This window comes from Eriocheir sinensis, chromosome 11 (assembly GCF_024679095.1).
Source record: "Eriocheir sinensis breed Jianghai 21 chromosome 11, ASM2467909v1, whole genome shotgun sequence".
In the NCBI taxonomy this organism is placed as follows: Eukaryota; Metazoa; Arthropoda; class Malacostraca; order Decapoda; family Varunidae; genus Eriocheir; species Eriocheir sinensis.
This window is the reverse complement of record NC_066519.1, coordinates 13,658,887-13,782,428: the sequence shown is the minus strand read 5'-3', so window position 1 is coordinate 13,782,428 and position 123,542 is coordinate 13,658,887. Positions and strand designations below refer to the sequence as shown.

The 123,542-nt window shown below is 43.4% G+C and overlaps 11 protein-coding genes and 3 long non-coding RNA genes across 27 annotated transcripts in view; 7 read left to right on the top strand and 7 right to left on the bottom strand.

Annotated features, from left to right (window-relative positions):
- The first annotated feature begins 2,495 nt into the window (after nt 1-2,495).
- LOC126997142 (uncharacterized) lies at nt 2,496-15,667 on the top strand. Its single transcript, XM_050858194.1, has 10 exons — nt 2,496-2,867; nt 4,751-4,957; nt 6,136-6,226; nt 7,755-7,944; nt 10,613-10,812; nt 12,315-12,472; nt 13,583-13,772; nt 14,215-14,370; nt 15,006-15,123; nt 15,562-15,667. The coding sequence occupies exons 1-10, from the start codon at nt 2,778-2,780 to the stop codon at nt 15,665-15,667; spliced, it is 1,506 nt and encodes a 501-aa protein (XP_050714151.1). The 5' UTR covers nt 2,496-2,777.
- Nucleotides 15,668-16,393: 726 nt separating this feature from the next.
- On the top strand, nt 16,394-21,225 carry LOC126996900 (uncharacterized). The gene is made up of 2 exons (XR_007751712.1): nt 16,394-20,611; nt 20,760-21,225. It is a non-coding gene; the product is annotated as an uncharacterized LOC126996900 (long non-coding RNA).
- Nucleotides 20,977-37,158, bottom strand: LOC126996896 (juvenile hormone esterase-like). 2 transcript variants are annotated; one of them, XM_050857815.1, is made up of 12 exons: nt 37,029-37,158; nt 34,854-35,057; nt 33,904-34,056; nt 32,142-32,283; nt 31,711-31,896; nt 29,522-29,778; nt 28,728-28,878; nt 27,539-27,717; nt 23,540-23,693; nt 22,914-23,043; nt 22,136-22,250; nt 20,977-21,608 (listed from the first exon to the last, which is right to left on the bottom strand). In XM_050857815.1, the coding sequence occupies exons 2-12, from the start codon at nt 35,055-35,057 to the stop codon at nt 21,450-21,452; spliced, it is 1,830 nt and encodes a 609-aa protein (XP_050713772.1). In that variant the 5' UTR covers nt 37,029-37,158; the 3' UTR covers nt 20,977-21,449. The 2 variants fall into 2 exon arrangements, with proteins under 2 accessions (XP_050713772.1, XP_050713771.1); XM_050857814.1 differs by lacking the exon at nt 37,029-37,158 and adding an exon at nt 36,824-36,966.
- Nucleotides 37,159-38,875: 1,717 nt separating this feature from the next.
- LOC126996897 (2-(3-amino-3-carboxypropyl)histidine synthase subunit 2-like) lies at nt 38,876-46,067 on the top strand. Its single transcript, XM_050857817.1, has 5 exons — nt 38,876-39,897; nt 40,722-40,834; nt 41,823-42,052; nt 42,805-43,684; nt 45,832-46,067. Exons 1-5 carry the CDS (start codon nt 39,751-39,753, stop codon nt 46,040-46,042), a joined length of 1,581 nt encoding a protein of 526 aa, XP_050713774.1. The 5' UTR covers nt 38,876-39,750; the 3' UTR covers nt 46,043-46,067.
- Nucleotides 46,068-46,212: 145 nt separating this feature from the next.
- On the bottom strand, nt 46,213-59,454 carry LOC126996898 (small RNA 2'-O-methyltransferase-like). 5 transcript variants are annotated; one of them, XR_007751710.1, is made up of 9 exons: nt 59,336-59,454; nt 56,302-56,366; nt 55,972-56,105; nt 54,550-54,654; nt 53,917-54,059; nt 53,286-53,474; nt 52,031-52,672; nt 48,177-49,474; nt 46,213-48,007 (listed from the first exon to the last, which is right to left on the bottom strand). XR_007751710.1 is itself a non-coding variant. In XM_050857818.1 (8 exons), exons 1-8 carry the CDS (start codon nt 59,338-59,340, stop codon nt 49,234-49,236), a joined length of 1,524 nt encoding a protein of 507 aa, XP_050713775.1. In that variant the 5' UTR covers nt 59,341-59,454; the 3' UTR covers nt 46,213-49,233. The 5 variants fall into 5 exon arrangements, 3 of the variants coding, with proteins under 3 accessions (XP_050713775.1, XP_050713776.1, XP_050713777.1); XR_007751711.1 differs by having other exon boundaries at nt 48,345-49,474; XM_050857818.1 differs by having other exon boundaries at nt 46,213-49,474.
- A 439-nt stretch (nt 59,455-59,893) lies between these two features.
- On the top strand, nt 59,894-63,233 carry LOC126996899 (STING ER exit protein-like). Of its 3 annotated transcripts, none has more exons than XM_050857821.1 (5): nt 59,894-60,057; nt 60,881-61,023; nt 61,486-61,703; nt 62,253-62,408; nt 62,859-63,233. In XM_050857821.1, exons 2-5 carry the CDS (start codon nt 60,903-60,905, stop codon nt 63,003-63,005), a joined length of 642 nt encoding a protein of 213 aa, XP_050713778.1. In that variant the 5' UTR covers nt 59,894-60,057; nt 60,881-60,902; the 3' UTR covers nt 63,006-63,233. The 3 variants fall into 3 exon arrangements, with proteins under 3 accessions (XP_050713778.1, XP_050713780.1, XP_050713779.1); XM_050857823.1 differs by having other exon boundaries at nt 59,923-60,089; XM_050857822.1 differs by having other exon boundaries at nt 59,923-60,094.
- Nucleotides 63,234-64,712: 1,479 nt separating this feature from the next.
- On the top strand, nt 64,713-76,611 carry LOC126996892 (hypoxanthine-guanine phosphoribosyltransferase-like). Its single transcript, XM_050857812.1, has 6 exons — nt 64,713-64,887; nt 73,424-73,530; nt 73,902-74,088; nt 74,993-75,206; nt 75,749-75,825; nt 75,972-76,611. The coding sequence occupies exons 1-6, from the start codon at nt 64,867-64,869 to the stop codon at nt 76,035-76,037; spliced, it is 672 nt and encodes a 223-aa protein (XP_050713769.1). The 5' UTR covers nt 64,713-64,866; the 3' UTR covers nt 76,038-76,611.
- LOC126996889 (DNA topoisomerase 3-beta-1-like) lies at nt 75,040-96,222 on the bottom strand. Of its 2 annotated transcripts, XM_050857805.1 has the most exons (18): nt 96,080-96,222; nt 90,145-90,385; nt 88,879-89,021; nt 88,158-88,355; nt 87,615-87,782; nt 86,451-86,579; nt 85,975-86,093; nt 85,387-85,587; nt 84,797-85,001; nt 84,566-84,670; nt 84,140-84,217; nt 83,174-83,383; nt 78,957-79,174; nt 78,422-78,646; nt 77,837-77,992; nt 77,260-77,365; nt 76,672-76,923; nt 75,040-75,188 (listed from the first exon to the last, which is right to left on the bottom strand). In XM_050857805.1, exons 2-17 carry the CDS (start codon nt 90,233-90,235, stop codon nt 76,711-76,713), a joined length of 2,565 nt encoding a protein of 854 aa, XP_050713762.1. In that variant the 5' UTR covers nt 90,236-90,385; nt 96,080-96,222; the 3' UTR covers nt 75,040-75,188; nt 76,672-76,710. The 2 variants fall into 2 exon arrangements, with proteins under 2 accessions (XP_050713762.1, XP_050713763.1); XM_050857806.1 differs by lacking the exon at nt 78,422-78,646.
- Nucleotides 93,425-95,737, top strand: LOC126996890 (uncharacterized). Its single transcript, XM_050857807.1, has one exon. It carries the CDS (start codon nt 94,077-94,079, stop codon nt 95,610-95,612), a length of 1,536 nt encoding a protein of 511 aa, XP_050713764.1. The 5' UTR covers nt 93,425-94,076; the 3' UTR covers nt 95,613-95,737.
- A 121-nt stretch (nt 96,223-96,343) lies between the features above and the next one.
- On the top strand, nt 96,344-111,042 carry LOC126996891 (uncharacterized). 4 transcript variants are annotated; one of them, XM_050857809.1, is made up of 3 exons: nt 96,344-96,478; nt 107,525-108,219; nt 108,805-111,042. In XM_050857809.1, the coding sequence occupies exons 2-3, from the start codon at nt 107,676-107,678 to the stop codon at nt 109,578-109,580; spliced, it is 1,320 nt and encodes a 439-aa protein (XP_050713766.1). In that variant the 5' UTR covers nt 96,344-96,478; nt 107,525-107,675; the 3' UTR covers nt 109,581-111,042. The 4 variants fall into 4 exon arrangements, with proteins under 4 accessions (XP_050713766.1, XP_050713765.1, XP_050713767.1 ...); XM_050857808.1 differs by lacking the exon at nt 96,344-96,478 and adding an exon at nt 96,576-96,930; XM_050857810.1 differs by lacking the exon at nt 96,344-96,478 and adding an exon at nt 96,965-97,113.
- Nucleotides 102,478-105,935, bottom strand: LOC126996895 (uncharacterized). Of its 3 annotated transcripts, none has more exons than XR_007751709.1 (3): nt 103,324-105,935; nt 103,048-103,254; nt 102,478-102,981 (listed from the first exon to the last, which is right to left on the bottom strand). It is a non-coding gene; the product is annotated as an uncharacterized LOC126996895 (long non-coding RNA). The 3 variants fall into 3 exon arrangements; XR_007751707.1 differs by having other exon boundaries at nt 103,048-103,185; XR_007751708.1 differs by having other exon boundaries at nt 102,478-102,912; nt 103,048-103,185.
- A 343-nt stretch (nt 111,043-111,385) lies between the features above and the next one.
- On the bottom strand, nt 111,386-118,356 carry LOC126996893 (ER membrane protein complex subunit 5-like). Its single transcript, XM_050857813.1, has 4 exons — nt 118,254-118,356; nt 116,738-116,790; nt 113,196-113,299; nt 111,386-112,764 (listed from the first exon to the last, which is right to left on the bottom strand). Exons 1-4 carry the CDS (start codon nt 118,330-118,332, stop codon nt 112,635-112,637), a joined length of 366 nt encoding a protein of 121 aa, XP_050713770.1. The 5' UTR covers nt 118,333-118,356; the 3' UTR covers nt 111,386-112,634.
- Nucleotides 118,357-119,954: 1,598 nt separating this feature from the next.
- On the bottom strand, nt 119,955-121,084 carry LOC126997187 (uncharacterized). Its single transcript, XR_007751937.1, has 2 exons — nt 121,034-121,084; nt 119,955-120,229 (listed from the first exon to the last, which is right to left on the bottom strand). It is a non-coding gene; the product is annotated as an uncharacterized LOC126997187 (long non-coding RNA).
- Nucleotides 121,085-121,950: 866 nt separating this feature from the next.
- Nucleotides 121,951-123,542, bottom strand: part of LOC126996887 (uncharacterized) — an 8,341-nt gene continuing 6,749 nt past the window's right edge. The window contains exon 3 of the mRNA XM_050857803.1: nt 121,951-123,204. Within this exon, the coding sequence (XP_050713760.1) occupies nt 122,697-123,204 (508 nt within the window). The 3' untranslated portion in view covers nt 121,951-122,696. The remainder of the gene's footprint in view (nt 123,205-123,542) is intronic.

The following is a 123,542-nucleotide window of genomic DNA, read 5'->3' as shown; positions in this document are numbered from 1 at the left end:
TTCCTTCCTTTCTTTCTTCCTTCCTTCCTTCCCTTCCTTAATCCCTTCCATTTCTTACCTTCCCTTCCTTCCTTCCTTCCTTTCCTTAATCCTTCCTTTCTTTACCTTCCTTCCTTCCTTCCTTTCCTTAATCCTTCCTTTCTTTTCTTTCCTTCCTTCCTTCCTTTCCTTAATCCCTTCCTTCCTTCCTTCCCTTTCTTTCCCTTCCTTCCTTCCTTCCCTTCCTTCCCTTCCTTCCTTTCCTTTTCCTTCCCCTTCCCTTCCTTTCCTTCCTTTCTTTTCTTTCTTCCTTCCTTCCTTCCTTTCCTTACCTTCCTTTCCTTAATCCTTCCTTCCTTCCTTCCTTTCCTTAATCCCTTCCTTCCCCTTCCCTTTCCTTAATCCCTTCCCTTCCTTCCCCTTCCCTTTCCTTAATCCCTTCCCTTCCTTCCCCTTCCCTTTCCTTAATCCCTTCCCTTCCTTCCCCTTCCCTTTCCTTAATCCCTTCCCTTTCTTTACCTTCCCCTTCCCTTCCTTCCCCTTCCCTTTCCTTAATCCCTTCCCTTTCTTTTCTTTACCCTTCCCTTCCTTCCCCTTCCCTTTCCTTAATCCCTTCCCTTTCTTTTCTTTACCCTTCCCTTCCTTCCCCTTCCCTTTCCTTAATCCCTTCCCTTCCTTTTCTTTACCCTTCCCTTCCTTCCCCTTCCCTTTCCTTAATCCCTTCCTTCTTTCCCTTCCCCTTCCTTCCTTTCTTTCCTTCCTTCCTTCCTTTCCTTCTCTCTTTCCTTCCTTCCCCTTCCCTTTCTTACCCTTTCCTTCCCTTTCTTTCCCTTACCCTTCCCTTCCCTTACCTTTCCTTCACACGAACAAACCACACCCTAATTTTCTAAGAGCCAGTCGCTGCCCTCTTACCCCGAAAACTGACACGCATTTTAAGAAAGTATTATATCATTTACGATTATACGTATAGGCAACTTCTGTATACAACGTCGCATTCGCCCGCGGATAATTGTGCCTAAATAGTCCATCATAAGCGTGTACAGAACGTCGCTGCGTGATCATTAAAGTCACGCCGATCAATAAGTCACTTTTAGAACCCGCCACGGCCTTATTCGGTTATGCCTTGAGCCTGGGGACACGTCTTTCAATACTCTATCTATCGTTCCTTTCCTGCGTCTCTTGGGTTTGATAGATTACACGAGGCGCCTCCATGAGTGTCTTCGGCTTCACTTGGTTCTGTCTTTAGCTTACTTCATGTTCGTGGGTAAAATTTACGTTTGTGGTTGACAACGTACCATCTATTTCCCTTTCCCATTGCGTCCCACATACACCCTCTCACTCTGCCTCTTCGTGTGACATTCTGGAAGCTGATTTTAGGTTAGTTTTCACATCATTTCTTCATGTTTGTGGGTTGGATAAATGTTCATGGCTGACTAATTGTACCTTCTATCACCTTCATCCTTCGCTTCACACGTTCTCTCTTTACCTCCTCGCGTGACATTTTGGACGCTGATTTCGGTTCCTGGCTCATTCCGCGCTGCCTCGCCTCCCTTTGAACCCAGGCGAGCAAAGCGAGGCGGAACTCAGCGGGATGTTTGATGGAGAGGACTTCTGCCTTTCCAATTAGGAGAATTTGCGTCTATCTGAATAGCTAATAGCCTTCCGAGCCCTGCAACCCACCCCCAGGCTCTAACAACGCCCGGTAATCACTATCTAATCGTTTCTTGTCACGAGCAATCAGGGAGTAAGGAATGGTTCACGCTCTCCGCCTCGCCAATCAAGAAATGTAGTTTTATCCGGGTATCAAAACGCTTATAAGTGTTTGTATAGTCTAAGGGCCGCGCGGTAGTCCATAGCTTATGTTTCTTGGCCAGTGCGCTGACGGAGTGGATGGGAAGTCGATGCCAAGTCATTTGTCTAAGCGTCATTACACGGTACAGAGAGGCGTTTCCTTATGGGCGCCGCCGTTTTAGATACATTACCATAGTTGGATTCTCTCTCTCTCTCTCTCTCTCTCTCTCTCTCTCTCTCTCTCTCTCTCTCTCTCTCTCTCTCTCTCTCTCTCTCTCTCTCTCTCTCTCTCTCTCTCTCTCTCTCTCTCTCTCTCTCTCTCTCTCTCTCTCCATCGATCGTTTATAGCAAGGGGTGGAACTTAATGGGACTGCTTGCGAAATTAGAACGACTCCCGCGGCTAATACGAAATGCGAGCGTTCTAAGTGGCGTATTACAGGGCGTTATGTCTGTCTGACGGCCATTCTTCTTCCACATGAAAAAGATAGATAGATAGTTAGTTAGTTAGACAGGTAGATAGATAGATAGACAAACTTACACTAGCACTAACATTATTATTCCGAACACCTGCTGCTGATACGAAATACGAGCGTTCTAAGTGGCGTATTACAGAGCGTTATGTCTGTCTGACGGCCATTCTTCTTCCACATGAAAAAGATAGATAGATAGTTAGTTAGTTAGATTGGTAGATGGATAGATAGACAAACTTATACCAGCACTAACATATTATTTCGAACAGGTATAGGGGAGTATAGGAACGCAAGTGTATATTCAAGACTGACTCGTTATATTCTTCAACAAGCTTTTATGGACTTTGCTTTTCATAATCTTTGGTACTTACGAGAGTATTGAAAAAAAAAATCACATGTTATTTGAAAGAAAAACCGTCCATATTTCTTTTTAACCAGAATCCATTTTTTTTAAGAGTACTGGTTTTATAGAATTGCCGCCCTTAACATAGTAACGGCAATTCAACGTCCGCTATCCAAAGACTCCATGCTAGGCTAATGACCGCTTTCCCGTTGCTACAGAGGACGATGGAAGCTCCCGCACACCCCTTCAAGAGCTCCCACCGCAACCCCTTTAAGTATGATAAGGTAAGTCACGTAGATGTACAGACACAAACATTCTAAATAAAACAGTCAACATTTACGAGCCAGTATTTCATTTCACGTATAGTTTCTGTGTCTGTCATCCACTCATGTTTCTTTTCGATTGGCTTTTGTTTTTTAGTCACGTTTGTGTTTTTCTTTTGTTTTGCGTTTTAGATCTTATGTCACGATTATGGAAGTTCGTTTTCTTTACCTTTTTCCTCAGATTTCAATAGTCACGTATTTGCAAGTTTCGTTTTCTTCACTTTTTAGATTATAAGTCATGTGTTTGCAAGTTTCTTTTCCTCCTTCCTTTGCGTTTAAGATCTTGTAGTTACGTTGATGTACCTAAGTTTCTTTTCTGTAATCTTCTCTTCTGATATTCGTTCATGTATTTGAGAGTTACTTGTTCTTCACTCTCTCTTTACATCTTATAGTTAGCCTACGTTTATGCAAGTTTATTTTCCTTCACCTTCGCCTTTTAGTTCTTATAGTTATGTGTTTTCAAGTTTCGTTTCTTTTCCTTCTTCTCTTCATATCTTTAGTCACGTTTTTTTGCAACCTTCTTTTCCTCCACCTTTCAGACCTTGTAGTTACGTTGATGAAAATTTCGATTCACTTTCTTCTTTTCGTCGTATCGTTAGTCACGTGTTTCCAAGTTCTTCTTCCTCCACCTTCCACTCAGAGTTGAGGACATATTCGTATATAAGCAACGTCCTTCTGCTACAGTTTCCTTCCTTCAGATCCTTTTCGTTGTTTGTGCAAATGCTGACCTGATTTTCAAGTTAATATTCGCTGCCATTCGTCTTTGGATCCGAGCGTCTGTGTGTCTCTCTCTCTCTCTCTCTCTCTCTCTCTCTCTCTCTCTCTCTCTCTCTCTCTCTCTCTCTCTCTCTCTCTCTCTCTCTCTCTCTCTCTCTCTCTCTCTCTCCCGCAGGACTTTGTGAATATTACCTTTTCTTCCGCTCCAATATTCTTCAGATCCTTTCCTTCTTTGTGACCTGAACCTATCTGCAAATTCATCTTCGCTTCATCTCTCTTGGGATCGGAGAATGTGTATCCCTCTCTCTCTCTCTTGCAGGACTGTACAAATGTTAACGTAAGTCTGCTTCCATTTCCTTCCGATCGTTTTCGTCTTTGTGTAAATGTTGACCTGATATGCAAGCTCATCTTCGCTTCACCTCACTTCAAATATATAACCTGCGTAAGGAATGACCCGAGAGTGTGAGCGTGTGTGTGTCTCTCTCTCTCTCAGGTTTCTCTTTCTCCACGTGACCTGACAGTATATGCGAGCTTAACTTCGAATCGCTTTTCTTTGAGTCAATATCCTCCGTACTGAATGACCGGAGTATGCGTGTGCGTGTGTCTCCTTCTCGCAGGACTTTGTGGATATCAACTCTTTCTGCTCCAATTTCCTTCAGATCCTCTTCGCCTTTGAGACCTGACAAACGTTGCCAAATTCTCGTACACTGAACATTGCATTTATCTTTCTTAGGCTCCAGGACTACCGTAACAACACAAATAACGACAGGAAATTAAAGTTAGCGTTAAAACTGTTAAATATTGATGGGTTTCGTTATTTTTCGCTATAGTTATCGGTCAGAAATTACAAAAAATGCCATGCGCTGAGTACGTTAATTTGGCAACGCTGGCCCTGACTTGATTGTGTATGCAACTTCATCCTCGCTTCACTTCTCTTCTGGTATGACCCGCGTGTGTGTGTGTCCCTCTCTCTCCCAGGACTTTGTGGATATCAACTCTTTCCTGCTCCAATTTCCTTCAGATCCTCTTCGCCTTTGAGATCTGACCTGATTGTTTATGCAAGTTCATCTGCTCTTCACTTCTCTTCTGGTATGACCCGCGTGTGTGTGTGTCCCTCTCTCTCCCAGGACTTTGTGAAGAAGCGCACCGTGGCAGAGATGACGGACTTAATGTGCCAGGAAGCTACGGCGCACGGCATCGGCCACACGTGGAACAACCGCCACAACCTGCTCGGCCTCTTCTGGCTGCTCGTCACCCTCGCGCTCTTCTCCTTCCTCGTGTACGTCGCCGCCACCCTCTGCGTGGACTTCTTGGCTCGACATCCGCAGTCACAGGTAACGTTACTATTGTCATTATTAGTATTATCGTTATTACTGTTATTATTATTGCTGGGGTCCAAGAAAAGGCGTCGAGGGATAATAGAAAACTGTTATAGGGTCATATTACGCATTTCGTCGCCCGAGCGCACGCATTTGACAAGGCTTTTGCTGGAGTTGTGGGCTTTTCCATTATCGTTATTACTGTTATTATTATTGCTGGGGTCCAAGAAAAGGCATCGAGGGATAATAGAAAACTGTCATAGGGTTATATTACACATTTCGTCGCCGAGCGCACGCATTTGACAAGATTTTCGCTGGAGTGGTGGGCGTTTCCAGGGGTAGTTTCTTGACCCCGGTAGTAGTCTGGCCCTTCTTCTGTACCATGACCTTAAAGAAACAGTCATTTTCCAAGCCTTCGCAGGAGTGGTGGTCATTTCCAGGGGGTAGTTTTCTGACCCTGGTAGTAGTCTGGCCCTTCTTCTGTACCATGACCTTAAAGAAACAGTCATTTTCCAAGCCTTCGCAGGAGTGGTGGTCATTTCCAGGGGGTAGTTTTCTGACCCTGGTAGTAGTCTGGCCCTTCCTCTGTACCATGGCCTTAAAGAAACAGTCATTTTCCAAGCTTTCGCAGGAGTGGTGGTCATTTCCAGGGGGTAGTTTTCTGACCCTGGTGGTAGTCTGGCCCTTCTTCTGTACCATGACCTTAAAGAAACAGTCATTTTACAAGGCTTTCGCAGGAGTGGTGGGCGTTTCCAGGGATAGTTTAAGTCTGGCCCTTCTTCTGTACCATAACCCGAAGGAAACAATCATTTTACAAGGCTTTCGCAGGAGTGGTGGGCGTTTCCAGGGATAGTTTAAGTCTGGCCCTTCTTCTGTACCATAACCCGAAGGAAACAATCATTTTACAAGGCTTTCGCAGGAGTTAAGTGTCTTTCCAGGGGTAGTTTTCTGACCCTGGTGGTAGTCTGGCCCTTCTACTGTACCATGACCTAAAAGAAAGTCATCTCACAAGGCTTTCGCAGGAGTGGTGGGCGTTTCCAGGGATAGTTTAAGTCTGGCCCTTCTTCTGTACCATGACCCTGAGGAAACATTCATCAGTGCGAGCCAGCTATATATATACATGCAGCCAGAAACGGGAGCACTAACAAACACGTCAGTCGGATAATGCTAACACCTTTTTCTCTCTCCTACAGACCACCGTGAAGTTACTGGAGGATGACGGCCTGCAGCTGCCCTCAGTGGTCCTCTGTAACCGTGCCTTTTTCTCCCGCCGCAAGCTGGAAGGTGAGCTCCGGCAGACAGGAAAAAAAATATACTCACGAAAAGAAATAACCAACACGCAAATACCGAACCCAAACCATAGACCCGCCTATCGAAATAACACGAAACAGTATTACAACTATACCGTTACCGTTACCGTTGATGAGGTTTCAGGCCCCACTCCACTGCACGTCTGTCTCAACTATCTACAATTCTACTACAGTACACTATGTACAATCACGCTCCACTGTCTACAACTGCAAATGAGAATGTAAAACCACGTACATAGACATTGTTTATACCGAAAATAAACAATCAAAGTGTGAACGTTGAAACCAAAACGCAAATAATAAAACAAAACAGTCGAACCGTCTAGCAAAATAACACAAAACCAAATAACTACATAGGCCTACTGCTACGAACGGGAATCGAAGGCTAGGTACACGGACATTGTTCATACAAAAAAAAAAAAAAAAAAAAAAAAACTAGCTTGTAAACGCTAAAACGAAGATATAATGAATGCGACATAGATGAAAACAAACCCAACCATAGATTATAACCATACACAAATGCAAACTAGAAGGAAGGTGAGGTTAGGGAAATGCAAAGCGTACCAGGATAAAAAAAAAAAATCGTGCATGTAGGCCTACCATAAAACGAGGCTATAGATGCGATGTGTCAGATGAATGTAGATGAAATGAATACTATATATAAACACGTGGGATTTCACTTGCGTCGTTTTACTTTGATATTTAGTACAGAGTAAATATTTCGCTCGGAGTAAATAATCCCGAACCGAAATGAAAGGCCTTAATTACGGCGTTTCAACAGCTAATCACCCGTTCTTTTAATTATGGACCAGACAATTTGGACCGAACATCAAACACTTCGGCCACCTCTTTGGATTCTTTTTGGGAGCAGCGAGTAGCGTTTTTTTTATTTTTTTATTATTGTTTCCTTTTTTTGTGCCCTTGAGCTGTCTCCTTTATTGTAAAAAAAAAATTATTATTATTATTATTATTATTATTATTATTATCTTCATCATCCCTTCCTTCGTTTTTTTTTTTGTCCGTTCTTCTTTTCCACCTCTTCTTCCTTCCTCTGTTGTTCATCTTTATCGCGTCTTCCTTTTCCACTTTCTCCTCTCCCTCTCTCCCCGTAACGGTAACATCACTGTCATTCTCCTTCACAGCTCCTCTTCTTTCTCTGTCCTCTCAAGCGTTCAACATCAGTATCGTGGTCATTTTACATCTCCTCCTCTTCCTTCCTGTGTCCTTGTATGCGTTCAACATCATAATAATCTTCTTTCCTCTGTCGTTCCAGCGTTCAACATCATCTTCGTCCTCCTCTTACACATCCTCCTCTTCCTTCCTGTGTCTGTGCATTCGTTCAACATCATAATAATCTTCTTTCCTCTGTCGTTCCAGCGTTCAACATCCTTATCGTCCTCCTTTTTCACTTCCTCCTCTTCTTCCTCTCTCCCCGCAGCGTTCAACATCCTTATCGTCCTCCTTTTTCACTTCCTCCTCTTCTCCTTCCTCTCTCCCCGCAGCGTTCAACATCAGCAGCACCCTGACGCAGTACCTGATAGCGGTGAGCGGCTCGTCCTTCATCATACGAGAGGACTTCCTGGTCAAGCCCGACGCCGAGCTCTTCATGAACGAGTCCCACAAAGAACTCTTGCGCGTGATGGAACGACACAGACTGACCTTCGTCCAGCTCATAGAGAAGATATCGTACAGGTGAGTAGGAGGGGATAGGTGGGTGGGTTTCTGGGGTCTTGAGGTGGTACTGTGAAACATTTCGGCGTCCAATTAAGTAGAATACACATATTTGGCTAGGCTTTCGTAGGAGTTGTGGGCATTTCCAGGGGGTGTTTTATGACCCCGGTGGTGGTAGTTTGACGCTTCTTCTGTACCTTGAACCTAAGAAACACACATTTGACTAGGCTTTCGTAGGAGTTTTGGGCATTTCCAGGGGGAGTTTTATGACCCCGGTGGTAGTTTGACGCTTCTTCTGTACCTTGAACCTAAGAAACACACATTTGACTAGGCTTTCGTAGGAGTTTTGGGCATTTCCAGGGGGAGTTTTATGACCCCGGTGGTAGTTTGACGCTTCTTCTGTACCATGAACCTAAGAAACACACATTTGATTAGGCTTTCGAAGGAGTTTTGGGCATTTCCAGGAGAAGTTTTATGACCCCGGTGGTAGTTTGACCCTTCTTCTGTACTTTGAACCTAAGAAACACATATTTGAGAAAGCCTTCGTAGGAGTTTTGGGCATTTCCAGGGGGAGTTTTGTGACCCCGGTGGTGGTAGTTTGACCCTTCTTCTGTACCATAAACCTAAAAAAACACTAATGACAGCTTGGAAGTGTCTAAGAATACCGATTGAAGTCACTAAAGTTAAGGTTTATTGAAGATCTGGGCACCATGTTATCATTTTCGAGTGACATAACGTATATCGCAGGGAGTTCATTCAAATACCGTGATGCCATTTGGACATCGTATATTCACCCAATCAGCTCTACGGGCAAGTGCATTTTCACATCAATAAAAAAAAAGACCATAGTTGTTTGCTGTTATGATTCTCCAATAGGTAAAGTAAGGAAAGGCCTAAATTACCGCGTTTCAGCAGGTAATTATGGCCGCACCTTTTTTTAATTATGGATACACCCTTTCGTGAGCATCTCCCGTGATGGCGTTGCTACAGCTCGACGGGCAAAGTGCATTTTTACATCGATAAGAAAAAGACCATAGTTGTTTGCTGTTATGATTCTCCAATATGTAAAGTATGGGACAGATTGGAGGGTTTCCTTGGGACCCTCTCGTGAGCATCTCCCGTGATGGCGTTGCTACAGCTCGACGGGCAAGTGCATTTCTACATCGATAAAGAAAAAGATCATACTTGTTGCTGTTATGATTCTCCAATATGTAAAGTATGGGACAGATTGGAGGGTTTCTTGGGACCCTCTCGTGAGTATCTCCCGTAATGGCGTTGCTACAGCTCGACGGGCAAGTGCATTTCTACATCGATAAAGAAAGACCATACTTGTTGCTGTTATGATACTCCAATATGTAAAGTATGGGACAGATTGGAGAGTTTCTTTGGGATCCTCTCGTGAGCTACTCCCTTGATGGTCGGATAATGACGTCGTTTGTTACTGTTATGATTCTCAAGTAGCTATAAAGTGTAGGACAAATAGGTTGGTTTCTTTGGGGCCTTTTCGTGAGGTTCTCCCATGACGGTTGCTATTAGAGTTTTCGCTGACATATAGATGAGGAGAGCGACAGGTGGGAGAGATCGTGGCGTGTTAGTGGACGCATAAAGGTTCTTGATTTATTAAAACTGACGCAAGTAGTGAGCGGGTTTCTTAAGGCGATATCGTTGTTATTATGCTGATTCATTATTATAGTCGTAGTTTTCTCTCTCTTCTAAGGTAGTGAGTGGGTTTCTTAAGGCGATATCGTTGTTATTATGCTGATTCATTATTATAGTCGTAGTTTTCTCTCTCTTCTAAGGTAGTGAGTCTCTTTCTTTTCTGGTAGTGTGGGTTTCAAGGCGATATCGCTCTAAGGTAGTGAGTGGGTTTCTTAAGGCGATATCGTTGTTATTATGCTGATTCATTATTATAGTCGTAGTTTTCTCTCTCTTCTAAGGTAGTGTGTGGGTTTCTTAAGGCGCTCTCGGTGTTAATATTGATGTATTATTGTAGTCACTGAATTCTTTCTCATAGGTAAGGAAATGGAAGGTGTGTTTCTTCTTATTATTACTGCAATAGTTTTCGATCTCGGAAAGGTAGAGGGTGCTGTCCTTCGTTTGTTCCATTATTATCATTGTTACTGTTGTGTTTCTTGCTTATATAGGTAGGAAAGGTGGTGTGCGAGTTCTTTTCTGCGTTCTCGTTATTATTATTGCTATAGTTTTCAATCTTATAAAGGAAGAGACGGTGACGGGCCAGCTTCTGACACTGTGGTTCACTTCACCTATTGTAGCTTACTTTCTCTTATAGGTAAGGAAAGTGATATGTGAGTTTGTCTGAAGATGTGATAAGTGAGTTTGTGTGTGTGTCGTTTTCATTATCATTATTGCTATAGTTTTCAATTCAGTTTCAATCAATCAATCAATCAATCAGTCAATCCCGACACCACTATAAAAATAAATCTGACCGCTCCACTATCGCGAGGGGCCGAACACAAGTGACCCTCCTGGTGGCCTATCCGTGAACTGGTCTCTAAGTACATCGCTCAGGTAACACAGCACTCAGATTATAATACCGACACCACTATAAAAAGAAATCTGACGTTTTGAAGTTAGAATACTGCAGTACCAACAATTCGATTACCGAGTCGGCCAACCAATCAATGCATCGGAACTCCTAAACCAACCCATCTTTCCCTCGTTCCTGCAGCTGCGTCGAGGTGCTGCTGCTGTGCGTGGTGGGGACGAAGCGACTCGGCCCCACCAAGTGTTGCAAGAAGTTCGTCCCCACCCCGACCCTGAGCGGCCTGTGCTACACCTACTTCAGCTCCGCCGCCGACACGCAGACCGCCGAGGGAGAGTACATGGGCATCACCTTCTACGCCAACATCACGGAGGGGGACTGGCCGGGTGAGTGAGTGAACGTTCCCAAGTGTGCGAGAATGGGTGAGTGGCCCCTGCGATGACTGCTTACGTCACCGGTGCCAGATTGTCGTACTCAGTGACTCGTATTTACCGGTTTCTGAGCCATGTCCTTAAGTATTGCCAAAAAACACACCAATAATTAACCATTTTAACGATAACTATATATGAAGACGGTTATTGGGGTCGCGGAGGCAGTTTTGGGGTTGGAAATTGGCAAACATAGGATGGCTGAGTACGATAATCTGGCAACGTTGGCTTACGTATGATTGATTGAATGGTAAACAGATCGCCTTCCATAATGTATTCTATTCCGTTTTCTAAGTCCCACATCAGTATCGGTTCTCCTTTTCTTTCTTCCAATGCATTTTTTTCGTCATTTCTAAGTCTAATTTAAGTAATGGTTCCTTTTCTCTCTTCCAATATATTTTTCTCTTCTTCTCTAAGTCTCACACGAGTATATGTTCCTTTCCTGCCTTCCATAATGTATTCTTTTCCCCTTTTCTAAGTCTAATTTAAGTAATGGTTCCTTTTTTTCTCTTCCAGTATATTTTTCTCTTCTTCTCTAAGTCTCACACGAGTATATGTTCCTTTCCTGTATTTTTTTCCCGTTTTCTAAGTCTCAAACGAGTATCTGTTCCTTTCCTTTCTTCCAATACATTATTTTCCCCTTTTCTAAGTCTAATTTTAGTAATGGTTAATTTTCTCTCTTCCAGTATATTCTTTCTCTTATTTTCTAAGTCTCAAGTTAGTATTTGATTCTTTTCTTTCTTCTAATACATTTTTCTCCTTTTCTAAGACTAATTTTAGTAATGGTTCATTTTCTCTCTTCCAGTATATTTTTCTCTTCTTTTCTAAGTTAGTATTTGGTCCTTTTCTTTCTTCTAATACATTTTTCTCCTTTTCTAAGTCTAATTCTAGTAATGGTTCCTTTTCTCTCTTTCAATATATTCTTTTCTTCTTTTCTAAGCCTCACACGAGTATCTTTATTCCTTGCCTTTCTTCCAATACATTTTTTTTTCCTTTTCTAAGTCTCACATGAGTAATTGTTCCCTTTTCTGTCTTCAAATACAACCATAAATAAGCTGCAACTTCTGCTTAACCAATCTTAAAATGTACAGTTCCATCCTTTCTCATTAGGTTATTTATAAGTCAATACGGTAGTAACTCCTCTTCCCTTTTTTGAAGTTTCCCCTTTCGTAGCTGTTTCTTTTAATTTCTTCCTTTTTCTTTGCCATTATATACAAATGAAAGCTGAAACTCCTCCTTGATCCATCTTAAAACGTATATCATCTTCTCTTCTTTCTTTGATTACTTATTTATCTTTCATTTTCTCCTTCCTCCTCTTCTCTCACTTTAGTAACCATTCCTTTTGTCTCTCTTCCAATACAGACAAACGACATATCTTATTTGATCTCTCTTAATAAGCTAAAAAACTTATTCCTTCTCTCTCTTAGGCAACACTTAGTCATTCCTTCTCTTCCCCTCAGACGTGGATCCCAATATCGTGGACGTGTCTCAGATGGTTAAGATGGGCATCCAGGTGACCCTCATGAGTAACCTGACTCATCCCGCCCTGATCGTGCTTGGCAAGGGCGTGGTGCTGCCGCCCGGGGTCTACACCTCCGCCAGCATCTCCCTGACCGAGGTGGGTGCGGCGAAAAAGTCTACGGGGTCGCCTTACCATGTTTGACTTATTTTTTCTTTATTTTTGTTTGTTTTCTGTCTCTTTATCCCGTTGCTGTAATTCCTTTTCGTCTTTGTTTTTCTTTATTTTGCTTGTCTCTGTCTGTGTCTCTCTTTCTGTCTTTTTCCGTTTCCGTTTCTGTTTATTTTCTGTTTCTGATTCTTTCTTTATCTCTATCTCTGCTTCTGTCTGTTTATCTGTCTGCGTCTCTCTCTCTCTCTCTCTCTCTCTCTCTCTCTCTCTCTCTCTCTCTCTCTCTCTCTCTCTCTGGATTTAGTCTCCTTTACACGCTTTTATCATTTTTCTTTTTTTCTTCCTTTTTTCTTTCTTCTGTATTCTCCGCACGAGGTGACGGATTATCGATACGTATATTTTTCGGTCTTAATTTTTTTTGTTTCGTCCTTCATCAATTTTGCCTCCATCAGCTTTATTAGAAACATGATTCCTTTTTATCTCTTTTTTAACGGCTTGGCTCTTTTCCTTTTTTTTCAATGATGTTCTTCCCTTCCCTTCCCTACCCCTCCCATCCTTTCCCTTCCCTTCCCTTCCCTGTCCCGTCCCTTCCCTTCCCTGTCCCGTCCCTTCCCTTCCCTCCCCTAACGTACATCTCTCCATCTACAATGGGGAGCATACACTATAGCGTAGCGTGGCCTCAGAACTCATATCCGGCGCACTAAACTGTTTTCTTCTTTTTTTACGTTTTGCCTATGGCGCCAGTAGGCATTTTTGATGGGGCCTGATGGTCGGCCCCAACTCGTTATGGCGCAGGCAAGTTTTTATAGTGGCGCCATCTTGCTTGGGTCATGCTGCTCCCCAGAGCTCATCTTTGATCCTCTCTTTTAGAGAGAGAGAATCTACAGTCCAAGTTGATAGGTGGTCTTCAGGACAACATGTGGGTCGTCTTAGGCCACTCGGCGGTGATTGAAAAATCACAACTTGTGGCGGCGGGCGGGACGAGAAACCGTGTCCTCCTGGACGCCGCACCCGCACGCTAACCACTCAACCACCGCCTCCCCAGGAGGGGAAGTAAAGTAAATTCCTTGACGTTATCTCGTTCATGTGGAGTTTCAGGTAAAGGACAATGGGCTGAAGACAGAGATCGACTTTAGGGAGACTCCGTGTGTTCCCCTCGACCAGGTGAGCTACGTGCGGGACCCCGAGGGCTTCTTCAACCTCGACCACAACTGCGATCTCGGGGCGGCGCGCGCGTGTGTGGAGCAGAACTACAACTGTACCAACTACGCCATGAACATGACCCACGGTGAGGAGTGAAGGGGGAGGGGAGAAGAAGAGATATATAGAGAGAGGGAGAGGGAGAGGGTGAGGGGAATAGATACAGAGGGAAAAAAATAGATAGATATAAAGCTAGTCAGTCAGTGAGATAGTTAGATAGACAAAGATAGATAGTGGGAGATAGATATAGCGATAGAAAGAGATACAGATACACAGATTAGTAGATAGATATGTGGATAGGTAAACAAATAAAGATAGAAAGGCAGACAGGCAGATAAATAGACAGAGAGAGAGAGAGAGAGAGAGAGAGAGATTAATAAAACAGATATATAGAAATAGACAGAATAATAGACAGATAGACAAAGACACAACACATGGAAATCACATTGAAACACACACCAACACACCAACACACAAAACTAACAAAGGCACCAGCACATATCAACGGTTCCTCGCCCCCCCTTCAACAGACTACTTACCTCCGTGTTCGCTGGCCGACCACCTGCACCTCCACTGGCTGCTGCTCAAGATCCTGGGGATGAGCACGCGCACGGTCACCGAGGAGGTGGTGAAGGCCCGAGCCAACGTCCGCGGGGCTAACGAGACGGAGGACTGCATCAGGAACGGTGAGGGGGTGGAGGGTGGGGGGGGAGAGAGAGAGAGAGAGAGAGAGAGAGAGAGAGAGAGAGAGAGAGAGAGAGAAGAATGCAATAGACGTGTGATCATTGACATACATATATTCAAAGAGACAGACATAGACAGGCTAACCAAGACTTTCATTATAAACAGTAAAAGGCATCAAATAAGAGGAGGTAGAACAGGCGATTAAGCATGGACATACATACACAAATACACAGACAGAAACAGACAGATATAGACAGACATACGGTCAGACAAGACAGGCAGACACAATAGATAGACTTGTATACAGACAGACACAGACAGTAAAGAAGATTAGGTAAGATCTTTATCATAACCAGACAGACAGGCAGACAGAAAGACAGACAATCAGACAGACACAGACAAGACACACTACTACTACTACTTCTACTACTACTACTACTACTACTACTACTACTCTACTACTACTACTACTACTACTACCACCCCTTAAACATCCTTGACTACCACCACTACCACCACCACTAATACTACAACCACCACCTCTCTCTCTCTCTCTCTCTCTCTCTCTCTCTCTCTCTCTCTCTCTCTCTCTCTCTCTCTCTCTCTCTCTCTCTCTCTCTCTCTCTCCGTGCCTCAGCCCGCTTGGAGTGCCGAAGGCTGTGCGTCCGACATGACTTCACCTATACTACCAATCACCTGCCAATTCCCGGCCGCCTCTACCGACACCTCAGGGACCAGTTTTCTCTAGCAGACGGGTAAGTGTCGATACGCGAATAGAATGATGATTTGAAGGAATGTACACGTAGATGATTTGATGCATACACGAAATTGAGGTTACGAATATACACGAATGAAAAGATGATTGAAGAAGTATACATAGGATAGAATGCATAGAAGAAGTGCATTCGTGGATAATTACATACATACATGAATTTGAGCATACATGAAATTGAGGTTACGAATATACACGAAGGAAAAGATGGCTGAAAAAGTATACATAGGATAGAATACATAGAAGTGCATTCGTGAATAATTACCTACATACTTGAATTTGAGCATTATGTCACGTTTGGTCAGATGGATGAATGGCACACACACACACACACACACACACACAGAGTGACACACACACACTCGCTCTCTCGTTTATTAGTTTTGTTTTATTGTAATCGTTGTTTTCTTTTGGTTAACAGGAGCGAGGTAGCCATCATCGCAGCCTTCTACCCTGACCTACGCTACACCGAGGTCAAAGTGTGGAGGAAGAGTATAGCGGATTTACTGAGTGAGTGCGGAGTCTGAGATATTGTAGTAAACGTCCAGATACTCATACATACATACACACATAATTAGACATATGAACTTAATGAGGTAGTTTTGAAGTTAGAATAATGTAGTTAACCGAGGAAGAGTATAGCGGATTTACTGAGTGAGTGCGAAGTCTGAGATATTGTAGTAAACGTCCAGATACTCATACATACATACACACATAATTAGACACATGAACTTAATGAGGTAGTTTTGAAGTTAGAATAATGTAGTTAACCGAGGAAGAGTATAGCGGATTTACTGAGTGAGTGCAAAGTCTGAGATATTGTAGTAAACGTCCAGATACTCATACATACATACACATAATTAGACACATGAACTTAATGAGGTAGTTTTGAAGTTAGAATACTGTAGTTAACCGAGGAAGAGCATAGCGGATTTACTGAGTGAGTGCGAAGTCTGAGATATTGTAGTAAACGTCCAGATACTCATACATACATACACACATAATTAGACACATGAACTTAATGAGGTAGTTTTGAAGTTAGAATACTGTAGTTAACCGAGGAAGAGCATAGCGGATTTACTGAGTGAGTGCGGAGTCTGAGATATTGTAGTAAACGTCCGATTTTTTTTTTCTTTGAGTAGCGGGGTTTTTTTTTAACATTTGTTACCTTTTTTATGCCCTTGAACTGACTCCTCTACTGTAAAAAAAAAAAAAAAATACTCATACATACATTACACACATAATTAGACTCCTGAACTTAATGAGGTAGTTTTGAAGTTAGAATACTGTAGTTAACCTTCACACACTCACTCATATACACACACAAATTAGACGATTTTTTTTTCTTATTGTTTATTTTTTTCATTCCTTAACTTTAGTCTAAACGAGTATGTTAGTACACAAGACGATTTTTTTCTTATTGTTTATTTTTTTTTCTTAACTTTAGTCTAAACGAGTAAGTTACTTTATCGATTGATTTATTTAACACCTTACAGTATCGTGCATTCATATATACACAATTAGGCGAATTTATCCTTATTAGCTCTATCATCTTAATTCTAAACCTTTCTCTTGTTCAAATCGATTCAGTTCATTATTCTATCGATCTATTTATTCAGCGTCTTATATCACATTACAATCGTACATTCATATATACACAATTAGGCGAGTTTATCCTTATTAGCTCTATCATCTTAATTCTAAACCTTTCTCTTGTTCAAATCGATTCAGTCCATTATTCCATCGATCTATTTATTCAGCGTCTTATATCACATTACATTAACGGCACAGAAAGCGACGATTCCTCAAGCTAATTGGTCTTAATGCGTTCCTCCCCGGCAGGTGCTCTCGGGGGCTACACGGGGGTCTTCCTGGGCTGCTCCTTCGTCACCTTTCTCGAGTTCTTCGTCTACATCTGCCTCGTGATGGCCGTGTGGATCAAGGACCTGAGGAAATGGCTGCGGGGCGAGGTGCATCCCGTAGCCAAGACCCGCGCGAGTGTCACAGACTGAGGCCAATGCACGGATAGGCTACCAAGGGAGGGTCACTTGTGGTTGGCCCCTCGCGATGGTAGAGCGGGCGGATTTTTATAGTGACGTCGGTATTATAATCTGAGTGCTATGTAACCTAAATGATATATATATATATATATATATATATATATATATATATATATATATATATATATATATATATATATATATATATATATATATATATATATATATATATATATATGATAGGACACAAGGAGGGTCACTTGTGCTCGGCCCCTCGCGATGGTAGAGCGGGCGGATTTTTTTATAGTGACGTCGGTATTATAATCTGAGTGCTATGTAACCTGAGCGACCAATGACCAATTCAAGGATAGGCCACCAGGAGGATCACTTGTGTTCGGCCCCTCGCGATAGTGTAGCGATCAGATTTCTTTTTACAGTGGTGTTGGTATTATAATCTGAGTGCTATGTTATCTGACCAATTCACGGATAGGCCACCAGGAGGATCACTTGTGTTCGGCCCCTCGCGATGGTTGTGCGGGCGTATTTTTTTTACAATAAGGTCGGTATTATAATCTGAGTGCTATGTAACCTTCTCCTGAGTGATATCTATTCCACTATACTATCCCTTGAATCTTCCAAATGCTACTATATCAATTATCCTGCCGAGTCCCATAGTATATTGGTATCTTGGTTCGTTCTTATGTGTTATGGATAGGGATGGGTTTCTTTGTGACATGGAATATGCTTGGAGTTGTCAGGCAAAGAAGAAATATTGGTTGACGTGCACTGAATTCATTCGTGTGTGTGTGTGTGTGTGTGTGTGTGTGTGTGTAAACAGTAACACCAGAAAGTTCAGATACAGCCTTGAAATTATTATAGATACCCAGAAAAAGGAGGAAAAACCAACAATAGGAACCGAAAACGTTTGAGCCGAAAGAGCTTAAGAATACGGACCTTAGTAAGCTAGGGCCGCTTTCACAGTCGTCTGGGACGCACCCTAACCAAAGGTCCTACCGTAGCAGCCGTTACCATCGCATCGATCCGCTTTCACACTCGCTGTTTTCGTGGTATCGGCGACTACCAGCGTGGTGACGGTCATGACAAGACTAAGGCGAGTGATGCGGCAGTGTTGGTATGCCGGAGCGGCGGGAAAAGTCAACATTACATCAGCTGAGCGGAGGATTATGAAGGATAAATGTGAAAAATAAACGTACAAAGAGTAAACGTGAAGAATAAATATAAAGAGTAACTGTGAAGAATAAATATGATGAAAAAATGAGGAGTGTCTCGCTGATACACCCCTCAAATCTGTTGATAGCCTAATATTTCCTAGGCGGAAAAGGTGAAATAATGGTGAGAAGTATTAATTAAAGGTCTCTTATATTAGCAGATGTCAACAAGACAGACTCTTCACCTATATCAATTACATATATTCATTATTCACACTTATTTATCAGACTTCACATTTATTCTTTACTTAATAGGGCTAATTTCGTTATATATAAGCCCTATGCATACATGTTAGACTAACTAGAATAATACGAGTTTGACAAAGAAGGCATAACAGGTGAATAATGGTGACAAGTATTAAAGTCCTCCCTTCTTCTTTGTTGTTTACTCTTGCAACAATAAACCATCAATCAATCAAATTGAAATTCTCAGCAGGACATTTACTGGTGAAGTGAGTTCGTGTCATTCAAATTCTTCTAAATTTTTCTCATATTACCATTGAAGCCGTGCAACATGTTGCTGTATTGTTTAATATTTTTTCACATCTATTTAAAGAAATAATATAACCAATTGAGAGCACGAATTTGTATAATTTACTAATTAATGTCATTGGTAAGCTCCATTGGGGAGCCCCCGCGGGTACCAGAGCTCCGTTACCAGAGGTTCCAATCTCTGGTACTGATGCAAACAAACAGCGCCTCGAAGGACGACTGTGAAAGCGGATTTCTTGTTGGTAGCGGCGATCGCTGCTCATTGCTAACGATCAACACAAACAAACGTGACTGTGAAAGCGGCCCCTGGTGAGCGTGGCGGATCACTAATAAGAACAAATACAATGCAAGGACAGCGCGGTAAATATAAATATGTGAGAGTGTGTCCAGAAGGTTTTGAACAAAATAACTTTATACCGGAATGTCTAATGATTTCCAAGGCACGTTTTTTTGTGGTGCGAGTGAATAACAACAATAACAATGACATGTACTACTACTACCGCTAAAGATAATACTATGTCTACTACTACTGATGCTACTTACACACTTTACTACTACTATAACTATGACTACTACTACTACTACTACTACTTCTACTACTGCTACTACTACAACTACTACTACTACAATTACTACTACTACTGCCCTTCTACTATTTCTGTTACTGTACCTCTTCTTTTTCTTCTTCTTCTTCTTCTTTTTCTTCTTCTTCGTCGTCGTCGTCGTCTTCTTTTTCTTCTTCTTCTTCGTCATCGTCTTCTCCTTCCTCTTCTTCTTCTTCTTCTTCGTCGTCGTCGTCGTCTTCTTTTTCTTCTTCTTCTTCGTCGTCTTCTCCTTCTTCTTCTTCTTCTTCTTCTTCTTCGTCGTCGTCTTCTTTTTCTTCCTCTTCTTCGTCGTCGCCTTCTCCTTCTTCTTCTTTTTCTCCTTTTACCTTTTTTCTTCTTCCTTCCTTTCGCCTTTTTCTTATTTCCTTTATTTTCCTTTTATCCTTCTTTTCCTTCGTGTCTTTTTCCTTTTCATTTTTCTCTTCGTTTCCTTTTCTTCCTTTTCTTTGTCTTTTCCTTGATCTTATTCTTCTTTAAGACCAAAAAAAAAAAAAAAAAGCCTTGAACTTCATTTTCCTCGTTTTCCTCAAATAAAACATTACCAAACAAACAAAAACTGTCACTTCGAACCTTCCTTCTCCTATATATATATACCACCAACTAAATCATTCTTCTTCGAGCCATAAGGCAAAAAAAAATTTACAAAAGCAAATGAGCATCTAAAGTTCAGTTCCTGCCCTCCACTTCCGTATTTTGATAGTCGTGTAGAACTTGATACCAAAACAAATGAGCATCTAAAGTTCGGTTCTTGCCCTCCACTTCCGTATTTTGATAGTCGTGTAGAACTTGATACCAAAACAAATGAGCATCTAAATTCGGTTCTTGCCCTCCACTTCCGTATTTTGATAGTCGTGTAGAACTTGATACCAAAACAAATGAGCATCTAAATTCGGTTCTTGCCCTCCACTTCCATTTTGATAGCCGTGTAGAACTTGATACCAAAACAAATGAGCATCTAAAGTTCGGTTCTTGCCCTCCACTTCCGTATTTTGATAGCCGTGTAAAACTTGATACCAAAACAAATGAGCATCTAAATTCGGTTCTTGCCCTCCACTTCCATTTTGATAGCCGTGTAGAACTTGATACCAAAACAAATGAGCATCTAAAGTTCAGTTCTGGTCTTCCACTTCCTCATTTTGATAGTCGTGTAGAACTTGATACCAAAACAATTGACAATCTAAAGTCCAGTTCTGGTCCTCCACTTCCTCATTTTGATAGTCGTGTAGAACTTGATACCAAAACAATTGACAATCTAAAGTCCAGTTCTGGTCCTCCACTTCCTCATTTTGATAGTCGTAGAACTTGATACCAAAACAATTGACAATCTAAAGTCCAGTTCTGGTCCTCCACTTCCTCATTTTGATAGTCGTGTAGAACTTGATACCAAAACAATTGACAATCTAAAGTCCAGTTCTGGTCTTCCACTTCCTCATTTTGATAGTCGTGTAGAACTTGATACCAAAACAATTGACAATCTAAAGTCCAGTTCTGGTCTTCCACTTCCTCATTTTGATAGTCGTGTAGAACTTGATACCAAAACAATTGACAATCTAAAGTCCAGTTCTGGCCCTCCACTTCCTCATTTTGATAGTCGTGTAGAACTTAACAGAAATCATATGAGCATCTAAAGTCCAGTTCCTGCCCTTCACTTCCTTAATTTGATAGCCGTGTAGAACTTAACAAAAACAAATGAGCATCTAAAGTTCGCTTCTGGCCCTCCACTTCCTCATTTTGATAGTCGTGTAGAACTTAACAGAAATCATATGAGCATCTAAGGTCCGGTTCTGGCCCTCCACTTCCGTATATTGATAGCCGTGTAGAACTTAACGAAAACAAATGAGCATCTAAAGTTCAGTTCCTGCCCATCACTTCTTTAATTTGATAGTCGTGTAGAACTTGACACCAAAACAAATGAGCATCTAAAGTTCCGTTCCTGCCCTCCACTTCCTTAATTTGAACTTGAATACCAAAACAAATGAGCATCTAAAGTTCAGTTCTGGCCCTCCACTTCCTCAGTTTGATGGTGGGCGGCTGCTGGTCGTCGTGTGTGTCGCCAAGCTCACCCTCGTGTATGTGTTCCACCTTATCAGGGTTGAGAAGGAGGTTCTGTTTGATGGGTAGCGTTTCCCAGAAGGCGCGGACCTGTGAAAACAACAAGGGTGATGGTAATGAAAAAGAACAAGTCCAGGAAAGAAATTAGATATAGAAGTGATGATACAAACGAGTGAGTCAGGGAAAGTGGTAATATGTATGACTGATATTGATAAGTTTCAATAAGAAGGACAGTGATGGTAAGAATGTGAAAGAGTGAGTCCAGTAAAGAAATGAGATAGAAGAAATAATACGAATGTTCACTGTTGATAAGTTTCGATAAGAGGAACAGTAACAATGTGAAAGAGTGAGTCCAGTAAAGAAATATGAGATAGAAGTGATGATACGAATGTTCACTATTGATAGGCTTCGATGCGAGGTGGAAATAGCTGCAAAACTGATGATTAGCGTCTCCTAGAAATTCTTAATAGAAATTCCAATACTATTTCAACTCGTTTACTAGCGATTTTATACTGACTCCGCTCCCAAGATGGTTTTAAAACTCCAACACGTCCATTCTAGTGATAGTAAACACGTAGTCGAAGTGTGATATATTGACTCAAGGATCTTAGACTCACCTCCCTTCGTCTGTCGCCCACCATGGCAGGTGTGGGTGTGAGGGACAGGTGCTGCAAGTCGCAAGATTCAGCGGCTCGCCATTGGAACCCGAGGGAGTCATCTGGCGTGGGGTTACTGGCGAAGAAAAGAAAGAAAATGTAAAAAAATAATGTTGAGTACAAGAATAAAGACGACTGCAACGGTTTACACACTTAAGGGTCGTATTATAAAACATTTCGCCGCCCAAGAACATATTTGACAAGGCTTTCGTAGGAGTTGTGGGCATTTCCAGGAGTACAGTTTTATGACCCTGGTGGTAGTGTGACCCTTCTTCTGTACCATGAACCTGAAGAAACACACATTTGACAAGGCTTTCGTAGGAGTTGTGGGCATTTCCATGACCCTGGTGATAGTGTGACCCTTCTTCTGTACCATGAACCTGAAGAAACACTCATTAGAACCCGACTGCCCCCCTCTTTGACCTTTAGAAATAGCTGATGTGAAAACCGCAAGTGTCTTATCATACCGACCTTTTTTTTTGGTTGGTATTATAAGACATTTTCGCTTCTCACATCAGCTATTTCTAAAGGTCAAGGAAGGGGTCAGTCGGGTTCTAATGAGTGTTTCTTCAGGTTCACGGTAGAGAAGGAGGGTCAAACTACAACCAGGGTCATAAAACTCCTCCTGTAAATACCCACAACTCCTATGAAAGCTTTGTCAAATGTGTATTCTTGGGCGGTTAAATGTCTTATAATACGACCCAATGATGTCAACAATAATCACCCCCTTCACACCTACCCTATTGCCGCGAAGTTGGCCCACAGCTTGGTAATGATGTCTCTCAGCCTCAGGTCTTCTTCCCTCTCCAGCGGCGCCCAAACTGGTCCGCCCGAGAAGATGTAGAAGAGATCGTCCACGTGGCTCACCCCTGCAAAGATGAGAAGGAGGATTCGGTACTCCCTCCTCTCTGTGTACGACTTCGAACTCTTTCCAGAAGGGACTTTGGGTTTGCCTGAAGATGCTGGGCTTTACATGGTGCACCCTACTCATATATTTAGCCTTTAACCCGTCCGCTGCGATTGGCATGGATTTGGCCTTCACTGGTAGCCTGGTAACATACACTCCCAGGTCTTTCTCTGCCTCTGTGGTGGATAGTGGAGTGTTTCCCATGTGGTATTGGAGTTCTGGATATCCCCTCCCAAGCTGCATGGCTTTACATTTTTCTTCACTGAATTGTAGCAGCCACTTTTTGCTCCACTCCTGTAGCTTGGTGATGTCTTCTTATAGGAAATCCGCAGTCATCTGCTTTCCCCTCCTCCCCCTAAAAACTAGTTAAATCATCTCGAATTCAAACGTAACTTCAGTCTCACTTGTTGTCTGTCCCTTCTCTTCCCCGTCCCTTACATCGATCAAACTCTACTTACAGTTTCGTCCAACATCCGTGTCATAGAACTGGTCAAAGGATTGCTGGCCACGGTGGTCGAGGGTGTAGAGGTAGGCCTTGTGGGGCGCCGCGTTATGGGCGTGCAGGGCGGACACATAATCGTGGCCCAGATTGAAGTGGCGATCACCATACAGCTGCAACAAGGAATATTTATGGTTACGTATAGTGAGTAGGTAGGAAGACACCTACCGAACGGGCGCAAGCCACTCCCGGTGAGGTATATATGGGAGGTGAGAAGGGAGCTGAAGCCCTCCAAAGACCCTTCCCATGTCCTCACTAACCGTTTCCCTATTGTCTCACCAACACCGGAGAGTAGTTCAGCATGCTCTCTAAAGACAGATCCTCTCTTTATCCACACCACACTACATTCACATAACATATACACCTTTTTCCAAAATTCAAAATTCAAAATGGCTCAATTAAGCAATGCCTCGGAGTCCCCGCCTGGGGGGGGGACCACAAATTCCCCAGGAGGACTCCCTTCTGGCTGCCGACCTGAGAGGTGTCTTGATAACTCCTCGAACCTCTTTTCTTCAATTTCTGCAACATTCGCGGTATTCTCTCTATTTTTCATTCTGTGGATCATATTCTCTCATCTAAAGATCACCTTCTCTTCCTTACCGTAAAACATGTTTCTGAGGCTACTGACAGCAATCTCTACTCTGTTACCTCCTACTATCTCTATCCTACATTTCAATCCAAAGCTGGATGTTGCGCCTACGTGCGCAACGACATCACTGCTCTCGTGCCCACGACCTTGACTCTTCTGAATTTTCCACCATCTGGTTAAGACTTCACTGTCATTCTATTACTAAATACATCTGTGCTGTTTATCTCTCACCTAACTCTACCAACTATGTAAAATTCTTTGACTATTTGAATTCTAAAGTGGAGCACATCTTGACCCACTCTCCCTTCGCTGAAATCTCCATCCTAGGAGATTTCAATGTTCACCACCAGCTTTGGCTTTCATCCTCTTTCACTGACCATCCTGGTGAACAAGCCTACAACTTTGCTATCCTCAACGACCTAGAGCAGTTGGTCCAGCACCCTACACGTATTCCTGACCGTCTTGGAGATCGGCCCAACATTCTAGACCTCTTCCTTACCTCAAACCCTTCTGCTTATTCTGTCAAACTGTTCTCTCCGTTGGGCTCCTCCGATCACAATCTTATTTCTGCATCCTGTCCTATCGCTCCTGTACATCCTCTGGACCCACCGAAGAGGCGATGCTTCTGGCATTTTGCTTCAGCTCGGTGGGACGACCTGAGGATGTACTTTTCTGACTTCCCGTAGAATCATTACTGCTTCCAGGAAAGAGACTCCTCTGTGTGTGCATAGCGCATCACAGAGGTGATTGTCTCTGAAATAGAGGCACACATTCTGCGTGCTTTCTCTACCCCTCATGCTAAAAAGCCTTGGTTCAAGTCCGCTTGTTCTCGTACTAATAAAAATAGAGAGGCAGCTCACAAAAGATACCAGAGCCTTCAAACTAATGCTAATTATGAACTTTACATTTCTGCCCGAAATCGTGCCAAATCTCTTCTCCGACTAACCAAAAATTCTTTCATTAATAGAAAATGTCAAAACCTTGCTTTCTCTAACTCTTCCCGTGACTTCTGGCATCTAGCCAAAAACATCTCCTCCAACTTCACTTCTTCATCTTTCCCTCCTCCTCAGTCCTGACAGCAACACTGCCGTCTCATCTATCTCTAAGGCTGAACTCTTCTCTCAAACTTTTTCTAAAAATCCACTCTGGACGATTCATGGCATATTCTTCCTACTCATCCCCCTCTGACTCCTTTATGCCTGTTATAAAGATTCTTCAATATGATGTTTTCTATGCCCAATCTGGCCTCAATCCTCAGAAGGCTTATGGACCTGATGGAGTGCCTCCTATTGTCCTTAAAAACTGTGCCTCCGTGCTGTCACCCTGCCTGGTCAAACTCTTTCGCCTCTGCCTGTCAACATCTACCTTTCCTTCTTGCTGGAAGTATGCCTTCACACAGCCTGTACCTAAGAAGGGTGACCGCTCCAATCCCTCAAACTACCGTCCTATTGCTTTATTTTCTTGTCTATCTAAAGCTTTTGAATCAATCCTTAGCCGTAAGATTCAAAAGCACCTTTCCACTTCTGACCTTCTATCTGATCGCCAGTATGGGTTCCGCAAGGGGCGTTCTACTGGTGATCTCCTAGCCTTCTTAACTGACTCTTGGTCATCCTCTCTTAGCCGTTTCGGTGAAACTTTTGCTATTGCGCTGGACATATCAAAAGCTTTTGATAGGGTCTGGCACAAATCTTTGCTTTCTAAACTACCCTCCTACGGTTTCTATCCTTCTCTCTGTACCTTTATCTCCAGTTTCCTTTCTGACCGTTCTATTTCTGCCGTGGTAGACGGTCACTGTTCTTCCCCTAAATCTATTAACAGTGGTGTCCCACAGGGTTCTGTCCTATCTCCCACTCTTTTCTGTTGTTCATTGATGATCTTCTTTCCAAAACGAACTGTCCTATCCATTCCTACGCCGATGATTCCACTCTGCATTATTCAACTTCTTTTAATAGAAGACCCACCCTTCAGGAACTTAACGACTCAAGGCTGGAGGCTGCAGAACGCTTAGCCTCAGACCTTACTATTATTTCCGATTGGGGCAAGAAGAACCTGGTGTCCTTCAACGCCTCAAAAACACAGTTTCTCCACCTATCCACTCGACACAATCTTCCAAACAACTATATTCTTTGACAACACCCAGCTATCACCTTCCTCAACACTAAACATCCTCGGTCTATCCTTAACTCAAAATCTCCACTGGAAACTTCATATCTCATCTCTTACTAAATCAGCTTCCTCGAGGCTGGGCGTTCTGTACCGTCTCCGCCAGTTCTTCTCCCTGCACAGTTGCTGTCCATATACAGGGGCCTTGTCCGCCCTCGTATGGAGTATGCATCTCATGTGGGGGGCTCCACCACACAGCTCTTCTGGACAGAGTGGACGCAAAGGCTCTTCGTCTCATCAGCTCTCCTCCTCATACTGATAGTCTTCTACCTCTTAAATTCCGCCGCAATGTTGCCTCTCTTTCTATCTTCTATCGATATTTCCACGCTGACTGCTCTTCTGAACTTGCTAACTGCATGCCTCCCCCCCTCCCGCGGCCCCGCTGCACTCGACTTTCTACTCATGCTCATCCCTATACTGTCCAAACCCCTTATGCAAGAGTTAACCAGCATCTTCACTCTTTCATCCCTCACGCTGGTAAACTCTGGAACAATCTTCCTTCATCTGTATTTCCTCCTGCCTACGACTTGAACTCTTTCAAGAGGAGGGTATCAGATCTTTGGATTCTTTTTAGGAGCAGCGAGTAGCGGGCTTTTTTTTTTATTAATGTTTACTTTTTTGTGCCCTTGAGCTGTCTCCTTTGCTGTAAAAAAAAAAAAAAAAAAATTGACGAGCACGAGTTACGGGGAGTCGAGAGCCGTGGTTATGGGTACAGTTGGTGGGAACGACTTGCGTTTTGATCCTGTAATTATTATCCACAGAGAACACGAACAATACTAATGGAAAAACAGAACCAGGAAAAGCAATGGGATAATATACGTATGTCGGTAAATGCGGTACAATCTTTCATATATGCTGGTGGGAACGCACAGAGAATATAAATAATACTAATGGAAAAACAGAATTAGGAAAAGGAATGGGTTAATGTATATTGCTAACTAAGGATCAACCTTTCATATATGCTGGTGGGAACGCAGAGACGATACAAAAAATACTAGTGGAAAATAGAATCAGGAAGAGGACTGGGTTAATGTATACCGTTACGTAAGGAAGAGTCTTTCGTAAACGGCTAAATAACCTGACATAATCCGTGGCATGACTCTTCATAAACAAGTGCCCTCATCAGTTCACCAAAGCACACCTCCACCTGAATGACAAACACCCACAGACAGACAGACAAAGGCTCCGAGACTGGCTTGGACTGACCTGGCATATCTTATCAGCGCTTTCCTCATCCACCCTCACGCCTCCAACGTAATAGTCGAAGATCTTCCGTGCCAAGGCCACCGGTGCTTCGTCCCCAACGGCAAGGTCCAGTGACCCAGGACCGATCTCCTCGAAGTTGTCAACGAGGTCCGACTTCAACCCATCCTCGCTGAACAGGGCTGTAGGGAGGGGAGGGGGGAGGGAAAGGAAGTCATAGGTTGGTATTTTTAACCGGGTAGCAGCGGGGATCATGTTTCTTAATGGTCCCTCTAAGCGAGAAAAATGAGAAAAAATCACCCCTCACACAAACCATTTCATAATATATATCAAAGCATTTGTGATCAGATTATGTATCATCTATTTTCGGGGGGTTTATATCATGGCACAAATTTGGCCCGTCGCTGCTACACGGTAAAGCCACAAATCTGGCCCGTCGCTGCTACACGGTAAAGCCACAAATTTGGTCCGTCGTTGCTACCGGGTTAAACGCTTCTTCCTCTCACATCAACTACTTCCAAAGGCCAAAAAGGAGATCAATCGGGTTCTAATGAGTGTTTAAGGTTTATGGTACAGAGGAAGGGTCAAACTATAACCAGAGAGAGGGGGAGAGGGAGGAAGTCATAGGTTGGTATTCTTAAACACTTCTTCTTGTCACATAAAATATATCCAAAGGCCAAAACGGAGATCAATCGGGTTCTAATGAGTGGTATTTTAGGTTCATGGTACAGAAGAAGGGTCAAACTACCACCAGAGTCTTCAACCCATCCTCGCTGAACAGGGCTATAGAGAGGGAGAGGAAGTCATAGGTTGGTATTCTTAAACGCTTCTTCCCCTCACATCAATGATTTCCAAAGGCCAAAAAGGAGACCAGTCGGGTTCTAATGAGTGTTTAAGGTTCGTGGTACAGAGGAAGGGTCAAACTACCACCGGACTCATAAAACTACACCTGGAAATGTCAACAACTCCGTGAATGCGAAAAACACTTATGGGAACCCGACTAATCTCCTTCGTGGCCCTTGAGAAATGTTTGTTGTGAGAACTGAAAGTGTCTGAGAATGTGGACATGTAAAGCGAGCAGGAAAGTCGGAGAGGAAAGTCGGGCAGGAAAGTCGGGGAGGAAACTCGGGCAGGAAAGTCGGAGAGGAAAATCGGGCAGAAAAATCGGACAGGAGAGTCATCCAACACTCACGCAGCGCCAGGAGAGCGCCCTCTTGCGCCGTGACCCCCGAGATGATGTCCGTGTGCTTGTGTCGCCCCTCGGCCATCAGCGTCTCGGGCTCGGCGGGCAGGAAGTCCCCGTCCACGCGCGGCCCCATCAGCACCGGGTTGAAGACGAAGATCTGGTCAGGGGACGGAGGTACAACACATTCAGACTCGACCAAAGGACAGACCCGTAAGGTAGTGATAGAAAAACACACACTGGATGCATGGGATAGTCCTCCTTACTGACTTATGCATGAAGGATCAGGTCAGGATAGATTGGGTTAGGTTCGGTGCACTGTCAGAATATCAACAGCCACGCATGGAGGAGAGCCGCGGTAGCATGTTCCATCAGTGTGGCGGTCAGGTCAGGTTAGGTCAAGTTATACCACAGCAAGATGGGGCACAGTGGGGTAAGGTAGGGTGTATTTGATCGGGTATGGAAGAGCCATGCACATATCAACAAGTGACAGCAATGTCCTTTCCGCGTGGTCCATCAGCGTGGAGGTCAGGTCAAGTTAGCTTACGTTATGACACAGCAGGATAGGATAGGGTAGGGTATGGTAGGGTGTAATTGGCAGAGTATGAAAGGGTAGGTCATGCACACAGCAACAGGTGGAGCCAGTGTCCTTACCGCGTGGTCCATCAGCGTGGAGGTCAGGTCAATTTAGCTTACGTTATGACACAGCAGGATAGGCTAGGGTGGGGTATGGTAAGGTGTATTTGGCAGGGTATAGAAGGGAAGGTCATGCATACAGCAACAGGTGGAGGCAGTGTCCTTACCGCGTGGTCCATCAGCGTGGCGGTCAGGTTCTTGGCGTCAACCCCCTGGAGGCAGTGCATGATGGCCTCGCTAAAGCCGGGTTCCTCGTCGTCCAGGAGACAGTACTGAGTCTTGCTGGCCGGGCAGTCCACGGCGTCAGCAGGCACCGGACACCCGAAGAGCCTGGCTGTGTGTTTCGCCACGTCCTTGAAACCGCCGCCCCTCGCCCACGGGCTGAACAGCGTCCCGGACATCATGATGGCGCGCGCGAACAGTTCTATCGGGAGCCATTGTAATAGAAAGACAGAAAGAAAGAAAGAAAGAAGACAAATACATACTGGGTAAGAGATACGGTCCTCTAGTTCAATGATAAGGTCTGTCAGGAAGCATTACAAGAAAACTGTTCCCAAGCTAACATTTGTGTATGACTGACCATCATAAGTGCTTAGATAAAGGAAAAATGTTACAAAACTTAAGGCGAGAAGTCAAGTACATGCTGGATAAGATAAACGTTTCTCTTGTTTATTTAATGATGATGTTTCCTGGTCAAGGTGACATTCGTGTATCTGCACTTCACGTCAGCGTTGCCAAATTATCGTACTCATCGCATTGCATTTTCGTAGTTTCTGACCAATAACTATAGCAAAAACAAACAAACAAACATCAATAAATAGGAGTTTTAACGCTAACTTCAATTTTCTGTCGTTATTTGTGTAGGTACGAGAGTTTGAGCCTTAAAAGTAATAAAGACGATGTGGTGAATTCGATAATCTGGCAACGCTGCCTTATCACATACGTGGAGTCCACGTATGTGATAAGGAAAGTAAATGAATGGGAACAAGAGAGATACAGATTTTGATTGACAAGGAAGAGTCAAGCAAAAACGAAGGGAATATAGCAGATACAGACTTTGATGAACATGGATAAGAACAGCAGCAAAAAACAAAGTTATCCCCCCGCTTGATAATGACTGAAGTGCAGATCATCTAACAAACGGAACATCAACAAGACAGCAAGAAAGAAACGGCAGCAAGAAAGGGGATCGACACTGTGATCACATGTATAAGAACAGCAGCAAAAAACAGAGATATCCCCCCGCGTGATGATGACTGATGTGCAGACCATCTTACAAACGGGACATCAACAAGACAGCAAGAAGGAAACGGCAGCAAGAAAGGGGATCGACACTGTGATCACATGTATAAGAACGGCAGCAAAAAAACAGAGATATCCCCCCGCGTGATGATGACTGATGTGCAGACCATCTTACAAACGGGACATCAACAAGACAGCAAGAAAGAAACAGCAGCAAGAAAGAGGATAGACACTGTGATCACATGTATAAGAACGGCAGCAAAAAACAGAGATATCCCCCCGCGTGATGATGACTGATGTGCAGACCATCTTACAAACGGGACATCAACAAGACAGCAAGAAAGAATCGGCAGCAAGAAAGAGGATAGACATTGTGATCACATGTATAAGAACAGCAGCAAAAAACAGAGATATCCCCCCGCGTGATAATGACTGAAGTGCAGACCATCTTACAAACGGGACATCAACAAGACAGCAAGAAAGAAACAGCAGCAAGAAAGGGAATCGACACTAAGATCACATGTATAAGAACGGCAGCAAAAAACAGAGATATCCCCCCACGTGATAATGACTGAAGTGCAGACCATCTTACACGTGAACCAGCAAGAACGGGAATCGACACTACCAGATACAGAAGTGACCAAACGAGGACCAAAAGAGCATCTGATAAAGCAAAGTCGAAGTTCAGGTGATATCCTAGCCATGGGAATGAGGGGACAGAAGAGGGAAGTGGACGGAAGCACATGGAACAGCAGAGGCGATAGACACGACCAGATAAAAGAGTGACCAAACGAAGACCTATTGATAGAAAGAGGGTCAGGCATTGCAAACTTGAGGTCCAAAGGCTACTGACCATGGGAGTGTGGAGACAGGAGATGGAAGTGGACGGAGGCGCATGGAGGGACACATATGGGACTAAACCCGAAGACTACTGATAGAAAGAGGGTCAGGCATTGCAAACTTGAGGTCCAAAGGCTATTGACCATGGGAGTGTGGTGACAGGAGGTGGAAGTGGACAGAGGCGCATGGAGGGACACAGAAGGGAGTAAACCCGAAGACCTACTGATAGAAAGAGAGTCTGGCAATGCAAACTTGAGGTCCAAAGGCTACTGACCATGGGAGTGCGGAGACAGGAGGTGGAAGTGGACAGAGGCGCCTCCCGCACTCTCTCCGAAGATCGTCACGCGGTCTGGATCCCCTCCGAAGTGATGGATGTTGTTCTGAACCCAGCGGAGGGCGAGAGTCTGATCCTTGAGGCCGTAGTTCCCGGGCATCACAGAGTCCTCCGTTGATAAGAAGCCTGAATGGGGTGTGAAGGGAAGGGGTGTTCAAGGGTGTGTTTGACTAGGGAGAGGAGGACTGTGATGGATTACTAATATTCATGCACCCGTAAAGATAAGAGATTTACATAGATTTACATAGATAATCAGATCACACTAACTCCATGGTCCAGACTAGGAGAGAGAGAGAGAGAGAGACACACACACACACACACACACACACACACACACACACACACACACACACACACACACACACACTCACCCAGCAGCCCCAGGCGGTACTGCACCAACACAAGCACCACGTCTTCGTTCATGAGCACCGTCCCGCCGTAGGTGTTGGCGCCGCCCGCGAAGAACCCGCCGCCGTGCAGGAACACCAGCACTGGAAGACGCCGGTCCGAGGGCTGGGCGGGGCGCGGCCAAGATAAAGAAGAGAGAGAAGCAAAGGAGTTCGACTTATAAAGGGCTATTACACTGGGCCAATTTTCCGTGGATCTTCAGTCAAACCACGATTTCCGCTGGCGTGGATCTCATTTGTTTCTTGTTATTGTTGCTGATGATGATGGTGAGTAATACCGCCGTCATTCAAGGAACTCTACCCTAGCTTTGGAAGATCGTGGACACGTCAGAAAACCACGGAAATATGAAAACCACGGAAATATGAAAACCACGCCAGCGGAAATCGTGGTTTGACTGAAGATCCACGGAAAATTTGCCCAGTGTAATAGCCCCTTTAGAATACTTCCATTTTTCTTTAGATAGTGTTTGATCACAGTGAACCAAGGTATAATATTGAAGTAGAAGCCTCTGAATATATGAAAAGCTTGTCCTAAGGCGTTTGAGGCAGTGAATCGACATAGAATATTGCAGAAACACTTAGAGGTCTTGAATAATACTGTCTGACCAAAGTGAATCAAAATATTGCCGTAGAAATCATGATAAAGAAAACAGATTGGCTTAGCACACTATTTTTTCTTAAACTAATGTCTGATGAATATGAACCAACGTAAACTATTGCATTAGAAACAAGAAAACCTGAAGAATTCTTGAAACAAAGTCGAAACAAAGTTAGCTAACGTCACATATCACAGTAGACACCCTTTATGAGATCTTGAAACATTGTCTGACCGAAGTGAAGCAACGTCAAATGTCGCAGTAGAAACCAAATTATAGATACTGAAATGGAGAAAACACACCAAGAAAAGACGGTCATAGAAGAGATAACAGACAGGAAGGGAGTTTGATTGACCCGCGAATAAGGAAAAGACTGTCCTATAGAAGAGAATAGTGAATAGAGAGGGAGTTTGATTGACCCGCGAATAAGGAAAAGACTGTCCTATAGAAGAGAATAGTGAATAGAGAGGGAGTTTGATTGACCCGCGAATAAGGAAAAGACTGAATCAACGTCAAATGTCGCAGTAGAAAAGCACACAAGAAAATACGGTCCTAGAGGAGATAATAGACAGAAAGGGAGTTTGATCGATCCGCGAATAAGGAAAAGACTGTCCTATAGAAGAGAATAGTGAATAGAAAGGGGTAGGCGGTGGCTGAGTGGTAACGTGCTGGGCCCACATTCATCGCGTGATGGACGACGCGAGTTCGAATCCCCACGCTACCACCTCGGATTTTACAGTCACCGCCGAGTGGCTTAAAACTACCCACATGCTGTCCTGAAGATCACCCATCAACCCGGACCCTAGAGGAAACCGTCCGAATGAATCAAGAACGAGTTCCGGGGGGCAGCATGAGCCAAGAGAAGATGGCGCCACTATAAACACTTGCCTGCGCCAATACGGGCTGGGGCCGACTACCATCCAGGCCCCTCAAGCAAGCCTACTGGCGCTATAGGCGTAGACGTAAAAAAAAAAAAAAAATAGTGAATAGAAAGGGAGTTTGATTGACCCGCGAATAAGGAAAAGACTGTCCTATATAAAAGCGAATAGAAAGGGAGTTTGATTGACCCGCGAATAAGGAAAAGACTGTCCTATATAAAAGCGAATAGAAAGGGAGTTTGATTGACTTACCATTGAAGAGAATACACCAAGGAAGAGACAGTCCTCCTCGCCCACGATCACCGGGTCCCTCTTGGTGAGCGCAATGAAGGGAATCTGTGGGCACACCGGCGCCACCTTGGTCCCGTCCCGCACACCCTCCCACCCTTCACCTGCCACGGGGTCCTGCAGGGTGGGGTTACGAGGGAAGTGTGAAGATGTGCAAGGGTGACATTCCGCCTACCTATTTATCTGTCTATCTATCTATCTATCCATCTAACTATCTATATTTAATTATCTAAGTATCTACATATCTTTCTATTGAACTATTTATTAAACGAACTATTTATTGGACTTACTGTTTATTAAACGAACTATTTATTAGACCAGAGGTTCTCAAATGGGTGCCACGGACAGTGCCTAGGGGTGCCACAAGATTATCATGAATTTAGAATCATGCATTTATAACTCTTAAGTTAATCTAATTTTACTGATGAGTTCTATGTCTGGGCATGTACTGTACCGTATGTTAATTTTGGTTTGAATATGGATAATAATTTTAATTCATTAATTAAAGTAATTTAAACAGGTACAATTGTGTATAAGAAGTTAATTCATGTGAGGAAGGGGGAGTGAAAAAGGGGTGCCACAAAAGGGTTTATATAAGTTAGGCTGCCAGCACTGAAAAAAGATTGAGAACCACTGTTAGACTAACTATCTACTGAACTAATTAACTATCTATTGAACTAACTGTTAAATAAGTTACGTATCAGTTGAACTATCTCACTAACTCACTAACTATCTATCTATCTATCTACTTAACTAACTATATAACTAACTCTAAAAACCTAACTATCCATCTAATTCCATAATCAACTAACTACACAACGCTCGCTTCTGTGTGTGTGTATGTGTGAGCAAGATCGTGTGTGTATGTGTGTATGTGTGTTTACAATTAGGTCACGCTGCCCTCCCAAACTCGCCTGGAAACGCAGCTCTCCCACCGGCGGCTTGGCATAAGGAATGGACAGGAAGGAGTAGAAGCCGCGGCCCTTCGTTGAGTATTCCCTGAAGCCGGAGACCCTGCCGTCCTCAGTCTGCACAACCAGCCGCTCCTCCTCGCTGCTACCATCCGACGCAGCCACCAACGCCACCACCACCACTAAAACCTCAACCACACGCCACATCTGAGAGGAAGATGATGCCTGTCAGTTCACGTTGATTTAGCGAAAGGGGAAAAAAAGTGAAACTGCTCTCTACTAAATATCAATGTAAGTTCTTTCTAAATGTATATAGGGGTAAAGTACGATAGCGAGTAAAGACTGTGGTATATCTAGCTTTGAAATGTGTGACTCGGTCTTCAGTGCCACATCTGAGAGGGAGATGATGCCTGTCAGTTCACGTTGATTTAGCGAAAGGGGAATAAAGTGAAACTGCTCTCTACTAAATATCAATGTAAGTTCTTTCTAAATGTATATAGGGGTAAAGTATGATAGCGAGTAAAGACTGTGGTATATCCAGCTTTGCTCTCTACTAAATATCAATGTAAGTTCTTTCTAAATGTATATAGGGGTAAAGTATGATAGCGAGTAAAGACTGTGGTATATCTAGCTTTGAAATGTGAGACTCGTTCTTCAGTGCTGTTTTTATGGTTATTCTCCTCATCTTTCTTCCTTTCTCAAGTTACAAGCAACATGAAGAGAGTCAGAACATATTATTTATCTATCTAACTCACTAATTCACTCCCCAACTCACTCACTAACTCAATTCACTCACTCACGCACGCATTCACTCACTAAGTAAATAATTATATCACTCGCTCACTCATTCCCTATATACCGACTAGTCATGCACGCCACTCAACAAAGGGTGCAGAATGGTTGGGGAACGCTACACCCTGCCGTTGGTGCGATCGCCTGACCTATAATTATAAAACTTTAATAGGAGCTTATAACTCTGAATTATGCCCCAGATGCGAGCGTAATCATATCGTGGGCAAAAGATGCACACACACACACACACACACACACACACACACGTAACCTAGCAGTATCCTATATCCATTTTACATTTCAGTAGATTTATAGAAATTTAGACCACACAGATCCTATGGTCCAGACTAGGTGGTTCTATATTAATCAGACAGCTTCAAAACTTTGCATTTCTACTTTATTAAATATAAGGTTGAAGTAAGTGTCGGTCGAGGTTGTTTTTAAAGGAGTCAATCGTGTTGCACTGGACCACTGAAGGCGGGAGTTTATTCCATTCTCGCACTGCAGCGTTGAAGAAAAATTTGGTGCAGTCTGAATTTACTTGTTTGCATTTAAGTTTTGTGCCGTTATCTCTCCTTCGCAAAGTGTCATCGATCGTAAACAATTTTGATTTGTCCACATTCGTAAAGCCATTAAGTATTTTATGACATTCCATCAGCTTTCCTCGGAGGCGACGTTTGTCAATAGAGAACAAATTAAGGGTGGAAAGCCTCTCGTCGTAGGATTTGTTGCGCAAGGAAGGGATCATTTTTGTTGCCCGACCTTGAACACGTAATTTAGCTACGTCCGTCCTTTGCATGGTGGGGAGGTCGTTTCTCTTGGATACAGCGCAAAAGAGAGGGACGATTCTATCCCCAATATTCTTAAACGTGTCGGCCTCCTATTACAACTATTTCCCAAGGTCACAGAGATGATGTATAATGGAATTTCTTGGGTGATTTTTTTTTTCCGTTCAAGGCACAGAAGTCGTGTAAAACAGTCTACGAAGCTCGATCCCAGCAACTTCCACAAGAGGCTCGAATAGGTGTATACTGAGGTACCGGTGCCTTGAGAATACAGGCTTTCTAGAGGAGAATCTCAGAGGTCGTGTAAAACTATCACCAGGATCACAAAGCAGTCCACGGAAACCCCAGCAACTTCTATGGACGAGAGGCTTTTCAAACATGCGTATACTGACTTACCGGTGCCTTGAGAATGCAGGCTTAAATTTCTAGAGGAGAATCTCAGAGGTCGTGTAAAACTATCACCAGCGACACAAAACAGTCCAAGGAAATAAATCCCAGAGAGGCTTTTCATACAGACGAACTGAGGATATGTTTTTCTCTGGTTAAACGCAGGACGAACAAGAACAAGATGATGATATATAGAGCTTCGTTTGTGTACTACCTTCTCTCCTGCGAGCTCCGCGTAGTCTGTCTCGTCTGCTAACCAACCTTAACCAACCTCCGCCTGCAGTCTGACCTTGGTAGGCTATTCGTCTCTCTCTCTCTCTCTCTCTCTCTCTCTCTCTCTCTCTTGCTGCCACTGGGTAGGATGACATTCACACCATGCCCTTCATTTTATATTTGTCATATGACCTTCACCATCTCTCTCTCTCTCTCTCTCTCTCTCTCTCTCTCTCTCTCTCTCTCTCTCTCTCTCTCGAAACAGACTGGGTGAAGAGTGAGGGAGGATATAGGCTGCGGAGACCAGTATGAGTGGCTGTATGACCACTATGAGACATGAACGGCAGGCACTGCAGGGTATACTCATGTATTGTTGATGATCTTTTGCTTACCCACCCCCCTTATTTTTTTTTTTTTTTGGGGGGGGGGATTGTAGGATTAAATGTATAAAGACGCTAATGTAAAGTAATGAACAATAGGTAATAATCATGTTGCAGTAATAACAGCAGCAGATCCAGCAGCAGTAGTAGTGGTAGTAGTGGTGGTAGTAGTAGTAATAGTATGTTATAGTAGGATATCAATGTATTATTATTATTTAATATCACCACGAATTAGGCATACAATTGTCAATGGAAAAACCCCACGACAGATAGATCACGCCACCTTATAGGAATGTCGTCCGTCAGTGTTTACCGTCTCAGTTTTGTATACTTAGCACTCCGATGGTGCGTGGAGGTCACTTTGACATACGTGACCAATTGTAACAATTATTTTCCAACCTGTAACTCGCGACTCCTTCACGAGAGTCCGACTGACACACAACGACAGTCGCTCTCGCTCCGTCGCTTCTTGTACATAAAGGCTACGAATATAATTCGCCTTAAGGAAGCTGAAGTCTTAATCAACACCCTTTAAACGCCCCCCGACAAGCCCGTTACAAGTAGTAGTAGTAGTAGCAGTAGTAACATGGTAAAGGTAGCAATACTAAATGCATTAATTAATCCATCATTTCTTGTAATATTTATTCTTAATTGCTTTGCATATTTCAATACAATATTACTCTTGATTTAATGATCGATTAGCATTTAGCAACACTACAGGCTTAGATTTTAACCTCCTCCTCCTCCTCCTCTCTGCAGGGTGCGCCGCTCCCTTCCACAGTGCTGGGCTTCCGTGACCGGCGGAGCTACAATGTGTGACTGAGGTGGCCCGTCGAGTGAGTCAAGGGCATATCCTGTCTTCAACCCAATTTAGTTTGTACACAGAGAAACTATCAATCAGGATGAGAGGAATGAATGCAGGAGTGAGAGATGGAGAGGACAAGATATACACATGGGTAGATTATTAACAGGCTGAGTGAAGAGTGAGAGAGGAGTGAGACAAGGATACATTCTATTGCCAATCCTATTTAGTTTGTACACAGAGAAACTATCAGTCAGGATGAGGGGAATGAATGCAGGAGTGAGAGATGGAGAGGACAAGATATACGCATGGGAAGATTATTAACAGGCTGAGTGAAGAGTGAGAGAGGAGTGAGACAAGGTTACATTCTATTGCCAACCCTATTTAGTTTGTAGCTAGCCCCCAGTCCCTATGCTTGGAGTGTGTAACAGGTTGGGTGAAAAGTGAGAGGAGTGAGGCATCTATACATATATGTGGTGGAAGTATAGTAAAGAGGAAATTCAGTAGTTTTATCTATCTATCTATCTATCTATCTATCTATTTATCTATCTATATCCAACAGCTGAAAACCAATGTCAAACGGGATTTTCTCTCTTAAATGTGATCCGATCCGACGAACTCCCAACCCAGACCGAGACCAAAATTAGACCAAAACATAAACAAACCGTGCGAACATGTGGTTATAGGCCTGCCCGAAGAGGAGAAAAAATAGAAGAAAATAATAAGAGAATAATAATAGGCAGCAAAAGAAACAGAAAAGAAGAAACAGAGAGAAAGAAGAGAAGAGACAAGCAGTAGAAGAAAAAAGAGAAGGAAAAGAAAAGAAAAAAAATAACAAGCAGAATAATAAGAGAAAAAAGAAACAGAAAAGAAGAAAGAGAAAGAAGAGAAGAAGAAATTGACAAGCAGTAGAAGAAAAGAGAGAAGGAAAAGAAAAAAAAAGAAGGAAAATAAGCAGAATAAGAGAAAAGAAACAGAAAAGAAGAAAGAAAGAGAAGAAGAAATTGACAAGCAGTAGAAGAAAAGAGAGAAGGAAAAGAAAAAAAAGAAGAAGAATAACAAGCAGAATAATAAGAGGGAAAAGATACAGTAAAGAAAGAAAGAAGAAAAGAAATTGACAAGCAGTAGAAGGAAAAATAGAAGGAAAAAAAAGAAGGAAAATAACAAGCAGAATAATAAGAGGAAAAAGAACAGAAAAGAAAGAAAGAAGAAGAAAAGAAATTGACAAGCAATATAAGGAAAAAAGTAGGAAAATAACAAGCAGAAAAAGGAAAAAGAACAAGAACAAGAGAACTATCAACCAGGTAGAAAATAACGAGTAGAGAATAATAAAAAGAAGAAGAAGAAAAAGAAACAGAAAAAAGAAAGAGAAAGAAGAGAAGAAATTGACAAGCAGAAGAAAAAAAGAGAAGGAAGAAAAAAGTAGAAAATAAGAAGAAAAAGACAGAAAAAAAGAGAAAAGGAATTGACAAGCAGTAGAAGAAAAAATAAGGAAAATAGCAAAAAGAAGAAAAAGAATAAGAACAAGAGAAATATTAACCATGGCAGCCCTAACCAACACAGGGGCGGAGGTGGTGGAGCGGCAGGTGGTTCAGAATGCCTCGCCTCGCCCTCCGTCCCTTGCGCTGGAGGATATGTACGAGATCAACCGATGTGTGGCTTGGGGCAGGAAGGGCGGCTACCAGAAGGTCAGTAATGGTGATTTTTCTTCTTTTCTTCTTTTGGTTGAGTTTTGTTCTTTTTCTTCTGGCTGGGTTTTTCTTTTCATTCTTTTCTCCTCTTTTCCTTCTTGTCTTTTTCTTTTCCTTCTTTTTTTCTTTTCTTTTTCTTCTGGCTGTCTTTTTTTCCTTTTTTTCTTCTCTTCTTTTCTTTTTCCTCTTCTGGCTGTCTTTTTCTTTTATTCTTCTTTTCTTCTTTTCTCCTTTTTCTTTTACTTTTTCCTCTTCTGCTTGGCTGTTTCTTCTCTTTTTCTTCTTTTTTTCCTTCCTTCATAATTTTTTGTCTTTACTTTTTCTTCACTTTTCTTTGATTTCTCATTCTATTTTTGGTAATTGTGGAGATTGACTCTGCGCCTCTAAAATACAATATTATCCCTCCAATAAGGGACGAAATACATGTCCCTCAACCCTAATAATGAAGGCACAAGTAAAGAAAAAGGCCTAATCCCCTTCCCCTAAAATCCTTCCCCAAAATCGAAAGAAGTCTACTCACCCCATTGGAATTGCTTCTTCAGGTCGTGCATTTAACCCGTTCGCTGTGATTGGCACGGATTTGTCCTTCACTGGTAGCCTGGTAACATAGAGTCCCATGTGTTCCTCTGCCTCTGTGGTGGATAGTGGAGTGTTTCCCATGTGGTATTGGTATGCTGGATATCCCCTCCCATGGTGCAGGACTTTACAGTTTTCTTCACTGAATTGTAACAGCCACTTTTTGACCCAGTCCTGTAGCTTGGTGATGTCTTCTTGTAGGAAACCTGCAGTCAAGGGGTTGAGCTCTGTCTATTCATCCTCAGGTTTGCCTCCAGTTCCCGGATGAGCTGCTTGGAGACGCTGCCGCTGTGGCCCAAGCCTTGATGGGTCAGCTGGGGCAGGTCGTGTACATCCTGGGAGACACGACATATGGCAGGTCAGTGATTGGTCAACATCCTGGGAAACATAAGGTATAGGTCAGTTTTCTCTCTCTCTCTCTCTCTCTCTCTCTCTCTCTCTCTCTCTCTCTCTCTCTATCTATCTATCTATCTATCTATCTATCTATATATCTATCTATATATATATATATATATATATATATATATATATATATATATATATATATATATATTTATATTTTTTTTTTACAGTAAAGGAAACAGCTCATGGGAAAAAAACGATAATGAAAAAAAAAAAGCCTGCAAATCTCTGCCACCATTTGCATATCATAAACATAACCTAAACATTAATATATGCATAACATTAACATTTGCATAACATCGTCATCTTCATATACAAACTGCATAAGGTATAAGGGGTAAGGTATAGGAGGTCAGTCATCTTTACTCTGCCAGTTTGCATATCACGAACATAACCTAACATTAACATTTGCATAATGTAAACATTGGCGTAGCGTAACCGTCATAATCAAACTGCCGGAGTCATTTTTCTATTTTTGGGGCCAGACAATTTGTGATATATGTAGTTTGATATAATGGATACAAATGGATGTAACAAGGCAAAGAGTGAAAATATCAGTACAGTGAATCAGTGGATAGGCCGTATGGGGAGTGCAGTAAGAATGAGAGCGAGTGAATATGATGTTGTGCGAGAAGTTCGGTAGGTTAGGTTAGGTTAGGTTCAGAGGAGTGTGGCTGTCCCGAGCATTAGGCGGAAAACTAAGGGTGAATATCAAAACACTCACAGCCTTGAAAAACAAAAGCAACTGTACTAAAAAGGCATACCAATGGATAAAAAATTGATTTAGCTATATGTAGTTATATACCATCAACTTCAACTTCCTTACTTGTCAAAAATCTGGAAATCCTAAAATAAAAAAATGACGCAGTTTATAAGGGTGACTATGTTAAAATACCAATACTAATAAAAAATGGTCACGCTTACCATTGCCTCACACGCCGCAGCTGCTGTGTGGACGAGGTGGCCGCTGAGCATGTGGGAAGCGATGCCGTGATACACTTCGGGAACACCTGTCTGAGTCCGTCCCAGAGGCTGCCCGTCCTGTACATTCCCACAAGACTCCCAGTGGATGTGTCGAGGGTGGCAGGGCAACTGAAGGAGGCACTAACGGAGAGGAAGGACGCTGGTCACCCACTGGTTCTCCTCTATGATACCAGATGCCACTATGCTGCAGGTGGGATATTATTCTCTCTTAACCCAGTGACATAGGGTGACGGGATGCACCACACCCTCTCGGAACCTCAGTTGTTGGGTGATGTCGTATAGTGCCGATCAGGGGCGTTCCTAGACATTTTGGGGCCCGGGGGGCTCATTCCCATTTGGGGCCCCTCTTATGGGGTGAGAGGCGAGCACAATGAGCCAAAGCAGCTGCGGGGTTTAGTGGGGTGCTGTTAGCCCCCACCCCCCCACCCCGGGAAAATGCGAAATTTAACCATTGCTGCAATGGTTAAATTTCGCATTTTGGGGCCCCCCTCACTTTGGGGCCCGGGGGGCGATTTCAAACAGCCCCCCCTCGCCCCCCCCCTCAGGAACGCCACTGGTGCCGATTTCACAACTCTTCTTAGTCACTTCTTAGCCTCAAATAGATTCGTAGCCTCCAGTCCCTGTGGTGGAAGAAAGTGAATATTCCCAAGTGCCTGTGTGTCTGTTTTGAGAGCTTGTTAATATTGAAGAAAATGGGAAAATTTAGAGGGTCACTGCATAATGTCTGTGATGAATGAATAGTTACTGTGATGAAATAGTGAGTATAAAGTTCAGTAAAATGTATCCTCCACTTAACAGCTGATATCAGTGAGGTTATAATTTAAGTAGTTGCTATCAAACCTATATAACAATCAAATATAGTTAAGACTTTTAAGGATGGAATAGAAGAAAGAATATCAAGAATTGGTAGATATGTGGTGTCAATTTCTTACTTTTTCCCAGATGAATTGTTCTCCAAGTTGCAGAGCTCATTCCCAAGCCTCGTGCTCTCCACCCTGGAAGGTCTTTGGCATCACGAACAGAAAAGTGCGGACTGCTGTAACGTGTTGGAAGACTGCATGGGTAACTCAACATGTGCCTGCAATGAATCTGAAAGTTGCGAGACATCTAAGTGCAATGATCCATGTGAAACTAATGGTCCCAGTGATTCTCTCAAAAGCTCAGAAAGTGGCCAGCGGGAAGTTAAGTTCAACGGACGTCATGTGAGTATACCTGACGGGGCTGACATCAAGGACAGCAGCTTCATATATGTAGGCCCCAGAGGACCCACCTTAGACTGCCTGCTACTCCGCTTCCCCGAGAACACATTCCACCACGTGCCTCCAAGTGATGGTGCCGTGGAAACCCTCTCAGGCATGCAGAGTCTCATCCGCCGCAGCATCAAGCTTGAGATGATTCGAGACGCGGAAATCATTGGCATCTTGGTCGGAACCTTAGGCGTTGCGAGGTACCGGGAAGCCATAACAAGACTCAAGACCATCGTCAAGACAGCAGGGAAACGTAGCTACACCTTCGTCGTCGGCAAACCCAATGAACCTAAGCTGGCGAACATCTCCGAAGTCGACGTTTTTGTTTACGTGGCGTGTCCAGAAACAACCATAGTGGACCGAGGCTCAGATCCTGTCGTATATAGAAAGCTGGTGGCCCCGTGGGAGGTGGAGGTGGCCCTAGTAGCCGGCAGGGAGTGGAGTATGACCTTTGAACCGGATTTTAGTGCCCTCCTGCCTGGTGGAGCGCATCACGTGGAGGTCAGTGAGGTGCCGAGGGAGGAGGAAGCCAGTGTGTCCCTCATCACTAACAGAACACAGGCGCTTGGAGTAAGGTAAGAGCGTTGACCAGGATTATCAGATGTGTGAGGAAGGGGGAATGATTTTAAGGGTTTGATTATATATGAACCAATCTCTAAAAACTGACCCTTGATTATATTTGAACCAATCTCTAAAAACTAACCCTTGATTATATTTGAACCAATCTCTAAAAATTGACCCTTGATTATATTTGAACCAATCTCTAAAAACTAACCCTTGATTATATTTGAACCAATCTCTAAAAATTGACCCTTGATTATATTTGAACCAATCTCTAAAAATTGACCCTTGATTATATTTGAACCAATCTCTAAAAACTAACCCTTGATTATATTTGAACCAATCTCTAAAAACTGACCCTTGATTATACTTGAACCAATCTCTAAAAACTGACCCTTGATTATATTTGAACCAATCTCTAAAAACTGACCCTTGATTATATTTGAACCAATCTCTAAAAACTGACCCTTGATTGTATTTGAACCAATCTCTAAAAACTGATCCTTGATTATATTTGAACCAATCTCTAAAAACTGATCCTTGATTATATTTGAACCAATCTCTAAAAAACTGACCCTTGATTATATATGAACCAATCTCTAAAAAACTGACCCTTGATTATATATGAACCAATCTCTAAAAACTGACCCTTGATTATATATGAACCAATCTCTAAAAACTAACCCTTGATTATATATGAACCAATCTCTAAAAACTGACCCTTGATTATATTTGAACCAATCTCTAAAAACTGACCCTTGATTGTATTTGAACCAATCTCTAAAAACTGACCCTTGATTATATTTGAACCAATCTCTAAAAACTGACCCTTGATTGTATTTGAACCAATCTCTAAAAACTGACCCTTGATTATATTTGAACCAATCTCTAAAAACTGACCCTTGATTGTATTTGAACCAATCTCTAAAAACTGACCCTTGATTATATTTGAACCAATCTCTAAAAACTAACCCTTGATTATATTTGAACCAATCTCTAAAAACTAACCCTTGATTATATTTGAACCAATCTCTAAAAACTGACCCTTGATTATACTTGAACCAATCTCTAAAAACTGACCCTTGATTATATATGAACCAATCTCTAAAAACTGACCCTTGATTATACTTGAACCAATCTCTAAAAACTGACCCTTGATTATATATGAACCAATCTCTAAAAACTGACCCTTGATTATACTTGAACCAATCTCTAAAAACTGACCCTTGATTATATATGAACCAATCTCTAAAAACTAACCCTTGATTATATTTGAACCAATCTCTAAAAACTGACCCTTGATTATATATGAACCAATCTCTAAAAACTGACCCTTGATTATATATGAACCAATCTCTAAAAACTGACCCTTGATTATATATGAACCAATCTCTAAAAACTGACCCTTGATTATATATGAACCAATCTCTAAAAACTGACCCTTGATTATATATGAACCAATCTCTAAAAACTGACCCTTGATTATATTTGAACCAATCTCTAAAAACTGACCCTTGATTATATATGAACCAATCTCTAAAAACTGACCCTTGATTATATTTGAACCAATCTCTAAAAACTGACCCTTGATTGTATTTGAACCAATCTCTAAAAACTAACCCTTGATTATATTTGAACCAATCTCTAAAAACTAACCCTTGATTATATTTGAACCAATCTCTAAAAACTGACCCTTGATTGTATTTGAACCAATCTCTAAAAACTAACCCTTGATTATATTTGAACCAATCTCTAAAAACTGACCCTTGATTGTATTTGAACCAATCTCTAAAAACTAACCCTTGATTATATTTGAACCAATCTCTAAAAACTAACCCTTGATTATATTTGAACCAATCTCTAAAAACTGTCCATCGTGGAAATAAATCATTTTTCACACTACTGTTCTCCTAAATTGTGTATCATCACCTTAGTCTCCAAACAGATTCCCGTACAGCAAACACTAATACAATAAACTCCTATTTCTCATCATTTTAAGGGCCTAATTATTCTAGCCAGTCTCTAAAAACTGTCCATCGTGGAAATAAATCATTTTTCACACCACTGTTCTCCTAAATTGTGTATCATCACCTAAGTCTCCAAACAGATTCCCATAAAGCAAACACTAATACATAAACTCCTATTTCTCATCTTCAAACAGAAACAGTCCCATTGAGGAGGGCACAGCGGGGCCGGTGGTGGTACAGGAGGGGAAGGTTTTGGCTACCATCCACGTTGGCGGTGGCGGGCAGGTGCTGGGAGGACGTTCCTGGGCCGGGCTTGATCCCTCCCTGCCCCCGCCTGCCCTGGGAACTGCTGTGGTGGAGGGCAGGAAGGGCATTGCAGCGGAGTACCAGGATGAGACACTATGACACTCGGAATAAAGGGAGAAAGGTATTGGTACGTTGCTTTTACCCTTTTTGCTCATTGGTATGTATTATTAACCCGGTAGCAGCGGGGATCATGTTTCTTAATGGTCCCTCTGAATGAGAAAAATGGGAAAAAATCACCCCTCACACAAACCATTTCATAATATATATCAAAGCATTTGTGATCAGTTTATGTATCATCTATTTTTGGGGTTAAAATCATGGCACAAATTTGGCCCGTCGCTTCTACACAGTAAAGCCACAAATTTGGCCTGTTGCTTCTACACAGTAAAGCCACAAATTTGGCCTGTTGCTTCTACACAGTAAAGCCACAAATTTGGCCTGTTGCTTCTACACAGTAAAGCCACAAATTTGGCCTGTTGCTTCTACACAGTAAAGCCACAAATTTGGCCTGTTGCTTCTACACAGTAAAGCCACAAATTTGGCCTGTTGCTTCTACACAGTAAAGCCACAAACTTGGCCTGTTGCTTCTACACAGTAAAGCCACAAATTTGGCCCGTCACTGCTACACAGTAAAGCCACAAATTTGGCCTGTCGCTGCTACACGGTAAAGCCACAAATTTGGCCCGTCGCTTCTACACGGTAAAGCCACAAATTTTGCCCGTCGCTGCTACACGGTAAAGCCACAAATTTTGCCCGTCACTGCTACACGGTAAAGCCACAAATTTTGCCCGTCACTGCTACACGGTAAAGCCACAAATTTTGCCCGTCGCTTCTACACGGTAAAGCCACAAATTTTGCCCGTCACTGCTACACAGTAAAGCCACAAATTTGGCCCGTCGCTGCTACACAGTAAAGCCACAAATTTTGCCCGTCGCTTCTACACGGTAAAGCCACAAATTTTGCCCGTCACTGCTACACGGTAAAGCCACAAATTTGGCCCGTCGCTGCTACACGGTAAAGCCACAAATTTTGCCCGTCACTGCTACACGGTAAAGCCACAAATTTTGCCCGTCACTGCTACACAGTAAAGCCACAAATTTTGCCCGTCACTTCTACACAGTAAAGCCACAAATTTGGCCCGTCGCTGCTACACGGTAAAGCCACAAATTTTGCCTGTCGCTGCTACACGGTAAAGCCACAAATTTGGCCCGTCGCTGCTACCGGGTTAAAAGTGCATGTGGTAGTAGTAAAAGCAACTGGGTACCAAGATGAAAAAACATGACATTTGCAATAAAAGGAGGAAGGTACCGACACGTTTCTTTTACCCTCTTTCGTGTGGTATTCAAATGCACAGCAGCTGATTGACATGTATTATTAAAAGTACATGTAGCAGTAGTAGTAAAAGTAGCTGAGTAATAAGTAAATCTAGCAATGTTTTTATGACTTTTTACCTTCTATATTTAATAAGGTATTCATTTTTGGCCTCAATCCCATATCTTTTTATCTATATATGAAGAGACAACTACTTTTAACCCTTTCAATATGGTGACGCAGGGTTAAGAGGAATTGGAAGAGGATTAATTCTCTTCTAAACCTCTTAATACTCTTCCATTTCCTCTTAAGAGATTTAGAAAAGGATTAAGAGGAAATGGAAGAGGATTAAGAGGTTTAAAAGAGGATTAACCTTTTCCATATGGTGACGCCGACATCAGCGTCACCGTATTGAAAGGGTTAAAGACCTCAATCCCACATCTCCATCGAAGTAAATACTATACATGGACTTCAATCCTACGTCTTTATCTATATAGCAAGATAGTATTGATTTTATAGACCTCAATCCCATGTTTCTACCCAGCATACAAACCTCCTAACTTGGCAACTCGATCCTATTTATTTTACAGGACTCAATCCCATGTTGCCATCTATTAAGGAATGTTCTAGGTATTTTACACTTTAATCCCACATCTTTGTCAAAACCTCTAACTTGGCAACCTGATCCTATTTATTTTACAGAACTCAATCCTATGTTGCTATCTATAAAGGAATGTTTTGTTTATTTTTTATCTCGACCCCACATCTCTAAGTCTTGTAACCCCTAACTTGACATCCTGATACTCTATATTAGTCCTCAATCCCACATCTCTAACTCTTGTACAAACCCCTGATCCTATTTATTTTACAGAACTCAATCCTATGTTGCTATCTATAAAGGAATGTTCTCTTTATTTTAGACCTCAACCCCACATCTCTAAGTCTTGTAACCCCTAACTTGGCATCCTGATACTCTATATAGTCCTCAATCACACATCTCAAAGTCTTGTACAAACCCCTGATCCTATTTATTTTACAGAACTCAATCCTATGTTGCTATCTATAAAGGAATGTTTTGTTTATTTTTTACCTCAACCCCACATCTCTAAGTCTTGTAACCCCTAACTTGGCATCCTGATACTCTATATAGTCCTCAATCACACATCTCTAACTCTTGTACAAACCCCTGATCCTATTTATTTTACAGAACTCAATCCTGTGTTGCCATCTATAAGGAAATGTTCTATTTATTTTAGATCTCAACCCCACATCTCTAAGTCTTGTAACCCCTAACTTGGCATCCTGATACTCTATATTAGTCCTCAATCACACATCTCTAACTCTTGTACAAACCCTTGATCCTATTTATTTTACAGAACTCAATCCTATGTTGCCATCTATAAGGAAATGTTCTATTTATTTTAGATCTCAACCCCACATCTCTAAGTCTTGTAACCCCTAACTTGGCATCCTGATACTCTTATTAGACTTCAATCCCACATCTCTAAATCTTGTAGAAACCCATAACTTGGCATCCTGATACTCTTTGTTACACCTCAATCCCACATTTCCAAGTCTTGTACAAACTCCTTACTCGACAAACTGATATTTACTTTATAGAACTTGATCCCACATCTTTAAGTCCTGTAAAAACCCTTAACTTTGCAACCTGATACTCTTTACTTAATAGACTTGAAGCCCACATCAGGTTCTTATGATCTAATGCTCTTACATTCTCATCTCTGTCATGTATGAATCCTTGACTTTGCAACCTGATACTACTTACTTTGAGTTCTTACTATCTTATGTTCTTGTGTTCTCAGCTCTCAGTCATGTACAAATCCCAGACTTTGCAACCCAACACCATTTACTTTAGGCCTCAATCCCACATCAGGTTCTTATGATCTTGAGTTCTTATGTTCTCCTCTCTAAGTCATGTACAAATCCCTGACTGCAATCTGATACTACTTACTTGGGCCTCAATCCCACATCTCCAACTCCTCTACAAGCCCCTCACTCTGCGACCTGACCTCTCTGTCCTCCAAGCCACAGTGGGTCTCCTCGTCTAAGCCCTCCACGGAAGGCCATCTCAGAAATTCCCTGTCCTCCTCAGTGTCAGTTGTCTTGTCGAAGGAAACACTCTCTTCGTACAACATCACCTTACCCACCCAGGAGCTGCCTCTTCCTGACGTCTCGATGCATTCACCTTCTACAGCCTTACTGGAGGATGACAAACAACAGGCACTTAGTTTGTTTAGAGTATTCATTTATATTCTTTGACATTCTTTGACATACGATAGAAGAGGACATGATATACAAGAGTGGAGCTTGCGTTTCAGACAAGTTCTCCTCAGGTTTTTGGAGTATATGAGAAGACTGGTAATGTTGTTCTCTTTTCTGAGGCATCAACGTAAGCTAAAACTAATACTATCGTTACTGTATCCAAGAAAATAGGCCATCTTCACCGTCTTTTCAATGTGCGGTAAGTTAACACAAAGCTTGGCATGTCTTCTTAGCATCAAAATCAACAGCAGGGAAGAGTGCTCAGTCAGGATGCTAGGAACAGTTCAAGCAGTGTGGGATGAAGGAGTGAAGTAATGATGGGTCTATGCACGTCATCATATTAGCATGTATCTTTACTCTTTAGGAGGGTATGCCGATGACTCAAGAACCAGCCTTTACACTTTACAGCAAATCCCATCAAGTTAAAATGAGCCACACTGCTTGAGCCTAATATACTGAGCCCCTAAATACTGTAGCCTAACCCTGATCACACTCAACATAGTATAGCACCACACCGCACATTGGAAAGGCGGGGAAAGTATTAAGGGAACTTGGTCGGACTTCGAAAGCAAAATAAAAAATGTCATCTCATATATTCCAAAGTATAAAGCTTCTGCAGAAATCACATACAAAAATATAGCAACAGCTCGGCAATGCTGGAACGAGCTCACCAAACCCTACTGACTAGCTGACAGTCACCCCGTCGGAACCGCCACCTCGGAGCGACAGCCTCAATTGACTCAGAGCTGCTGTCTTTCTCTGGCTTATAGTATCCTCAATATATACAGTGTTCAAGGTAGTGAGGGATTTCAGAGTCAGGGTCAAGGTAAGGTGAAGGGAGGATCGAGGGTGTCAGCAGATAGAGTGGAGGTGTGACTTGCTGGGAGGGAAAGGCCAAAGAGGTGGGGTAGTGGTGGAAAGCATGCAGGCTGTGTGGCTGCAGACAGGTACGGGCGTCTGAGACACCGTATAAAACTGTAGTTGCACTGTGCTGTGTAGCGATTCCCATTTGTATTGTACTATGAAGGTGTGTCTGTATATATACACACACACAGCAGTGTCGCCTAATATGTGTGTTAGTAGTACGCAAATCACCATTCTGTTTTGTTCTGTGCCTCTGGCTTGCAGTTTTGATGTAAAAATTCCCTAACCTTAATGTCATGACACTACTTGCTGAACAGCCTCCCTGCGGGTACTGTTACGGCTAGTGTTTCCCAGACTCACTCTTTCCATCCACCTGTTGTCCTCTAGCCAACAAGTGTCCAACATGAGTCTTGGCTTTAACTGCTTTTGTAATGTCTTCACTTTTGTCTTAGCTATCTGCAGTTTTTCTCAGCCATTACAGTGATGCCCAGCATCTATCTCCTCATTCCTCTTCGGGTGCTTCTGTTTCCTTTACTGTTCTGAGACATTCCTCTTGAATGAACTAAACTTTAGTCTTCCTTTTAATCATCTTTAGCCCTACCTGTAGACTTTCCCTGTCTGCTCAATTGTTACTAGCAGATATAAAATCCTTTTGATGCATTGGACTCACTATTGCGGTTACTCTAGTCTTCCTAAAACGTGTATGTTGTGACAAATGTCTCACGTGTGTCATGGAATAAAAATATTGCTGCAAAGCCTGAAGTGTCCGGGCAACATTACTGCTACAACATCTGCAAGCCTTTGTGGCGCTCACTTCCTATGGTTGGGCCAGAGTTGCAGGTTGATTTGCACTTTAAAAAAACTGCACAATGCAGGCAGTTACATGACCGACAATAGAAATGCAAATTCTGAACCTAAGTAGCACAGTAAAAGACAATCTCTCCTAACACTACTGACTCACACTCCAAGAAAGAACACAATGTGCACCACACTGGCAGCCAGCTGTACGTCCCTGCCTGGCCGGAGCCCCGAGAACACTCAAGAGTCACACCGAGACTACTCCGTCAGACCCAAACACCTGCTTTGGGAGGGCTCCAGGCTTATAGCGGGACAATAAGGCAATACATGTCACTCTAACCCTAAGTATAAGAGAAAACCTGATAAGAAAAGTATAAATGTCTCTTGTTGTCAGTCTGTCTTCAAAGGTGGCAATGGGAGCTCTCCCTGCCTGACAGCAATACAGAGCACCCATCACTGTGTGCTTCCAGTGCAGCGAACACTTATGGTTTGTGTTCTGTATGAAACCATTCTTTAAAAATAGACAAAAAATAGTGACACTGGTCGCACACACACATTGAAACGTTACACTATAGCTAGAATTCTCATAACCTAATAACAGCCACGGAGACAATGAGTATCACGGAATATAATCACTACCACCAAACTGGCCGCACGGACCCATGGCACGAGTCTGTCTTTATTGCCATGATAAAAAACCTAGTTAAAAATCACAGAACACACACATACCTAAAACACATGTATGTACGTATGTATAAACAAATATACATACACACATACACACACACACATACGCACACATGCACACCATGAACCACGTGAGCATCTTACCTGATCAACTCATCAGTTACGTCAATTTCAACCCCCGTGTTCACCCAGTGCTCGAGGGACCTCATGGGGATGACGGCATATCTGTTATCTATTATGTAAAAGCAATTCTGATTCTTCATGCTCTCTGCCTTGTACATAGCCTCTTCGCTCTCATAATGTGGCACCATGTAGTTAACATACTCTGGCGCTACAGGCCCAAGGAGGGGAGGGGAGAACACACCCACGACGCCAGGCTGTGGGGTGAAGTAGTCCGTGTTATCCGTGTGCTCCTGCTGCTGCTGCCACACGGGAGGGCCCAAGTTAATGTCCTGCCTCTCCCCGGTCACAAGGTAGTTCCGTAAGGAGTTGAAGCGGCTCAGAGCGTAGTCCATCTCCCACTCCTCCTTCGTCCTCGTGTCAACCGGGAACTCCGTCTGTGCCACGATTTTGTAACTTGTGTCTGTGCTTGCTGTTTCAATGGTGTTGCCCTCCCCTGCAAGTGGTGTGGCTGTGGTGTCTGCTTGGGGAATGTCAGGCTGCTCTAGGTACTGCGTGTAGTGCCAAAAGCTGGCTATCTGGGTGCAGCAGGTGCCGTCAGGGCCGAGGCCACAGCCAGAGAACTCCACCTTGTACTCTGGGTGTTCCTCCACAACTCCTTGGCACCTGAGAAAGGGAGACACGACAAGTGTTGAGTTGCAAGTCCTGAAAGTTTTAACAGAGAGATGTGAAAGGGTTAGAAAATTTTGTAAGGATGAATAGCACGCTGAGATGGTTTGGACAGGTGATGAGTTACAAGACCTGAAAGTTTTAACAGAGAAATGTGAAAGGGTTAAAAAATTTTGTGAGGATGAATAACACGCTGAGATGGTTTGGACAGGTGATGAGTTGCAACACCTGAGTTTTAAGAGAGAAACGTGAATGGTTATAAAATTTTGTAAGGATGAATAGCACGCTGAGATGGTCTGGACACGCGATGAGAATGAATGAGGATGAATTCGTGAAGAGAGTTTAAGGGAAGGATTAAGGGAAAGGGTGTCAGGGGAAGATCACTTGTGAATCATTAGGGTGAGTGAGTATTGGAGTGACAGAATTGGAAGTAGCAGGATTGAGTGTGCTGAGAGAGTGGCAGAACAGGGAGAGATGGAGACACTTCTGCAGCACCCATCCCCTGAAAGGTAGGTCTTGCAAGGGAACAGGGCATCGCGGATATAGATAGATAGAACAGCAGTAAATAAAACTCAATTGATGATGAAGCCAGCCACAGACCGACACTTACCATTGCTGGAACTCCTCGGCGGTCCACTCAAACTTGTGATCCCAGTGTCTGAAGGTTCCTGGCGTGTGGTTTGGGAAAAACTTGTTGAAGTCGGCATTTGGGGTTGTGACCACTACCAGATGTGGCCGTACGCGCTGGAACACACACTGCACCAAGGCTGGCAGGTCACCCACGTTCATGTGCTCAATGCTGCATGAGGGGGAAGAAATACCTATGTCTGATCCATTCTACTCAAGCTGTATCATCCATATTCTTAACCCCTTGACTGCGGATTTCCTACAAGAAGACATCACCAAGCTACAGGAATGGAGCAATAAGTGGCTGCTATAATTCAATGAGGAAAATGTAAAGTCATGCACCTTGGGAGGGGAAATCCAGCATACCAATACCACATGGGAAACACTGCACTATCCACCACAGAGACAGAGACAGACCTGGGACTATATGTGACCAAGCTACCAGTGAAAGCCAAATCCGTGCAAATCGTAGCGAATGGGTTAAAAATACGAGCTTTTGCGCAAGGCATGTCACCCATCAGATTAAGACACCGCAGCCATAACAGGAACTTGGGAAACAGAGAAAATGAGCTATGACTTCGACTGCCTAAAATGTATGAAGGTTCACGACTTACACTTCTATGAGAGTGACCGCCTGGGCCCCCGAGAGGATGGGGTCGTATACTCTTGCATCCCCGCACACCACCTTCACCGTGAGAGGCTCCTGTCGCCGCAGCAAGAAGTCTGCCATCAGGGGTTGGACGCGGTATTTGCAGCTCTGGATAAAAAAACACCGGACAGGCATATCGTCACCCTTGTAAACGGCCTCAGTGATTTTTTGTATTTCCAGATTATAGGCTGAATCAATTTTTTATTTATCATGTAGTGTTTGGTAGAGTATTTTTTTGTCTTTTGTGTGTGTGTGAGTGTTCTAAAAATTCACCTTGATCCTGCTGTGTGTAATATGTAAGTTAGTTAATAAACAAGTCTTTTTATTTATTTTTTATTTTATTTTTACAACAAAGGAAGCAGCTCAAGGGCAACAAAAAGTGTAGAAAAAAACCCTGCTAATCACTACTCATATGAGGCCTATGTGGTATACCTTTTTTTTCATGTGTGTGTGTGTGTGTGTGTGTGTGTAGCACCTTTTGGTAGAGTTCTTTTCGTCTATCTCGGGTGTGTGTGTTCGAAAATTCACCTTGACTCTTCTGCCTAAAATATTAAAGTTAAGAAGATTTTTTTTTTTAATTGTGATATTAATGTTATACCTGCAGTTTTTCTTCGTCAATATCCAGGAGCACAGCCTCTTGCACTCCCCTTATGCACCGCAGGTTACGGAAGAACTTCAGCTCAGCGCTCCCGATGTCCACAACCTACACGGAGAGGAAGAATCTCAGCGGGTGATCGGTTTCCTTGGACTTTTTATATTTCTAGTGACAAAAGAGACAGAAGAGAGAGAGAGAGAGAGGAGACTTGATGATGATGTATAATTTTGGACAGAGAATTTCTTTTAACCCGGTAGCAGCGACGGGCCAAATTTGTGCCATGATATAAGCCCCCAAAAATAGATGATACACAAACTGATCACAAATGCTTTGATATATACAGCCGATTTTTCGGATTTTCGATTGCCGCCGCGCCGACCGACTGTGAATGAAACATGATAACCAGACATAAACAACACTCGCTTACAAACAAAATAAATGCGCTAAATGTTAAAAATGTTAATGTAAATGTTGTATGTTGTGTTGTGTCTCTGTGTCTCCTTGTCTTGACCAGTGTATGTTTGCAGATCTGAATTGTAGATGTTGATCTGTGTTTGTTGTTGGTTGTGCAATTGGCTTGCTGTGGCAAAGCTTGCATCATCGCATCGAGATCGTGGACATGTGGAGACACAGTATGATGAAACTCCTTTCGTTGGTAGGTTGGAAATGATGGTGGGTGGGATGGGAGGAGGAGTGTGTCGTGTGTGTGAGAGTTGTCTTGAGGAGTGAGTAGTGGAGTAGTTAGGTTGTAGTCGGTTGACCTCACCTCGTCCTGAAGCGCGAGAAGCGGCGGATGTGTGTGTGATGTTGAGTTTTTTTTTTTGTTTTTGTCTAATACATTGATCTATTAGTTTACAAGCTATTTGAATGTATATTAAGCATATTCATTTTTTTTAAATTCTTAAATTTTTAAATAATGTGTATATAGTACATATTTTATTTTTTTTTTTTTTTTTTATTTTTTTTTTTTTAAAAAAAAAAAAATTTAATTGCATTATCCAGATCAATTTCGGATAATCCGCTTTCGGATAATCGGGGTTTTACTGTATTATGAAATGGTTTGTGTGAGTGATGATTTTTCTCATTTTTCTCGCTAAGAGGGACCACTAAGAAACATGATCCCCGCTGCTACCGGGTTAATCAGAGGCAAAGAAAGAGCAAGATGTCATAAGTACAAGTTAAGGAAGACTAGATGGAGAAACATTACAAGGTTTAGTTTTTCACATATGTGTTGATGACTGGAATGAGTTGGAAGGCAAGGTGGTGCAGGCAAGGAACATCCACAACTTTGTCAATATTAAATAAAAGTATATATGGAGGTTGATCAAGATGATCTTTCTCTGTCTCTCTCTCTCTCCCTCACACACACACGCATATTACTCTCTTATTACGAAGATTAAAATAAACTAACATAAACCTTCCCACCTTAGTCACAGGCAGTCTGCTGTTCATAATGATCTCTTGCACTGCCTCATAGCGCTGGACATATAAGGGCGGAGAGAACACCAACTTGTCTCCTGATATCAATGCTCTTTTTGGGCTTGAATCATTCTGAGAAACTGTATATAGGGAGAATGTTACCTTATAATAGATATAATAGATACAGGTATAGATATAGATAGATTATATTTTTCTGGGTATTTCTTATTTTTTTTCTATCCAGCCTTTAGGCAGGTGATAAAATGCATAAAGAGTAATTCACAGATAAGGTCCATGACATGTTAAGCAATGAACAAGCTGCTCTAAGGCTCTCACCTGCTGCCGGGGGCCCATAGTACACCTCCTGGCCGGGGCACCTCATGGCATATGGGTCAGTTATGCTGGGGAGAAAACACATCAACTACAGCAGCCACTACCAGGCAGAGGCCATTCACAAGGTCCCTCAGAAGAGTATACCAGCGCTATATATAGCACATAAGATACAATGGGGATAAAACGAGGTGAGTAACTAACTCTTAATTTTGTTCTAATTAGAACAAAGGAATGTAAGAAGTATGTAAGAGGCTGATAGGCCTGTATGAGGCAATATACAGGTAACTCTCGATTTACGCGAGTTTGGTTTACGCGTCTTTGAAATAACGCGGGGTCAAAAATCCAAAAAAAAAAATTATTTACACGTTTTTTCCACTTATGCGCGATATTTTATGGAGTGGCCACCAGATGTCTCACGCAACTGGACTCACACGGCGCCGCGGCCACACAGCAGAGCTCAGTTCTTCCCGCGCGCCACTTGAACAACAATACAGTACCCACGCTGCCACGCTACTCAACAATAGGGGTGGGCAGTTACCGGTACTAACGGTACTAGCTATATGGTACAGTACCGGTACCAGACTGCTCGGTACCGGTACCAATACTAGCTAGCCACTCATGGTGTCCCTCATTTCTTCCTCACACGAGTGAGGCTGAGACTGAGTGCCTGAGTGGATATCTCGGTGATATGGATATTCTCTCTCTCTCTCTCTCTCTCTCTCTCTCTCTCTCTCTCTCTCTCTCTCTCTCCACTGAATGAAGTGAATAAGCATATTATTCCCACCATCACTCGTAGGTTATGACAGAGAACTAGGCAAGACACAATTCACACGTTTCTGGTGACACGCGCCATGCAGCTGTTTGTTGTGTGGGTGTGGTTGTGTGGTTTGTAAACAATGCAAATGGCGGGCTGGCTGGTATTGCGCGAAATATCTCCTCGTACAAGACTCGTGATGTACAGTTTCTGATATCATATTTACCCCATTATTCTCACTAATATTAATAATTAATAATGAACACATGGATATTTTTTTCCAATATGATTTTTTATGTAGCTTGTACTGCTCCTTAGTCATACAATCAAGCCACCTGTGACATCAAGATCAAGATCATACAAATGGCGCCCGACGGAAAAACGGAATAACAGCAAGGCATGGGCAATCCTCCATCGATTTCAATTTTGTATAGTAGTTATTAGATCGCCCTGTATTCTATGGTAACATATTATAAGACAGCTACGGACTATGAAGGATTATATACAATGATAAAGGAAAGTTTGCCGTTGTTATTGGATAAGACAAAAAACAGACCCTTAAAAACACCCCAAAGAAGAAAAAAATCATTAAAAATTTGTACACTCGGAGTACAAGGCGCAGGGCTAAACTTTCAGGCATTTTTTTGAGAAAAAGGTGTGCGCTATACGCTGAAAAATACGGTATTTATTTTTCGACAGAAACCTACCTCTTGTTTGATTTACATTGTTTTTGATTTACGCGACCTCTCCAAGAACGCAATACTCGCGTAAATCGAGAGTTACCTGTACTGTGAATATAAATCATAAAAGGGCACTTATTACAAACCCAAGCTTCCATTAATCACTGCAGCAATAGTTTTTTAAGTTTTCAGCCCTGATGCCTGACTTTTGCATGACTCCTTGTTTTGAGTCACCTGTGTGTCACTATGACATATGGTTGTCTTACGTCTCTATTGAGACGAGACAACCAGCCAACAAAGTAAAGGCCGTTCCCAATAATCTCAACCTCTCTCCAGAACACCAAACCCACATAAAATCTTAACCCAAAAATTAGTTAGCCTCACCAATAAGTTCCACAGCTGTCCTAATGATATAACTAAACCCTGATGCCCGTCTCCATTGTTGTCAACTCTATGCAATGTCAATTACACTGTTACATCGATGCCTGTGTCTGTTTAGGAAAGCTAAAGGAAATATCTGACATGGCCATTTAACACCTACAAGCCCGTAAGGCCGTGGCCACACTGGGAGTGAGAAAGCGAGCGAGAGCGAGAGTGAGAAACTTTAATACATAATAACCAATGCAGGTGGCCACACTGGCAGCGAGCAGGTAATGGCAAGAAAGCGAGGAGAGTTGACAATTAACTTTTCTCGCGCGAGATCACTCAGCCAGAATGTGTGACATTACAGACATGCTTCCATATTATTTGCCGTAACTCACCTCATACATCAGATAGGACCTTTTGGTTAGCACCATTAGACGCAGCAGTGATTGGAAAACTCAAATTTGTTTGAGAAAACTCAATAAAACAGAAACTAAATAAATAGTGACGAGTTGAAGTTAAAGAATCACTCCGTAATGTTTACAACATATTTAACACATAGCTACCATTTGCAGCAGCCATGAAATAAGTAATAAAATCAACAATACTATCTTATAGTGAAAAGCCTCCTGAACACAATGATGTATACAGATTTTTCATAAAATTCCAAATAAGTGATGAGGTGAAACTTTTCACCTCATCCCTCGTGTGCGCCGACGAGGTGGGTGCCAGCAAGGTGCCATAGTCTTCCAAATATGTCGAGGCTGGTCTGGCGTAGGCTCCCGCGAGTCCTTTCCTAACCTCTGCCCTGCCACACAGACCCAACACCTATTTCTTCCTCTCATATGTAAGCTATAGGTAACATATGAGAGGAAAAAATAGATGTTGGGACTGTGTGGCAGAGCAGAGAAATGGACCCGCGGCAGCCAACGCCAAAACGGACTCGACAATTTGGTTTCACTATAGGAGTGTGTAGTGTTCCGAGGCTATACTGCTCCGCGGGGTCGCGTTGCCATGACAACCCTCGCTTCGCCTCGCTTTTGGTGTGGACACAGAAACTCGCCTTGCTGCTCTCGCTCTCGCTCGCTTTCTCGCTTTCTGTGTGGCCGCGGCCTAAGTTCGCATATCCAGCCGGCCAGCCCCGCCCTCCTGACCCATGACACGCACTACCGAGGGATCACATGACCTCACACTTCACCGGGACAGCAAGGAGGTCACCGCGCCGCGCCCTGACCCTGACCTCATGGCTGTAAGGACGTGCAGGAGGAGCAGGAAGGTGTTTTAAGGTCACCGGTCGCCCTTCTCCAGCAGCCCTGTTGTTGTGAGGACTACGAGACTTATTTATTTCCTCGGTGGGGGAAGAGGAGTGAGAGAAAAGGTAAAAGTAGGCAAAAGTACGATTATTGTATTGTTAGTGTGCAGTCTATACCCAAGCATTTACACTTTAGACTCATAGTATGCGGTCTACCTCAAAGAACCTCACACTGCAGGAGAATGAAAAATTAGTTGAAAAGTGCTGAATAGTGACTAATTACTATCCAGAAAATTGTGTTCTCATTAAAATGCAACTGCTGTTTCCTCCGTCAAAGTGACACGTCTGTAGAAATTTTTTAACCGCATCGCAGTTAACAGAATGATCGAGTTACATTGTTATCGATTTTAGTATAAGGAGGAAAACAACAGACCCAGGCGGTGGAAAGCTTCATTATGGGCATTTTGTGTGTTGATTATAAAGTAATCAACAAGGAGAATATAGTAAAGGATATTTATTTATGCCTGTATTCCTCTCCTTGCTCCTGAATGTAAACAAACGAGGCTGACAGGAAACGTTTTACCTGAGGAGACTAAGGAGAAGAAGAAGAAGAACGTTTTTACCTGAAGAAGAAGAACGTTTTTACCTGAAGAAGAAGAACGTTTTATCCACAGGAACAGAGAGAAGAACAACTAAAGAATACCAAGGAAGTAAGATCAAGGAGTAACGACCCAAGAATTTAGTTAAGTAAGGTCTTGTCAAGTTAGGTTAAGTTTTAGACTTACTATACCGTTACCGTTACCGTTGATGAGGGTTCAGGCCCCGATCCGCCGCTGTAGCATCGCTTCACTGGGCCGCCAACATTATAACAGTAATATTAGCACCAAAAGTTGTCCTCAATCCTCATGTTTGTAAAGTCGTAGGATTTAGTGAATAAGTAAGTCTTCAGCGTTTTCTTGAAGGTTGCCAGACTGCCACTATTCTTAACATCCCTTATGTGTGTTGTGCACTTGAAAGGTGCCCTGCGCATTATCAACCAGAACATTCCTGGGTAACTCATTATAGAGCCGTGGGGCACTCTTCTCAAATGCTCTGAAACCCAGCTCCAGGTTGACTCTGGGCTCATTGAGTCTATTCTGTTCTGCACCGTGCCTCAGTGACATGGTGGTGTCCAAATGAAAATCCTGTAGTAAATTTCTCATCCTGGCAAACCATCACCGTCAGGCCTCTGTTGGCAGAAGGGCAGCCACCGTTGGCCACTGATGGCAAAATTTGTGACGTCAAATCGACGGAGGGCCTCCGTACCCCAGCAAAACATCACTGTCAGGCCACTGATGGCAAAATTTGTGACGTCAAATAGACGGAGGGCCTCCGTATGTGCATCATCGGCATACAGTATAGTTAGATAAATATGTGTGATACGCTTTCCACTGTACCATTGTTGTCACTGGCAGGAAAGTAGGCAATAATAATCTCAATACTGCCCAGTTCATCATGTAATCTGATTCTAACATGACCTTTATTGTACTCCAGAAGGTGACGAGCAGGATCCACCATGCCTAAGGTGGTGTCGGGGAGTGTGGTGGTGTCCGATGCCAAGGACCAGCAGGAGTACAGTGAGGACAAGCCGCTGATCGTCTACTACTGTTTGTGTGGCCAAATGGCTCTTATTCTAGGTGAGTGGCAGGGCGTGTTTTGTTTCCACCTGAATTTGACTTCTCTTTTGGCCTCTTGATCTGTTTTCTTATGTCAGCAGCATCTTAGGAGACTTTTTTGTTGTTGTTATTATTTATTGCCCTTAAACTGCCTCTCTTGCTGTAAAAAAAGGAACTTCGTGTTATCTGTTTCTATCTCTTTCCACAGTGGATGAGTTTATATTTTAGTGACACTTTCTTCAGTGATGTTTTTTGGCTGAGGAAAGGAAGGGAAGTTAATCACCTGGGTTTATAGCATGACAACACTTTCTTCAGTAATGTTTTTTGCCTGAAGAAAGGAAGGGAAGTTACTGTCTCTTTCTACACTGAATGACACTTTCTTCATTCTCCTATGCTATCCAATAAGTTATCACCATCCTTACCATAATGTTGGGCTTGACTGCGACCACCTCTTATTTAACCTTTGACCTTTCTCCCCCCCAGACTGCACACTAGAGAAGCTTCCTCTGCGCAAACGTGACAGTGCGCGGGTCATCGACGGGTCCCGACACGCCCACCGCCTTGTGTGTGACCCAGAGGAGACAGTGTACATCAGGCGAGGCGAGGGCGTAGAAAAACAGCACAGGAAGAAGTGCAAGAAGTGCGGCCTCCTTCTCTACTACCAGCACAATCTCAACTCCAATGTGGTGTTTGTGGTGAAGGTAGGAACGTGTTGATAGTCTGATAACCTCTTCTTTTTCTTCCTCTTTAATGGCCTTATGGAGATGAATGAGCTATGAGTCTCTCCTTCTCTTGATCGTAAACTTTCTCCTCCTTAATGTTTTTCTTTCTCATGGTGTTTGTGGTTAAGGTAGGAAAGTGTTGCTGGTCTGATAACCTCTTCTTTTTCTTCCTATTTAATGGCCTTATGGAGTTGAGTGAGCTATGAGTCTCTCCTTCTCTTGATCGTAAACTCTCTCTTCCTTAATGTTTTTCTTTCTCATGGTGTTTGTCGTGAAGGAAGGAAAGTGTTGCTAGTCTGATAACCTCTTCTTGTTTTTCTTTTTATTTAACATCCTTATGGAGTTGAACAGGCTATAAATCTCTCCCTCTTTTGATTGGAAACTTTCTCCTCCTTGATGTTCTTCCTTATGGTGTTTGTGGTCAAGTTTGTCAATGAGGGTGACAATATACTTCTAATGATGGTATAGGGCAGTGGTCCCCAACTTGTAGTATGGGGATTGTGGCTGAGCAGAATATCACCTCCTCAGGGCAGCGTGGTCCAGAGCGGCGGGAAGTCAGTGGCCCAGCAGGTGGAGGACAAGCCCAAGGACCGCATCCTCATCACCCGCCACACCAAGAACATGGGAAAGTTCTCCTCCGTCACTGTCTCCACCATCGACGAGGAGGAGGATGAGATTGAGGCGGTACGTTCTCTCTGTTATATCTAAGACTATGTTATTTTGATACCCCTTAAAACTGGGAGGCTGCATTTTCTGTTCCTCTGCCTTTTGTAAAATTAGTAAGTGTAGCAGTAGTAGTAGGAATAGGAGTAGTAGTAGTAGTAGTAGTAGTAGTAGTAGTAGTATTGAGATATATGAAAGGGGTATCAAGGGAAAATCTAATACTTATATGGACTCAAACAGAATCCCCTCAATGAACAGACATGGATAGGAAATATAAAAGAGACATTAACAGCAAAGTAAGGAGAGGAATAATGGGAAAAAAGGGGGACAAAAACAATATATACACCTAATGATTTAACAACTGCTTTAAACTTATCAAAGCCAACAAGCGAAACAAGAGAACTTACACTATGGATTATGCAGCTGTTCTATACACTAACTACTACATATATTTTCTTTGTGGCTTTGCAGAGAGAAGTTGCTGATTCATATGCCAACAATGCAAGGATTATCGAGAAGCAGCTGGAGCGGAAGGGCATGAATAAGCGCAAGGGTCAGCAGGTCTCAGAGGAAGGCTCGGCGGTGAAGCAAGTGCGAGGAACACTCATCAACCAATAAAGGGCGAATTTTTTGGTAAACAGCCCCCTCAGATTTTAAGGTTGAAACTATGTCTGGAGAAGAGGAATGAAGGAAGGAAGAATGGGAAGGAGAAAAGAAGGAAAAATGAAAGGAAGGAAGAAGATTGAGAGGAATGAGAGGATGGAAAGAAGGAAAAAAGAATGGGAGGAAGGGTAGAAGAAAGGCAAGGAAGGAAGGAAGAAGATTGAGAGGATGGAAAGGAAGGAAGGAAGAAGAGTGAGAGGAAGGAAGGAAGAAGATTGAGAGGTAAGAAAGGAAGGAAGGAAGAAGATTAAGAGAAAGGAATGGAAGGAAGGAAGGAAGTATGTGTTGTGAATGAATCTGCTAACCATTTCTTGGGCAAATTATTATCATTATTATTAAGTTGCACCCTAAGTTTATATATATGGGGTCTAATAATTCAGAGCAGCAAGATTTTAATAACATAACTATCTTTTTATGGTAAATTCTGATGTATTTTGAATTAATCTACCTACCGGGGCAAGTCACAGTCAATACTACTATCAATTTCCACGATATATATATATATATATATATATATATATATATATATATATATATATATATATATATATATATATATATCTATATATATATATATATATATATATATATATATATATATATATATATATATATATATATAGGGTTCTAAAGACTCAGAATGACAAGATTTTAAGGACAAATTTATGTATTCATGGTAAATTTTGATGCAATCTGAATGAATCTCTAATTGTTTCTGGCACAAATCACTATCAATACTTTTAATTTGTTATCTCTATGTATATTCAGATTCAGAATAACAAGATCTGTGTTATGAGATGGGTAAGAATTGTCTGGTTTGGGGATGCTGTTTACCAAAAGAATGCCCACCAGTAAATGTACAAATGTTATTGAATACTAAAGGATATCCTGGTGTCCTGGAGTAATATTGTCTGTACAGCATCATGCAATGTGTAAGGGAAAGGTGCCACATGAAATTCTATATGATGTGTTTTGTATGGATGTCTTTGTAAGTGTGTGTGTTTCTTGTAAAGTAGGTTTTCATTACTGTACTTTTTTCATTACTATTCTAATTACTCTACTGTAGGACTGTAGTTGTTCCAGCCTTTGTAGTGAGGAAATAATAACAGTACAGTGACATACAAGAGCAAATGATTTCCCAGTGTTGTCTGAGAGATGAATGAATATATCATCATCTATTATATATGGGCTCTTCATTTCCAACTTATCATTATATCTTTGATATTATATATATATATATATATATATATATATATATATATATATATATATATATATATATATATATATATATATATATATATATATATATATATATATATATATATATATATATATATATATATATATGATCCTAATGGGAGGTTCCGCCCCCTTGACCTCCCTGTGTTTCCACATTTCGTCTCATTTGGGCATGCTGTGGTTATTATCCATTTGTACCACTACTGGGACCTCATAACACTCCACTGAACTTTGAAAAAACAACTATGAAATGAAAAAAAAAATAGGAAGCGACAATAAAGGAAACAAATACATTTATTTTTTCACAGTGAGTGTATTCGACAATCTTCTTCCACGTGTTTAGGAGTAGTCCTTCATCTGGCAGAGCTGGCAGGTAAGTTAAGGACAGCCTGGCAACTGCTCCGCGGGGCCGCGTGCGCACGGGAGAGCGAGCCTTGCCGCTGCATCCTCTCACTCCTCTGCCAGACGAGCGCTCGAGGCACCAGGCACCAGCACCAGCACCCGGAGGACTATCAGGACAGGAAGTGGCGGTGGAGGAACACGTGATAACTCGTCTCTTTAGCGACTCCCCAAAATGAAGCAAGAATACATCAAGGTGAGCTCGTGGCGGCCTCTCACACCTGTTGTTACCTGTGGGAGTGCAGCAACGTCGATCAGTGCATGCCGGGGAGGGGGGGCCATGCAAGGTGGATTGTGTTCCTGCTATTCTTCCCTAAGCACTGACAGACTGTAGCTTCATATATGGCTGTCGTGGTATTAATGTCGGTATATAGTCATTAATGAAGCGTGGAGGCGTGTCATATCGATTTTCTCACCATTGACATTTAAGCTCTGAAATAGTTACGGATTCATGTGATGGTATTTCTCCCTTGTCCACTTGTGTGTGTGTGTGTGTGTTCCATCGGCCCCTTTGACGACCAGTAGTTACTCAATACCTCTGTGGGAAAATGAAAAAAAAAAAAGTTGATTAATCCCATATTCATTCACTCGTTTTCATAATTCTTCATCCAAGCCTCATATGTTACAGTAGTTATGATAAGATTACTTCCGTTATTTCCGCTCCTTTCATCCACCTTTTACCTTTAATTAACCTGTTCACAATAGTATATAGGCCCATGTGTATATAATTGAGCCTTGCATAATACTAGGCCCCGTTTTCATAATTCCTCAAGTCTCAAATGTTACAGTATACGTTTCATCCTTATTTACCTTTAATTAACCTGTTCACGATAGTATATAAGGCTTTGATTATGTATATGAATCTTGCAAAATACTAGTCCTACTTATTCAGCCGTTTCCATAAATCCTTAAGCCTTAGATCTTACAGTATAGTTCCGATATGAATAGTTCCGCCTTTTCCGCTGCCTTCGTTCACATTTATCTTTAATTAACCTGTTATGTATGTATTATGTGTTGATTAACCTGGTATTTGTGTATTTAAACCTTTCGTAATACTCTGGTCTGCCCTCGTAAAGTTTAAACACGTCTTGAATATCTTATAGTTGTAATACATATTAGTCGTTTCAGTCCAAGGTCTACTCTTTGAAACTTTGGGTCTTGAATATATATGTAGGCGAACATAGCATTGTTAATAAGGAGAGTGTATTGGGGGGCTCCCGTGGTAGTCTCCGCCTCACGTTTCGGCGGGATGCTAGAGCGTGAGTTCGAGACCTATCCGGTGCCATGGGGGTGGAAAGGTGGGCTCTTTCCGACACCCTCAGCCCCGTTGTTGGGGCTCCTCCGTGAAATGAATTGGGTATCTCTCTGCCAGCCGTCTGGGGGGTTCCGCGGCATGCACCGCCTTCCTTCGTTGGGGTATATCCCCAACGAAATACCAAAAAAGAGAAAAAAAATATTGTCCTAATTAAATTCCCTGATAAGTATAGCCTTCGTATGTATAGATAGGCTTCACGGATTATCTATATAGTTTAGTGATGTAATCGTATATGTTCTGTGATTTGTACTACGCTTTGCTCTTTTTGTAATTATGTAGCTGGGAGAACTAAAGCCTTGTTATTGTTCTCATTCTTTGTTTATTCTTCTTCCTATTTTTCTTATTATCTTGTTCTTATTCTTTATTGCTTTTGTTCTCATTCTTGTTCTCGTTCTTACTCTTCCTTTTCTTATTCTGCTCCTTGTTCTTGCTCTTGTTCTTCTTCATAATTACTTAACGGTATAATCACTGACTTACATAATATAGTTTGTGTTGACTGTAGACGCCGCTAAACTATTTAAGAGTTGATTGCCCGGTTAGCCTTGAACTGTCACTCCTTGGTACTTATGCTGGTGGCTGCGGAGAAGCTATGAAGGACGCTAATAGGGCGGGAAGGATTATATAATAGTGGGTGTGGGGAATGGTTGTAATCAATAGGTCATTTTCTTAAACATTTCGGGTCTAACACGTACACCCATTTGCCAAGGCTTTCGTAGGAGTTTTAGGCATTTCCAGAGGTAGTTGTATGGTCCTGGTGGTAGTTTGACCCTCGTATGATCCTGGTGGTAGTTTGACCCTTGTATGATCCTGGTGGTAGTTTGACCCTTGTATGATCCTGGTGGTAGTTTGACCCTTGTATGATCCTGATGGTAGTTTGGCCCTTGTATGATCCTGGTGTTTGTTTGGCCCTTGTATGATCCTGGTGGTAGTTTGACCCTCGTATGATCCTGGTGGTAGTTTGACCCTTGTATGATCCTGGTGGTAGTTTGACCCTTGTATGATCCTGATGGTAGTTTGACCCTTGTATGATCCTGGTGGTAGTTTGACCCTTGTATGATCCTGGTGGTAGTTTGACCCTCGTATGATCCTGATGGTAGTTTGACCCTTGTATGATCCTGATGGTAGTTTGACCCTTGTATGATCCTGATGGTAGTTTGACCCTTATATGATCCTGGTGGTAGTTTGACCCTTGTATGATCCTGGTGGTAGTTTGGCCCTTGTATGATCCTGATGGTAGTTTGACCCTTGTATGATCCTGATGGTAGTTTGACCCTTGTATGATCCTGGTGGTAGTTTGACCTTGTATGATCCTGGTGGTAGTTTGACCCTTGTATGATCCTGATGGTAGTTTGACCCTTGTATGATCCTGGTGGTAGTTTGACCTTGTATGATCCTGATGGTAGTTTGACCCTTGTATGATCCTGATGGTAGTTTGACCCTTGTATGATCTTGGTGGTAGTTTGACCTTGTATGATCCTGGTGGTAGTTTGACCTTGTATGATCCTGGTGGTAGTTTGACCCTTGTATGATCCTGATGGTAGTTTGACCCTTGTATGATCCTGGTGGTAGTTTGACCTTGTATGATCCTGATGGTAGTTTGGCCCTTGTATGATCCTGGTGGTAGTTTGACCCTTATATGATCCTGGTGGTAGTTTGACCCTTGTATGATCCTGGTGGTAGTTTGACCCTTGTATGATCCTGGTGGTAGTTTGACCCTTGTATGATCCTGGTGGTAGTTTGACCCTTGTATGATCCTGGTGGTAGTTTGACCCTTGTATGATCCTGGTGGTAGTTTGACCCTTGTATGATCCTGGTGGTAGTTTGACCCTTGTATGATCCTGGTGGTAGTTTGACCCTTGTATGATCCTGGTGGTAGTTTGACCCTTGTATGATCCTGGTGGTAGTTTGACCCTTGTATGATCCTGGTGGTAGTTTGGCCCTTGTATGATCCTGGTGGTAGTTTGACCCTTGTATGGTCCTGGTGGTAGTTTGACCCTTGTATGATCCTGATGGTAGTTTGGGCTTTGTATGATCCTGATGGTAGTTTGACCCTTGTATGATCCTGGTGGTAGTTTGACCCTTGTATGATCCTGGTGGTAGTTTGACCCTTGTATGATCGTGGTGGTAGCAGTTTGACCCTTGTATGATCCTGGTGGTAGTTTGACCCTTGTATGATCCTGGTGGTAGTTTGGCCCTTGTATGATCCTGGTGGTAGTTTGGCCCTTGTATGATCCTGGTGGTAGTTTGACCCTTGTATGATCCTGGTGGTAGCTAGTTTGACCCTTGTATGATCCTGGTGGTAGCTAGTTTGACCCTTGTATGATCCTGGTGGTAGTTTGACCCTTGTATGATCCGGGTGATAGCTAGTTTGACCCTTGTATGATCCTGGTGGTAGTTTGACCCTCGTATGACCCTGGTGGTAGTTTGACCATTCGTCTGTACAATGAACCTAAAAAAAAAAAAAAGTAGAATCCGATTGAACTCCTTTTTGGCCTTTGGAAATAATTGATGTTAGAAGCGGATCGAAGCGCCTATCAGAAGACCGACCTTTGAGGGATGCTACACCCTCGATCGAATCTTTGGTCGTGGTAGTTAAAATCGAAGAATAATCATATCGTTGTGTATTGATGAGATTGTGGGTGGTTCTTAAATCGTTGGGCTCAGTACATCGTAATCAGTAGTTGAAGTGTGTGAATAGTTATAGGAGTCTTATAGTCGTGGTGATAAGATATTTATAGTGTTTATATAAGGAACACCATCAGAGAGAGAGAGAGAAAGAATTTAGTGGTATTTGATGGGGACAGAAAGACAAATAGACAGACATATACAGTAGATAGGTAGACAGAACAAAGCGAAAGAAATGAAGAAGGGAAAGAGAAAAGAATATATAGCTATTAAAAGGAGAGAGAGAGAGAGAGAGAGAGAGAGAGAGAGAGAGAGAGAGAGAGAGAGAGACCGACCGCATTATCACCCACATTCATTAAACTCCACCAACCAACCAAGTTCTCGGTCTGCATAGGAGTCTACTGTAGGGGGTCTGTGGCATTGAGACGGCGAGGGAGGGGAAGAGGGATCCATATAAGGGAGGGTAAGAGAGCGAGGGAGGGAGGGAGGGGTCAAGGGAGAGGAGAGACTAGGGATAGGAAGAAGAGAGAGGGATAGGCAGAGGGACAAGGGATGAGAGGAGGGAAAAGGAATAGAAAGAGGGACAAAGAGGAGAAAGGGAACAAGAAAGAGGAGTAAGGAAGGAAAGAGGATCGAGGAAGGGAAGAAGGAGAATGGGGAACAGGTAGAAGGGGCAAGAGATATGAAGAGGAGTCAGGAAGAAGAGGAACAAGGGAGGGAAAGAAGGAGTAATTATGGGGAAAAGAGGGCAAAGAAATGGATTGATTGATTGATTGATAGTTTATTGTTGCAGGTAAACAACAAGGGAGAAGGGAGGAACGAAGAGTAACGAAGGGAAGGGAAGAAGGAGCGAGGAGAAAAAGGACAAAGAATTAGGGGTGTGAGGCGAGGGTTAGGAGAGCTGCAAAGGAGAGGGAGAGGAGTTATAGGCAAGGGCGAGGTCGAGGAGGGGCGCCGGGCGGGAATGTAAGGGGCGATATCTTGTGCGCGACCAAAAAGAGGAGACAGTCAGCAGTGCCCTCAAGGTCGTCTGGTGTATCACGTGACCGCGGCCTCACTGTTGCCCCCTCGATTTTTACTACACGGAGTAAGGACGGTAAAGATGGATGTGTTACGCAGAGAGAGAGAATCCATTTAAATACTTAAGTGGTAGTGATTATACAAGTGTCAGGACTTTTGGAGATAATCGTATTTACTAGTAATTATTCCTTATGCAGACGGAAGAAAGATATAGAAGGAAAGGTACGTTATATATATACTTGGTACTTGCTTGGTTCATTAAATTATACCTTGTTTTAATATATTTGTTTGTCGCTTAATACGTTTCTTGCGTGGTTGGTTCCTTACTGAATATACTTGCTTGCTTCATTAAATTATACCTTGTTTCAATATATATGTTTGTCGCTTAATTCGTTTCTTGCTCGGATTATTACTTTCTTCGTTGCTTGCTTGCTTGGTCATAGGTTAGCGTAAGGGGGGGAGGAGGTGCTTGACCTATCACGTTGGTAAGCAAAAAGGAAAAATATATGCCGGCTGGTCTCTCTCTCTCTCTCTCTCTCTCTCTCTCTCTCTCTCTCTCTCGAGTAGAAGTGCAACGTTTTGGAGTCTTATGATTAATGTAAAATCACTTAGGTTTAAGGACAGACCACCAAGTCTGGACCATGGGGTCTGTGTGGTCTGATTTTCTATGTAAATCTATGTAAATCTCTCACGTTGGTAAGCAAAAAGGAGAAATATATGCCGGCTGGTCTCTCTCTCTCTCTCTCTCTCTCTCTCTCTCTCTCTCTCTCTCTCTCTCTCTCTCTCTCTCTCAAAACACATATGTTCATGCAGTAGCTTCCAGATCCACAACCCGACGATTATCAACACATGAATGCTCATCTTTGCTTCTTTCAACGAGAGAGAGAGAGAGAGAGAGAGAGAGAGAGAGAGAGAGAGAGAGAGAGAGACTGACTGACATATATGCAAGGCAACCCTCCTTCGTAAGCTTAAATTCAGCAGATCAGCACTTATCCTTATCTGCCCTCAGCACCTCAGCACCCCTTGAGTCACTATAACTCGCTCAGCACTCGCTACAAATTGTTTACTAAGGTTATATATTCGCTAAAGTATAATTCCTGCCTGTTGTTTTACCTTTGACTCGCTTTTCCTTTTCACATTTTTTTATTTTTTTGTTTCGTTTGGGTTTATACTGAGAGAGAGAGAGAGAGAGAGAGAGAGAGAGAGAGAGAGAGAGAGAGAGAGAGAGAGAGAGAGAGAGAGAGAGAATTTAAATAGTTCTGGTGAAAATTGTACAAGTGGCAAGACCTTGGAGATAATCGTATTACTAGAAATTGTGTCCTAAGCTGAAGAAAGAAGGAAAGATAGAAGGAAGGAAATAAAATAGAATGAAAAGATTTAAAACGCGAGGAAAAAAAAAGGAAAACGGTGAATGAGAGAATATGAGAAAGAAGGAAAGAAAACAAGAAAGAAAATTAAAAAGAGAATATAAATTTCGTGTGAGAATTTCAACATTAATTCTTTCCATTCCTTTTCTTTCCTTTCCTTTTCTTTCCTTTCCTTCTCTTTCCTTTTCTTTTCTTTCCTTCTTTCATTTCCTTCTCTTTCCTTTTCTGTCCTTTCCTTATGTTTCCTTTCCTTTCCTGTTCTTTTTTCCTTTCCTTTCCTCAGCATTTCTCTTCTTTGCTCTTCTTTTTCTTTTCCACATGCATCTACGTAAGCTCGAGGTTATTGTCGGTCATGGCTAAGTAGGGGTTTCACACGGCCTCGACCACGGCATCCGAGCGATTACCGTGATTCCTAAATGGCGTGGGAGGATTACATGAACAGACTTACAATGCACTTACAATGTCCTTCCCCCGCCCACGCCTTGCCTCATTCATACCACACACGGCCCTTGGTATAATCATATATATTATGTCATGGAGTTATTTATGGTATTGTGCATGCAGCGATCCTCCCTCCAACGTAACGTCACTTGCTGCGATAATAATGTTTGTCTTTTGTTTTTCTTTTATTTTTCTTCTTGGTTCTATATGTCTGTCTTTTTTTAGTTATTATTGTTTTATGGACCCAGCTATCCCTCTATACCTGCATCAGCATATTATTCCGTCTATTTATATATCTTCTTTTTTTGTCTGTGTTATTGCTCTCTCTATGTCTGTCTTTTAAATAATTTCACACGCACTCAATCATTTTCCTTTTTCTTTTTGCTTTATATAATTATGTCTGCCTTTGTCTTTACCGAATAAGAAAATTTAGACTTATAAATAAAGCTAAGAGGCGGTCAAAGAGTAATTGAGATAAATTAAAGAAATTAAAGCGCCGAGTCTGACAAGGATCGAGAGACAGGAAGTGAGAATTAAAAAAACAGATAAAGGTTCAAGATGCTACAATGTATACAGCTGATAACAGATGGGGATTGGTAGAAGGCAGGGCAGACAGAGGACGGTTGATATTCTCATACGCTTACATCTCAAGGCCAAAAGTATCAGTCGGGTTCTAATGAGTGTTTTTAGTTTCATGTTACAGATCAAGGAGGGTCAAAAACTATCCCTGGAGATGCCCCAAAACTCCTACGAAAGGCTAGTCAGTTGTGTGTGCCTGGGGTGACTAGATTGTTAAGAATATGACCCTAGATACCAAGAAGGATTATCAACAAAGGTAGATATAGGGTTTGCCCTCTTAAATTTCGTGAGTATATGCCTTGATTTTCCTCTTCGATTTCACCTGCATTTTTTTCCCCTAGTTTTAGCAATGAAGTCACCCATGATCACGTTTTAATAAGCATGGTCGCCTATTTACAGTAAGATAGGGTTTGATCTCTTTAAATTCGTGAGCATCGTGATTTTCCACCTCGATTTCACCAGCAACTTTTTTTCCCCTTATCTTTAATTAGCACTGAGGTCACTCATGGTCACGTTATAATAAGCAGGGTTGCCTATTCACAGTAAGATAGGGTTTGTCCTCTCTGATTTCGTGATCATATGCCGTGATTTTTCCACTAGTGATCTCACCAGCAACTTTTATTTTCAAACTTTATAATAAGCAGGGTCGCCTATATATACAGGTTATGTATGCCGATAGATAAAATGCTTGAATGAATTGTTTGGAGGTAGGATGTTTGTCCTATCAAATCTTAAACTGATTACATGACTGATAAAATACTGATACTGGTACACAACTTGGCTGTCTGTACTACTACTATGGATGTTTTCTTCTGCTTGCTTACATGGAGGCAAGATGTGTCTGCCTGTCTGTCCTATCGACTCTTAAACTCATTACATGATTGATAAGCACTAATATACAACTTGGGTCACGCACTGAACTACTTGGGCTAATACGTCTAATACTTGTGCTTCTAGATCCTAGAGAGGAGTTCCAGTAAATATCAGGAATATACTTTATTTCCAACTAGTTCAGAAGTATATGTTATTATCAGGAGTATACAGTACCCTCCCGAGTTTCGCGATCCTCGAGTTTCACGCTTATTAGTCCTAAATTCTTATCATGCCGACTTTCGCGCATTATCGCCCGAGTTTCGCGCTGCTTTGACATGTACGGGTCACGTCTACCGTCGGCATCACGAGCGCTGCCTTAAAAAGCGGTGTCACACTGCCCGTTTATCTCCAACCGTTGGGGTTACCGACATGCAGGGGGTGCAGGTTATCTCATTTATCGCCTTGCAAGGGGTGGATGTTATCTCATCTACAATGGTTATGCAATCTGTCTAGTTTTGATAGTATCAGGATTATCAGGATTTCTTCATTTCACAAGTCTCTTCTCTCCACAGATCGCAGATGACTACAGTGGCTATGCGCTCTCCAACTTCTGCATTCCCAAGCACTACGAGGGAGACCTGGAGAATGTGCTCATCCCTTGGGGCCTCATCCAGGACAGGCGAGTATTACTTTAGTTGTGGTTTACAGGAAATGCACTACACCCTTTGAGGTTCTGTTTCGACTCACTCAATATTTAAAGTCATATAAGTTTTTGGATTGGATAACTACTTCGTCCAGGTTCTTCCACTGCTCAATTTGGTCTGTCAGAGGTTAGATGATGAGAGATAAGTGAGATGAAATGAGATGAAGAATGGAGTTGAAGGATGGAGGATGGAGGCGAGAGATGGAGACGAGAGATGAAATGTGGAGATGAAAGACGAGATAGCTAGAGACATTTATGGAGATAGAAGTGGTTGACATGGAAATATACAGATAGAACCACTTTTTTCCTTTACATTTCCAAACTCACTAACACTTCACAACCCACAGGACCGAGAGGCTGGCGCGGGACATCTTCCAGGACATCAAGGACGAGCCCCTGACTGCCCTGTGTGTCCTGAAGGGAGGCTACCGCTTCTACACTGACCTCCTGGACAAGCTCACCACTCTCAGCCGCTTCCATGCCTCTGTCTCGGTTCCGCTGCATGTCGACTTCATCCGCCTCAAGAGCTATGAGGTGAGGCATGGAGTAGTGGAGTGAGCTAAGGTACTAGTCACTGATCAAGGTATGGAGTTGTGTAGAAATAAGCAAAGGCACTATAGTCAATGATATGAGTCAGTGTTAGTGGTTAGGTTGTTCAGAGAAAGGTCATTTGCTCTTCCTGTTCTGCCTTTAGGAAGAGGAATTTAACCCGGTAGCTGCGGGGATCATGTTTCTTAAAGGCCCCTCTAAGAGAGAATAATGAGAAAAAATCATCACTCACGCAAGCCATTTCATTATATATAATCAATGCATTTGTGATCAGTTTATGCATCATCTATTTTGGGGGGGGTTATATCATGGCACAAATCTGGCCCGTCGCTGCTACCAGGTTAAAAAGAATGGTTTTATCTCACTCTCCATTCGTTGTGAACTGACTGCTTCATATCTTTGGTTCTCTAGTGAGTGGAAATTAGTTTTCTTGCATTCACCTTTCTTTTTTTTTTAGTGATATAGATTAAAGGAGTTTTGTTCTTTAAAGTGATTCAATAAGTTTCTATATCGTCTTGTCCTTTTAACTGATATAGAATGAAGGAGTTTCTATAGTCTTAAGTAATGCAGATTTAAGTTTATACTCTGGTCCTCTCAAGCAATACTGATGTTTCTATACTGTCTTCTTTTAAAGTGATACAGATTTGAGACATTTCTATGTACCTTCACCCTTCAGCAAAAGTTATGTGGAATTTATACAGATTTGAGACATTTCTATATACCTTCACCCTTCAGCAAAAGTTATGTGGAATTTATATAGGCTGAAAAACACACCCACATGAATTAACCTGCACTTTATTCTGCATTTTTTTAATTATTTATTTTTTAACCGCAAAAGCCTATCACAAACTTCCCATGACACAGCCGCCTCACGCAAATCCTCCCCCAGAACGACGACTCCACGGGTGAGATCCGCGTCATCGGCGGGGACAACCTGAGTAACCTCCGGGGCCGCAACGTGCTGGTGGTGGAGGACATCATCGACACGGGCCGCACCATGAGCCGCCTCCTGGACGTCCTGAAGCAGCATCAGCCCAAGTCCATCAAGGTTGCGTCCCTCCTTGTCAAGCGGCGGCCGGGCTCAACTGGATACAGGCCGGATTGTGAGTGTGGGATGCAAGATAAAGTTAGGGCAATGGTGGGAATGGTTTGTATAGGGTTTAAATAGTACCAGGGGTGTGGAGTCGGCTACTTTTGGCCGGAGTCGGACTCGGTAAAAATACCTCGGACTCCTTTACGTAATTATTTATCGTGTGATGTAGTTTTTATTTATTTATATTTTTTAACCTGCTGCCTATAGTGCATTTAGGCTTTCTTGAGTGGCTTCTATATTCTAAACACTCTACCGACACTCACAAACGCTTTGCTATTTTTTATTACACTTAAGCCCTGGAATGATGGATAAGACTTTATTGGGGTGTAAATAAGTCCTTCGCTTGAATGGGAAGCACAAGAAGGAAAATATTTCAACAGGTGGCCTGAAAACGACATACCAAATGTAGTTGAGACAAAGTATACTAAACAAAATTGGCAAGCATGGTTTGAACTAATGTAACCGAGGGATAGATCAGATAAAGGGAGGAGGACGAGATGGCGTAAAGAAATCAACAGCAACAACCAACTTCTAAACTATCATAATTTTCAGACTGTGGCTTTGAGGTCCCCGACAAGTTTGTGGTGGGCTATGCTCTGGACTACAACGAATACTTTAGAGACTTGAATGTGAGTTACACAAGCTTTGTATCACAAGCACTGAAACTTTATAAATTACTGCTTTATACAGCTTAGCAAGATTCCAGTATTAAATTCATCAACATAGTTTGGCCAGCTTCCAAGCATGGAGTTTAAAATGATTTCTTTATTTACAGCATATTTGTGTAATCAATGAGGCTGGTAAAATGAAGTACAAAATCCAAGAAAATAACCACCAGTGATTCTTAGCAAGACACAGCAACCTCTGCCAAGATGAAGCAGCTGCCTGCGCTACATGGCTGGCTCACGGCACTGCAAGCACTCCACTTCTTGCACTGCCACCCTCTGTATGCATGAACACTTGATGAATGTGAACCTAGAGTATGTATATATACCAAGAGTCATACTGTATTTCCCCACAGTCTGAACTCCCAATCCCCCCAGCCAGGACCCTCTGTGAATTAGCTTTGGAGCTCTGGTGATGGATCTTTGGGAACCTCACAAACCTAGGAGGCAGGACAACCCCTGACTGCCACCCGGCACCAATTCATTGCCGGGTGGACAGAGCCTTCTCCACTCCACCCAAATTAAAGTAGTTTGCTCAGCTGTCTCCAATTCACCTGGGAATCGAACCTGGGACATCTCAGTAGTGAGGCGAGTGTGCCAACCCTGTGTGTATGCAAGACCAAGGAATGATTGTAAATGCCTTAATTATGGTATGTGTAGGAAGGAGCACTGAAAACATACCTTTTTCATGACATTCCATGATGAAAGTTAATATTTTTCTAAAAATTATAATTAAACATATTACTTTTATCATTCCTCTTATTCCACCTCACTCCTTTTAAGTTAGTGTCAATAAAAGAAACACATTACCTTGAACACGGCAAGCCACTGCGAGCATCCCCTTCAGGGCTATCTCCTGCCCCGTCCCCCTCCGCGCCCTCTGCTGCCCCTTCCTCCGCCCCGGGCACCCCTTCCTCCTCCTCTCCCTCTTCCCCGGCCCCGGCCTCGTCCCCGCCCCGCCTCTTGAGATGCACGGTGCTTCTCAACCATAGGCAGCAGGGTGGGGCTGCAGAAGATGCACCCGCTGGCCGTCAGCTGCCCGTCCTTCAGCTTACTCTTGCCCTGCAGGGAGAGGAGGGGTGAGTGCATGGCTGGGATTCCTGCTCTGCCATACCCATCTCAACTATGCTGCCACTGTGTTAAGTTAAAACTGTGGTGTTTTTGAGCTACTAGGATTAATATAGCTTTGGAATAGTTGTAAATAGCAGTGACAAAATTTTCTGAGCTTTGTTTGTGTTTCTTTGAAGTCTTAAAAGTTTACTTGAAGGAATACTATGAGAAGCACTACACACGTCAAACTTATGGAGAGTCACTAAATCTCTTGCTGAAATATTCCATCCATGCAACAATCAAGTTCTGAATAAGTCCAAGATAAATACTCTATGTAAAGTGACCCACCTCCTTGTACTCGACAGTGACTGTCTGGGAGCCACAGCCCTCACATATCTCCTCAAGAACCTGCACTTTGTTGGCTTTGTCAAAGAGGTTGATTATGACGTCACATCTGTGGAAGGAGGCAACTCAGGGTTAAAATACACAAGGCTAATTTTCTAATGCAAGCCCCAGTGTCTTTATACAAGTAACCTTGAGGACTTGATGTTATTTAACGTACTAATATCACACTTTCATACTGGCTTTCTCCTGAAGGGGCTGGGTATGGGCTTAGTTGAGGCCAGAGGGAACTATGGTTGTATGCAGGGTAAAACTAACCCTTCCGAAGTGGATAATGAAATAAGACATATCACACCACCACAGTCTACAATCATTGAGTGGGAGAGACTCATAGCCTATCAAACCCCATAAAGGAAAATAAGTGCATGGAATGAAAAGATTAAGACACCACCACAGGCTCAAGAGCTAATGTGGCAGAGATAAGCACTAAGGCCACACACAGCTATAGAGTATGCCCTTCATTTTATGCTAGTCACCACACCACCACCACCACGATTTCAAGGGTTCACGGCAGGAGTCTCACCTGTTACACGCCAGCTTCCACTTGGGCCCCGAGGATGGGTCAAGTACCAGGATGCCCGTTCCACACTCCATGCACAAGGACACCCCCATGTTGTCCCGCCCATACTGGCAGGTTGGGTGGGAGCACAGGTTGCACCCACCACCCTTAGACATGTCTCTGAGGGGCAACAAGAAGCATGGGTAGGGATACATAAGGCTGCGATGAAAAGAATTAAGTCTTCCATGTGTCTGGGTCTACAAAGGAAGTGGTCAACTTATAATGGCAAACATTGTACAATCAGACTGAAGACAGACAGTACACAGGCAGGTTAGTTTAGCCACATGAATCCTACTACACTCTTAGGAGCCACACTTAGAATGTTCTTATAATTTAGTTGCTGCCCTGGATGTGAACTGAGGAAAAGAAGTCCTTGCAGGTATGCTTCAACTTAACATGACAGTAGCTCAAGGTATTCTTACCATTTTTTCAACTCCTCTTCTCTGCTTATGAGAGCAGTGCTTTGTGGGCCTTTTCCCTCTTAGCTTAGCTCTTGAGCTGACTCCTTTACAAAAAACAATGCTTCGATGCCTCTAGGCTCAGACTCACGGGAAGGGCGGGTTGTTGTAGCAGTACGGACAGAAGGTGAAGCTCTTGCCCTTGGCTCCCGCAGACCAGGTCAGTAACTGGAAGTCATCCAGTGGACATCTGTTCTCCTGGAACTCTCTTATTACTCCGTTCTGGGGCACGGCAAAGGTCTCATCACAGGTCACACAGTGCAGCCGCACAGGCTTGGTCTCCACCAGCTTGATGTAGCGTCGGCACTTGCCACACCTGGGAACACGAGGCCGGGGGGCTCAGGAGGGTGGCTACTCGGTGAAGCTCAAAGGAGGGTTAGACCACAAACACTCGTGCAGACATTTCTTACATGTGCACTCAGGCTGATAAATCTATTGTTAGACTGTTAGATTGAAACAGCTAAAGTAGAAACAAAAAATAATTGATAAATTAACCATGTAATATAATGTTCTACCAAACCGTGATCAACAAAAACTCAAATTAAAGATTTAAGCATACAAAGAGGCCAGCAACACACATAAGGAAGCAATAGCAAGCAGCACAAGGCCAGGGAGGCGGCCATCACCTTGAGAGCGGCCGTCCAGTGGCTGAGAGTGGAGAAAAAGTGACTTCAAAGAGCTCATCCATGCCCTCAATGTTCTTGACAAAATACTGGAACTTGAGTTGGAAGATCTCCAGCGTGTGTTGCAGCACCGAGTTGAAGTCTGCATTGCCCTGAGCGATGAGGTTCAGCTGCTCCTCCACGGCACTCCTCATGGTGGGCAGGACCAGGTCAGGGTCAATCTGGGGGCAAGGAAGTGTGTCAGGCATCAAGGAGTAACTGAAGGAGATGCTGGGGTTAGGAAGGGGGTAGGAGGGTGGGGGAAAGGGTAAGAGGGAGGAAGAGGGCTGGGAAGGGAGGAGAATAGGAGGGGAAGGGGTTTGGGGAGGTAGTGGTTATGGGGGTGAAAAGGGAAAAGCAAAAACAGCAACAAAAAGGCCCACTACATGATCCTCTGACATATGAAAACAGAAGAGGCCAGAAGAGGTCAATTTCAGGTAGAGAGGTGGCTTGATGCTCTCCTCTTGACCTCTAACATCCTACTGACCTTCCCTCCCTACACAAACATTTATTTATACAGGATACAATGAGACAACAAGACACCTTATAAATGAGTCTTTCTATACAACAAAGTGAGGTCATTCTTTGTTGATTTATGCCATATGGAGCTGGCTATCATGTGTTTGAAGATACCCTAAACTTAACCTAACCTACCCTGACAAAACCCAAAACAGTTACTATAGGCCTTGACTCAGGAAATTCATATATGTTTCCTTACTAATGAGACTTTCTATACAACAAAGTGAGGTCATTCTTTGTTGATTTATACCATAAGGTGCTGGCTGTCATGTGTTTGAAGATACCCTAAACTTAACCTAACCTAACCTAACAAAACCAAAACAGTTACTATAGGCCTTGATTCAGAAAATTCATATATGCTTCCTTACTAATGAGACTTTCTATACAACAAAGTGAGGTTATTCTTTGTTGATTTATACCATAAGGTGCTGGCTGTCATGTGTTTGAAGATACTCTAAACTTAACCTAACCTAACCTAACAAAGCCCAAAACAGTTACTATAGGCCTTGACTCAGATAATTCATATATGCTTCCTTACTATTGAGACTTTCTATACAACAAAGTGAGGTCATTCTTTGTTGATTTATACCATAAGGTGCTGGCTATCATGTGTTTGAAGATACCCTAAACTTAACCTAACCTAACCTAACCTAACAAAACCCAAAACAGTTACTGTAGGCCTTGACTCAGAAAATTCATATATGCTTCCTTACTAATGAGACTTTCTATACAACAAAGTGAGGTCATTCTTTGTTGATTTATACCATAAGGTGCTGGCTATCATGTGTTTGAAGATACCCTTAACTTAACCTAAACTAACCTAACCTAACAAAACCCAAAACAGTTACTGTAGACCTTGACTCAGAAAATTCATATATGTTTCCTTACTAATGAGACTTTCTATACAACAAAGTGAGGTCATTCTTTGTTGATTTATACCATAGGGTGCTGGCTGTCATGAGTTTGAAGATACCCTAAACTTAACCTAACAAAACCCAAAACAGTTACTATAGGCCTTGACTCAGAAAATTCATATATGCTTCCTTACTAATTAGACTTTCTATACAACAAAGTGAGGTCATTCTTTGTTGATTTATACTATAAGGTGCTGGCTGTCATGTGTTTGAAGATACCCTAAACTTAACCTAACCTAACCTAACAAAACCCAAAACAGTTACTATAGGCCTTGACTCAGAAAACTCATGTACGCTTCCGTACTAATGAGACTTTCTATACAACAAAGTGAGGTCATTCTTTGTTGATTTATACCATATGGAGCTGGCTATCATGTGTTTGAAGATACCCTAAACTTAACCTAACCTACCCTGACAAAACCCAAAACAGGCCTAGACTCAGAAAATTCATATATGCTTCCTTACTAATGAGACTTTCTATACAACAAAGAGAGGTCATTCTTAGTTGATTTATACCATAAGAAGCTGGTTATCATATATATATGAAGATACCATAAACTTAACCTAACAAAATCCAAAACAGTTCCTATAGGCCTTGACTCAGAAAATTCATATTTGCTTCCTTACTAATGAGACTTTCTATACAACAAAGTGAGGTCATTCTTTGTTGATTTATACCATATTGAGCTGGCTATCATGTGTTTGAAGATACCCTAAACTTAACCTAACCTACCCTGACAAAACCCAAAACAGGCCTAGACTCAGAAAATTCATATATGCTTCCTTACTAATGAGACTTTCTATACAACAAAATGAGGTCATTCTTTGTTGATTTATACCATAAGGTGCTGGCTATCATGTGTTTGAAGATACCCTAAACTTAACCTAACCTAACCTAACAAAACCCAAAACAGTTACTATAGGCCTTGACTCAGAAAATTCATATATGCTTCCTTACTAATGAGACTTTCTATACAACAAAGTGAGGTCATTCTTTGTTGATTTATACCATAAGGTGCTGGCTGTCATGTGTTTGAAGATACCCTAAACTTAACCTAACCTAACAAAACACAAAACAGTTACTATAGGCCTTGACTCAGAAAATTCATATATGCTTCCTTACTAATGAGACTTTCTATACAACAAAGTGAGGTCATTCTTTGTTGATTTATACCATAAGGTGATGGCTATCATGTGTTTGAAGATACCCTAAACTTAACCTAACCTAACTAACAAAACCCAAAACAGTTACTATAGGCCTTGACTCAGAAAATACATATATGCTTCCTTACTAATGAGACTTTCTATACAACATAGTGAGGTCAGTCTTTGTTGATTTATACCATATGGAGCTGGCTATCATGTGTTTGAAGATACCCTAAACTTAACCTAACCTACCCTGACAAAACCCAAAACAGGCCTAGACTCAGAAAATTCATATATGCTTCCTTACTAATGAGACTTTCCATACAACAAAGAGAGGTCATTCTTAGTTGATTTATACCATAAGTAGCTGTTTATCATATATTTGAAGATACCCTAAACTTAACCTAACAAAATCCAAAACAGTTCCTATAGGCCTTGACTCAGAAAATTCATATTTGCTTCCTCACTAATGAGACTTTCTATACAACAAAGTGAGGTCATTCTTTGTTGATTTATACCATATTGAGCTGGCTATCATGTGTTTGAAGATGCCCTAAACTTAACCTAACCTAATCTAACAAAACCCAAAACAGTTACTATAGGCCTTGACTCAGAAAATTCATATATGCTTCCTTACTAATGAGACTTTCTATACAACAGGTTGAGGTCAATCTTTGTTGATTTATACCATAAGGTGCTGGCTATCATGTGTTTGAAGATACCCTACACTTAACCTAACCTAACAAAACCCAAAACAGTTACTATAGGCCTTGACTCAGAAAATTCATATATGCTTCCTTACTAATGAGACTTTCTATACAACAAAGTGAGGTCATTCTTTGTTGATTTATACCATAAGGTGCTGGCTGTCATGTGTTTGAAGATACCCTAAACTTAACCTAACCTAACCTAACAAAACCCAAAACAGTTACTATAGGCCTTGACTCAGAAAATTCATATATGCTTCCTTACTAATGAGACTTTCTATACAACAAAGTGAGGTCATTCTTTGTTGATTTATACCATAAGGTGCTGGCTGTCATGTGTATGAAGATACCCTAAACTTAACCTAACCTAACCAAACAAAACCCAAAACAGTTATTATAGGCCATGACTCAGAAAATTCATACATGCTTCCTTACTAATGAGACTTTCTATACAACAAAGTGAGGTCAGTTTTTGTTGATTTATACCATATGGAGCTGGCTATCATGTGTTTGAAGAAACCCTAAACTTAACCTAACCTACCCTGACAAAACCCAAAACAGTTACTATAGGCCTTGACTCAGAAAATTCATATATGCTTCCTTACTAGTGAGACTTTGTATTCAACAAAGTGAGGTCATTCTGTGTTGATTTATACCATAAGTAGCTGGCCATCACGTATTTGAAGATACCCTAAACTTAACCTATCAGGACACCTCTCCGCCCGAAATTGACCCATCTTTCGACCACTCCTCTAACTCTTTTTAGGAGCAGTGAGTAGCGGGCTTTTTTTTTCATTGATTGTTTCCTCTTTTTATGCCCTTGAACTGACTCCTTTGCTGTAATAAAAAAATTAAAAAAAAAAAAAAAAAAAAAACATACCCTGTGGCAGCTCACCTTTTGATAGCCATGCACCAGCACAATGCCCAGGTTGGTTGGCACAAGTTTGCGTCCGGCCGAGACTTGCACGTAGTTCCGCTGGGAGATGTTGTTGATGTGGACGGGGATGGACGCGTCGGTGCCAATGCCGTGTTTCTCCATCAGACTGATCAACTCCGACTCTGTCAGGTAGTCCGGCGGGGATGTCTGCCGCTCTGTCAGTTTAGCCTGCAGAAGTTTGTCGTTTTAGTTTCGTAACACTCAGGTCTAGGCATGATTAGGACAGCCTTACCTCAATCACAGCCAGCATTCATAGGTAAACTTGTAGCAGTCGCCGCTCAAATCACGTGCTCTTCCCCGGTGACTCCTCAGAAAATGGAGTGCTGCAGTTAAGACTGATTTTCGCTGCTCCTCATCCTGTGCTGTCTCCTGAGCCATCGCGCTGTGCCTTGTTCGTCCTAATTGTTTATCTTTCAATAAATAATAAAGCAACCCTGACAGATATTGACTTTTCTGTATCCATGAACCAATTAGCATCAGAACACTCACTATACACCTACAAACTTTCTCATGTCACTATTATTACCTTCATCTGGTTACCCCACTTCTTAAGCCATAATGGGATTGAGAAGATCTGTTAAAATGTTGCTAAATTATTCCTGCATGACTCAGACACATCCTCACCTCAATCACAGCCAGCATTCATAGGTAAACTTTCTCCTGTCATTAGTATTACCTTCATCTGGTTACCCCATTTCTTAAGCCATAATGGGATTGATAAGATCTGTTAAAATGTTGATAAATTATTCCTGCATGACTCAGACACAGCCTCACCTCAATCAAAGCCTGCATTCATAGGTAAACTTTCTCCTGTCATTATCATTATCTTCATCTGGTTACCCCATTTCTTAAGCCATAATGGGATTGATCAGATCTGTTAAAATGTTGCTAAATTATTCCTGCATGACTCAGACACAGCCTTACCTCAATCACAGCCAGCTCGTCCCCTGCCTTCAAGTCTGGCAGCTTCTCCTCATCTTGTAAGGCTAACCAGTCCATCACCTGCAATGTTTAAGATACTTTAGGCTGGAAGAGAAATTATACAGGAAAACATAGAGCTGGAGCATATCATATAGGACTGAAAGAGAGCATTATGGAGTGAACGAGACTTCCTGACAGACCAATAGATGATGCCAGTAATATAGGGTAAAATGTCAGGGTGGGAGGAAGTAACAAAGGGAGTTCTGCAAGGCTCTGTACTGGGACCTGCAATGTTTCTTATGACACTGTGGTGGTGGTGATAGATATGTGATGATACCATAAGACAGTGGGGTGCTCCTTGGGATACAGTGGATAGATGATTGTACAAAACTGTTCAGATTATGAAAAAGAGACACCTGTGAGGCCTACCTTGGTGAAGCCCGGATCAATGAGCTGTTTGCCTGATATGCTGAAGTTCTCGGAGCTGATGGTGAAGCTGATGGTGGTGCCGAGGTAGGTACAGTCCGGCATGAGCTGTGAAAGGTTGACGTAATTAATCAAATGCCTTACATGGGTTAAGTGTGTCTGTAATGCCAATGCCCCAACTTCAACTACCCCCAAATCACACTTCCCAGGCACTTGTATTTTCCTCTCACTCACGGTGCCGATAAAGTGCTTTGTGATGTACTCGTAGAGCCGCCAGGAGTCGTGGTCAAACTGCCCTCGGTCTGCACAGCGCATGGGGGTGATGGGGGGATGGTCACCTGCATCGTGTCCCTTCTTAGGCTTCTGGATGCCCTCGCGTAGGATCTCCTTCACCGTGCTGCCCCAGTCACTGTGCCCCTCCAGAATCCTCAGCGCTCCTCTGATGCGAGTCAAGAGATGGGGGAAAAGAGGAACATAAAATCACTGTGCTGAGATGGAGTTCCAGTGGTAAATATGATGCGCTGGGAAGGTTTAATAGTGAATAATACGAGGGATCGAGAATGGAAAGAGTGGATTCTGCAAAATATATGTATAGAGAAAACTCCATTCCTATTATCTGAAATCTGGAAATCTGTGAAAAATGACTTAGGGAGTTTATTTATGAGGGTGACAGCATACCACTGCTCCATTATCATTCCTAAAATCTGAAAATCTTTGAAAAATGACTTGAGCAATTTGTTTACGAGGATGACACCATTCCAGTTACATAATTATTCTCTAGCCTTTAACCACTAAATCACTGAAGACTGTCCACACACACTTACTTGAGGTCAAAGTTCTCTGGGTAGTGGGTGGTCTCCGTGCGTGGGTAGGAGATGTAGCCTTGGGTGTAGAGTCGCTCGGCCAGGGTCATGGCGTGGTGTGGCCCCATCCCTAGCCCGGAGGAGGCAACTCGCATCAGCTCCACGGTGTTGAGGGCTGGCGGGCGGGGCTTCGTCTTCTCCTTCATCTCCACCTTCACCACCCTGCAAAGAAAGCGTCACAGATAGAAAGGAGTGTCAATGGTAGACTTTTACTGCTAGAATAGTGTGTGTCAAGGGAAGACTTTGCAAATAAATAACTGGACTAAAAGAGTATTGAAAAGTCAGAGTAAAGAGTAAGGAGGAGGAGAATAAAAGGAGACTGTTGGATGAAGTTAAAGTCAGAGTAGAAAAATGAGGAAGAGGAGAGTATTGTGAATTGAATGTAATAAAAAGAGAATAAGAAGATGAGGAACTTAAGAGGTGTGAGACAGAGAGAAGTGAGTAAAATATAGAGACAGACAATTAGCAATGGGTTGAGGTACAGGGGAGAGAATGGTAATTGATATAAGCAGTGTGGGAGGGGTAGGTGAAGGGAGGAAGGTCACTCACTTGGCTCGCTTCTGTTCCTTGACGACGTTGAGGAACACATTGGCCACGTCCTTATCAAAGCTCCGTACACGCTCCCACTCCAGAGTTATTTGTTTGTCCTCAGTGACGGCAACCTTGACCTGGAGGAGAGCCACCCAATGTATCAACCACAATAACCAAGACAGTAGAGTATATCTTCAACCAATGCATGCAGTCATAATATCCAGAGTATCTTTAATAAACGTACCCAGTCACACTAGCCAAGAGCCGCCTACAACAGGAGAGTGTATCTAGCGACTACATGATTCAATAACAAATAAAGTAATTTCCATCTTTTAGATCTATTCTGATCCACAAGCCTTTAACCAACATAACAGAAGCATAGAGAAATATATAATTCCTTTCCTAATTTTTTCATATCTAAGAGGGGAGCACTAAGGCAAAACAAAACTAGATAATAAAGTCAACTCCACTCTCCTTTGTAGCGACTGACCCACCTGCAGCACCCAGTAGGTCTCCGGCTTGAAGGACTGGATGAAGTCGTGCCTCTCCACACAGAAGCCAAGTGTCGGAGTCTGGCACGGCCCAAACGAGATCAGGGAGGAGTCAAGGTTCCCATACTTCCCCTGGAGGATAAATTGAGGTGGTTGGTTAGTTAGTCTGGTCTACTAATAGTTTGCCTAGATAAATAGAGGAGGTTGACGCATTTGTGATCAGTTTAAGTATCATCTATTTTTGGGGGTTTATATAATGGCACAAATTTGGCCCATCGCTGGTACACGGTAAAGTCACAAATTTGGCCCGTCGCTGGTACACGGTAAAGCCACGAATTTGGCCAGTCGCTGGTACACGGTAAAGCCACAAATTTGGCCCGTTGCTGGTACACGGTAAAGCCACAAATTTGGCCCGTCGCTGGTACACGGTACAGCCACAAATTTGGCCCATTGCTGCTACTGGGTTAACAGGCCGGTAGCAGCAACGGGCCAAATTTGTGGCTTTACCATGTACCAGCGACGGGCCAAATTTGTGCCATGATATAAACCCCCCAAAATAGATGATACATAAACTGATCACAAATGCTTTGATATATATTATGAAATGGTTTGTGTGAGTGATGATTTTTTCTCATTTTTCTCGCTTAGAGGGACCATTAAGAAACATGATACCCGCTGCTACCGGGTTAATTCTTTCCCTGGATAAATATGGTTAGTTGTTTAGTCAGTCTGGCATACTAACAGTTTCCCTGGATAAATACAGATAGTTGTTTAGTCAGTCTGGCATACTAACACCCTTCCTAAATAAATATAGATGATTGTTTAGTCAGTCTGGCCTGGTAATGCTTCCCCTAAATAGAGGTGACTGAATAGTCAGTCTTGCCTTCTAATACTTTTGTTATAGCTCTGAAACAGGTCTGGTTACTGCTAAGGCTTGTTGTTCCACTGTTGCAGGGGACACAGGGCTTTACAGTAGAAGTATCGGTTTTGTAGTGTTTTTATATCAATGGAACCACCTTACGGACATGAAAAACAAAAATAAAAGCCTGCCAAACACTTCTCCAACAAAAAGACCAAACGAGAGGTCAATGTCAATTTGAAGGGTTGGCCATAAAACAACGGAATAGTGTTTTATGGTTAACCTAAGCATAAAAACACATCACTCACCTGGAAGAACTTGGTCTGGAAGCGCGTGAAAGCACAGCCGATGCGAAGATCCAGCTCCTGGCGCGCATCCACTGACCTGGACTCATTTTCGTTGGGCTCCACCAAGGCGTTCATGGCTGCCTTGATGTCCCGGTCTGTGATGGCCGAGAACTTGGCACGGAAAATGATCTGTGGAGAGGCGCTTTGAATTAGTTTTGTCCATACAGTCACTATGTCTTACTGCCCATCGTGTGGTTCTGGGGTGTCTCAGGGGTGACGGAGAACACTGCCGGTCATTCACCTTCTTAAACCTTCAAAATCCTTCACTATTTCAAGAACTTATTTTCTATACAATGGCAAATTTAGATAAAAAATAATATGTCCTCAGATACAGCCATAATATAAGAACAGTGCTTAGTGGGATTTTCTTCTTTTCGTTTGTTTTAGTCATCGAGTTCCTTACATTACTGTAAAAAATAATAATAATAAATAAAATAAAGACAGACGAAATGTAAGTGAACTGGAATCGAGACTGCCAGACACAAGGCTCGACAATAAGCATACCTGTTCATTGCTGGTCTGTCTGTTCATTGAGTGCGTGACACAGTTGATGACCTCGAAGCAGATGTTCTCCCCCTCCTTGTCACAGTCGAGCCACAGCACCAGGTAGTCGCTGCCCCGTGACTCCTTCCCTAAGAACTCTGGCATCCTCAACTTGGCCGTCGCTTCCTTCTTCTCGGTTGGGCATTTGAACAGCTCGGCCTGAAAGAGTAATCATTAAATGATCTCTCCCATAACCTTTAATTATTTATATTGCATTCGTTTTTGTCACAAGCTCATCATGGATAATACCTCTCCCATATCTAAAGTCATATATAGGCTTTTTTAGTTAGTATATTTTGGTGTGGTTTCCTTTATTTCACACACACACACACACACACACACACACACACACACACACACACACACACACACACACACACACACACTGTTTAAAAAAAGCAAAATAAATATACTGTCTGGGAGATGATAGAAATGCAAGAGAACATGAATATATATAATGGATGACTAGTAAGATATATAAATACAAACACACACACATATAGATATATATCTATATATATATATATATATATATATTTATATATATATATATATATATATATATATATATATATATATATATATATATATACTTCCTGGTAAGAACAAAACATACATAAATGAATGACTAGATATACAAATACACAGACAGCTTCCCGTCAAAACAACCACAGATACTCACTGGATCCACTCTGTCCCAGTTGTTGAATTTTCCCGGGAAGTCGAGGGACATGACGTGGCCGCACACCGAGGTCATCTTGAACCGCACACTCTGCCCCTGGAACACCCCGGACCACTCATGCACGCTGCACGCCCCATTGAACCCTGCGGCGGAATCATTATTATCATTATTATTGAGATCCATGAGAGGGCACCAAGGGAATAAGAAAATTGATATAATACTCAATTCAAAGCAAGAAAAGTACCAAAGAAATTCTAACAAAATGGAAGTGATATTTCAATGATATATCATTACTGATTTGGGATTGGTGGGACTTGTGTATTTACCTAGTTGCGACATACGGGAAAAGAGCTATGCTCACGCTGTCCCGTCTCCATATCCACTCTTATCCAGCTTTTCCTTAAAATCATGAATGTTTCTTGCACAAACCACCTCCTCCTCCAGTCTATTCCATAGCTGTGTGTAATTCACCTCTTGCTGCGGGTCTCTCTCGAGACAGCCAGCCGTTCCCCAACGGAAGAGCACAGAGCTCGTAGTACCGATCTTTGGGTAGGACTGAGACCACTCACACACAGCACACCGCGACAACGAGGTCACAACTCCTTGCCTTACGTCGCGTACCTACTCACTGCTAGGTGAACAGGGGCTACACGTGAAAGAAGATAAACCCAACTTACCTTCACCCGGCCGGGGAATTGAACCCTGGTCCTTCTGGTTGTGAGCCAGACGCTCTACCCCTGAGCTACCGGGCCGTGTGTGTGTGTGTGTGTGTGTGTGTGTGTGTGTGTGTGTGTGAAGGAAATCTATCAGAAAAATAGTGCCAAACTCCAGAGTGCAGTGGGTGTATAAATAGATAAATACCAAAGCCGTCCCTTCATAAAAAGGTTATGTTAGACTTGGTTAGATTATGGGGATCCCATGTTAGCTTTTTTTTTTTTTTTTCTTCAATTTGTAATTCCTTTAAAGAAACAAAGTGTCTTTGCAATAGGTTGTGCATGCCAGCCATTGCTCTGAGGCATTGCCTTGCAAGACCTACAAGTAGACAAGTAAACAAGACAAGCCCTGCCCTGCCCTCCCCAGCCTGCACCAGTGCACCCAAGCTCTCACAACACCCTGCTTGAAGTCACAAGAGGACAATAATTTGGGTGAGCCTGTTATTAGTTGTTTACCGTTTACTGTGACTGTGCTAATAACGGGCAGAATAAAGCAAAGTAAACTGAGCCACCCACGCAAGTCTGCCCTGCCCGGCTTGACACCGCCACCCACCTTTCCTGGACGCACACTTCTTGCCGCTCAGGATGTCTGCCAGGGACTGTGCCAGGGACGGCTTCTCGGCCACCATGAACACGGACTTCATCTTGCTCTACGACCCCTTGCCGCCGGTCCCCCTGAAGCAGCCGGGCAGCAGTTGCAGGACTCTTTTCTGACACACTCCTCGGCGACTCCCTTCCTAACGCCGCCGCCTCCACCTCCTTCCTCGGGACGTCCTCCACTTCGGTCTCATTAACTATTTTCAAAGGCCAAAAAAGTGTATATATTGCCTGCTAATTAGTGTTTTTTTAGGTTCATATTAAAGAAAAAAGGTTAAACTACAATCAGGGTCATTGAACTACCCCTGAAAATGCCCCAAACGCCTACGAAAACCATGTCAAACTATTTTCAAAGGTAAAAAAAAATATATATTGCCTTCTAATGAGTGTTTTTTTAGGTTTATATTAAAGAAGAAAGGTTAAACTACCATCAGGGTCATTCACCTACCTCTGGATATGCCCAAAACGCCTAAGAAAACCAAGTCAAACTATTTTCAAAGGTCAAAAAGAATATATATTGCCTTCTAATGAGTGTTTTCTTAGGTTTATATTAAAGAAGAAGGGTTAAACTACAATCAGGGTCATTGAACTACCCCTGGAAATGCCCAAAACGCCTATGAAAACCGTGTGAAACAAACTATTTCCAAAGACAAAAAAGGGTATATATAGCATTCTTATGGGTGTTTCTTCAGGTTCATATTGAAGAAAAAGGGTTAAACTACCACCAGGGTCATTCAACTATCCCTGAAAATGCCCAAAACTCATATGAAAACCTTGTCAAATTTGTGTGCGTGGGCGCGCCGAAATGTACAAGGATATGACATTTCGCCTCTTGACAGCTCGGCTCGCTCAACGTCACTTTTGGGTTATTTTCAGCTTATCTTCAGCTTACTTTCATGCTTCAGTTGGTCACTTGTTCGATAAAAGTAATTGAAAAACACCTCTTGTCAGTCTGGGATGAAAGAGTGATGGGAAGTGTGTGTTCAATGGGAGAGGGAGTGCATGGGTGTTTGAGGGAATGGTGAAGGGGGAAGGGATGAGAAGGGATGCAAGTGAAGGGATGCAGATGAAGGGAGTGAAGGGATGCAGATGAAGGGAGTGAAGGGGTGGGAGATGAGAAGAGATGCTGATGAAGGGGGGGAGATGAGAAGGGATGCTGATGAAAGCGTGGGAGATGACAAGAAGGGATGCTGTTAAAAGGATGAAGGGAGTGAGAAAGAGGGATAGGACAGATGAAGGGGGTGGGAGATGAAAAGAAGGATGCAGATGAAGGGGTGGGAGATGAAGAGAAGGATGCAGATGATCGGGTGGTAGATGAAGAGGATGCAGATGAAGGGGGTGGGAGATGAAAAGAAGGATGCAGATGAAGGGGTGGGAGATGAAGAGAAGGATGCAGATGAAGGGGTGGGAGATGAAGAGAAGGATGCAGATGAAGGGGTGGGAGATGAAAAGAAGGATGCAGATGAAGGGGTGGGAGATGAAAAGAAGGATGCAGATGAAGGGGTGGGAGATGAAAAGAAGGATGCAGATGAAGGGGTGGGAGATGAAGAGAAGGGATGCAGATGAAAGAGATGAAGGGGGTGAGAAAGAGGAATGCAGATGAAGGGGTGGGAGATGAAAAGAAGGGATGCTGGTAAACCGGGATGAAGGGCGTAAGAAGGGATGCAGGTGAAGGGGTGAAGGGGTGATTATGAGGAATACAGGAAGAGAGGTGAGGAGAAGGGACAGATGGAAGGGGTGGGAGTGGTACAATAATTAAGTGAAGGGGTGTGGAGGAAGGGATGCAGGTGAAGGGGTTGAAGGGGATAAAAAGAGGGATGCTGCAGTGGAGGGGTGAGAAGGGATTGAGATGAAGGGGGAGAGATGCTGGTGAAGGAGTGAAAATTTATGACGCAAGTGAAGGGGTGGAGAAGGGATGCTGGTGAAGGGGTGAAGGAGGAAGGGATGAGGAGGGACAGATGGAAGGGGCGAAGACGAATGACGCAAGTGAAGAAGGGATGCTGGTGAAGGGGTGAAGGAGGAAGGGATGAGGAGGGACAGATGGAAGGGGTGAAGACGAATGACGCAAGTGAAGAAGGGATGCTGGTGAAGGGGAGGAAGAAGGGGGTTGCAAATGAAGGGTAAGGGGTAAGGGGTGAGGAGGGACAGAGGGAAGCAAAACTAATCAATCAGTCTCTCGTGTTACATACCACCATAAGTCTTCGCGTATCCGGGGACACATGTAAGGGGGGGAAGGGGTGAATGCGCGCTATATACTTCCTCTCCTATACCATCCATCCGCGCCATAGTACAGGAATGAACGTGTAAGGGAGGGAGAGGGTGGATGCGTGCTATATACTTCCTCTCCTATACCATCCATCCGCGCCATAGTACAGGAATGAACGTGTAAGGGAGGGAGTGAATGCGTGCTATATACTTCCTCTCCTATACCATCCATCCGCGCCATAGTACAGGAATGAACGTGTAAGGGAGGGAGGGAGTGAATGCGTGCTATATACTTCCTCTCCTATACCATCCATCCGCGCCATAGTACAGTAATGAACGTGTAAGGGAGGGAGAGGGTGGATGCGTGCTATATACTTCCTCTCCTATACCATCCATTTATCCACGCCATAGAACAGGAATGCCATGTTCAAAAACGTATATTAAACTAAGTGTCTCCGTTTTTACCTTCCTATACTTATTCATCTTACCTATACCTAACTACATACCTAATTTTAATACAGTAATACGCAGTTCAAAAACGTCTATCTAACTCTATTTTTACCTTGCTTTCTATCCATCTAGCGTATCCATACCTAATATCTAAGTAACACACAAGCATATACTCATACAGATATACCTCTTTATACTTGGTTTCCTGGCATTAATACAGCAATGCACAGTTCAATAACGCATTTTAATCTAACTCCATTTTTACTTTATTTATTCATCCAGCACACCTAACCTATCTGCGTAACAAGTATTTACCCATGCATGACTGCACACAAACATATACCTCTCTATACTTAGTTTCCTAACAATAGATTATCTACCTACCTATCGGTCTCTGTACCATCTAACCTACCTACACACATACTTTCAAGAGAAGGGTATCAGGACACCTCTCCTCCCGAAATTGACCTCTCTTTCCGCCACCTCTTTTGATTCTTTTTTAGGAGCAGCGAGTAGCGGGCTTTTTTTTATTATTGTTTCCTTTTTGTGTGTGTGCCCTTGAGCTGCCTCCTTTGTTGTAAAAAAAAAAAAAAAATACGCATTAGCATAATTATATTCACATGAGCCTGTGTGTACTGCATAACCTCTGACGCATCTCTCTTCTTCCTGCGACTGCTTACAAAAGTTGAGAAGCAGTTGTAAAGCGATGCCACATATTTATCTCCACGGCCACTTCTTGCAACGCTGTAAAATGCACACGACACTTCATAGAAACATGCAGTGTTGTCACGTATATCCTACATATTTCCGGCAAGCCCTTCACGTGACTGTAGGTACATCATCTAACGCCTCAAGACAAGTGTGCCTTCCCTTTTTCCTCTCCTTCCTGACGGAGATAGCCCCGTGAGACTATATCAATACAAGGGTGCTGGGAGCAGTGGCACTGGGCCAGGACGGAGGTGGGTGCGGGCGGGCGTGCCAACATCCCTGCTCAGTGCCTTGCAGCAGTCCCCGCTCGTCCACTCTGCCTACTCAAGTGTCCTCAGCATCTCACGGTGACAAAAAACAGGCAGAGAAGGAAACATTGTGCGTCGCTGAGTGAGGACCCGCTCAGTGCCTGCGTCCACACCACGCCACAAGGCTGGCTGGGCGAAGGAAGGAAGGAATGTCGTAGAGATGCATGAGTTCCGGAGCCTCAGGTGTTGTTGACGAGAAAGTCGTCCACTTATAACCATGCCCCCCAGCAAGCCCGTCCACACACTGCGGTCCTTTGCCAAGGACAAGGTGCTCTATAACGCATGTGCCGTTATTCTTGACGAAATATACTTCGGACAGGACGATAAATGGGAGGTGCACAGCCCCTCGCTGTCCGTGAGGCTGGGCGTGGTGCGGGACGTGCTGACGGGCGCCCTCACGCCGAGCCTTCTGGAGGACATCCTCAACACCATCCTCTCGCGCGACGAGGCGGTGGAGGCGGTGGTGCGCTTCATCGCCATCCAGCTGCTGCTCGTGGAGGGCGTGCGCTGCCTCAGTGTCGGCAACTTCCCTGAGGCCTACCACACGCTGGTGCTGCACGCCGTGGCCAAGCACGGCACGGGCATACACCAGCTGGACCTCCGGGGCCTGTGGGTCAAGGGTGAGCACAAGAACGCTCTCATGAGAGTGCTCAGGAAGCTCCCGGACATTCGGCGGCTGACGCTGCGCTACACGTGTGACGACGACATGCTGGCCACGCTGGGGAAGTACGCGGAGAACCTGCAGAAGCTGGACATCACGGGCTCGCAGGCCGTCACGGAGGAGGGGCTGCGGAAACTGTGCAACTACCCGACCCGCGTGGTGATGGGCAGCCTGTCAGACTCACTGCAGATTGTGGACCTCGGCGGCCCCGGCTCCAAGGGCCTGGCGCCCTCACACATCAGCTACCTGTTGCTCCACTTGCCGCACCTGGTCAGCCTCGGCTCCTACGAGCACGCCGGCGCCGCCGTGGACCTCGCCCTGCAAAGCCGCCCGGGTAAAAAGTTTGGCCTGCGCTACATGCACGACACCATCACCCCCTACAAGCGCTTCCTCTCGGTGGTCAGCGCGTGCCCGCACCTGACGGCCATCTACTTTGACAGCCCCAAAGACAAAGTGGTCCACAACCTGGGCGAGCTCAAAGAACTCATAGAAATAAAGATGAATAAAGTAAGGTGGAGTGACACAGTGATCCTGCTGCAGCAGATCGGCCGCCGCCTCAGGAGTCTGTTCCTCCTCTCCGTGTTCGGGGAGCTGGACCTGCTGGAGCTGGGCGTGATGTGTCCCCGTCTGTTGCGGCTGGAGCTGCACAACACCGCCCTCCACTGTTCGGCGGACAGCCACGCCTCGGCCTTCCAGCAGGTGCGGGAGCTGTTCGTGTACACAAGCCCCCTCAGTGTGACCTGCGTCAAGCTGCTGCTCACCCAGTGCGTGGCGGTGGAGCACTTCTCCCTCGGGGACTGCGGCCACCTCACAGACGGCGTCCTGCACGCCAGCCTTATCCAACACGCCCTCCGCCACGTGCGCCATATCTGGTTCGGCGTGGCGGAGCACCTCACCGTGCAGTCCGTGCAGGCGCTGCTGGATCACTGTCCGGAGCTCCTCAGCCTCGGCAACCTGGCCGCCTGGGACCTGCGGCCGGAACACATCGACCTGCTGCGGGTGCAGGTATTCATCACCAACCGTGACCTCACGCTCCACGAGGTGGGGTCACAGTTCTCCGAGGACGAGTGGATCCCCATCGTGGTGATATGAAGCCGACGCAGGGTCGCGGGGGAAGAGTGGCCTGGCACGCCGTCACCCCCGCGGGCGAGGCCCCTCGCTACATGTGATCCGTCCCACTGATGTATTGTGATAAAAAATAAAGGTTATTTTCACGAGAGCATTGTAACGTGGCCCTCCACATCACGTTATGTCATCAGTGTTAAGAAACGCCATGTGGTGGTGTGGCCCTTCTCTGAAAAGGGAAGGATGGGGAAGGTGAAATAAAAAAGGGCACACACACACACACACACACACACACACAGCACGAGAACGAGCCATAAATGAATATGGGATTCAAAATGAATACATCAACAATAATTAAAATCTCATAAACTGTAGCTATAATCTCTTCCGCCTCTCAAGTCATCTGAATGACACACACACACACACACACACACCACACGTACACGCTTCAAGAAAATTCACGCCGAGAAGATGGAGTGAGGGGGCGGTACTACCTGGCTGGGAGGAGGAATGGAGTTGCCAGGCAGCCACCGCCGCCACGGCATTATCTCCCCCAAGTCTCTCCTTCGCCGCCGCTGCTGCCCGCCCCAGCCCCTCGCCGGGAAGCATAAACACAGCCCTGAGAGGTGCCTGCTGCTGGGGCCGCTGCATCACCCGAGAAAATAAGCCATGAAAGGAATGTTGGGAGCCGCGATGATGAGAGAGAGAGAGAGAGAGAGAGAGAGAAAGGGGGGAGGGTGTGTCAAAATATAGGCCGGGGGGCGGGGGGATAGGGATCGCCAGAAGCGGGTATTCCACTAGCCTACATTACGTTGTACAAGTGTGCGGGGAGAGCGTGCGTGCGTCCGTCCCTGCCGCGGCGGCCTTCGCTTCCTTGTTCTGCAGCAGTACAGGTGAGACGACCCCAACGGCCCCGCCTTACGGGGAGGCGGCGGGGCGGGGCGGGGCGGGAGGTGCGTGCGGGGAGCACGGAAGTAGGGGGAGGGGCGGGAAGGGCGGGAATGAATGGTGCCAGGTGTGTCGTGGCCCCGCGGAGTAAACACGCCACGTCTCTCCTCGCGGCTCACTCCGTCCCTCGCCGCCGCCGCGTGCCGTGCTGCCGTTCTCCTGAAGGTCCTCCGGCAGGTGCTGACGCTAAGAGCCACGTGGGTGGACGCGTCTCGAATGACTCCGGGCTGCGGCGCTCTCTGGGGGAGCTCCCGAGTGCATGGTTCCCACACTTCTGCTCCTCCCCCTGCCCCGGGACACATTCCCACACTCGTGCGTCACAGACCGTGCATTCCTCCCATGAGCGGGGCCCGTGCCGGAGGAGCTGCTCGTCCCGGTGGAGCCGAGGAGCGCCCACGTAAGTACCAGGTGAAGGGGAGGCGAGCACGTGTAGCGACAGAAATAGACGTGACAATGCAGCAGCGGGCCGTGGCAGGCGAAGAGGACTCAGCGGCCGCCGGCTGATGCTCATTCAGCAAACCCACATGTACTGGCGCTGCAAAAACGCCTCAGCTGAGCCCTGAGGGGACTTCAGTTCTGAGTGAGTGACGACGGAGTCAGGGTCCCGCCCGTCCTGCCGCTCCTTGCGTCAGGCTCGGAGCAGAAGAGCGGTGATCGCAGAGAACAAACAGACACACACACACACACACACCTTATACAAATATGACGAAAATGCGGTGCGTGATCATTAGTCCGATGTAAACATACACTTGAAAACGACGCAAAGGACTGTCTGAGGCCAAGCTGTGAAATGTGAGAGCCTGTCTGTGTTGGCGGCGGTGACGGAGCAGTGGACCACTTCTGCAGCGCGCTGTGATTGAGTGACACCAGTGATCTGGTTACAGTCGTGGTGGTAGTGTCGTCTAACGTAACAGTAGTGTTGCCAGCCCTAGCCACCCCTTGAGATGAACCACGTGGTGCCTTTTGTGTTCGGCAAGAAAATCGCTGGGACCCGGAGTGATGATTGGCAAGACCTTCGTAGTCTGTTGCCGATATCCACATATTACGTCGCTATTGAATGATGATCCCAACTACTTCAAGGTTAAGAATACACATTAGTACTGCGAGTGAGTGCAGAGGAATCATCGGTTAAGCGCAAAATTAGGATTCACGTAGCGTCGAAGGATCTCAGGTAGCTGGGGGCGTGCAGGTGCAAGGGGTGCAGCCTCCCGAGGTGGGCGAGGCCGAGAGGCTGTCCACGTGCAGGTAACAGAGACCTTGGCGCCAAAAGACCCGCTGGAGTACCTGTCAAGCCTCGTCAGCCCCCGGCGCTTAGTAACCTTCATGATTTTACCGCCAAAATCGATCGAGGGACTGGAACACATGTGGGCGAAGAGGGGGAGTGGCGGCGGTGACGGCATGCGGGCGCCCCCATCCCAGCACACTGCCACGCCCCGCCACCCACCCTCGTCCCTCGCACAAGTACCGCCTCATTATCGTCAATAGAAATGGAAGGAAGCGATAAGCGGGATCTGGGGTTGAATTTTGAGGCAGCAGCTTTCTGTGTCTTGTCTGCTTCACTGCTTCCCCTTCCTGCCGCTACCTGGATGTCCCCGGCCCAACCAAGAGCCTGGGGCGGGGATGAATTACGTCTTGGACCATCACTGACTCCTGTAGGGCCCGTATCCTCAAACATTTCACACACACACACACACACACACACACACGTTTGATAAGGCTTTCGTATAGGTTGTAGGCATTTCCACGGGTCGTTTTATGACCAGTGATAGTCTGACAGTTAATGAATGTGAGAAACACCCATGAGAACTAGACTAATCCCCTTTGCGGCCTTTGGGAATAGATGTTTTGAGAGGCGAAAGCATCCGGGTGTTTGGATAAGCCGCCTGGGTGTCGTGGGTGTCTTGGGCCTAGCGGAAGCAGGTGGGATGGTCGCCTGCCACTCCCTACGATTACTTCACACCACACGTTTCACCTCCACGCTCAAGTTTCCTTTTTCCCCTCGTAGAGAGAGAGAGAGAGAGAGAGAGAGAGAGAGAGAGATTGATAGTTTACTGTTGAAGGTAAACAACAAGGGAGAAGGGAGGAACATGCCATCCCAACCCCCAGGCAGGGCAGAATGTGATTATACAACTAGTAATACATGTGTGTGTGTGAGAGAGAGAGAGAGAGAGAGAGAGAGAGAGGGGGGGGTACCTATAGGAGTGTTTAACAAATGCCATTACGTTCAAGAGACCTCAAGAACGCCTTTTGAGAGGAAACGATAAATGAGATAAGACCTTCAAACGTTCGCCTGAGCCCTTGTCACACCGCCTCGAGAAAGAAACACTAATACAACCACAACCAGTGCGTGATGATTATACAGTAGAGAGAGAGAAAACAAGACATCTGAAATTTGAGCTTGTGATGGGTGAGAGCCTATTACTACCTCGGGAAACGTGGTGTGACATCCGGGCTCCCACAGTTTACCTTCCCCAGGTTTCCCCAGGTGCCCAGTTATCGACCGGGCTGGAAAGGGAGGTTGGACAGCTGGGTGGGTTGGCCTAGTGACTGTGTGGGTATGGAAGAATGTTACGTGTGTGTGTTGGGAGGTTTGCTGTACTGGGGATGATTACATAAAGGGTAAAAAAAAATACGATGATAAGGAGTGTTAATGGGACGATATATAACATGTAGTATCTGACAAGCCTCGTCAACCCCCGGCGCTTAGTAACCTTCATGATTTTACCGCCAAAATCGATCGAGGGACTTGGAACACATGTGGGCGAAGAGGGGGAGAATTAGCCAGCAGGATAGAATACGCAGTAATGGATTTAAATTAGAAAAGTATAGGTTTAGGAGGGAAATAGACAGGCATTGGTTTAATAACAGGGTGGTGGGGGAATGGAATAGACTCAGCAATCACATAGTGAGTGCAGGGACGATAGCTTGTTTTAAGAGTAGACTTGATAGCTACATGAACGAGGATGACAGGTGATAGTGGGGGGGAATCTGGAGCTGCCTTGTGTAGGCCACTCGGCTTCTTGCAGTCTCCCTATGTTCTTATGTTGCGAACGTGACGGCATGTATAGAGTTATGAATACGATTGAAGTAAGTTTGAAGTAGATAAGAGGAAATGAATGGAGATATGTGTGAACTAAGATTAAAATAAGTTTGTAGATAAAAAAAAGAAAAGAAAAACGAATGGATATGTGTGAACTATGGAAAGTATCAATGAAAATATATCTACGAAAAAAAAAAAAACTAAAAAGAAAAGGCTTATTATGAACACAAATAGAAAATAAAAAGTTGTTTATAAGGAGTGTAGAATGAATAACCTACTACCTCTGTGGCCTTGGGAAGTCGTAATGAGACCCCGATACGAATAACATGAATCTACAAGGCCCGGACCAAGGAAGCCGCCGCGTGGGGGACCCTGGCGAGGAGGGCCCAAGGAGGGAAGGGGGCGGGCAGACTCATCAAAGTCGACAGGCGGCCCGCGGAGGGGAACAAAGGCCGCCCGCTGGTAATTGCGTGTCCCTGTTCTTTTCTTCTCCCTCGAGGGTTGGCTGTCCTTGGCCCTTCGCGATGCTCCGGGCGGCCATAGGGAATACAATGCAAATTTGAGGTGGAAAAACAAGTGTATATACGAGGAGAGACATGAGAAAAGGAGTGAATGGGGGCGAGAGAGGATGGGAAAACAGTGAATATACTTGAAAGATGGAAAAAAGAAAGAATGAAAGAAGATGGAAATAACAATAATACGTGAAAGATGAGAAAAATAATGACTAAAGACAAAAAATGAGGGAATTACAAAAGGAATTAATGGAGGCGAGAGAAGATGGGAAAACAATGAATATACTTGAAAGATGGAAAACAGAAACAACGAAAGAAGATGGAAATAACAATAATACGTGAAAGATGAGAAAAATAATGACTAAAGACAAAAGATGAGGGAAAAACAAAGTAAATACGAAAAATAGAAAAAAACAATAAAAAAAACAGGAGGCGAAAGATGAAAAAAACAATGATTATAATATTTTTTTGTGGAAGATGGAAAGAAATGACGACTAGAAGCGAAAGAAGATGGGATAACAATGCAAATACGAGGAAAATGGGAACAATAATGACAGAAAAGGCGATAAAGGATGAGGAAAAAACAAATGTAGGCTATATTATCTTTCCCTTCCCTGCGTAGACCCTCCTCCTCCCTTTAACAACCCCTCACATACCCACATTTGATAAGGCTTTTGTGGGGGCTGTGTCAGTATTTCCATGGGTAACTTCATAAGCCTAGTGATGGAATGGTAAGGCTTTTGCACTATGAACGTGAAAAGCACTCGTTGAGAACCCGATTAACCTCCGTTGTGGGCTAAAGGAAATGGTTTGGGATCTGTAAGCATCAAAGAACAAGGCTTTTTGGTGATTCACGGCACATCCCACAGCGCCCGCCCACATGCACCCTTCCGACCCGACCCCTTGATGAAGCCTTACTGCTTAATAAACGAGTCACTTAATTGATTAGGCGGCACATCAAGAGTTCTGGGGAGAGTGTGGGTACAGTGCCGCGCGTTAGACAAGCCATTGAATAACCTCGTCCAGCTGAGAGTGTAAAGTATGATTGTAATACGGGATGTAGGACGACAATGGATGCACGACAATGAAGAAAAAAACGCAATAGACGGGAAAAAACAATGAAAATAAGAGGAAGACAAGAAAAAACAATGAAAATAAGAGGAAGACAGGAAAAAACAATGAAAATAAGAGGAAGACAGGAAAAAACAATGAAAATAAGTGGAAGATAGGAAAAAACAATGAAAATAAGTGGAAGATAGGAAAAAACAATGAAAAAAAGTGGAAGATAGGAAAAAAACAATGAAAAAAAGTGGAAGACAGGAAAAAACAATGAAAATAAGTGGAAGATAGGAAAAAACAATGAAAATAAGTGGAAGATAGGAAAAAACAATGAAAATAAGTGGAAGATCGGAAAAAACAATGAAAATAAGTGGAAGATAGGAAAAAACAATGAAAAAAAGTGGAAGACAGGAAAAAACAATGAAAAAAGTGGAAGATAGGAAAAGCATCGATGGAAAAACAACGAATATACGCAAAAAAAAGAAAAAGAAAAACAGACTACACGAAAAAAAAATGGGAGGAACAAAGAATATATACAAAAGAAGATAGGAAAAACAAATCATATACGTGTGTGTGTGTGTGTGTGTGTGTGTGTGTGTGTGTGTGTACGTAACAGCCTCTCTCCCTCGTCTTACCCTTCTTTCCTCCCCTCCTCCTCCTCCTCCTCCCCTTCACATCCCTTCCTTCCTCCTCTCACCTGCCTCCTCCTCCTCCTCCTCTTCCTCCTCCCTCGTCACGCACTTCCGGCTAGGCTTAATACATTCACTTCCGGTGTTTTGGTGATGACTGTCCGAGCGTGATGGTGATGGTGGTGTTGTGATGCTGATGGTGGGGTGATGGGGTGGTGGTGGTGGTGGTGATGATGATGGTGGTGGTGGTGGTGGTGGTGGTGATGGTGGTAATGTTGCTTGCGATAGTATAATGCTGAGAAAAGAAAAAAATATGACTGTGGGAATAGTAGTATTAATAGTAGTAGTTGTAGTAGTAGTAGTAGTAGTAGTAGCAGCAGTAGAAGTAGTAATAACAATAATAACTATGATTAAAAGGATAGTATATAATAGTAGTAGTAGTAGTAGTAGTAGTAGTAGTAGTAGTAGTAGTAGTAGTAGCAGTAGAAGTAGTAATAACAATAATAACTATGATTAAAAGGAGTGTATCTCTCTCTCTCTCTCTCTCTCTCTCTCTCTCTCTCAGGTCAAGGAAGTGAAAGTACGTGACGGTTGAGTGTACATATATCTCGTTATACACACACACACACACACACACACCAAGAGAGAGAGAGAGAGAGAGAGAGAGAGAGAGAGAGAGAGAGAGAGAGAGAGAGAGAGAGAGAGAGAGAGAGAGAGAGAGAAAGTGAGCGGTATTTCCTCACGAGATAACATAATTGATTACGTTAAAGAATGAAAGAAAAAAAGAAAACGAGAAAGAAAAGCAGACATTAGTTTTGCAAGTCAGGAAGAAAAGCGAAAGAAAAGACACCCCCCCCAAAAAAAAAGTTAAGAAAGTATATATATAAAATGGCCTCGGAAAGTGAAGTCAATAGATAAATAAGTTAGTAAATAAAAACAACTATAAAACAACTTTCCCGTATATTACAACGTGAAGGGATACGACAAAACTATATTCGAGTTTAACATTAGAACATAAAAAAAGAGTATTGGTCATTTCCAGGGGTAGTTTTAAGACCCTGGTGGTAGTTTGACGCTTCCTCTGTATACCACGAACCGTAAAACACACTCATTATAACACGACTGATCTCCTTCACGACCTTTGGAAATACTTGATGTGAGGGTCGGTTAAAAACACTCATTATAACACGACTGATCTCCTTCACGACCTCTGGAAATACTTGATGTGAGGGTCGGTTAAAAACACTCATTATAACACGACTGATCTTCACGACCTTTGGAAATACTTGATGTGTGGGGCGATTAAAAACACTCATTATAACACGACTGATCTCCTTCACGACCTTTGGAAATACTTGATGTGTGGGGCGATTAAAAACACTCATTATAACACGACTGATCTCCTTCACGACCTTTGGAAATACTTGATGTGAGGGGCGGTTCAAAACACTCATTATAACCCGACTGATCTCCTTCACGACCTCTGGAAATACTTGATGTGTGGGGCGGTTAAAAACACTCATTATAACGCGACTGATCTCCTTCACGACCTTTGGAAATACTTGATGTGTGGGGCGATTAAAAACACTCATTATAACACGACTGATCTCCTTCACGACCTTTGGAAATACTTGATGTGAGGGTCGGTTCAAAACACTCATTATAACACGACTGATCTTCACAGCCTTTGGAAATAGATATGTGAGAGGCGGAAGCGTTTAAGAACACCAACCTCACTATCATTTCACTTGCCAGAGCTCAGTGACCGCGCTCAGCTAGTCGTTAAGGGGTGTGCATGTTAGACACAGGTGTGCTATATTCAATGGACGAACGGCGTGGGGGTGGAACGTAGACAGGAAAGGGGAGCAGGGAGCGTGTGTGTGTGTGTGTGTTTATCAGAAGAAAGGGGAATGGTGAAGGAGAGGAAGAGGAGGAGGTAGTTTGCTGGTTGAAGAGGAAACTATAGGGAAGGCGTGTTTGAAAGCCGGGTTCAAACTTGCATTCAAATCTTGGGTTCTTGTGTGTGAGTTTATCGAAAGTAAGGTGAAATATGGGTTCAAAATAGCGTTCAAATTTTGGGCTATAGCGTATATGTTTATCAAAAGGACGGTAAAGGTGGGTTCAAACTTGCATTCAAATCTTGGGTTCTTGTGTGTGAGTTTATCGAAAGTAAGGTGAAATATGGGTTCAAAATAGCGTTCAAATTTTGGGCTATAGCGTATGTTTATCAAAAGGACGGTAAAGGCGGGTTCAAAATCGCGTTCAAATCTTAGGTTACTGAAAGGGGAAAACTGGGTTGAAAAAGGCGTACATAACTTGGGGCATTGAAAGGGGAAAGTTGGAAAAGGCGTTCAAATCTTGGGTAAACCGTAAACGGCAGTATATGTAATGGAAACAATGTGATTGAAAAGCAAAGTGTGTGTGTGTGTGTGTGTGTGTGTGTGTGTGTGTGCTACTTATTCAGCGTAAACAAAAAAACGTAACATATTTTTTTGGCATAACCTACTTTGCTGTATTCCTTTGTTGTGTGTGTGTGTGTGAGAGAGAGAGAGAGAGAGAGAGAGAGAGAGAGAGAGAGAGTTTTCACACGCGAACGCTTGGAAAGTGAGCGATGAGAGTGAGAAAAGGAAAATAACACAGCGAGAGAAAACGGGGTTGAGGTTGTGGGAAAAAAGTCGGACGAGAGAGAGAGAGAGAGAGAGAGAGAGAGAGAGAGAGAGAGAGAGAGAGAGAGAGAGAGGAATAAAAACGAGTAGAGATTTCGAGGGAGAGAAAGAAAAGAATGGAGAATGAGAGGAAATGGGAAAGGAAAGAAAGGTATGAAGGAGAGAACGAAGAATGCAAGGAGGGAGGAAGGAAGGTAGGGGGAGGAGGGGAAGAAAGGAATGGAGGAGGGAAATCAAGTATGCAAGGAGAAAGGAAGGAGGGGGAGAGGGAAGGAAGGAAGGAAAGGAGGAAGGAATGTTTAGATACAGATACGGAGAGAAGGGGAGAGCGTTGGAGAGGGTGGAAGAGAGGAAAGGAGCGAACGAGACATAAAAGGAAGAGAAAGGAAGGAAGAGGAATAACGGGAAAGAGAATGGACGTAGACTGAGGGAAAGGGAAGAAGGGAAAGGAAGGATAGATGGATAAACGAGTAAGAAGGGAGGAAAAGGAAAGAGTCAAGTGAAAGAGAAACAAAGAAAGAGAAAGAAAGAAAACGAATAGGAGGGAAGGAAAGAAAGAAGGAAGAAGAGATATTATGGGAAAAGAAGGAACGTACGTATTGAGTCGTAGAGAAAGAGAAGGAGAAACAAAGAAAAAGGAAGAAAACGTATAACAGGCAAAGAGGATAGTAAGGCTTAAGAAAACGAAAGAAAAGGAAGGAAGGAAGGAAGGACGGATGAGTTAAGAAGAGGAAGAGAAAGGGAATGGAAGGGTAAGAAAGAAGAAAAAAGGAAAGGAATAAACAAGGAGCTAAACAAATGAAGGAAGGAAAGAAGGAAGGGGAAGGAAACGAATGAATGAATGAATGAAGGAAGGAAAGGAAGAAGCGATATTAGGGGAAGAGAAAGAATGTACGTAATGAGGCGTAGAGAAAGAGAAGAAGGAGGAAAAGGAATTAAGGTTGAACGAATGCATGAAAATTAAGAAAAACAAGAGAGAAAGAGAAAGATTAAGACCGTGGTAATATTAAGGGAAAAAAAAGGAAGAGGAAGGAAGAGGAGGAGAATGAATGTAATGAGGCACAGAGGAAGAGAAGAAGGAGGAGGAGGAGGAGGAAGGGAGGTTGAATGAACGCGTGAGAAGACTCGGGGAAGTAGGAAGAGTTACGAGGAATGAGAAAGGGAAGATGGATGTGACAGGAAGGGAAGGGAATGGACAGGAAGAGAACGAGAAGAATGCGGAACGAGAAAGGCTTTAAGAATGAAGAAAAATGATAACTTAGAATGAGAAGCGGAAGATTAAGTAACGTAATGACAGGAAGAGAATGAGAAGAACGAGAAAGGCTTTAAGAATGAAGAAAAATGATAACTTAGAATGAGAAGCGGAAGATTAAGTAACGTAATGACAGGAAGAGAATGAGAAGAACGAGAAAGGCTTTAAGAATGAAGAAAAATGATAACTTAGAATGAGAAGGGGAAGATTAAGTAACGTAATGACAGAAAGGGAATGGACAGGAAGAGAAAAGCTTTAAGAATGAAGAAAAATGATAACTTAGAATGAGAAGGGGAAGATTGAGTAACGTAATGACAGGAAGGGAATGAGAAGAATGAGAAAGAATGAAGAAAAATGATAACTTAGAATGAGAAGGGGAAGATTAAGTAACGTAATGACAGAAAGGGAATGGACAGGAAGAGAATGAGAAGAATGAGAAAGAATGAAGAAAAATGATAACTTAGAATGAGAAGCGGAAGATTAAGTAACGTAATGACTGGAAGGGAATGGACAGGAAGAGAATGAGAAGAATGAGAAAGAATGAAGAAAAATGATAACTTAGAATGAGAAGCGGAAGATTAAGTAACGTAATGACTGGAAGGGAATGGACAGGAAGAGAATGAAAAGAATGCGGAAAGAGAAAGGCTTTAAGAATGAGAAACAATGAAGAAAATGATAACTTAGAATGAGAATGGGAAGATAATAACAGGAAGGAATGGGAATGGAGACAAGAGTGAACGAAGGATGGAAGCAACGAAAAAGAAAGAAAAAACGAGAAGAATGAAAAATAACCAAGATAACTTTTAACTTAGAATTGAGAATGGGACGATGAAATAACGAAGGATGAAAGTAAATAATAAGAAAAAAAAACAAGAAAAATGACAGGGAAGATATATGGAGGTTACAGGAGAGAAAGGAAGGGAAGGGAGGGAGGAATGTTGGAGGAAAAGTTGGACAGAGAGAGAGAGAGAGGGTGAGAGTGGAGGAAGATTCAGGTCAGAGATACGCACAAGATAATGGAAGGGAAGAGAAGGGGAGGAGGAGGGAGAGATGGGTGGGTGGTGATGGTGGTGGCGAACGTTAGAACCCAAACACCATAACACACGACTCGCGACTTCTTCCTCTTTGGCAATGGGACGGAGATCAGCACCAAGGCCAAGCGCAGTTATAGGATATCCCCCAAACTTTACATTTAAATACATGAACATAGCCTCTGAATCCACGGCAGTTTGTTTCCGCGCGAATTCTCATCCATACATATCTTTGGTCTCGTACTCTTAACACTATGGACCACTGTTGCCAGGTTGTCGTACTCAGAGCATAGTACTTACAGGTTTCTGACCCATAACTATTGCCAAGACACATCAGGAATTAACTATTTTAACGATAATTATAAGTTAATATCGTTATTGGGGCCCAGGAGACAGTTTTAGGGTCAGAAGTCGGTAGATATGAGAGGCTGAGTACGACAATCTGGCAACGTTGCTATGGATTCTTGTTACGATAATTTTTTTTAAGGCCGCGGGAAAGATGCTTCGGGTTCTGAGTGTTTAATCTATTCATGGCGTAGAAATCTTGTAAAACTACCGCCGGAGATATGAAACCTCCCATGGAAATCCCTACAACTCCTACGAGAGCCTCTAAGTTGATGTACTAAGGCGTCCAAACGTTTGAGAATAGTTCCACAACAGGATGGAGTCGTGAGGGCAATCAAAGGCCAAATCACATGAGGGCGTAAGATGAGAGTGAGGGTGACATTTGTTTACTATCACACACGATTATCAGTTCCCATACGCGTGTCTTTCAGGTTCTTAACGCGTTCTTGTTTTCCAGGCATGTGATCCTTTGGCACCGGCCGTCACGTGCAGCAAGACTCGTGTTTCCAGCGCGGCGAGGTCCTGGAGGCGCATCCCGCTGAACGCCTTCCATGAGCGGCGACGTGGAGGGCAGTCTGGGCACTGTGTAGGGCGGCACAATACTCGCGATGCTGACCCAACTGGAGCTCCTGGGCGCCGCGGGAGGCCTTGGGGTGGACGAGGACAGCAGCATGTCGGGCTCTCCGCTGGACGGCCTGGCGGAGTACCCAATGGAGCAGACCGAGTTCCAGTACTTCGAGACCAGCTTGGGCAGTGACTCTTACTACGACGGGACGCAGCACCAGGACCTGCAACAGAGCCTGGCCGACGCGCCCGACCTCACCAGCCCCTCCATGTGCGACATCCCCGCGGGCGACGAAAACATCCTCATCTACGACCAGGAGAACATTCCGAGCTTCACCGCCGAGGACTTGAAGTTCACCGAAGACATCAAGCCTTACGAAGATGGACTACAGCCCGGCGTCAACGAGCTCAAGTTCGAGGATGACATGCAGAGCTACGAGACCTTTGCGGAGGACCTCTACGACAGCGGCTTGGGTGACCACACGGGGACTGACGACGACTTTGGCTTCGGTAACTTGTATGAGACACTGGACCCCGAGCACCACATCCCCAGCCCTGAGGAGCCGACAACCAACGTCTGGAGCGAGGGTGAGTATGTGGGGAACCAGCATGAGTGTTACTTACTCGTTGCTTTGATGAGTACATTGTCACCTTGGTAAACAAACCGTCTAAGTCATTATTTTCTACTTTACAGGAAATCAGAAAAGAACTCTCATTATCTCATTTGGCTTAACCCGGTAGCAGCGGGGATCATGTTTCTTAACTGTTTCTTAATGGTCCCCCCAAGCGAGAAAAATGAGAAAAAAATCACCCCTCACACAAACCATTTCATAATAAATATCAAGGCATTTGTGATCAGATTATGTATCATCTATTTTTGGGGGTTTAAATCATGGCACAATTTTGGCCCGTTGCTGCAACACGATAAAGCCACAAATTTGGCACGTCGTTGCTACCAGGTTAAAATTTAGGCAGAAACGAAAAGGTCAATTCTAGAACACTCAAACCCTGAATGACCAAGGCAACTATACAAAAATAAGTCATGTTAAAAAATTGATGTAGACTGGAAATCACTGAAAAATGACTTGGGCAATTATTTTATGAGGGTGACGATATGTGAGTACCGCATGTTAAAAGCATTCCCCAGCTAACACTGAGTCTGTACTGTTCCAGCGTCTGTCACCAGCACCAAGGGGAAGATTGGACCCCTGCAGCGGCGTGCCCTCGACTCCATCTTCCGGGTGACAGAGAAGCCGTCCCGTGGGCTGGTGCTGCACATCGCCTCAGAGCTCGGCCTCCACCACCTCGCTGTGAAGAACTTTTTCTCCAACGGGCGGCGGCGGCTGAGGCGAGCGGCGGCCAGGCTCAATGACCCAGAGAGAACCAAACGGGAGAACGAACGGCGGAAGGAGAAGCGACGATTGGCAGCTCAGGCATCTGCAGCCAATGGCGGTGGGGAAGGCAAGGGTGGGCCAGGGTCCTCCGGAGGCTCAAAGACCTCGTCGCCTCGGTCTTTACCGGCAGACTCTCCGCCGCCACGGGAGGCACCCATTGTGTCGCCAGAGAGGAAGGCCCTGATGGAGAAGCTGGCAGACAAAGTGCAGCGGAGCGTGGCGCAGCGTTCTCTGGCAGCAGACCTGGAGTATGCATCTTCCAGAACTACCCAGCAGCCTGCCCATGCCCCTCACCCCACTCAGACCCAGCACACCGTCCTGCCCCACACCCACCCGCCCACCCAGCCACTGCTGCTACAGTCCACACAGAACACCATCACTCAGAATGACATCCTCTCGCAGGCGTCCCACGACCTGTTGTCTCAAGCCCCACCCGACCTCCTGACGCAGTCCCCACATGACCTGCTGGTTCAGTCCCCTCACGACTTTCTGGGTCCGTCCCCGGCATCCTCGTCCCTGCTCCAGCCCCCCACCGACCCGTGGGATCTCCTTTAACACAATGTTTCAGTGCCTCACTCACCAGAAAGTATTGACAGTCTTTACGTCACAAACTCGCACAAATAGTTTGGTCTGGGTCCTGCTACGTGTGTACGTCGTGCTCTCCGCCTTCCAGCGCTAATGACAGCAAGGCCCAGAGGATGTGTTCCTCAGCAGCCACCATGCCATTACTATGTAGGTGTTGTTCCTTGATGAGAATGTGTCTTTGAAACCTGTACTTTACTAATAGTTTCACGATTGAACAAAGGGGTGACTTCCTGGGGAATCTTCACCCATAGCCGCCTAGCTCCTTAGTTCCCATGTAAAAACCTTAACCAAGAATAGTGTTGCTCCACTTGTCTGTGTGTTGCTTCAGTACTTGCTCAAAGTGCCTTATGAAAAAGCAGTCTTCCAAGTGTTGCCTTCTTTAGGGACGGAAAAATTGATGCATATCAACATTTGCTTTAGAATGGTAGTCTAGAAATAATTCATTGCCAGCAGGAAATAATGCTCTGCATGTGAAACATTACATTTTTCCATGAGAAAGATACATTTGATGCATGCTTCAACACCAATTCAAATCCAGATGAAACTTTGTAGTTTATAGATTGTGGAGTTGGTTCAGTATTCACATAATATAATTAAATTTTCTTTTGTGTAAGAAGTATTGTTCTGAATGAGTGTGAGTCAACACTGTCTGTCTTTGCATCTTACTTTTCTTTGGATATTTATGCACATTTTAAATACTAACAATTGTAATGTCTCCTTAACTCTCAAAATCTTTCAAAATCTAGTTGGAGCATGTTCTCTGTAGCTACTATTACGTGCCTTAAAACTGTAGTGGCAGGAGGTCTTCCAGTGTGTGGCAAGACAATGTTCCCATGAGTGTCTCAGCATCCACCATCTTCAGGGCCTGTCATAGTGTGTGTGTGTTTCCAAAAGAAAAGTGTCCTATATATGTTACTTGACACAAATTTAACATTTGTCAACTATCCAGGATTTGACATGTTAAAGTTATTTTTCTTATTCATGAAGCTGACCTTAATGGGTGAATATTCCCTTTACAACTGAAAATTGTGCCTTACTATGCTATCAGAAACTCCCCCTCCCTGGAAACACTCACTGGCTCTTGGTGTGTCCCCACCTGGCTGGGTGCAGCACTGCCACGCTGCTGCTGATCCTGCCTAATGATTCAAGGACTCAGGTGATATTATACAGCTAGTCAGTCTTGTACACAAATAATAATAACAATCATTATTATAATAATAATGATGATATTAATAATGAGGAGACATGCATCCCACTGCCTTAATCAGATGTCATGTTTCTGAGCAAAACAATAGGATGAGATTTTAAAAAAACATCTTATGTAATATTACATCCCTCCATGATGAATGTAATATGACTACATCTGTTCAAACTGTAGATATACTGTGCATGAAAATGCTTGAGAATGAAGCAATAAATATAGAATAATTCACCTCAACCTATGGCAAGAATTTTGTGTCCCCTTGAATTTCTTTTAGGGCATATTACATTTTTTCTTTCCACTTCATTTGGCACCCAACAGTCTGGTTCCATTGGGGTTTGGGCAACTCAATGGGTGTGGTGTCTCAATGACTGAGAGGCTGCAAGTTCAATCCCGGGTCCAGGCGGCTCCTTGGTGAGAGGCAGCACTCTCTGGTGGCCCTGGCGGGGCTGGCCGAGTCTTGGCCGCCCAGCTTGGGGGTTACTAATTACCTTTCTTAAGTCCATTTCCATGAAGGGCACTTTTTTTTATAAATATCAAAGCCTTTCAGGAAAACTAAAGGTAAGCAGCACAATTAGTCTTGTGAGTTTGTTTACTCAGGGATGTACACAAACTTCCTGTAACAATGACGAGTCTGCCACCAGTACAATGCACACACTGGCACCGGCTGCCTGGCCTCAACAAGCCCACTGTCTTTCCAGCACACTCGTAGTTATAAATACCTTCTGTAATCATGCACTCCTCAGGATTCTTTAATGCATAACTTTCTCTTTGCTCTGATTTCTTATCTACTTGTACATTATACGTAACTGATGTAGAAAGGATATAAATAAGTCCGGCTTTCCCCATGAAATCATTAATACTTGGAATAGTCTCGGTGTGGACAGATACAGCTCAGAATATTCAGGAACTTAAAGTAAAGTCTGATGTGACCAGATTTTAAGACAGGACAATAAAAGCTTCAGTCAAACCCTGTACACTACAACTAGGTAAATAGTACACATACGATAAACATTTCTGGAAAATGAAATATACATATAACAAAAAATGAAGAAATCTTAATTCTAAACAAATGAAAATGATAATGTCCCTCCCTCTGGCAAATATTAAAAAAAGAGAAAAAATATATCCTCAATTCCAATGTAATGAATGTGGCATCAGCTTCTAGTGAAAAAACAACTAACTACAATTTAACTGCTAACAGAGTACAACTACACAAGACTATAATCCTCTTTTGTTTAATTTCTACCAATTCTTAATTACTTGGAAAACAAACAATTAAAAGTCACCCCTGCAGAGCCTCATCAATGCAGGGCTCTCCACACTGCCCCTTAATGCTTGCTCCTTCACCAGGCAAAAGTTCAGCCTTTAGTCCTGACCTCACTTTGGTATTTAAATTAATTTTGATAAAGTTTCCAAATTTATTTGCTGAAGACTATTCTTTCTGCTGATATTTAAAATGCTGAGGGTCTTATTGTGTGCAGGACATGTCTACAAAATATATGAGTTCTGAAACACCTATCGAGCAATCTTGAAAATTTGGAAATTAGTAATTTTGTTGAAAGAAATTTCTTTTTCTGTGAGACCCCACCAGTGCACATTACCTACTCCCTCACACAGGCAACCTTCAGGACAAAGGTCTCAAGGACTAGTACAATAAATTACACTTGGATCTGTGTCCTGAGGGGTGGGCTCTGAATGCAGCACTGCAGAGTCCTTGACACAACACAGGTACAGCAGGACTGCACCCCCTTAAGAAGATTAAAAAGGGCGGGGAACAGTGAAGGCGAGTAGAAAGACTGCCGAGGCAGGCGCCAGGGCCACTAGGAGGCAAGGGTCTCGATGCCGTCCTGGGGAGACTTGGCCCGGGGAGGAACATAGTTTGGACTCAGCGCCCGGCCCCGGTGAGCAAAGATGTAGAAGGTTGGCCGGTTCCCCACTGTTTCCCAAGACCTGGGGAAGGGGGGCACCTTACTACACTGTAACTATTGACTGCTATAGTACTGCAGTGTTCCCTGGGCAGGGGAACACATGTGAAGCTGTGCTCCCACCAAGGGCAGTGACATGCACCAGGAAGGCACATCTACAAACATGCAAACTAATTTATCATACATGATTTTAAAACTTCATAGATGCCAATTGTGACTGAGACAGGTCCTTCAATACCACCCTTACTGGATGAACAGAACAATGCCATTTCCCTGGAAAGCATACTGTGTCCAGAAGCTTTCACTAAGTTCGCTATGAGGCTTTGATGTTAACCACAGAGAGAGTAATTCCATACACATCACAAAATGAATCAGCAAGCTTTCCTGTGTCTTAAAATATCGACACACAAATAATTAATTGAAAATACCACCAGCACAAAACATGGGATCACTTACTTATTCTGAAGCTGTACATTTGCTCGAATTTCTTTGAAGTCCCCGGCAATGTGAAGGATTCCATACATGGCTAACAGAAGACTCAGGAGGCCCTGGACACTGATCTGTTGGCAAAGACATTCACTGTTACTTCTGTGAACCCTCATATGGCAGTACCTGACTAAGAAGAAAAAAGAACATACAAGTGAAAGGTCTTGGTGTCAACGGTACTGATCCAACTTGCAAGATTTCTGGTTGGCCGAGGGAGGTGCAGTCTGAGTATGGAACAGCAATGCAATCTAACTATGTTCTAAGCAGGGGTGTGGAGTTGGAGTCAGAGTTGCAACCTAAAAATTTCCTGGAGTTGGAGTCAGAGTTTAATTTTTTTTATATTAGACTCCACATCCCTGGTTCTAGGAGTCTCATTTACCCCCTGGAAGTGAGCTGGTCTAGTGCTTCTCAAGGGTCCACACAATGGCGCCAGAGGGCAGGCCGGCCGAGGTGACGATCCTGAAGTTAGCCTCGCGCAGGGTGTTCAATATGTCCGTGGGGAACATATAAGGATGCAGCACCAGGACTCGCGTGCCGCAGCTCAAGGCGTCGCAGTTACCAAAGGATCCTGGCTTCTTCATCACCAGGCCGCCCTCTCCGATCATGAACCCCATAGTGTCCACAAGTGATAGGTAGTGCTCATCCCGCTTGTCCAGACCCTCAACTTCCACGCCAGCCATGCCTGGTGTCCCCCGCACTATGACGTAATGTGCCATGGCTCAAGGTACTTCAGCACTGTACTCCGAACTTCTTACTCTCCTTGGGGTTCTTGCTGAGTGTACTTGCAAAGCCTTGGGTTAATGCCTGTCTGTGGGTCTTTTGGTTAGAGTTGAACGGCAGGTGAAAAGGCACTGTACTCCTCACTTTTTACTCTCCTTGGGGTTCTTACTGATACCCACGTAGTTAGAAAGGCTTATATTAATGCCTATATTTGCGGGTCTATGGAACAGAGGTTAACTGCAGAGATGTGGCCATATGATTCCTCACATTTGGCTTGCAAGATAGATACTGCCAGGGAACATTAAGAAAATACACTCTTTGCACATATTAGCTTCAACTTTTCTCACAAAGCTCCTGTATCTCTAACGAAATTCAAATATTCACGGTAGTAAATAACAGCTTCCAGTTTTAATGTCTTTGAAACTATCTCCTCACAGTTTCACAGGAGAGTCTTTGACGATGACCACAGACTGAGGCACAACACAGAACACTCCACAGTCTCAAGTTGTGGTGGAATCTTCTCTAACTGCGCAAACCCTGCTGCAGAACCTCAGCAGCCCGGGACCTTGTCTGGCTTCACTACGTACTGATGGAGTCAAAGGGAGAAGAGCAAGATTTTGTAGGGATTCTAATCTCACCTCCGACTACTGCCACAAAGCACCTCCTTTAAAACAAGCCAAGGAGCACTTAGATGGCATACTCAGTCCATTTGAGATCTAACAAGCTGGAAAGATCTTTTGTGGACTATGATAACTGAGAAATAACATATGATGACTGAGGAAAAATGATAACTAGGATGTGTCTTCAACTGAGAGGCATAAGCAATAGAAATGTCATCCTCAAGCTATATTTATCTAACTTAACCTGGTAGCCACGGGGATCATGTTTCTTAAAGGCCCCTCTAAGCGAGAAAAATTAGAAAAAAATCATCACTCACACAAACCATTTCATAATATATATCAACGAATTTGTGATCAGTTTATGCATCATCTATTTTGGGGGGTTATATCATGGCACAAATTTGGCCCATTGCTGGTACATAATAAAGCCACAAATTTGGCCCGTCGCTGCTACCGGGTTAAATCCATTACTACATGTTCTACACAGCTCTCTTATCTTTCTCTTATCATCAGAACCTTTTTAAAATCACTTATCACTTAGCATTAGTTAGACCTCATCTTGATTATGCAGTGCAGTTTTGGTCTCCGTACTATTAGGATGGACACTAACACATTAGAATCTATGCAAAGGAGGGTGACAGAAATGATGCATGGGTTGAGAAATATGAGGATAAGCTCAATCATCTAAGTTTGCAGTCTCTAGAAAGGCGAAGGGTGCGAGAAGACCTGATCGAAGTTTAGAAATTGCTGAAAGGCTTTTAACCCGTCTGCTGCGATTGGCACGGATTTGCCTTTCACTGGTAGCATATTAACATACAGTCCCAGGTCTTTCTCTGCCTCTGTGGTGGGTAGTGGAGTGCTTCCCATGTGGTACTGACGTGTTGGATATCCCCTCCCAAGGTGCAAGACTTTACATTTTCTTCATTGAATTGAAGCAGCCACTTTTTGTTCCATTCCTGTAGCTTGGTGATGTCTTCTGGTAGGAAATCAGCAGTCAAGGGGTTAATGAGTGATTTTTAATAGGTTCTGATGGTAGGGGTCAGGTAGGATGTGTAATAACAGATTGGATTCAACAAAAACAGACAAGAATTGGTTTGCCAGTAGTGGTGGATGAGTGGAACAGGCTGGGCAGTCAAGTGGTGAATCATGTCAGTATCATAGGCACCTTAAAAAAAAAGTGTTAGATAAGTTTATGGAGTGTGGGGATAAGTGGTAATAGGTGGGATTAAAATTACAGGAGCCATGTATAGGCCTACTGACCTCTTAGCAGATAAAAAAGGTTAGATAAGTTTATGGACAGTAAGGGTAAATGGTGACAGGTGGAGTTAACCATGTACCAGCGATGGGCCAAATTTGTGGCTTTACCGTGTACCAGCGACGGGCCAAACTTTTGCCATAATATAAACCCCCCAAAATAGATGATGCATAAACTGAACACAAATGCGTTGATTTATATTATGAAATGGTTTGCGTGAATGATGATTTTTTTCTCATTAATTCGCTTAGAGGGAAGGGCCTTTAAGAAGCATGATCCCCGCAGCTACCAGGTTAACTTTACAGGAGCTGCCTTACTGACCTCTATACAGACTCTGGATATCCTTATGCTTTTCCCTAACACAAGCTTAAGGGGCAGAGAGATGGAGATGACTGACAGTGGTATGAGCAGCTTGACATTTATTTATGTATTTTTCTTTAGGTTCTGTCTATAGCGCTGGTCGGCTCTCTTGAGGGGTAAATATCTTGTACGACCCCAGCATGTTAGTGGCTCAGGCGAATTTTATTTAACCCGGTAGCAGCAATGGGCAAAATTTGTGGCTTTACTGTGTAGCAGCGAAGGGCCAAATTTGTGCCATGATATAACCCCACCAAAAGAGACGATACATCGATACATAAACTGATCACAAATGCTTTGATATATATTATGAAGTGGTTTGTGAGTGATGATTTTTTCTCATTTTTCTCGCTCAGAGGGACCATTAAGAAACATGATCCCCGCAGCCACCGGGTTAAAGTGGCTGCTGTGATGTATGACTCCCTAACACCTTAGAGAATAAAAAAGAAATTAGAGCGAGAGAAAAACTGAAGAGAATAAAAATAATTTGAGTCGGAGAAAGAAAACTGAGAGAAAAGAGATAGAATTTTACCTCAGCGCACCATCACCTCAATACTTACATCCGTGGGCAGCGCTGTGTACTCCTGCTCTGTCACCCTCAGGTAGGAACGGTCTGTGGGGCGGAAAGGTCAGAGTGAGTCGCAAGCTTCTTACCGTTACCATTGCTTTACTATCATGGTAATGGTCATAGGATGGGAAGAAAGGAGGAAAAGATGAAGGGTGTGATGGAAGGAAGAAGGGTAGGGAAGGAAGAAGAGGGGAAGGGAAGGGAAGGAAGAGAGAGATTATGTAAAGGAAGGAAAGGGAAGGAGGAAAAGATGATGTGAAGAAAGAAAAGAAGGGAAGGGAAGGAGGAAAAGATGAAGTAGAGGAAAGAAGGGAAGGAAGGGTGAAAAGGATGTGAAGAAAGAAAGAAGGGAAGAAAGGAAAAGATAAAAGGAATAAGGAAAAGGGAAAAGAAAAAGGAAGAAAGAAGGAAAAGGGAAAAGAAGGTGTAAAGGAATGAAGGAAAAAGGGAAGGAAAGGAGTCAGATAAAAGGAAGGGAAGGGAAGAAGGAAAAAAATGCGAAAGAAGGAAAGAAGGAAAAAATTATATAAAAGCATAAAGAAGGAAAGGAAAGAAGGAAAAAAATAATGGTAAAGATTCGTATTAGGTCCGTGCCAGTATCTCATAATCTACCTTATGAAACATCAGTATCTCTTCATATATTTTTTCTACAAACCTTCAACAGTCATGGAAACGCTTTGAAAATCCAATTCAAGGACTTTTTTTTTACTCTTGAAAATAGGGGAGAATGTTTACGGAAGCGCGTCGCCTCCTCTGGCGGCGGTCGCGACGATGCTGCAGCCACCGCAGCCGTAAAATAGCTCGCAGAGGGTTTAGGGTCGGGGAGCATATTTAAACTACTCCAACTGAACTTTACGACCTACTACCGGGGGGGCTGTGCCCCCCTCAATCCCCCCTTCTAACCAGGGGGGGCATAGCCCCCCCCTGGACCCCACCCACATGTATAGCCTATGTGACTTATTTCAGCAAGGAGGTATTTCTCGCAACACTGGCTGCACCGTCGCCAGAGGAGGCGACACGCTTTCGTAAACATTATCCCATATTTTCAAGAGTAAAAAAAAAGTCCTTGAATTGGATTTTCAAAGCATTTCCATGACTGTTGAAGGTTTGTAGAAAAGATATATGAAGAGATACTGATGTTTCATAAGGTAGGTAATGAGATACTGGCACGGACCTAAAACGAATCTTAACCAAAATGATGTAAAAGAAGAAATGAAGGAAAGGAAAGAGGAAAAAAAATGATGTAAAAGGAAAGTGGGAAAAGATTAAAGGAAAAAGGAAAGTGGGAAAAGATATATGGAAAGCAGGAGGAAAAGAGAAAACATAAAGAAAGGAAAACGGAAAAAGATAAGGGATAAAAACGAGAAAAGGAAAAAAATATAAATGACCCAAGCGACTCTGAAACCCGGGCCACCAAACCCACCCCCGCCATGCCCTCCATGTACCCCAAATCCACAAAGTCCTATAACATATTTTCCTTTATATCCTCCCAAGGTTATATTTCTTACGTTGTGCCGCGGAATAACCGGCGTGGAAGAGGGAGATGATGCCCGCTATGAAGGCGAGTCTGGCCCACACCACCGCCATGTTTGTTTTGGTAGGTCGCTTAGTCTCCGAGGAAGGAAGGAAAGAAAATAATAATGATTGTTTTATTTCGCCCAGCGGCTTATATAATTAATACAACAAGACGAGTAAGCGAACGAAAATGAACGAGATACTTTATATAAGCGTGTGCATGTCTTGGATCTCTCTCTCTCTCTCTCTCTCTCTCTCTCTCTCTCTCTCTCTCTCTCTCTCTCTCTCTCTCTCTCTCATATCCTTCACATCCTTTCCTCCTTTGTGACCTGAACTGATCTGCAGATTCATCTCTCTCTCTCTCTCTCTGTTTTGGGATTAAAATCGCGTCAAACCTCAAATTCTCACATCAATGCATCGATGCAGCAAATAAAGCGAACAGAATGTTGGGCTTCATTAAAAGAAACTTTTTATTCAAGAATAAAGATGTAATACTTCCGCTCTACAATAACTTAGTCAGCCCCCACTTGGAATATGCGGTCTTTCTCTCCCACCATGCAAAGGACATTGCTAAACTAGAAGGTGTTCAGCGTCGAGCAACAAAATGATCCCTTCCTTGCGCAACAAATCCTACGAAGAAAGGCTTTCAACATGTTCTCTCTTGAAACGTCGCCTCCGAGGAAAACTGATCGAATGTTTTAAAATACTTAATGGTTTCACGAATGTAGACAGAACAAAATTGTTTATGATCGATGACACTTTGCGAACTAGGAACAATGGCACAAAACTCAAATGTAGACAAGTAAATTCAGACTGCACCAAATTTTTCTTCACCAACGTTGTAATGCGAGAATGGAATAAGCTCCCACCATCAGTGGTCCAGTGTAACACGATTGACTCCTTTAAAAACAAGCTCGACCGTCACTTCCTTCAACTTAATATTAACTAGAGTAGAAAAGCAACGTTTTGGAGCCATCTGATTAATGTAAAATCACTTAGGTTTAAGGACAGACCACCTAGTCTGGACCATGGGGTCTGTGTGGTCTGATTTTCTATGTAAATCTATGTAAATCTCTCTCTCTCTCCGTATGGTCTGAATTTCTGTATAAATCTATGTAAATCTCTCTCTCTCTCTGTATGGTCTGAATTTCTGTGTAAATCTGTGTAAATCTCTCTCTCTCTCTCTGCTTCTCCCCTAGCTCCCTCTCCTCCTCCCTATCTTCTCTCTCTCCTACCCTATCATTTCTTTACAATGGTAGGCTAATAACAAGTTTCATTTTCCAGTATAAGAAAAAAAAGAAAAAAAATGTCCAAACCTGATAATCTATAATACAAGACCGCTTCCATTGTCTATGCAGCGTTGGGAGGCATAAATTAATCAACCCTTGCTCATGGGATTGTAATTCATCATTGTATTTTATCCTCTCCTACTCTTATAGTTTCTCTTTCATTATATTATATTATTGTTAGTGTTATTATTTTCATTGGTATCACACTATCCGACGTTGGGAAGAGTGCCATGAGAGATAGAATTAGAAATCGAAAGAATATAAATAAAATAAAATCGACAAACATATTGAATTGGAACCCAAGTCTCTGCAAATCTTACTATTGAATGCCACGTTTTGGGTTGGTATTCTGAGATGCTTCCGCCTCTCGCATCAGATATTTCAGAAGGCAAATAAAAAGATCAGTTAGATTCAAATTAGTCTTTTTATAGGTACAGAAGAAGGATCGAACTACCACCAGGGACATTAAACTACCCCTGGAAATGCCTACTCTGGTATAGAAGAAGGATCGAACTACCACCAGGGACATTAAACTACCCCTGGAAATGCCTACTCTGGTATAGAAGAGGGATCGAACTACCACCAGGGACATTAAACTACCCCTGGAAATGCCTACTCTGGTATAGAAGAAGGATCGAACTACCACCAGGGACACTAAACCACCCCTGGAAATGCCTACTCTGGTACAGAAGAGGGATCGAACTACTACCAGGGACACTAAACTACCCCTGGAAATGCCTACTCTGGTATAGAAGAGGGATCGAACTACCACCAGGGACATTAAACCACCCCTGGAAATGCCTTCTCACGGTACAGAAGAAGGATCGAACTACCACCAGGGACACTAAACTACCCCTGGAAATGCCTTCTCACGGTACAGAAGAAGGATCGAACTACCACCAGGGACATTAAACTACCCCTGGAAATGCCTACTCTGGTATAGAAGAGGGATCGAACTACCACCAGGGACATTAAACCACCCCTGGAAATGCCTTCTCACGGTACAGAAGAAGGATCGAACTACCACCAGGGACACTAAACTACCCCTGGAAATGCCTTCTCACGGTACAGAAGAAGGATCGAACTACCACCAGGGACATTAAACTACCCCTGGAAATGCCTTCTCACGGTACAGAAGAAGGATCGAACTACCACCAGGGACATTAAACCACCCCTGGAAATGCCTACTCTGGTACAGAAGAAGGATCGAACTACCACCAGGGACACTAAACCACCCCTAGAAATGCCTACTCTGGTATAGAAGAAGGATCGAACTACCACCAGGGACATTAAACCACCCCTGGAAATGCCTACTCTGGTACAGAAGAAGGATCGAACTACCACCAGGGACATTAAACCACCCCTGGTATAGAAGAAGGATCGAACTACCACCAGGGACACTAAACCACCCCTGGAAATGCCTACTCTGGTATAGAAGAGGGATCGAACTACCACCAGGGACACTAAACCACCCAAATGCCTACCTGGTATAGAAGAGGGATCGAACTACCACCAGGGACATTAAACTACCCCTGAAATGCCTACTCTGGTATAGAAGAGGATCGAACTACCACCAGGACACTAAACCACCCTGGAAATGCCTACACTGGTATAGAAGAAGGATCGAACTACCACCAGGGACATTAAACCACCCCTGGAAATGCCTACTCTGGTACAGAAGAGGATCGAACTACCAGGGACACTAAACTACCCCTGGAAATGCCTACTCTGGTATAGAAGAGGGATCGAACTACCACCAGGGACACTAAACCACCCCTGGAAATGCCTACTCTGGTATAGAAGAAGGATCGAACTACCACCAGGGACACTAAACCACCCCTGGAAATGCCTACTCTGGTATAGAAGAGGGATCGAACTACCACCAGGGACACTAAACTACCCCTGGAAATGCCTACTCTGGTACAGAAGAAGGATCGAACTACCACCAGGGACACTAAACCACCCCTGGAAATGCCTACTCTGGTATAGAAGAAGGATCGAACTACCACCAGGGACACTAAACCACCCCTGGAAATGCCTACTCTGGTATAGAAGAAGGATCGAACTACCACCAGGGACACTAAACCACCCCTGGAAATGCCTACTCTGGTATAGAAGAGGGATCGAACTACCACCAGGGACATTAAACTACCCCTGGAAATGCCTACTCTGGTATAGAAGAAGGATCGAACTACCACCAGGGACACTAAACTACCCCTGGAAATGCTGACAACTCCTACGAAAGCCTTGTCAAATGTGTGCTTGGACGACGGTCTCAGTACATTAAAATGGAACCCAAGTCTCTGAAAACCATACTATTGAATGTTATGTTATTGTCTCTATACAACCTCCAGTCACTTTCCTTCTACATTACAACAAATGGTGAATAAAAATACAAATATGAACAGGTTACAGCATAGTTCTGTTTAATACAACCACGAAATACAAAATAGGTATGAGGCGGTTACATCAAAGTTTCGTTCAGCATAGCCTATCTATCTATCTATCTATTATTCCGCATTTGCAGTGATTATAAGGAATATATCCATGATGCCACACTGGACTGCGGACGCTTAATCCTTTCACATCAACCATTTCCAAAGGTCGAAAAGGAGATCAATCGCTTTCTAATGAGTGTTTTGCAGGTTCATGGCACAAGAGAATGATCAAGCTACCTGAAGGGTCATAAAACTACTTCAGCAAATGCCCCAAACTCCTACGACAGCCTTGTCAAATGTGTGTTTTTGTAGGTTCATGGCACAAAAGAATGATCAAACTACCAAAAGGGACATGAAACTACCTCTGCATATGCTCCCAAACTCCTATGGAAGGCTTATCAAATGTGTGTGTTTGGGCTCCGAAATGTTTAGGACTCAAAGGCGAGTGAGACAGATAAGAGCTGAAGCAACACGCAGCTTTACCGTTTGTCCCCTATTTGCCTTTTGTCTTGGTATGAAGTCCTCTTTCCCGCTGACCTCGATGCGTTATTTATTTTACTATGCCAATACTTATACAAGTGCAATACAAAACCATCACTCAATTTCAAACCAATACATTCTTTTATATTACTGAATACATAGTGTCCAGGATAGATAGACAGACAGAATGATATATAAATAACCAAACATGCATGAAATCCCCTGAAATTCATGCCCTCTCTGATTTAACACTGGGAGTGGTCTCAGGTGTGCTGGGTGCGACTCGTATCAGAGAGGGAGGTGGCCTGTGGTGGGGAGGAATCGAGTTCATGAAGGATGGAGAACCTACAGGGGGTGGTGAGGTACTGCCAGGCGGCGGTGTGATAGTGACGAATGATGAGGCGTTAGCAGAGGACTGATGTAGGACGCACGCCGAGAAGGCAGCGTCAACGCGCTCTTTTAACACATCGAGGAACCTCTTGGCAATGTTTCCTTCCTCAAGACTCCCATTGATGAGGAGGATGTGTTCCCGAATGACCGAAAACTTTTCCTGCTGAGACCGCGTTTGGGTTTCTAAGGTCCGTTTGGCTTCCAGAAGCTCCGCGTTCTGGGTGTGCATGCGTCTCAGCTCCTCGTGGCGTTGTCTCAGCTCTTCTGTTACGTGCTGTAAACTGCTCTCTATTTCCTTGTTGATCTTTCTCAGTTTCTCCAGTTGACTTTCCATCCTCACCATCTCTCTAAAGGTTTCCAATGAAAGGTGGTTAGCATACGGTAAATAAAACAAAGAGGGTATTTGAATATCTATAACACTGAACAGATCATTAAGCACAACGCGTCAACGTCTATAGACAATGGCCTATGCTATTGCGACAAGTGGTTCCCAAACTTTGTAAACCGATTAAGAATTTTTAGTCTAAAGGAAACTTCAGTTAATCAAAACCTCTTTAAAGTGTTAATCTATGTCCCACCCCTTTGACATTAGCATACCAATGCATAATTATATCAATCAAGTGTATTAGCCGAGTCAAGCATCGCATACTCCAAGATTCCTGCCACACATCCCAATCTGAGAACC

Coding starts and splice junctions, on each gene's coding strand:
- LOC126996893 (XM_050857813.1), bottom strand. CDS start 118,332: ATGGCGGTGGTGTGGGCCAGACTCGCCTTCATAGCGGGCATCATCTCC. Junction 116,791..118,253: donor CGGTTATTCCGCGGCACAAC/GTAAGAAATATA, acceptor TCCGCCCCACAG/ACCGTTCCTACCTGAGGGTG. Junction 113,300..116,737: donor ACACAGCGCTGCCCACGGAT/GTAAGTATTGAG, acceptor CTTTGCCAACAG/ATCAGTGTCCAGGGCCTCCT.
- LOC126997142 (XM_050858194.1), top strand. CDS start 2,778: ATGACCGCTTTCCCGTTGCTACAGAGGACGATGGAAGCTCCCGCACAC. Junction 10,813..12,314: donor CACGGAGGGGGACTGGCCGG/GTGAGTGAGTGA, acceptor TCTTCCCCTCAG/ACGTGGATCCCAATATCGTG. Junction 14,371..15,005: donor GGAGGACTGCATCAGGAACG/GTGAGGGGGTGG, acceptor TCCGTGCCTCAG/CCCGCTTGGAGTGCCGAAGG.
- LOC126996890 (XM_050857807.1), top strand. CDS start 94,077: ATGCCCCCCAGCAAGCCCGTCCACACACTGCGGTCCTTTGCCAAGGAC.
- LOC126996892 (XM_050857812.1), top strand. CDS start 64,867: ATGAAGCAAGAATACATCAAG. Junction 64,888..73,423: donor TGAAGCAAGAATACATCAAG/GTGAGCTCGTGG, acceptor TTCTCTCCACAG/ATCGCAGATGACTACAGTGG. Junction 74,089..74,992: donor TCCGCCTCAAGAGCTATGAG/GTGAGGCATGGA, acceptor ATCCTCCCCCAG/AACGACGACTCCACGGGTGA.
- LOC126996896 (XM_050857815.1), bottom strand. CDS start 35,057: ATGTGGCGTGTGGTTGAGGTTTTAGTGGTGGTGGTGGCGTTGGTGGCT. Junction 27,718..28,727: donor GGGCGCTCTCCTGGCGCTGC/GTGAGTGTTGGA, acceptor CCCTCCCTACAG/CCCTGTTCAGCGAGGATGGG. Junction 22,251..22,913: donor GCCAACTTCGCGGCAATAGG/GTAGGTGTGAAG, acceptor TTTCTTCGCCAG/TAACCCCACGCCAGATGACT.
- LOC126996889 (XM_050857805.1), bottom strand. CDS start 90,235: ATGAAGTCCGTGTTCATGGTGGCCGAGAAGCCGTCCCTGGCACAGTCC. Junction 78,647..78,956: donor ACTGGACGGCCGCTCTCAAG/GTGATGGCCGCC, acceptor TCGTGTTCCCAG/GTGTGGCAAGTGCCGACGCT. Junction 77,993..78,421: donor TACAACAACCCGCCCTTCCC/GTGAGTCTGAGC, acceptor GTTGCCCCTCAG/AGACATGTCTAAGGGTGGTG.
- LOC126996891 (XM_050857809.1), top strand. CDS start 107,676: ATGCTGACCCAACTGGAGCTCCTGGGCGCCGCGGGAGGCCTTGGGGTG. Junction 108,220..108,804: donor AACCAACGTCTGGAGCGAGG/GTGAGTATGTGG, acceptor GTACTGTTCCAG/CGTCTGTCACCAGCACCAAG.
- LOC126996897 (XM_050857817.1), top strand. CDS start 39,751: ATGGCAGCCCTAACCAACACAGGGGCGGAGGTGGTGGAGCGGCAGGTG. Junction 39,898..40,721: donor GGAAGGGCGGCTACCAGAAG/GTCAGTAATGGT, acceptor ATTCATCCTCAG/GTTTGCCTCCAGTTCCCGGA. Junction 40,835..41,822: donor GGAGACACGACATATGGCAG/GTCAGTGATTGG, acceptor CACACGCCGCAG/CTGCTGTGTGGACGAGGTGG.
- LOC126996898 (XM_050857818.1), bottom strand. Junction 54,060..54,549: donor TTGACGAAGAAAAACTGCAG/GTATAACATTAA, acceptor TTTTTTATCCAG/AGCTGCAAATACCGCGTCCA. Junction 53,475..53,916: donor GCGGTCACTCTCATAGAAGT/GTAAGTCGTGAA, acceptor CCCCTCATGCAG/CATTGAGCACATGAACGTGG.
- LOC126996899 (XM_050857821.1), top strand. CDS start 60,903: ATGCCTAAGGTGGTGTCGGGGAGTGTGGTGGTGTCCGATGCCAAGGAC. Junction 61,704..62,252: donor ATGTGGTGTTTGTGGTGAAG/GTAGGAACGTGT, acceptor TCACCTCCTCAG/GGCAGCGTGGTCCAGAGCGG. Junction 62,409..62,858: donor AGGAGGATGAGATTGAGGCG/GTACGTTCTCTC, acceptor GTGGCTTTGCAG/AGAGAAGTTGCTGATTCATA.